The sequence below is a fragment of the Rousettus aegyptiacus genome, unplaced genomic scaffold (assembly GCF_014176215.1).
Source record: "Rousettus aegyptiacus isolate mRouAeg1 unplaced genomic scaffold, mRouAeg1.p scaffold_m13_p_11, whole genome shotgun sequence".
In the NCBI taxonomy this organism is placed as follows: Eukaryota; Metazoa; Chordata; class Mammalia; order Chiroptera; family Pteropodidae; genus Rousettus; species Rousettus aegyptiacus.
The window spans coordinates 15622249-15766427 of record NW_023416286.1 but is presented as its reverse complement, the minus strand read 5'-3'; the positions used below and the strand labels follow the sequence as shown (position 1 = coordinate 15766427).

Genomic DNA, 144179 nt, shown 5'->3' with positions numbered 1-144179 from the left:
ATCAGGTATGATCCCTCCCCTAAAGGAAATTGTGGTCTCACAGGGCAAGTGAACAGGTCCAACATATTGGTACTGCTTGGCAGAAGGTGATGAATGTCCCACCTGACAACACTTAGAGACCTAGCACAATTGAGAGGAGGGAACACTTTTGTGTATGTCCACCCCAGGGATGGGTCAGGAAAGGCCTCATGACAGTGGAGATATTGGAAGTAGGTTTTCTAGAATAGAAAGGTGAGAAGTAGGAGAGAGGCAAGAGACAAAGGCACCCAGGTGGGAGATCTGAGGCATAAATGGGAAGTGACACAGTTTGGCTAGAGCCCAGTGAGCATTAAGCAACTGGATTATAGGGACCTTGAATGCCGGGCTAAGAAAATTAGACTCTAGGTTTAATGCAAGGGCCATGAGGAGTCACTGAAGGGGGTTGAGTTATGAAAAACAGGATTAGAGTTTTGCTTCAAGAAGGCTAACTGTATAGCAGTGGGCATGATGGAAGGAATAAATGGACAGGTAGTTAGGAGGCCACAGTGAGGATCCTGGAGAAAGAGGACCAGGACTGGAAACTAGACAGAGTTCATGTGGGTGGGACAAGAAACTAGGTAAATAAGCCTATTATAGAATATGTATTGAGGACAGGACTGGACAACTCATTGGATGATGCTGAGTGGTTTTTTTCTATTTCTTTTTCTTTAAGTTGGAAACATTTATTACCCTAACATTCATTTTTTTAAATTATGGGTTTTTTTTTTGTTACAGTGTTTTATATGCACAAAGGAATAAGGATAATATATGTATAATTCATGAAGTATAATAGTCAAATAAGCATCCTTGAACTTATCACTTTCCATTTAGTCGCATACAGTCATACTTGTGTGCCTGATCTCATCCCTTTCCTTGTGTTGACTGTCTTCTTGCCTTTTCTCATAATTTTACCATATCTGTTTGTATCCGTAAACTATTATTTTGTCTTGTTGGTTTGAGCTTTATAAAAATGATTATATTGTATGTACTCTTTTTTTCTCTCTCTCTTTTTTTAATTCAATGCCATGTTCCTAAAATCTATTCGTGGTGCATAGTTTTGCCTTTCAAAGAAATGGGAAAGACCATGAGTGCTATTTGGACATTTCCGTTTCATAGGCAGATGGTAGCTCTGGATGGAGACAGCTAGGGAGACAGCGTGTAGTCTCCTGCTATCCTGGGAGGCATTTCAGAGGAGCTAGCTTAACCTTCTCTCTGTTCTTGCTCTGCACAAAAGAGCAGCTTCTGCTTAATGGTAATGGATGGGCAGGCACCATAGGAACACGTTCTGTGCCAGGAAGAAAGCTTGCTGGTTTAAAAACAACGATAGCAACAACAAAAATAGCAGCAGCAGCAGCAGCAGCAGCAACAACAACAACAACAACAACAGGAACAGCAACAGCAACGGCAAGAACATATTCATTTTGCTCACAAATCTTTAGTCTAGGCAAGGATAACTTATTTCCGTTCCACTCTTGGGGAACAAAATGAGGTAGCTTGAAGCCCGGAATCATCTGAAGGCTCATTCATTCACATTCTGGTGCCTAGGTTGGGAAGACTCGACAGTTGAAGACTGGAAAAGCTGGGGCTCCTCAGGCAGCTCCCTCTCTATGTGGTCTCTCCATCATAGAATCTTTGAAGGGCTAGACTTTTTATATTGCAGCTCATGGATACCAATGCATCTGTCCCAAGAGAAAGAGAACCAGATGGAAGCTCTAGTTCCTTTTATGACCTACCTTTAGAAGTCACATAGCCATATCCTATTGGTGGAAGGTCCACTCAGGTTCAAGTGGATGGAACATAAACCCTACCTCTTAATGGGAAAGTGTTAACATCACATTGTAAGGATGGAATATAATTGTGTGGCTATGTTTGAAAAATAGAGTCTGCCACAGACTCTGACCTAGAAGAATGAAATGCCTTGATAAATTTTCACAGGAGAATCCTGAGAAGGAAAGGAAATATTCATATAAAGAAAAATGGCCTGGAAAAGAACCAATTCAACCAGGTCTAGGGTCTAAGATACATCTCTCCTGTTTCAGAAACAAAGGAAATAGCATCAACCCACAGAAATCGGGCTTAACTTGTATGACTAATAATCACTGCACAGTAGCACTTAATAATTCATCGAAGGAGAGAAGGAGAAAGAAGAAGAAGAAGGCGAAGGAGGGGGACGTTGGAGGGAGGGAGGGAGGGAGGAGTGTTGAGGGAGGTAGGGCGGGCGGGAGGGAGGGCGGGATGGGGAGTGGAGGTTCAGTGACTTCTTGTCGTCACGTGCATGCCTTCCTTCCTTCCTTCCTTCCTTCCTCTTCTTTCTTTCTTTTTCTTTCTTTTCTTTCTTTTCTTTCTTTCTTTTCTTTCTTTCTTTCTTTCTTTCTTTTTACAAGCATTTAACTTTATTTGGCCTAACATTTTTCAAGCTTATTTGACCATAAAAATCTTCCCAAGTCTATGGCCATGCTACCCTGAACATGCGGGATCCCATCTGATCTTGGAAGCTAAGCAGGATCAGGCCTGGTTAGTACTTAGATGGGAGACCACTTAGGAAGACTATGTGCTGTAGGTGTAAAAAAAAAACCAAAAAAACCTTCCTTTGAACAATCTTGACTTTCATAGTATCCGGTGAATCACATCTTGGATTTTAAAGATATAACATTAGGTTCTCTACAGATTAGTTTAGTTATTTTGTTAAAAAGTAGTAAAACATCCCTGGTTGAGAATCTTAGAAAATAAATTTTAGGCTGGTAAATAATATTTGTAGTAAATATTCTAATAGATTTTACAAAAATGTGCTATTTTACCCTTTTTTTCATGAAAATTTTAAAAGCATTTTTAAATTACCTGTCAGGTGGATGTGTTTGCTGTATCCTGTTTTATATAGTCTTATAAGTTTGTATTTTGGCATCCATGATTATTCTAGTATTTTAAGTACAAAGATTATTATTATAACACTAGTCTTTATGCTTTGGGAGGAGAAGGGTAGAGGTTCAGATAATACCAAGTGCCTATTTAAGTATCTAAAATGTAAAGATATTTTTAATTCAAACAAGAGTTATTTTTGAGCTCCTTTTTCTCTTGAGGTGCCATGGTAGGTTCTGGCATACAAGGACAGTGTGAAGTGATTTTCTGACATGCTCTCTAGCTGTTTACTGAAAAATCTGATGACCAAACCAGAAACAACAAGGTAATAGGAGGTACGAAAAGGGAAAGAGGGGCGAAGGTTGAAAGGAGAAGAAATAAGACTAAATAAAAGAGATGTAAAAAGGATGGAAAGAAGAATTGAAAAAATTTCCACTTCTATCTGAGTCTCTATTTTTCTATTCCAATATAACTTTGGAGCTCTTTCTTCACAATCTCACACATCAAAAGTTTTAACTACTAGGTTTTTAGAAGGAATTTGCAATTGCACGGTGTGCAAACAATAAGATAATGTTTTTTATACAAAAACCTCAAAACCTTAGGACTCCTTTTTGAGGTAAAGCTTCAAATACCACACCAAAATCCTCACAACTTGCTCTCTGTTGATCAGCAGGCTCCTTCTCTAGTTTCTTCAGTTTCAACTTCTTGGGGTACCATCCTACAAAACACAGTCTCTAGGCCTCACTCCCGAGGGTTCTTACAGGTAGGCAGGATTCATGTGATTGAGCTTGAGCAAGGAAAATGAACTCATTTGCAGTGTGCCCCAGTTCTGTTTTATTGAGGGGAAGAAGGCTGGTACTCTGTGCATCTGTATGCCCAAAGAACTTTTGATTGTGCAACTGAAAAGGGAAGGGGTACAGGAAATTCACATGCTTTCAGCAATTTGTTCTGGAGTCTTTTCCAGGCTCTCTCTATTTCTGGGGTTATACGGGCAGTTCCACTGCCAGCTCCAGCTGCTTTTGCTGAAATATGAGTCTAGGACCCATCTGAAGTTCTACAGAATTGGTCCTCCAAGATGAGGAGGCTTCAGAAATTTCCATTGTTATTTTTATAATGATTTTATTGAGATACAATTCACACACCATGCAATTTACCAGTTTAAAGTGTACAATTAAATGGTTTTTAGTATATTTAGCTGTGTAGCCATCACCACAATTTTAGAACATTTTATCATTCATAAAGGAAACCTTCACTCTCCATTTCTCCTTAACCACTCTCCTCCACATTCCCATCTCTAGGAAACCACCAATCTACTTTTTGTCACTTATGGTTCTATTGCTATTCCGGACTTAAGAGAAGTCCAGAATATATATGGAATTCATATTTAAAACATGTAGTCTTTTGTGATTGGCTGTTTTTAAGTTTCTTCCATGTTGTGGCATTTATCAGTACTTAATTTTTTTTATTATGAAATACTATTCCATTTTATGGATATGACACATTCTACTTATTTATCTGTTGATGGACATTAATTTCTACTTTTTGACTATTATGATTAGTGCTGCCATGACTGTTAGTGTACAATTTTTTTTGTGTGGGCATGTTTTTATTTTTCTTGGGTAGATACCTAGTAGAATTGCTGGATCATATGTTAACTCTATGTTTAACCCTTTAAAGAACTGCCAAACTATTTCCACAGTGGCTGTGGTATTTTATATTCCCACTAGAAATGTAAATGCAGGTTCTAATTTCTCGACATCCTCATCAACACTTGTTATTTCTGCCTTCTTTTTATCATATTCATCCTAGTGAAATGATATCTCATCGTGGTTTTGATTTGCATTTCCCTGATGGCTGTCGACAGTCTTTCCATGTGTTCACTGGCCATTTGTATATCTTCTTTGGAGAAATGTCTTTTCAAATCCTCTGTTCAATTATTAATTGAGTTGTTTGTCTTTTTATTATAGAATTATATAAGTTCCATATGTATTCTAGATAAAAGTCCCTTCTAAAATATATGATTATTTTCTCCCATTCCATGGGTTGCTTTTCACCTTCTTTATGGTATATAAGTTTAAGTGTAAAAGTTAATTTGATGATGTCCAATTTAGCTATTTTTTATTGCTGCTTGTTTTTGGTTTCATAGTTAAGAAGACATTGCCTAATGCAAGGTTTAGCTCTTATATTTGGGTCTTTGAACCATTTTGAGTTAATTTCTGTATATAGTGCGAAGAAGGGGTCCAATTTCATTCTTTTGCATGTGGATATGAGATTTTCCCGGCACCATTTGTTGAAAGACTATTTTTTTTCTCACTGAAATGTCTTGGAGCACATTGTTATTTTTATGACATGGTAAAACAACAATGAGTAGCTAAAGAAATTGCAGAGAAATTTTTTGACAAATCCTGGACAGTGGTGATTCATGGTAGCTACATTGCGCTGTCCCTGTCATAAATATTATCTCATTTAATCCTCACAAAAACTCTTTGAGGTAGATTATAACTATTCCCATTTTATAGATGAAGAAGCCAAGGTTTAGAGAGCTTAAAAAGCTTACCTAATAGGTCATTGCTAATAACCAGTGGTGCCAGGCTCTGATTCCAGGCCCATCTGATTTCAGCACTGCCATGACCAATTACTGAGTCATGCCAGAAATAACAATGGCATGTAACTATGTGCCAGCTACTACTCTAAGCACATTAGTAACTCATTTTGTTCCTATAATAACCATAAGAGGAGTGTGTATTATTTTTATACCTATATACGGATGGATAAACTGAGATACAGAGAATTTAAATAACAGCCCAACAAGTAAGTGGTAGAGCTAGGCTCTGAACTCAAAGTCTTTGCCTTTTAACTGCCATACTATAATACTATGCAAAACTTTGTTGCTGCAGTTTTCTGTTTTCATCTACAGCTTCTCTTTTTGGATGCCTTTATAATCTGTTCATTTGCGATTTCCACAAACAAGTCACATTAATTTTGCTAGGGCTTCTTGACTCTGGGGTTGCTCACTGCAATAGTCTTGAAGAAATTTCCAGTAGGTATTTTTTTCTTAATGAGATGTTACTCTGTGCATCTGTATCTCCAAATAATGTTCATAATACTGAGCATCTGCTTTTTTCTAAATTAAGGGAATTTCTTTTAATAACGGGCACCAACAGCCTACAGGAAATCAACCAAAATCCAGTGTAGATTTCATTTAAGGTAAAATGAGTGACTTTTACCCCTTAGGCCTATGTATCATTGTTCATGACCTACACAAGTATAATGAATGCTGCAGTTTGAAAAGATGACTGTTACTATGTTCTCAATTTTTACTATTTTTTTTTAATCATGAAACGTCAACGTTCATTAATTCCACTTGTTCTTCTTGCAGATGAAAAAAACCTGATTCCCCTAAAGGTTATGAGACTGGCTCAGAACTTCTGATCCTATTCCAGGGCATTTCCTGGTCCCAAGTCTACTTTTGGTGATGTCACTACATTTGTTTTTGTTTTTTTGGGGGGGGGGGAGGGGGGTGAATTGTCCTAAGGTATCTGCTGCTAATGCCTTAATGATGGAATGCAGAATGATATAATGCTTTTCAGCTGTTCATTATGAATTTACTCCAGATAGTTTTTTTTTTTTAATTAGAACAATGTTTCCTAGGTTGCCAGGCAACATGATAATGGAGTTTTGGGCTTTATTGCCAGTCAATGAAATAGAAAGGGCACTATCTTTTGCTTTCGGAATGAACTTCTCTTTCTCATTCTTTCTAGATTTGTATTTATTCTGTGTTAAGTCAAAGAATCAAATAGGCATAAGTAAAAAAGTGGAAAAAGCTCATTTAAAAGAACATAAGCATCCTTATTCCTGGTTCCTGCACCTGAATAAATATTTAGTGTGGACATTCAATTTGTGTGTGACACTGTGTTAAGTGGGAAAGTTGGCACCTTGAAGAGTTTTATTAAAACTTATTAAAGACCTGGCCAATTGGGGGGGGGAAAACACAGTTAAGATAAAATTAAAATCTTATAACCATAGAGTAATTCACTTAGGTAAAATATGCATCCGTCTAAGAAAGGACTACTGTAAACTTTGGAGTAGAAGGGTAAGATCAGCTGCAAGTAATCTAAAGATTCAAAATGGAGTAAATTAGGTTGTACTCTTCTCTCACTGATTTTCAACATGGCTATAAACTATTCAACAATTTTATTGAGTTTAGGAAACCTCGATGGAGATGGGAGGATGGCGATCTAAGAGAACACTGAAGAAAATGAATGAATGATCTCCAATTAAAGACTAAAAGGAACTGTATTGTATTAATTTGGCTGAGCCAGAGCACTTTTTGTTACCCATCAGTATCTTTTCAAACACTCCAATTTCATTGTTACCTTTTGTATGTACTATGTGTTGCTTTCTCTCTCATCACCTCATGCCTCTAGGGGAAGGTTGAAGAGTCTCCCTAGACAAGTCACTCATTTTCACCAGGAAGCTCATTCACTTGTGCTTGTGTTGTGACTCATAAGTGAACGTTTTCCTACAAGGGGCCAAGAGGCTCATGTGAAATGATCTAGGACACTACCTCATGCAAGCCCATTAAGTTACTGGCTTCATGAAGGCCCTTTGTCACTTTCATTTTGACATCTTGCTAGCTGGCTTCTTGGCCCCCAGGTCCCTTCTTTGCTTTGGATCCTAGTCCCTCTTTTTGGACACTTTCTTTTGTAAAATAAAACCCAGATGTTTGCCCCTGTTTACAGCTGTACTTCCCTTACCCCTCACTCCCTACATCCTGCAGTATGTATCCACAACGAATTTCCTTAATAAACAACACGCTTTCAGAATTTCTCTGATCTGATTTCCTTTGCCTCGCCTTTGCCAGAATCACGGTTGCCCAGGTTTCCAATGATTCCTAGCCACCAACAAAAAGGAACCGTTTCCCATGCTTGATTAGTCATCTATTCACCCAGTGATAAAGCTTATTTATTGTACTTGTACCATGCGGGACACATGAAATGAAGGGTGCAGTTCCTGCTCTCTTACATTCTAGTAGAGGAGAAGCTAATAAATATACACTTGTGTCTGGCTCCCGACCCCATCTCAGGGTGGGCAATGTGTTGGTAAATACTTCCTATGACTCTCCATAATTTGGTAAGTTGGCTCATGGATTTACTGCTTAATACCATTCTTTGCCTGATCTACATGTTTTGCCTTTTAATTCACACTATTCTTAATATCCTCCTTCAGAATTCTGTGATCCTGTCTTTATATAGCCCCTTAATACAACACAGATTTTTATATGTCTGTTGTACCTAGATCAGGCTGCAATATTATAGGAAATGAAAGAGATTAAGAGTCCAGAAAATGAGAGTTTAAAGGAAGGCAAGGATGAACAGTTTAACAACAAAAACAACAACACAACAACAACAGAATGGCAAAACAGAACTTTTAATACGTTAGAGTGAAAATCTGGTCTTTATGGACATTTATCATTTATAGTTATCTATGAACGTCAGTATCAGCATTCAAGGAGGCTTATTCAGCCTGTATATGACAAATAATGAAGCTGGTTGTTCATGCCCAGCATCTGTTCTGATTGGTTGGTGCCAGAATGAATTTACATAAAAATAATAAAGCCTCAGCCTCAGAGCCGTTTACTTCACAGTCCTACGAAAGCATTCATTCAAATAGTTGCATGTTTTTGTAAAATTTGTACACCTCAGATAAATTTACTATAGTTAGTTAAGACCACTGTTTCTTTCCAGTGTGACTTCCTCTCCATCACACTTCTTGAATTGATGGCTGCAGGCATTTTTGGGGACCAGGTTAGGGGAAGTGGAGTTAGGCAAATATTTAGTTCGGGTTAGCAGGATGTATTGATGAGGTTCCCAGTCACTTCTGTGTAAAGTTAAACATTTCTATCCACTCGTACTTAGGAGCGGTTTCTAGAAATACTCCCAGTGCCTACTGTACTGACTCTACCAGTGCCATGACTGAGCTGATGATAATCAATGTTAACAGGCTCAAAGGCCCCTGGAACCAGAAATGTGTAGATAATCAAGGTGTAAAGAGGAAGAAGCCAGAAGCTATTCTGTGATAACTTATTCCAGTTATCAGATGTGTAAAATTTTAAGCTGAGGATTCAATTCTCATCAATGCCTCATCAAAATAGAAGCTCTCTCCTATCTGGTAAATACTTGATAATGCAGCATATACTATTATAAATGCACCACATAAAATTAATTTTCATACATTTCCATAGGAAATCCTTAGAAATATTCAGATATTAACAAGTGAATTGTAACCAAAAAAAAATTCAAATTGTAACAAAAGCAATAATACATTAAGAAGGTAAAATCTTTGAAAAGAAGTAATGGATATACTCTTGGATTCTTGACAATCCAATTAATGAAGAGGATTGAGTTGATGTCACCACTAGACCCCAGCAAGATGGGCCTCTGCTCTGGGTTCTTGGTCCTCATTCTCCTCCCACCTTGCCCACTGCTAGGGTGAGGAGTCCATGGGGGAGAGAGGAGACACTTGCCTTTCAGTAGTGTTAGCCAGTGGGATATTTTGGACAAGAAATGTACACCTATGACCCCAAACTGAAGACCAGTATTTGGAAAGCACATTCAGGAAAAAAAATTTTTTTTAAAAACACCTTGAAGAGAGAGAGAGCGGCAACCGGGCCATATAGCTAGTGTATTAGAGATGCCAGACAATAAAAAATGAAGTGCAATTTTGTGACATGCAGAAAATAGCCACCCACTAAGGCCACTCCACAGGAACTAGGGAAAGCCAAGTACCTCAGAGTAATGGAGTTAAGAGGAAGTTGGCTAGTGAGTGGAGGCCTTTAGAGAGGTGGATATCATCGTGATTGGGTGGATGTTGGCTGGCAAGGCCCTAATGATGAGAGGCCTGCGTTTTGCCTCCCAGAGCCAGGAGGAATGTGTGGTGACCTTTGCATCCTGCCTGCTTGCTTCCCTGCCTGCCTGGCTGGCTGAGACTGCAGCCAGGCTATAAACTGAAATGAAAATATCCTTCTAAGGGTATTTCAGGTTCAAAATCCCATTGGCTAGTGGGAGGAAAAGGATATTATCTGATGACAGATAGCGGCAGCCAATGCCTGACTGTTACTCATAGAGTCAACATATGCTGGGAATTCCAGGGAGATGCATGCCAGAAAACCTGCATCCTAGTACTTGACTTCTGGTTTAGAGAAACAATGGGGCCTGGGGGTAGGGTGGAGGAAGTGTGTATTTATTCCTGGAGCTGAATATTCATTCCTAAGTGTAGTGTGACTGGAGCTATAAGGTCACTCCACCATTCCTCAAAAGCTTAGGGGTCTTTCAGAAAACTAGATTCTGGAGTACGATGCTTACCTTTATTCAGCTCACTCCACAAATATCTATGGTGAACTTGCTCTATGCTAGCCAGTTGTGCTAAGAACTAGAATGTAAAGACACAAAAGATAGGGCACTTCCCTCTTGGGTTTTGCAAATTTAATAAGGGGCTTACAGAATTATGTTCTGACAAACAAGGACTAAGAAGAAACTGGCAGCTACTTGTTAATCTTTGGAAGCTGGCATTGACTGAATTATGTGAATGAATTTCAGACTGGGAACAAAGATGGATGTTTGGAGTAAGTTAATTTAGGGCTCCAAGACCTTCTGTTTCTTGAAAAATCTATTTTCTCTTCACTCTGCTTTCCAGCACATCAAGGTTGGCTGCCCCATGGGTCTCTGGATGAGTAGAAATACTTGGAGCCTTCAGCAAAGGCCACGACTCTGTGTTCCTAATCTTGTAACTATCTCAAGTACAAAGCCCTCCAGTGGCTCCTTCCAAATTGGCTCATGGATGGTGAGGATGGTTGATACAGCACTGCCCTTAATCTGAAGACTATAGCACCAGCTGTTGGGAATTTTGCCAAAGCCAGAGTATACTTTGGTTAACCCTGAGAATTTACACAGTGGTTCTGCTGTAAAAGCATATATTCTTCCCTCAAGAAATCCAGTGGAGCCAAAACAGTGGAATGTTTTCAGGGCTGTAATGTGAGTAAATTCTGAAACAAACGGCCATGAAGTCAGTGCTTTATTGTCTTCTAAAGCTAGAAACATGACTACTATTCTGTGCTTTAAAGTTTAATGGCTTGTAGCAATAGGGCAGAACATTCTTACATTATGAGGCACAGGCTGTTCTGTATGGTGCTCAGCAGCACTGGCTGACAAGACTCCATGTTTGGGGAAAAAGGGAGAATGTCTTAAAACAGAATACTAGGGAAGTGAATAAAAGCTTCATGAAAAGTTATAGTTGATGACAAGGACTACCATTTAGTGATAGGTTAGCCTCTATGAACTTAGAAATTAAAGTAGCAAAAGGAACTATTCTATAGTTCTAAACCTCTCGGTCAATGGGATTATCAGCCAACTCCTCAGAAAAGATCTATTTAAGCTTATGAGCACCCAGCTAACAAATTCCAGGCAAATGGACTCTTCCTTGCTCTTACCTAATTTTAAACTAGCTTGAATTATTTTTATGGTTAAAAGTTCACGTTTCAGTGATACAATATGCTTTATAGTTCAGAAAAGTGATGGTAGTGATAGTTGCCTCTCAAACATGTTTAAATTCATTGTTATATTTGATAAATAACCTCTTAAGTTTCTCAGATGTGTTTCCTTAAAACATCTCCTCAGTGCTTTGGATGGTTCTTCGAATGCAAACTGGAAGCTTGTGGTTGCTGCTGCTGCTGCTGCAAGATGACGAAGGTGGATAATGTTGTGAGTGCTCACTGAACACCAGGCTCTGTCCACTCTGCACTCTGCATCCATTAGTGCATCTAACCATCACCACTCTAGGAATCAGGTATCCTCAGCTCCATTTCCTAGACAAGGAAGCTGAGCTGATAAGAGGATAAGTAACTAGTTTGTGCTCACGTGGTGTGTATGTAGCCATGCTGGGAAAGGGACCCAAGTATTCCAGGTGCTCATGTCACTCTACTCTACTGATTTCATGATACTAATGAACCTTGACTACTCTCCACTGCTATCCTTGCAAGATATATATCAAACCACATAAATAAACCAGGTTTTATTCCCCAAGATGAAGATACCATTGTATTTTTCAGAGATTAAAACAAAAAAAAGGCAAAATTGAGAATCCAGTCTTTGTTTAATGGACTATTTGCCATCAGGGCCTGGGGAGTATCTTAAGATGGTATTCACCTGGTCATTAACAGACACTTTCACTATTCTTTTTTCCCTTTCTTTTTAGTTACTAAAAAGAGAATGAAAGGAAAGGAAAGAACAGAAGGAAAAAGAAAAGAAAAAGAAAACGCTGTCCTATGGGCCAAGCAGATCTGGTGCAGAGACTCTAGTTTTGGCCCAATCACCTTTACTCACAGGCTATGTGATTAAATCCAAGATACTTGAAAATCCATCATGCAGTAAACCCATAGAAATCAGATAATTTGCTTGCCACCTAGAAAGGATATAATGGGGTTTAACATAGGCAGAAGTGATTTTAGTTTCTTTATTGAATGATGTAAGCTGATGAATTTCATGACACTTACTCCCCCAAAACTTATTTAAAAAAGGATTCTCCAGATTAGGCAACTTAACGCTTCATTAAATCAACTTTTTTGAGGCACTGTTCTCTCTAAAAAAAAAAAAAGAATATGAAAAAAGACAAAGGATAACACATTTATATTTAGGGAAGAGTATGTAGTTTCAAGGTGCCCTTTCAGCGATTGATAATTGCCCATCAGTGTAAACACTGAGTGCCATTCTGGGGGTTAATATCTGAGGGAGAGCTGGGAAAAAATCATGAGATCCTGGGAGTTGGTCCAGTGTGATGAGGACAGAAAACAGCCCTTGGAGGGGAGCCTCGAAGGGAGGAAGAGAACCCTCACAGAGATGGCTCGTTTTCAAGGAGAAAAGGGCAGGGACTCTAAGGGATAGGGACAATGGCTGCTATAGGAATATTATTAATTATAACCCCTCTACCACTTATTATCATAGTCTCTTCAGTCTTTTACTTTCTAAGACAACTGTACCTACACTGTCTCATTTTCTTCTTTACTGGAACCCTGTGCAGAGATTATCCCATTTTGTACTTGAAGCAATGGAGGCTCAGAGAACTTGACTGACTTACCAAGAGTCAGTTTACTATATGGATGGAGATTTGAGGCTCCTTGACTGTGAACTTGCTCCATGGTCCATGTTCTGCATCTTTAATGTCACACTAGTGCCCTGATATTGAACTCCATTTCAATGCACTGCTCCCCAGAATTCATAGAAACCAAACAGACAAACAAACAGTTTTCAAATGGAAGGATTAAAATGCTTTTGGCATTAAGTCCTACAAATGTGCAATTTATTCTCTTTTCTTCTGTTTTTAATTTTTTTAAAATTTAGTTTCGAGTATACAGTACATTGGTTAGACATCTATATAGTTCATAAAATGATCCTCCCAATTGCACCCTCCCTCCTGACCCTCCACCTAGCCAATGTATTAATGCTAACTGCATTCCCTATGCCGTGCTCCCCATCCCCATGACCATCCATCAGCTACTGATTTGTACTTCTTTAACCCTTCACCCCATTCTTCCAGCCCCCAACTCCCCTTCCCCTTTGTTTGTCACCAAATTGTCCACTTTATTTGTGAGTCTGTTTTTGATTAGTTTGTTCTTTTTATTCCTTAGATTCCACATATAAGTGAAATCATATAGTGTTTATCTTTGTCTGGCTTAAATACCTTTTAAGTCTACCAAAGCAATATCTTTTTCCATCTCCTTCCTTTTCATATGTAGCGGTCTTGTTTTCTTATTCGTTTAGCCACTCTACCTTTTGATTGGAGCACTTAATTCTTTTCAATTTAAGGTACTTATTGCTAGGAATGTAGTTGTTACCATTTTTTATTCCTGTTTTTGATACATGTTTTTTCTTCTTAAAGAAGTCCCTCTAACATTTCCTGCAATGCTGGCTTGGTGGTGATAAATTCCTTTAGCTTATTTTTGTCCAGGGAGCTCTTTATCTGTCCTTCAACTCTAAATGATAGCTTTGCTAGATAAAGCATCCTTGGTTGTATTTCCTGGGTCTTCATCCTGTCAAATATTTTTTGCCGAGCCCTCTGACCTGCATAGTTTCTTTTGAGAAATTAGCTACCAGTCTTATGGGTGTTCCCTTATAGGTAACTAACTATCTGGGGGTTTTTTTTGCTGCTTTTAATTGTATTTAAACTTTGGAATTTTAATTATGATGTGTCTTTGTGTGGGCCTCTTTGGATCCCTGTTTTTTGGGGATTCTCTGCGCTTCCTGGGGTTTTATGTCCATTTCCTTCACCATGTTTGGGAAGTTTTCCATCATTACTTCTTCAAACTAGCTGTTCAACATCTTGATTTTCTTCAGTTACGTTGATCAAACGGATATTTTGCCCTTAATAGTGTCCCATAAGCTCCTTAAATTATTTGTATAGTCTTGGCATCTTATCTCTTGCCATTATGATTGCATGTCCTTGGCTTTTCCATAATCTATATATGGCATTTGATCCTTTTCTTATTCACTTTGTTTATTCCATTTAATAGACTTCTCATCTCAGATAATGTGTTCTTCATTTTGGACTGGTTCCCTTTTATAATTGCCATTTCCATTTTTATGATTTTTATCTTTTTGGTGAAATTTTCACTGAATTTATCTATACTTCTCAAAAGTTCATTGAGCATCTTTATAACCAGTGTTTTGAACTCTGCTTCTGGTAGATTACTTGACTCCATTATATCTGGATCTCTGTTCTGTTCTCTCATATGGTTTCTGCTTCTTTGTCTTCCCATTTTGGCTGCCTTTCTGTGTCTGTTTCTATATACTAAGCAAAGCTTCTAAGTCTCCCGGTCTTATTAGTGGGGATTTGTGAAGTAGGTGTTTAGTGGCACAGTCCTGAGAGGGGTCATCTGCAGGCCAAACTTAGCCCTAAGCCTCTACCCCTCCAGGGCCACCTGTTAAGATTCAGCAAGCGATCCACAGGTGCTGTGCTTATAGTTACCTCAAAAGGCCACACCAGAAAACGAGGTTATCTGCCTCCAGTGTGAGTCTAGTTAGTGATCAGCAAGGAGCACCAGACTCGCTGAGGCTATACTAGAGTGTGGATTGGGTAGAGCTGAGAGTTGGGGAAGGCAGGTCTCAGGGAAGCCTCTGGGTGGAGCAACCTCTGTTATCCAGTTTGATGATGTTATGGTTATGGCAGCACTGAGTCTGCGCACTGGGAGTGGGGAGGGCGCAACAGGGAACAATAGATACTATCAGCACTTCTGTACAGAGTGAGTCTCAGCTCTCACTCTGACAATGCCTCCCTGTAAGTCTCTGGTGTCCCTTGCTTGCAGCAGAATTGGCACTGGTGTTCAGAGCGGGCAGGTTCGTCACAGCGAAAATCTGCTCATGGACGGGGCCCCTTTAAGAGGCTTCTGCTGCTGCCGCTGCTGTAGCCTCCATAGCCTCCGTATCACTCAGCTGCTGGAGACTAGGTAGCCCTGCGTCCTTGCCCTGTCCTACCTTCTGCATTGTAAGGTGCTTTCATGGACTTCCCCCTAGTTGTACAGCTTGTTCCTCTAGATCCAAGTGATTTTTCCTTACTGCTGCTTGTTGTTTCTATCACAACTTTGATTTGGTCGCCAGAGGGATGAATGAGATTCTATCATTCATGCCATTTTTTTCCTCTGTGCAATTTATTCTTGCTAGTGAGCCTGGAGATTAAGAGACTTGGATATTATTTTTCATAACTCTACTTTTTATCTATTTAAAAAAGAAAAAAAATCATCTGGAAGTCTATTATTTTCTCCTTTTACCCCCACAAATTAACATGGATTTGTGCTTTCTTTCTGATTTTAAGTAATGAGGCATATTGTTATATTAAATTCAAATAGCATATAAAAATATAAGAAGAAAATAAAAGAATCCCCAGGTAATCATATTCACAGTTTGAAGATCATGCATATACTCTTTGTGCAGATACTTGGAGCTACCTAGTTAAAGAAAGCTAGATTAGTAGCCTTTTATAAAGAGAAATAAATACCCCAAATTTTCTTTTACAATACAGAGTTTTCCTGTCACCAATTTGCTTAATATGAAGCATACCTATGCTTGATAACCATCTGGCAAAAATAGAAAAAAATAAGTACATTTGGGTAAGCCAGTATTTTGAAGAGAAAGGAGGTGGAGAATGGTAGGACATGAAGAAAGTATCTGGTTTAGATGCTGAGGAGGGGATTTAGTCTGTCCAGTTCAATAAGTTCATCTAGAGTTCCTACTCTGTGCCAGGCACAAGGGACACAGAAAAGGCTAGATTCTGTCCTGCGCACAGGTTTCTCAGGCCAGTGATGGCAGATACCTCCTGAGTATGTGACATACGTGCTGTGGGGACCAGGGATGAGGGCAAGGGCAGGCGCTGGAGCCCAACTCTTTGTGGTAAGGAAGGCTTCCTGGAGGAAAAACACCCTGATTGGGTATTGAAGGAGTTAAGCTGGTATAAGAAGGATTCCAGAGAGAAGGAACAGCGTATGAAAAGGTATGGAGGTAAGAATAATGTGGTGATAAGGGAAATCCACAGAGGTTATTGTGTGTCTGTGTGTGTGTGTTTAGTGGTCAGTAGGGAGAGGTCAGACAGATCAAGACAGATCAAGTGAGTATTAAATGTGAGGATAAAGAACACTCAACCCTGGAAATAATGGACAAAGCAGTCACATGGTAGGTTTGCACTTAGAAAAATCACTAGAGTAACAGGTGAGCAGGGTGGATCTGAGAGGCAAAGATGGGGGCGGATAGGAGACTTGGCCAGAGTCCAGGTGATGAGCAATGAGGGCATGGGTGAGAAGAGGTGCTGGGAATGGAGAGGAGGACAGGATGGGAAAGCAAAGGTTTCAGGAAAGAGACAGCTGAGGCAAACCAGGAGAGGCTAACTCCAGAGCTCTAGCAGCAGAACCCACCACCCAGGACCACCCTTTCGGAGGCTGGGGCACTGAGCAAACAGGGAGACTATCCCCTGAGTTTTTCTCTGGTGAGCTGAGGCACTGGAGAGAAAGTTTGTTACTTTTATTAGGAAAAAGAAAAGAATAAATTTTAAAAAATTATACTGGGATATTTGAAAGAAGAGTATAAAAAAAATGTACAAAATTGGCTTGGCTTATTCTTCAGACCCAACCCAGAGATCTTCTAAGAGATGTGAGAGGTTTAGAAAGGATGTGAGTGAACAAGTTAAGAGTAAGGGATGCTGGGCGCCTGCCCACATAACAGTGATTTCCCTAGCAGCCAGGAGTGGTGACAGCTGACGGCTCTCCACAGCGTTCCTCTCAGAGATTTGGCAGAGCCATGGTCCTGCTCACTTCTTGGGGCAATGTGCACCCAGTGATTGATCACTGCGAGGTACAAAGGAACAGACTCCTTGATTTAATTTGGGGCACTTCTGACCTTCCCCAGGGTAAGGCGAGGCTTGAATTCTTGCAGCATTGAAGTTCTAAGTTTCCCTCTACCCAATCCTACTTCCTTTTATCTCCCACAGGTTTTGATCCACTGAGTACTTCTTAAGAAACTTCCTGGAGGTTCTGGTCAAGATGGTAGAGTTGGTAAATGCTGTGCTTGCCTCCTCCCAAAACAGCATTAAAATTGTATCAAAATTATAGGATAATCAACCTGGAGAACCATCTGAAGACTAGCTGAACAGAACTCCTATAACTAAAAATATAAAGATGAGGTCACATTGAGACTGGTAAGAGGGGCAGAGATGTGAAATGGGTTGGTCCCTCACACACATGTGGAGTCTGAACATTGGTAAGAATATCTTGACTGTGGAGGTCCCCCCAGAGAAATGAGGGGTGACAGCTCCACACTGGAGATCCCCAGCCCAGGGTTCCAATATCAGGAAAAGGAGTCTCCACAAAATCTGGCTGTGAAAAATCATCAGAGATTCTCACTATTTGAGTTAGGTGGAAAGATGCTGGAAATCCAGATGTCTCCTTAAAGAGCCTGCACACAGACTCACTTGCTTGTAGACACTTAACCTGGACTCTGATGGAGGGAGGTACCAGAGACATAGAAGAAAATACAGAGTCGTGTGGCTTCAAGGCAAGGGCTGCCATTATCCCTGTGTTGAGCCTCCTCCTCTGCAGCCTGCAGGTGGGCTCTGCCTTGCTGTATTGAGTCCTCCCTCAACATGGCCAAATCTGATTCTGCATTGGCCTGGTGAGATTCTCTTGTTCTGCCCCGGTGACTCTCTGGGACTCCACCTTACCTAACTCAAGAATTGCTGGAGACAATTTATGGATGGGCAACCAATCCCACCCTATGCTCTTGGCAGGAGGCTCCTTCAATAACAATCAACAGTCCTCAGCTTGCATACCTCAGGAGACACTTTTGGTGGTGGATAACCAGCCCTGGCCAGAGTTGCAGTATTTCTTGAATAAATCTCAAGGGTTGTGGGCCTGAGGCAGGCAGTGACTGGCTTCAGTGTGATCTGATACTTCTACGAGTGGCCATAGGCTCAGCATTGGCAGCAAATCTGAATCTGCACTAACCTGGGAAATACCACTTGCACCACCTCAGTGACTCCCTAGGACCCCACCTCACCCAGCTCACAAACCACCAGGGGCTCTTTCAGTTGCTGAGCCTCACAGGCAGCTGTCAGGCATCCTCAGGCCTTAGGGTACCCTAGGCCTTTTGCTGAGCTGCCCAAGGCCCAGTACTGGTGGCAGTCAACCTCCATTCACAGCATGGCCTTTCCCACATACCTCCAGATTTAATATAGGAAACAAGCAACTGTGGATAGCTTTGTATCTCTTACCAGGTAGCCCTGAATGAGTCACAGGCAGCAACTGACCTTGGCTCAACAGGAGCCCTTCCTAAGAGGCTCCAGGACCAACACATCCAGAGTCTGGCATCAGATCACAATAGAGCACTACCTAATTAGCCCCACAAGGGAAACACCCAAAGGTTGGTCTCAAAAGGCACATAAGCCTGCTAGGGCATATTCTACTCTATAGGGTCAGCCCTGATAGAGCAGCTCATACCCTGTGGATGTGGCCATCCTCACAGCCAGTCAGCCTGAGAGTCAATTTCATCCACTCACATGCCAACAGCAAGCAAAGCTACACTACAACAGGAGGGCATGTACAACCCACACAAAGAACACTCCTGGAACATCTGGCATGGGTGATCAGGGAGACTGCACCACCGGGCCACACAGGGCACCTACTACGTAAGGCCACCTGGCTAAGATGGGGAGATGTAGCAGATCTACATAATACATAGAAACAAACTCAAGAAGCAGCCATAAGGTGAAAATGGAGAAACATGTCAAAAGAAAGAACAGGAGAAAACTCAAAAAAAGAACTAAATAAAGTGGTGGTAAGCAACCCACCAGTCGCAGAGTTGAAAACATAGGTTATAAGGGTGCTCAATGAAGAGAAGAATAGATGATCTCAATGAGAACTTCAAGAAAAAGATAGTAAGATAAAAAAGGACATAGAAACATGAAAAGGAACCACTCAGAAATGAAGACTACAGTAACTAAAATGAAGAATACACTAGAAGGAATCTAGTGTATACACTAGTAGATTAGATGAAGCAGAGGACTGAATCAGTGATTTGGAGGACAAGTTAACAGAAAACACCAATCATAAGAGAAAAAAAATGAGGATGGTTTCAGGGGACTCTGGGACAATATCAAGCATACTAATACTTATATTATAGAAGGAGAAAAGATATAGCAAGGAATTGAGAAACTACTTGAGGAAGTAATGACTAAAAACTTTCCGAACCTGGTGAAGGAAATAGACATACAAGTCTAGGAAGCACAGAGGATCCTAAACCAGATGAACCCAAAGAGACCCACACTAAGACACATCATTATTAAAATGCCAAAACTTAAATATGAGAGAATCCTAAAAACAGCAAGAGAAAAAAGCAATTAGTTACATACAAAGGAGCTCCCATAAGACTGTCAGCTAATTTCTCAACAAAAATTTCTCAGGATAGAAGGGGTTGGCATGAAATATTCAAAATGATGAAAAGCAAGGACCTACAACCAGGACTACTCTACCCAGCAAGGTTATCAATTAATATTGAAAGTGTGAGAAAGAGCTTCCCAAGCCAGTATTACAAAAAACATTAAAGGGATTTCTTTCAGAAGAAGAAAGGGAAGAAAAAAACCCCATAAATATAAATAATGAGATGTCAGTAATTATGTACCTATCAATAATCAGTTAAAATGTATATGTATTAAATGCTCCAATCAAAAGACATAGAGTAGCTGAATGGATAAGAAAACTAGACTCATACATATGCTGACTACAAGAGACCCACTTTAGATTGAGAGATATACACAGACTGAAAATGAATGGAAAAAGATATTTTATGCAAATGGAATGAAAAAAAAGCAGGGGTAGCAATGCTCATATCAGACAAAATAGACTACAAATAGCATAAGAATTCACTTATATGTGGAATCTTAAGAACAAAATAAACAAACAAAACAGAAACAGATTTAGATACAGAGGACAAACTGGTGATTGCTAAATGGGAGAGGGTTTGGAGGGCTGGATAAAAAAGATAAAGGGATTAAGTATATATTGTTAGTTATAAAATAGTCACAGGGATGTAAAGTACAGCATAGGGAATATAGTCAATCATATTATAATAAGTATGTATAGTGTCAGGTAGGTACTAGGCTAATTGGGAGATCACTTTGTAAATTATATAAATGTCTAACCACTATGCTGAATACCTGAAACTAATGAAAATTAAAACTAATATTAAAGGTCAGCCATAATTGAAAAGTAAAAATCAAAAAGTAATTACAGGATAAAAAGATAAAGGAAGGAAGGAAGGAAGGAAGGAAGGAAGGAAGGAAGGAAGGAAGGAACGAAGGAATGAATTAAAATTGTGGACATGTATAGTTCATAGATTGAATAGACAGAGCTGAGAGGAAGTTAACCATTCTGAATAACAGCATTTTCCAGATCCCAGGTGAGACTACCCCAGATGTCACAAGTTCAAATGCCCATGGGGTGAGGTAGGTCATGTAAATTAGGAAAGCAGTTTATGTATAAAGGGAAAAAGAATGGTGGATATATCCTTTCATAACTGTGACTTATCCATATCTAGGATCCCTACATAATAATAAAAACAAAATCAAAAACAAGTGTTTATATGTTCAACGACTTGGTTGACCCTTCAAGGAATTATGATGAGTGAGAAAAAAAAAACACAATCTACAAGGGTATACACTATAATTCCATTTAAATCACTTTCTTGAAATGCAAAATTATAAACTGGAGAATAGACGAGAGTTTACCAAAGGGTGAAGGATGGGGTGGTGATGGGATGAGCGTGGCACTCATGAGGGATCCTCATGGTGATTGAATTGTCAGTATCTTGACTCTATCAACGTCGATATCCTGGTTGTGATGTGACACTAGAGTTTTGCAAGACGTTACCATTGGGGGAGACTGGGGGAAAGGAACACGAGGTCTCTTGGTATTACTGCTTACAATTGCATATGAACTTATAATTATCTTCAAATAAAAATTCAATTGAAAAAAGGTATGGTGGGAACTGTGGTGAACCAGAAAGCACATGACCCTTTTAAGGAAAATTAAATTTTAAAGAAAGTGTTTCCATAGAGTGAAAACCCAAAATAACAAGCTCTTCTCCCCAAAATAACCAACCAACACACCAGCCATCCAAGAAATAAAAAGTCTGATCCCTGATCTATGTACAAAAATATATTATAACCATTTTAGATGCAAGTCTTTAAAAAATGTATTACACACTCCTCTGTCTTCTCAAAGGTAATATACTGAATATATCAAAATAATCTTAATTGCTCCTAGAAGTAGTATGCCTTTATCTGCAAATCGTAGAGAACCTCACTGGAATTGGCTTCAACCCCGAGAACAGGGTATTTGCTTGCATAAGAAGTTGGGATGAAGGATCAAAGATGTTAGGTTGTTCAAATGTTACATAAAACTGAGCTGCCATGCCTTGTGAGGTTTACGATTCCTTTTAGGGTTTTTCTACCTCTTTTACTGCCAGGCTCATAGTAATGTTTTCTTGATACTGTCAGCATGCTGGCTTGCAACAGACTTTTATTTCCTTCTAATTTATTGTGTGCTTGGAAAGTGGATAACAAGCCTGTGGGAAGTGTGTGTATGTATGTGTGTGTGTGAACAGGTGTTGAGTGGTAATCTGAGGGACTGAGTAATTACGCTTTTGTGTGTAGTCTTCGTAACATCCATTTTGACTGCTCAAAAGCCATATTCGTTCCAAAGTCAACACTTGGGAAAGACTGCAATTTGAAAAGGTAAAATGAAATTTAAAATCAGAAATTGTGTGTTGCTTTGCTCATTTCAGACTGGCCAGAATAATACTTTTGAGAAGTCGCTTGTAAGAAGGTTAAGAACTTCAACTCTATAGCCAGACTGTCTGCTTCAAATGCTGGCTCTACCACACACTAGCTGTGTGACTTTACACAAGTTACATAAGCTCTCTGTGCCTCAATTTCTTTACCTGTAGAATGGGGTTGATAATAATAACACCTATTTCATAGAGTTGTTAGGATTAAATGAGTTACATTTGTAAATGACTCAAGAGAGTCTGGCACATGGAAGTGTTACATATGTTTACATATATTAAGCAATAGTAGACATCCTCACATAACTCCCATAACCAGCAGGTCTGGCAGATTTTCAACCATAGTTAAGGTCACGTGAGGCAGTTTTTCCTAAGGTTTCTGTATTATTATCATCAAGCCATATGGTAGCACCTGAGCCCTTCCTCTAGCATAGACTGTGTCTCTTTGGGAGACACACATTTGGGATGTGGCAGATATAATCTCCCCATGCCTGGACCCGCCATTACTTTGTTCCAACTACTGCTCTGGTTGCCTCTGTTAGCCTCTATCTGCTGTCCCTTTAGGTGTCAATTCCACATTCCTGGGAGAGACAGTCTGATGGGCCCAGCCTGCTCCAGTTTAGACATCAACTGTGGCTGGAGATTGTGGTCTCATGTGAGTGGCTGTCTCAGGTGATGTAAACAGGGCTGAGGGGCTCATCATAGAAGGTGGGGGGGCCAATTATGGAAAGTTGTCATCATGAGCAAGGCAGGTACTCCACAATGTGCACATTGCATCGATGAATCAGAACAGACACTGGTTTTGGAGGTGGGGGACCTGGGGACCAGAGTCAGCAACTTATAATGAGGTGACCTTAGAGAAGCCGTTTAACCTAACCCTCAGGCTCCTCATCTGTAAAATGGGGATGTTGGCAACACCTGTGTTTTCCTTACCTCGCCAGATCAGGACTGGCTACATAGTTTGCAGGCTCCAAAATGAAAATGTGGAGCTCTTTATTCCAGAATGATTAAGAATATCAAGACAGTGACAGCAGAGCAAGTGTACGTGTGGGGTCCTTTGTGACCCCACGGGTCGCATGTGCAGGAAGCCCATCCCACACAAAACTGAAATAATGACCAAACGCAAAGCCATGTAATAAGGTATCATACACTTTCACTTATGCATTTTGTTGTTTCAATCTTAAAATAGTCTTTAAAAGAAAAAATCTTAACCTATGCTTCTGTGAAGGCTGCCCCAGAGAGCAGGTCTTTAGCCCAATGACAACAGACCAGGGGAGGCTGGTCTGTTGTCATTGCCACACCTATTGGGGCCGGCCAGTGCCTGGGTTATTGAGACTGTGGAGGGATTTCCAACCTCACCCTGCACACAGTGAATCAGGGTGGCAGACAGGTGTTTCTGCTGCCTCCTTCTCTATTCTGGCCTTCACCACACTAGGAGGGAAGGCTGCACGAGGGGCTGCTGCAGGGGGCTCTGGGACATGGCTGGGGAACCCAGACTTGGGAGGTCTCTGCTGACTCCCACTTTCCCCCAGAACTACCACCTGGCAGCCCTCCATGGGACCAGCTCCTGGGAGAGGGTTCTCGAGGTGCATCGTGTGGCTCCGAGAGAAGGAATTCATTCTCCTCTGTAGAAGGGAGGGTGGCTATTTCATCTTTACCATCAAACAAATTATTTATGCTTTTGATATACTCTACATTCTTCTCTCACTCGAGCTAATCCAAAATTCACGGTCAAAGTAATCTACTGTCTACTCCTCTCGTCCACTGTCAGACTAAAACCATCGTCTCTGCAACAGTCTGGCTTCCTAATGTCTGCTTATCACTTTCTTGATCAGAAGGGGCTCTAGAATTTTCCTTGCTTCTGTGTCTTCTCTCTTTTTGTATCTCTTTCTCTAGCCCCTGATTTAGGGGTCTCACACCAGGGTGCCCTGAGACCTAGTTTTGCTCTTATTCTTTCCTGCTTCTGTGTTTCCACACTGTGCCCCAGTTAGGGCCCCGATGCCAGCCAGCTCTCTCTTTCTAGTCAAGCTTAACCTTAGTTTCCTTCTGGGATATTTGTGAGACCCACTGATGGTTTTATCAGCTAATAAAACAGTGTGGAGGAAGGAAAAGAGGAAGGAGGCAGGGAGGAGACAAGGAACACCATCTATCCAGAGGAAATTTAAGATAACCACATTCCTCAGCTCTGAAATAATGGGAAGAAAAGGGTCTAATATTTTATGGCAGTTTCCTTCTTACGAATGGCTTGCATTTCAGGTCTCAAGGCGGCCATTTGGAAACCAAAACTACTTTCCTAAGAAACACTATTATGCATGGTGATTCTCAGCCCAGCCCACAGAAGCCCTTTGACCACCAGGCCTGAAATATTACTCTAATAAACCAGGTTAACAACATCCAACTTTAATGGGGTCTATGATGCATTGATGAAATCTCAGTTACATTTTGGAGTGCAGTGACAGGGGTACAACCCTCTGGAGTCCGGCACTTAGTGTCATTAAAGACACTTGTACCTTTTGTAAGGCCGCCCACCAGATATGAACATTATCATAAAGGAGTACTTTTTGAAGGAGGCAAACACATCTTATTTGGCAAAATTTGCCCGATGGAGGTGAAGGTGAGACTCCAACCCCAGCCTATCCTGTTGCCTGTTGCTCATGAGAAGAGTGTTAGGGCATTATTATGTGTGTGTGGTTCACAGAAAGCCCATTTAAAAATTTTTTTTTGTTCTCACTGCAGCTGCAGACCTCAAGGACCTGACTGCTTTTATAATGACGATGAATAAAAGCAAAGTCTTTGAAGACAAAAGTTCGTTTTGATTTTTCAAGACGAGTCAGCAGCAGCCCCAGAGACTTTCCAATCCTTTTTGCCCTGTGCTCCCTGCTCAGAGCTTCACATTTGTGTGTTGTTTGCTGTGACTAAAAAATGCCTTGGCCTTTAGAAAGCTAAGTGGATGCAGATGGATTTGGAATCATCAGCTGGGAACAGTCCCCAGTGGCCGAGAGCCCCGAGACAACCTTGATGGTCTCGACAGAGCCGCCCTGTACCTCATCAGGAACACTGGCTACCTGGGCCTGCTTCTCACCATCTGTAGCTACCTGGAACCTCACTTCTCATTATGAGGCTGCAAGAGATGAAAGCAGAAACCACGTTAATTAGTGCAAAGTGCTTTTTTACTTTCAAAGTGCTTCACTGGCATTAATTAGTTATTCCTACTTTCAGCACTCTGGTGAGATGGGTCTGGATTATTACCCCTTCCCTACCTTGGAATAAATGAAGACACAGAAATTTAATGACTCCCCAAGGGACCTGAGGGAAGTTGGTCTCTTAGACAGAATTAGGTTTTCAAGGCGGTGTGTCTGGCTTCCTCCTGGGGTCTTGCATATCTGCGGTGCCTTGTTGTCACCACTAAAACCCTAAGAGCCTCTTAGGCAGGGGCGGCTTCTGTCTACCATTGTCAAAAGAAATTAGATTTGCCAGAGACCAGGGCAGTTGGAAACAAAGGTGAGAAGTCCTCTCCCAGACAACACTGAGCAAGGAGGCTTGTAGTTCTTGGTTCTTTGGCCCTCTAAAGTGGGCAAGGTTTGGGAGGAGGGTCACCCCCTGGTCAAATGCCCAGTGAGGGTGAGGGAGAAAGGAAGGGACAGAAAGTGTGGGGATGAGGGCTGTTTCTAAGCGCTCCTGTCCCTGCACTCTTTACGTGGGTCAGAAATTGGAGATGCTGATACAGCTGCCTCTTATTCTTGGGTATAAAGTGGTTAAATATTGGGAAAGGACCTTCCACATGGTGGAGCGACAGGGAGAAGAATACGTTTTGGACTCAGACAGCTCCTGGTTCACATTCTGGCCTTCTGCTCTCTGGGAAAATGGTTCTTAGTGTCTTGTCGTCATCTGTAAATGGAGGCGATACTGAGTTTATAGACTTGAAGTCTAGCACAGACTCTATTAGTGGTTGCCCCCAAATCTTGTTTTTCCTTCCCCACTTCCAGGCTGAGTTGGAATTTGATCTTTTCACTTCAGGGCCCTCATTTTCTAACTGAAGTCTCCTCTGGGTTTAGCAGAAATCCATCTCACCTGAAGATTTATCAGATAACCTTGAGAAACTCCATCAAACTTCATTTCTGCACACAACTTCTGGGTTGGCATGGTCCAGGTAGGACTGATATCTTAAGGAAGGGCCATCACAGGGCTAAGAAGAGAAGGTGGGGATGAAGACCTGGATCCATGAGAAGAGGAAAGGAGCTGCTCTGGAAGAAGGTCGTTCCATCCACTCTTGGCATCAGTCTCTGAAGTGGCACCTGAAGGTGCCTTCTTGGGAGCCGAGTGTGGAGAGAAAAGCGGGGGCTGGCTCAGAGTTGGTGATCTAGTTGTTCCAGAGGTCTTCTCTCACCTCCTTGCAAATAGACCCTCTAGAAGCAATCCCTGCATTGAGGCAGTGTCACTCTTTCTAGGATGCTGTGCCCTTTTTTGGGGAGAGGTGTGGCGTTTGGCCACGAACAAGTTAGAATTTTCTCTGGAGGGAGGTGGAGGGAGGTGATGCAAACCTCAGGCTTTTTGTGCCGTCCTAGAGCAGTGAGAGGCACCTTTCCTCTGCACCCAAGAGCCCTCACATGGCAACTTGACTTTCCCTTGGGGCTTGCTGGCCACTTGTGTGCTGGGACCCTCTCCTGTGTTAGCGGAGAAACCTCTCGTCCTGTCCCTGCAGGTTTCTGTGCTGGACTGCTCACTTGTCCATTACGAGTTGGGTGACCTTGGGTAAGTTCCTTAACGGCTTGGTGTCTCATTTCCTTGTCCATAAACTTAAGAGGATAATAATATTGATCATATATGAGGGTCAAATAAGTTAAGACAGTCAAAGCACTTCAAGCAAAGAGAAGTTGGCTATTCTTGTTGACTTCAGTGCACAGAGGAGAGAGAGGGCACTTTGCCTTGGTTATAATGGAGCTTGAAGAAATTTGGTTCATTTCCCTTGAACATAGGACAGACAAGGGGGCGGTGGGGACGCTTCTAGTGCAGTCTCCCTCCTTTCTGGAAAATGTTTGTGGATCAGCAGACAGGAACTAGATAATTCTAATAAAGGAGTAGGCTCTTTGTTACTTACTGAATAAGTTTCACATTCTTTAGCATGACCTTCAGGGCCTGTCACAGAATCTGGCCCAATTCCTTGTGACAGCCCTGGGCCCGCATGCACAGTGGCCACTCACGCATGCCTCCTGAGTGCAGACCCATGAAGGCCTTCCTCTCTGCACCTGCACCATGAACCTATTGGCTGGCTCTGGATTATTCTCCTCCCCGCACACCTTGAACTTTCATGCTGCAGTTTCTTCTCTGAGCTCTTTCCTCATTTCTCTTCCGAATGAGACCGATTTCCTAGGGCACCACCCCCGGGAAGACTTTTTCAACTCCTTCTCTCTTTCACCTTCGAATTAGATCACATCTTCTCTGTTGCATGTGGTTTACCCCGCTACAAAGTAGTTAGTGTGTGTGTACGTGCACTTGGCTTCATCTCAGCTGCCCATCTTACTCTCTTCCAATCTACCTTCCAAGCAGCATTAGAGTAATAATTCTAAAGGCACAACTTGAGACTCGACCTCTCTTTTTAACCAGCTGCTATACTGGAATGCCAGGCACTGTGCTCAGCACTTGACATTTATTATTTTATATAACCCCCACAACAATCCTGTGGGTGGGTATCATTATGCCATCTTATAGATGAGAGAGAATGGAGATTTAGAAAGATTAAGTATTTCACTGGAGTTATATCATTAGTAAGAGCAGAGATTCAACTTGAGATCTGGTTGACCCCCCAAACCAGTGCTCCCGACTCCCCAGTTATACAGTTTATACTTTGCTCCCCCAATTAGAGACATAAAATGGGAAGCAGCCCCCTTCCTCAGCAGATGTTGAAGCTTGGTCTGGTTTCCAGCACTGCTTATGGGCACCCAAGGTCAGTGCTTTTGCTGCTTTGCTTGGAATGTCTTGTTGCTCAGTCGCTACTAAAATCTTGAGTCAGCTCAAGTGTTAGTTCCTCTGAGAAGCCTTCCCTCCCTCCCCCTCTCTCCAGCCGCTCAGGATAATTTGTGCCTCCTTCCTGTGCCCCCTCAGCCCTTCCCCAGCACTACCCTGTAGGCAGTTGTTTGTTCACATGCTGTCCCAGAGGGCAGGGCCTTTGCTGTCTCCCTCCTTGCCTCCCTGGCTCTGGGTCTGATGAAGAACATGTGCACCAAAACTAGTGCAGGAGGAATGAAGAGCTGCATAAGCGATGAACGCTGTTCTGCCTTGTGGGCTGCACATGTTAGCCTTCACAGAGCAGATCTAGTAGATCCCCATGGTGAGAGTTTTGGGGGAAAGCACGCTGATAATCTTTCTACCTCTAGGAAAAATGCGTGGTTTCACTATAGGTCGCCCTATTGGCCTGAGGACAGTTCAAGTCCGTACTTGGACACCAGAGAATTGGATGCTAGACTATTCCCTGGAGATCATTTTGCACAACCCTGCAGTTCTACCAATATGAGTAGCAGAGAGGGTAAGTGACTTGCCAAGGACCCTAGAACTAAGGAACAAGGCGTGGGATGGGAACTACTGACCCTTGGTTTTGGGGCTAAAGCACATTTCTCAGCCCTGGAGAGGGTTCACTAAGGGCGGGGTCGGACTATCCGGTGAAGCCGAGAGTAGAGCAGCAGCCCTACTTTAGAGGCTCAGGGCTGCTCAGGGTACCTGAGCTGACTCCGGGACAGGAAGTAATACTTTCAGAGTTTTAGCCCCAAAACCTCAGAAACTTTTTGATGATGCATTAAATGTCAAGTATATTGTTGATAGGAGGAAAAAAAAAAAACAACAAAACCTAGGTATCAGCCTTTGTTACTGAGATGACAGGAGATACTCAGTAATATCACAGGAAGTCATACTGCCAAAATATAGAGAGGGCATGTCTAGGAGACCACACCTTAGAATAACCGTCCTTAATACAAAAGAGCTTCTGCATGTACCTTCCGAGGCAGAGCCCAGGGAGGAGATGTGGGGAGGAGGCGGTGAGGTCTACTGTGGTATTTTGGCTGTGAATTGCAAAGCACAGAGTTTAACTGAACAAACTGCTACATAGTAGGAGCTCAATTAATACTTGTTCAGTGAACAAAACACTTGCATCTACATGAATCTCTGTGCTTCCTTCCTCTCTGTCATTTGCCTGTAAATGCCACATAACTGCTGAAAAAGCCAGCAGAGCAGTTCAAGGACACAAAATCTTTGAAAATAAAAGGGTGTTATTTCATCTTCTTACCATTGCAGCAGCTCCAGAGGCAGCGTTTTCTGCTGTGACCCCCTCCAGGAAGGCGTGTGCACCACCGCACTGAGACTGGCGAGCCCCCGTTGTCATTGTCATTGACCAAGGAGAAGCCCCAGCCATTTCCACAGAAAACGCAGAGCTCTGAGAAGGCTCAGGACTGTTGTGGGCAAGATTCATGCCACTGCTGTTGTTAACTAGGCTGCTGAATGTTCCCTGGGGAGGGTGATTATCATCATTATCAAGCGCTTAGAAACTCTTGCTTCCCTTGGCTGTCCCCTGCCTCCTGCCTCGACACAGCTCACAGGAGCCATGGTGGCCAGGGGTGTGGCTTTCTTACATAACTTCTGTGTGCCTGCTTAGTGGCTCTCAAGCATCCACAGAGATGTCTCTGCTCTGGTGCCCTGACTGATCTCTGGCCTCAAGATGGGACTCCTGGCTGGGGCCATGTGTGACAGGGACTGCACATTTGCAAGGGGAAGCAATGGTGGTCCACATCTTTGCCTCCCCCACAGTGAGGCCCCCACCTCTGGGTGAACCTGCCCAACCTTGTTGGCTGTGGTTACCAGTAGTCATTTTCCATCTCACACCTTTGGAGAGCTCATTGTGCATCATGGATTGCATGCTTTGTATTCCTCTGCATTTTTATCCTTGCAAACAATCTTATGAAGCAGGCTTTCAAGCCCAATTTTTAGACTGAGAGAACTGAAGCTAGGACCCACATCTAGTAAGTGATGAAACTGGGCCTATCTCACTCCCAAACCCATATTTTCACAGCCCTAACAACCTGGCATTACAGCCCCTGCTCTTCCCATGACCTGGACTGAGGGGGTTCCCTGGTCACAAGATTTGCACTGCTAAAACCAGGAGAGTCTGAGCACCCTGGGATGGCAGTCCCCGACCTATGCAGCCAGGGACGCTACGGGAAAGACAGCTGTGTTCAGGCCCAGTGTTGGTTTGGTGTAAAAGGAAAACATGTCCTTTTTCTCTCCCTCACCCTTTTTTGGTTCTTTGCTAATCAGCTTTTAAGATGTACATGTTTTTCTTTTGTCATTTGTTTCTAAAGGACGCTTTGTATTAAATGACGACATTTGAAGTTCGGCGGTGGGGGGTGGGGGGGCCTGACCTTCAGTTCCAAGTTTGGTTGGGTTGGGATATTACTTTTCGATGGCAGGATTTCAAGGCTGACTTTGCATTTGCTCTCTTATGTTTTCCAGTCATGCCTCTGTTGTCTTTTCTTCATGTGATGATTTAGCAAGTCCTGGTCAACTTTTAAATAATTCCACACAGGTCATGCAGGTTGTGGGGTCAAATGTGAACAGGAGAAAAGCCTTCGGCAGCCCTCTGTCGAGACAGCCTGGAACAGGAGAACATATGCCACACTAGACCTGGGGAAGCTGGCAGGAAGCCTGTGCTCTGGAGTCCCCAGGGCTCCCTTCCTGAGGAAAAGGACAGGATCTAGGGCTCCCCTATTTCCATTTTGGCTCCTTATGTTTTCTAGTGACCACCCCTGACTGCTCAGCCATTTTGCCAACAATGCTCAGACCAGCCTTTCCTCTCAGCCATACTGTCCTACCTACCGCCTTTTGTCTCTTTGTTTCTCTATCTCCTCTCACAAAATCACCTTTTGTGATCTTAGATGGTTTCTCCTGAACTCTCTGGTGACCAGTGGGAATTAACTTTAGTTAATTGGTTAAAAAATTATTTAGCTAAAAGGTAGATGAATGAAAAAATTCTAGTCAGAAAGAAAGAAGTTAAAAGTTTAAAGGAATCTTCTCGACTTTAATTTTTTTTAACTCAGTAACTGGAATTGGTGTCCCTCTTGTAGACACTAAACAATCATAGGCATCGGCGTTGTCCCTATGCTCCCCAGGCGACCCTGATGCCCCCCTCCCTGAAGTCTGAAATCGCTTCCCTGACCTAGTCAGTACCTCTGACACCTGAACAGGAAGAGAGCAGGGACCCTTATGCAGCTCTCTAGTTCATTAGCAACCTCTTCGACTTTCAGCTTTAAAACTAGCTCATTGATGAACTGCTGGACATTTCTGTAAGACTGGGTTGTTAGTATCTCAAACTGGCTTCTCTTAACTAAATTCGACACTGTCCTTCTATATCTGCTCTTACTCCTTGTTCACTATTTCAGGTACGTGACCTCACTATCCACGCACCCATCCCTGACACATCCAATCCAGAAACCTCAAAGTCACCTTCTTCCTGTCCCTATCCCTACTTCCTCCTTTGTATCCCACTCGCCTGGCCATCATGCCTCAGTACCTTCTTGGGTCCCTGCAAGTTTTCTAATGGTTTTACCATCTTTAGTCTCTCCTGCAGTCTGGCCTCTAAGTGCTATCACAGTCATCTATCCTAAGACACAGGTCAAATTACAGCCCCCCTGCTCCACTCCTCCTTGTCTTCATGGTCTCCCAGGATTGGCTCAGCTGGCCTCTAGCCTGTTCACCCCTTCTACTCTGTGCTCTGGCCACGTCCCAGGCTCCCCTGACTTCTAGTTTTGCTTCTGTTCTTCCCTTACCCTGGCTTCTCTGGTCTTGGAAACCCTAACCTATCCTCAGAAGCTGTCTCCTCTATGCAGCCCACTTTGATTCTCCTGAGATAAGTGAATTGCTTTGCTCTCATCAGCACTTTCTCTGTCCCTCTTTATTCCCCTCTGCTGTGTATTACTGTTGGTCTCTCCAAGGCATGAATTGTAAGCTCCTAGAGGGCAAGGGCTGTGCCGACTCACCTGCGGGCCTGCATATTGGCTGTGCAGTTACTACGTGCACCTAGGCCTGCTGATGGCTTTAGTAACTTGGCTGCAACACCCTGGAGGCCTTGATCTCCCTTTAAAGGGTGTTAGGGTTTCCCTAGAAACTGCCACTTCAAAGTCATTCAGAAAAAAATTAAAGCTAAATTAGGCAGCATTGTTTACTTAAGAAGATGCTTTGGAGTTCCTTCCTGCACCTGTGAGAGAAGCCTCCAGTCCCGCCTTGACAGTTCTCCCTCAAGCAACAGAGCTGCTAAAAGCAGAGTCTCAGGAGGGCAAGCTAGGGTGCTGATGGGGAGTGGGGTTTGGAGTTGACCTCCAGACAGGGCTACTCTCACCATGAGTGTGGGGGTGAAAGGGGTGCTGGATCCTAACTGTATTGCCTACACAGGCACCCCTTTCCTGACCTGTCTACCCACAAAGCATGTCTGTAATTCTTCCGCTGGGAGGGTGTGCCTTTTTCTAGTTCACAGACTGCTGCCTTCTGTAAGTGCCCACACTCTCTTTTTACTCCTAAAATGTCAGCAAGGGGGTGCCCTTGGCTGCCTCCTCTGTGGGAGTCTTGCCCTGATCCTTGAATCTGGATGTCCACATTTTTACAACGGCCCTTTGCGGTAGGTAAGTCCTTGCCTCCTTCAGGTGACCTTGAATAACACTGTCCTCTGAACCCTTTCTGTCTGCCACAGGAAGAGGCATGAGCACTTTGAGTCCAGGGCCTTGAAGCCATTTTAGACTCAGGCAGGAAAAATAAACAGATGGGTGAGGTGACTGCCCTTGAGTTCTCACTCTCATTATTCATCCAGCACTAGTTGGTCAGTGGATGAAGTTTTTTGGACTTGGATTTGCAATTTGTCAACTGATTTAACAATAGGGCTTTATTGAGCAACTTGCATGGGCCCATGTCTCAGGCCGGTTTTACAGAGTGAAAAACTGAGTGACAGCAAAACACTTGCACTTGACCCAGAATGGAACTCTATACAAGTCCTTTTTATGCTGAATTATGGGGACTTATTGCTGCTTCAGAGCTAAGGAAAATGGTCTCTTGTTGTCAGTAGATTTTTACTGCTTCCTTTTCTTACTTATTTCAACTTAGGCCATTCTCATTCTTTGCCTGGCCACTCCTGAGTGTCCCACAAACGTGGAACTCTGGGCCAGGTGGGCCCAAGGGGAGAGACCAGAAGGACAGAGGAGCAGAATAGATGGGCTTTCTGGGTAACAGGGCACAAAGCTGCTGTCCTTTTCTCAGCTGTTACTTAGCAGTCTGAGGTGTGTGTCTTGATGTATGGGCTGCAGTCAGGGGAGCGGCCCTGACAAGCAGTCTTCATTCACCAGACTCTGCCGCCAGCTCCCTCACAGGCGTCACATGGGGCTTGATGAAAAGAGCAGGGGTGCCCAACAGGGAGGCCTGTCCAGGGGCTTTCTTCCCCACAGCGCTGTTCCTTGGGCTTGCCAAGTCCCACGAGTCAGCAAACTGGAGAAGCATTTTCAAAGCAAGGCCTTTGCCCTCCTTGGCAGGCTCCTCAAAGCTGCCTCTCTCTCACTGTGCCTGGGAGACCCTGTAAAAGGCGCTTTTTGTTTCAGCTTTTCAATGGGGACATCCTCAGGGAGCCTTCGAGAGGCACACACAGTGTGAGCTGGAGGACATTTGAGGCAGGCCACTTGGGTGGGCAACAAGAGGGAGCAGGCTGGGCAGCAGGGGGTGGGGGTGGGGAGCCAAGGTCAGGGAGGGAGCCAGAAATGGGAGGCTGCTGGAAACTAGGAAACTGATCATAGGAATAGTGTTTAAGAATTGATAAAAATTGCCTAATAGATACTTTTAGAGGCTGGAGCAAAGAGTGCTTATCGTTTTCTAATTGTTTATATTTTTTGTTGCTCTGCAATGTTTGGTATACAAACAACACCTCAGGTCTGTGGCAATGGGTGCTTAGGAATAGAAAGAAAGAGAAATTGCTTTAAAATTTAGTGACTTTGAGCCGTAGTTTTCTTTTTATTATTAATTTCTAGACCTCAACTGACAATTTTTCGCAGAAAGGTGGGTTTTTCATCAGCTCTGGAATAAATGCCACCCGAGGCTCGTGTGAGTATGATTAATACCAGAATCCAGCTTAGACATCATGAGTGATGGCCCAGAAAATGTTGTCAAGCACAAATACCGTTTCCACTTTAGAAACGCAGACTCCTGGGGCTGTGAGGCAATCCTAGAGGTCCATTCTGCTCTTCATTTCTGGTAAATGTTTTTTATCAAAATCTTACTAGTGAGCATGATAACCCTCTAATTCAATTATATTCATCTCTTAAAGTAACTTGACTTAGCCTATTTATGAAAATTGTTCATAAAATCTGATCAAACCAGTTGAAGGTTTTGTATGTTTTCTATAAATAAAAATGAATTTTATTTGGACCCGAGGAAAGGAGATTTAACAAATCATTCCCTAAGTACAGCAAAGATGTTGAAGAAGAAAATGAACAATTATCTTCTTGAATAATTCTTAGTAAGCCTCCCTCTCAAATCAACAAAGCAAACTAACTAAAACAATAACAAAAGAACTCTCCAGTACTGTATTTAGTCTAGTTTGTACAAAGTTCATACCTGATTTTATGACCTAACTTTTTCCCTGTTGTTGAAATGAATTTGGACATTATCTTTTAAACATGCCATTTCCGAGATAGGTCTGAATCGGTTTGCTTTGCAGTGCTTTCACAAAGTGAGCTATCGAAATGGTGCACAAGCAAAACAGAGGCTCTGGAAAGACGATATACCTTCCTTCCTGAGGCAGATATTTCAGGATTGGGGAAGCAGGGTTTCCTGTGTTCTCACAAGGGGCTGAGATAAAGAAACCCAGGGCCATTTCAGAAAGAATCAAGCCTGGACTGAGCATGGGGCCGTTGTTTTTATGTGCCGGGCCCCGTTCTACTGCGAGAGGCGACCTAGCCAGAGAGTGTATGTGGACAGGACGCGGTGTGGGAAGGAGCCTGTGGCCTGCGATGTCGAGGAGCGGGTTGGCAGGACATCTTGGGAAGTCCAGGTCTTCTCCTCCTCCCTGTGCCCAACCACTATGTGCCAGCCTTCGATAACAGACACTTATCTTATGTTGCCCCTCTTTTACAGCAAAGGAGCATCAGGCCCTCTGGGAATGTTTATATTTAATTTATATTATGTTTCCCCCTTGTTTCTATGTTCTACAAAAGGCAAAAGAGTAAATAAAGATTGCTTTTGTTTCTTTCCGCATCCTCCATCCAATTTCCCTTTTTATGTTTTCCCGCCCCCTTCTTCATCCCAGTCTTGTAGCCTAGCAGCCCTGACTGCATGAATGAAAGTAATTTGAACAGTTAATTCACCCAAAGATACTGGTGTCTGATAACTTTGGCCTTTTCCTGATATTTATGCATTTAAAAGAAATCCATTAAAGAAAAAAAAAAAACAACCCAGCAACTACCAAATATATATAAAAAAATAATAACGGTAAAGATAATAATATAGCCACAAGGAAGGAAAACCCAATAACATAATAACAAAAGCTTATGGTTTGGGGGAGGGTAGGAGTAGGTGGAAAAGAATGAGAGGAATTATAAGATCATTATTAGTTTTCTCATTTTTCTTGGTTAGGAGGTAATGGATACTATTTGACATCTGAAGCTAATTAAGAAATAGAAATTTAAGCACCTTATTTAAAATAAGAAAGGTAACCACTATTAGAACTAAAATTCAGACTTTACAGTACAAAAAAACAAGGAAATATAATGAAGCATTAAAAATATATGATGATAGCTTTATGACAAATGTATTATAATAAATATAAATGAGATCAACTCATTTATAAAAAGAAATAAGCTCATAGGATGAGTAAAAGAAAAAACCCTAAACACATCTATGTACTGTTTTAAAAATATATAAATATACCTAAAACAAAGTGACTCAGAATCAGAGATAGTGCTTACACTCTCAGAAATATCTCTCTAATGGTGGAATTCCAGGCACTGTGGCATTTGGGAGGGGTAGATATTTTTGGACTAAGTTTGCCCGGCCTCTAAAATCAGACCATGTGGTTGCCAGCTCATGAGACCAGCCCTGTGTGCATCAGTGTTTGTTCTAGATTGCTGAACTTCCAAAGGCCAGGGGCTGTGCCAGCTTTGTTTAATTCCAGGCATTTCAGAGAAGGACCATGTGAGGATATACTTTATGATGTGGTGGGTGAGAAACATTTGCTCTCATCAGTCCATTAAGGTAGACTGTCTCTGGGGAAGTCTCTCAGAAAGTTATAGTAACTATTTTTGGGCCTTGAAAGTGCTACTTGATATGTCCAAGCGTTTGTGTTTTACAGGTCAGGGCTTGATTTATCGGGGTTCCCCTATGTGTCATGATTTCTGAGAGGCAGAGTTAGACAGACCTGGGTTAGACAACCAACTCTTCCACTTACCTGCTATAAGATGTTTGGAAAATTACTTAAACCCTCAATTACCTCATCTCTGAAATTCATTCATTCATTCAATAAATATTTATTGAAAGCTTACTATATGACAGTATCTATTCTGGATGCTGTTGATACAAAATCTCTGCTGTCATGGAGCTTATATATATTTTTAATTTTTTAATTACAGTTGACATACAATATTATATTAGTTTCAGGTATATAGCATAGTGTTTAAACTTTCATATAACTTACAAAGTGATCCCCCAATAAGTCTAGTGCCCAATGGCACCATACATAGTACAATATTATTGACTATATTCCCTAGGATGTACTTTACATCTTGTGACAGTTTTGTAACTACCTTTTTGAACTTCTTAATCGCTTCACTTTTTCACCCAGCCATGAAACCCCCTCCCATCTGGCAGCCATCAGTTTGTTTTCTGTACCTACAGGTTTGCTTCTATTTTTTTTGTTCATTTATTTCATTTTTTAGATCCCACTTGTAAATGAAATCATGTGGTACTTGTCTTTTTCTGTCTGACTTATCTCAGCATGGTATTTTCTAGGTCTATCCATGTTGTCAAAATTCTTTTTCATGGCTGAGTAATGTTCCATTATATATATGTACTGCAACTTCTTAATCCATTTGTTTATTGATGGACACTTAGGTTGCTTCCATATCTTGGCCGTTGTAAATAATGCTGCCATGAACATAGGTGTGCATTTATCTTTTTGAATTAGTGTTTTGGATAAATTTTGATTTCTTTGGATAAATATCCAGAAATGGAACTGGTGGATCATATGATAGTTCTATTTTTAATTTTTTGAGGAACCTCCATATTGTTTTCTATATCATGGAGCTTATATTCTAATAGACTAGGACAGAAGATAAACAACAGGCAGCAAATAAATTCATAATATGTCAAGTTAGCTAAGTGATACAAAATAAAAAAGTGAATTGGAGTGAGGGACGAGAGTGTGGTGGTGATGCATTTGTGTGCGGGTGTATGCCAGCCGCGGTTGCTGTTTTAGATAGCAAGGTCAAGGAAAGTCTGTCTGAGGAGGGGCCTTTGACACCTGAATGAACTGAAAGAACCAAGTAGAGACCTGGGGAAAGGTTTTTTTGAAGAGGGGGCAGTGCGAAGACTAATGCCAGAGAAAAGGAGCCGGAGTGGGATGAGCAGTGAGAGCAGTAAGACTTGGGGACAGAGAGCTACCTGGGAGCCACACAACGGCATTCTAGGCTGTGGTCAGGACTTTGCATCTATCAGGAGCCAGCCAGCTCAGAAACCACTATGGGGTTTTGAACAGAGCAGTGATACAATCTGATGTGTATTTTAAAAGGATTACTCTGGCTTTGAGTTGAGAAGAAACTGAATCATCAGATGTGGCAGCAGGGAGACTAAATAGAAGAGATGCTGAGTCTTAAAGCAGAATTCAGCAGTGGAGACAGTAGGACGTGATTGATTCTGCATCTGTTTTAAAGATGGAATTGACAAGATTTTTAATGTATCAGATGTGCGCTAAAAATGAAAGAAGGCAAGGAGGACTCCAGGTTTTTGTTTGTTTGTTTTGTCTGAGCAACGGCAAGCATGGAGCTGCTATATACTGAGACAGGGAAGAAGCTGATGGGGAGATTGGAGTTCCGTTTTAGCCACAGGAAATGCCTATTCATATTATAAGTGGAGATGTTAAATTGAAAATTGGAAATAAGAGATTAGGACTGAGGGAGTGATGTTGGGAGGGAAATACAGAAAGGCTTTAAAGAAAGTAGAGCCTTGGGATCAGATGACATGATAGGTACAAGAGGTAGCTAGAGAAGAGATGAGACCTGTACCTTTGTTATTCCAACATTTGGTGGTCAGAGAGATGAAGGGGAATTATCACAGGAGCAGCTGGTTGGGTGGGAAGAAAAAGCAGATTGGTGGGATTGGAGAAGCCAAGTGAAGAAAAAGCTCAAAGCGGGGAGTCTTCAGCTCTAGCAAAGGATGCTGGTGATCACGTGAGGTGATGCCTAGAACTGTCAATATTGTGAGGATTAAATGAAATAATGATTGTACAGTGCTTAGCACACAAAGCAAGTGCTCAACAAACAATTCTCTAATCAAGTTTGACTAGTACATGGGTCTTTACCTTTGCGCGAAGGTGCCTAGGAGGGGTACCTCACTTTGACTGAAGAAATATATTGAATGTAGGTGTTAAGAGAGCTTGCCACAGAAAAGAGAAGGAGCCTAGGAAGGTGGCAGGTCTCTGAAGCTAGGTGTCTGTGTTAAAGATTCCCCAAGTCCTGCTGCTGGCATTATAATTCACACCGAGGATGTATTAGTCAAACTGCAATTACTCACTCACCTCTGCACACCTGTCTAGCATCTGGGTATGTTTCTGAAAGGTTCTGAGCCTATTGAGATTTGGCACAGTCTTGTGGGCTATCCTGGGCTTACACAGTGAGTCATCCCGTTTGATTGCTGTATGTCTTGGTTGGACTACGGCATCACCGCAAACAGAGGGCATTCAGCCCTTGGGGACATCGTGTTGGACTGAGCAAGGCATTCTTTTCTGAGCTAGGATATAGCTTCAGGTCCTTCTCAGCACAGGTCTTTAGTAACTGATTACATTGGCAAGTGAGATTCAGTATGGTACAGTGATTCTGAGCAGAACCAGACTGGTGGGTTCCTATCACCACTCAGCCACTTGCTACCCAAGTAGGTTTGAGTGATTTACTTAACCTGTATCTCAGTTTCCTCATCTGAAAAATAGAGATGACAGTATAACTTGTCTCATAGGGTTGCTGTTATAACATAAAGAAAGCACTTAGATCAGTGTCTGATGCACAGTCAGTGCTCAATAAGTATCAGCTGCTGTTTGAATCTAATGTAAGGTCTCTTGTCAGATATGGTCTCCTAGACACTATAACTGGGAGATTTTGAAGGAAAAGTCCCACAGTGGCTGTTTAAGTCATCATTGACTTTAATCTCTAATGAGAGGAGGTAGCAGGGGAGATGACCCTATGGTGGAGGACTAAAGCGTCTGGGTACAAGTTTCTCCGCTATCTGAAAGTAGAGCCTTCTTCTGAAACCTGTAAACTGAAATGGCATAAAGTGAAGAAGCGATTACCATCAATTTATATGGAAAAATTTTTACCAAATCATACCAAATAGCACATGAAATCTAAAGTAACACTAACGTAGTAAAAGCAAGAATGCACAAAATAAATGGAGATAAAGCACAAATGCTCACACACACAGTTCAAAGCTTTGGGGCTTAATGCCGAAATGCTGAGTGTAGTTTCTGGGGAAGAAGCTTCGAAGGGTTACTCTCACTGGCTGTGTCCTGGGGCACTCCAAAACAAACCCCAAATACTATTTTGGTGCTTTTTTTTTTTAAAGTGAACATCTTTTTCAGACTTCTTTTGGTTATCTTTTATTTCTTCTGGTTACCTTTTGGTCCTTTCTCTTTTTCCCTCCCTCCCTACCCCTCCCTCCCTTCTTCTCTCCTGCCTCTGGCTCATCATTGGTCAAGTTGTTCTTTTGTAGAGCAGTGCCAGTCTTTAAATCTGAATTTCAGGCTGGGAAGGGTGTTTACAATGTGTAGGTTCAACCATTTCACCTGTGGATGTCCCAGGGGCTTGGGATGCCTCTTGGCCTGGGTGTCTGTTTCCAGGATGATTGCCAAGGAGCCTTTGGTGGAGTCACTGCTTTTCCCCTTCTCGTTGGGACCATGGACAACCACTGGGCTCTATTACTTCCATCTTAGTGATTCAGAAATAGCAACCCAACCACCTAACGTACAACTGAGTGAGGGTGTAGACTGGCCAAATCCATCCTGGCCATCACCCCAATACTGAAACTTAAAGAAACTCACATTGCTGATTTGGGGAAAACGCACTATGTTGTTGGGTTGGCAGCATGGAGTATTGGTTAAATGCTCTGGAGTCAGAAGACCTGGATTCAAATGCTGCTCTCATCACTTCCCAGATGGATCTTGTTAGATAAATTATTGAATTTCTTTTGACTCTGGTGCTTCAAACATGAAATGGGGCCAATAATAGTTTTATCTCACTGAGCCATATAGGGTTAAAAGAAATAATGCTTGTATAGTATTTATTACAGTGCCTGGCTCATGGCAGATACTCAAATGCTTATAGGCAGGTGCTGTGTGTCTTCCATTTTCCTCCGTTTACTCTTTCAATTTTAAACCTTTCTGCACCTCCTCTTTCCTACCCCTGTTTGTCAGGGACAAGGCATTTGTCCCGTTAGTATTAGAAAAAAAAATCATCTGGAAAGCCTGTTTAAAATGCAGACTCTTAGACCCACACCTTAAAATTCTAATTCAGTTCATCTAAGGTAGAGTTCAGGAATCTGCTCTGTTAATAAAGCCTTCTCTGTGATTCTTTTCCATGATATGAGGGCCATGCTTCCAGAAACCTTTCTCTAAGGAGTTGTTAATAAGAATTTAAGGTGCTTTCTCACATTCCATTTTAGTAAGGACTCAAAAAAAAAATCTTAATATCCATTAACACCTAAGACACAAAACCAAGTTTCATTAAAACCCCTCTGTGATGATACTCGGTCCCATAGGAAATCTCTCAATTCTCTACCTTCTGCTCTTGGTTCTGAAACATTTCTTCTGTTCTGTTGACTAGGCTTTCCCTCCTTTTACCCTGGGCCTTGTATATGGCACTACTGGATGATGCTCCAGCTCCGTCCCTTCCCCTGAGTCCTGTTTTCTGACCCTTCCACCTGGATGGGTAATAGCATCTCACACGGCCACAGATGCAAAACAGCTCGTGAAACTTGACCCTGACCCAGTCCCATCTACCCCTTTGCAGTCCTTTGTTCTTCCACCCAATTGCCCAGGCCCTGTCCCAAATTGTCTCTCTTGTTTCTCTTTTTCTCTGACCCATACCCAATTGTTTAGGAAGTTTTACTGGCTCTGTTTTCTGCTTAAAAATTATTTTATTAATTTTTTCCAGTTTTATTGAGATATAATTGACATGTAACATTGTATTAAAGTGTGATTACCATAATAAGTTTAGTCACCACCCATCATCTCACACATAGTTACAATTTTTTTCTTGTGATTAGGACTCTTCAGATCTATTTATTGTCTTAGGAACTTTCGAATAATACAATACAGTATTATTAACTACTTTCACAATATCACCCAATTAGGTCCCTTTGGCACCACTCTCAGTGTAGATATTAGTTAAGTTACTTAAACAAAGAAGCCATTAGACTGAGGAGGCTCTAATGCTGTGAGCAAATCAAAATCTAAGCCTGCAAATGCCTCAAGGTCACAGAATCAAAACACTAAAATCAAACAATCACAAATGACCAACTAGGCATTAAGCTACAGCCAGTCAATAATTTCCTTGCTTTGCTTTCCCCCTTTCTTTATAAAAGTATCTCCCCAGCTCCTATGGGTAGAGTTCTCTTAACCACTTCTAGACAGGTTTTTACTGAAACTCTTAAATTTTTGTATCAGTTAAAATTTCTTTTAACACTACCCTAGCCCAGTTGTCTTTATCTCCAGACTGGTTTACTTTATAGTCTCTGAATTGATCACTCCTGCCCCAAGAGCATACATTTAAATATGTCAGATCATGTTTGTCTCTTTCACTTAAAACACATGCACGTGCACAAACACACACACATACACACATATGGACACTCCCAACTCCCTCGCTGGAGCCTCAGCATGTCACACAGTCTGAACCTAGCTGGCCTCCTGCGTCTCAGGCTCTTCCTGTCTTCCATTTACTTTGCTTGAGCCACTTTGTCCTCTCTCCTGTTTAAGCACCACGCACTACTTGACTCATGATATTTGCTCTTTCTCTGCCTCTCTGTAGAATGTCTTGTCTCCAGACCCTGACATTATTGACTCCTTTTGGTTTTCAGCATAGAGATGGAGGAATTGAGATGAGACCAGCTGACCTCCACAGGCCCTTTGAAGGGCCTTCAAACAGCCCCTGGTCTTCCCTCTCCCCTTCTACCATCTTGGCTCTTATATGAGAAATCAAAGGGGATGTTTAGGCACGTTCAATTTGCTCTGCAATTATCATAATTTTGTTTGTCTCCTAATTCTCAGACCAATGATTTTTTGCCTGATTCCAAACTGAGGTGGGAGAATCAGCCTATCTCACAAAGACTTCCAAATATAATTTATTGTAAGAAGTAAGTTTTCTCTTCAGGTAAGTTAAATTTTGGGTTTGTGTTGTTGCTGTTGTAGATTCCTGAGTTGGTGAAAGTTTTTGTGAGCTCTGTTTGGTCTTGTGACCAACTCTCCTTCCGGCCACAGCCAAAAGGGTTTATGTCAGTGAGCTAGCCACTGATTTAGTTCCATTTGCAAAACTGATTCTCATTGTGAAGTCAAGGCTGGCCTCTGACTCAGAATGGACTCTTGACAACCTTTGTTCCTGAGTTTTAGAAATATATGAAATAGCCCCTGAAAGTTGGAAAGGACTCTTGGCAACATCTACCCTAGTGCTTAAAATTTATTTTATAAAAATCTGAAAATGGAGCCTTTCGTTTTACAGGTATGAAGTCCAGTGAGGTGGATTGACCTGCCCAAGATCATCTGCTTTTCTTGGGCTTCAGTCAAGTAGCACATCTACCTAGTGTTAGAAGTCAGCTCTCTGCAGGGATCAGGGCCCAGCCCATTCAGAAGCCCACGGGCTCTATGGCAGGACTGGATCTTCCAGGGCAGGACAATTAGAAGTACAACGAGGGGAGAAAGGAAGAAAGAGGAAGGGAGAGGACCAGGGCAGGGAGAGAGGAGAGGACACTAAAAAAGGAAGGGTTGAGGGGTGTGTGGAGAGGAGAGGAGAGGGCTCTGCAAAGGGAATCTCAAATCCAAGGCATGATATCTCTTTGAATGGCAAACGCTTTGGTGGGACCCTGCCTCCGGAAGATCAAGATAGTAGCTGCCTGCTCTTAGCATATTAGACTAAGTTTCTCTACTCTCTTATCATCTTAATTTCACAGCAAACAATGGGCTATTGATTAAGCTTTCAGGACTGTGGGTGTTCTCAGAGGAAGGGCAGCTGAACACCAGCATCTTCAGCTTTTGCTCCAACTCCCAAGTGGGGTTCCGTCTATCCGAAATATGAAACCCTGAAGTTTTCCACCTCCTCACTTCTCAGCCTTAGGGCAGCTAAGGTTGTGTGTGCATGTATGTGTGTGCATGTGCATGTGCACACATGCACATGTGCATGTATGTATGTGCATGTGTGAGTGTGCATACTTGTAGGTGTGAGTGTATGCATGTGTGTTTGTGTATGATGGCAGGGGGTGTGTATTAGAGGAGCACAAGGTGCATCTACTTGGCCAGTGACGTCAGCGTTTCCCATGAGCACATCTCCCCTAGGGAAGGACTAGGTGAGAGGTGCCCTCCTTGAACCTGGGGTAAAGGAACATCTTTATCTCTGAAGACGATGAACGAAGGGACAGAGAGGAGTTTGAACAAATAAGTCTTCTTGAGTTTCCTTCAGTTTCCTTCCACACCTAGCTCACATGCTTTGTTCTGCCTTACCTTTCCACAGCTCTCCACTCTCCAGTAGACCTGGCAGGGACACACTCAGGCTTAGCCATTGCTTTGGGTCTTCATTTCCTTAGGAAGGGTCTTGAGTCATGCAAAGCCCATATTAAATAAGTTTGTATGCCTTTCTCTTGGCAATTGGTCTTTCGTGACAGGGCCCCAGTTGAGAACTTAAAAGGGTAGAAAAAAAAGATATTTTTCCATCTGTACATGACAAATAGAGAAAACCTCAGCTTGTTATTAATGTTTTGGGAGAGAGTCATAGGGTGGACAAAGAGTTCTGTAAGTCCCCGAGTTGAGCTCAGTGCCTCCTGCACATAGGTGTTGATATTAAGAGCCTCTTGTCCCACAGCACCTCCTCTAGGATAGCACAGAGCAGAGTCAGCAGTGTGATGTGCAGATGGCTCATTGGGTGTGGGGAGCAAGTACTTAAACTTCTATTCAAATTTATTTTTTATCCTATCTTTTTTCAATTTGCAGTGTATATTTATTTTATAGTGTTTGCGACATATTAGCACATATGGAATCGATGAATCCTGTGTATCTATATAATACTTATAATATTTTTTTAAAAATTGGAGGTGAGTACACAGACACTTTTAACTGTTACAGAATGAATTGCTAGAGAGCTGTGTTCTCCTGTTCAGTTAAGGCAGCTACCTGAATGCCTTGGAGAAAAACACAAGACAGATATAGAGTCTTTGTCCCCTGTCTTCATATGCTGACTTTTCCAAATATGCTAAGTAACTAGCTCAGACCAGGGCTTTGGTAGAACAAAGGAGGAAAACAAGGTTCATAGAAAATAAATGCCCTTCCTTGTTTTCTAGCAAATTCAAGAAGGGAAGCTGGGGAAAGCCTGCCAGGAAACTTGATCTGCTCAGAATGTTTTCTCTTTATGGCAGTCACCTCTGAAAGAGTTCTTATGCTCACAGCATCATCGTGGGAACCATGGGGAAAATGCAGAAGGAAGAGGGATCCTGGTCCTTACAGTGACCTCCATGTACCAATGGCCATGGAGGTGGTAAGGTGCAACTGGGCTGCATAAAATCTGTAAGTAAAGGAGCATCAGTAAAGGAGTGATCAGAGGTCCTATCTCACCCTGTAGATTTATTTTAAATGTTGCCAGAAGCTTTACATTTTATCAGATTAAGATTTTTCACCCTAGTGGTGATGCCATTTCTTGAGAATTTACTGTATGCTATGGTGTTAAATATTTATCATATACAACCTCCTTTCTTCTATGTAATAATATGATGTAGATTTGTTTTATACAAGAGAAAACAGAAACCGAGAAGCTAAAGCACTTGCCCGAGGTCACAGCTAATAAATAACCAGACTCCAATTCAGTTTCATCTACCTCCAAAGGACCAACCAATTCCCACCTGGTTGTGGGAATTGTGGATGTTTTATCCTGTGGAGTAGCTGCTCCAGGAAGCTACATTCAAATAAGGAAAAATTATAGAAACAAGAACAGACTTACTCTGGGTATCTCTAGAAGGCAGTTCTAGAACTGGTAGGTAGTTAGAGATCATTGAGAAGCAAAAGAACTTTCTAACCATTAAGTGGCCTGATAGTTCGCTGGTTTAATAAATATTAACTATTTTATTTTAATGTTATTAAGATTCAGGCATCAGCTGCCTTTACCTGAGTCTATTTCTGGAATGCATTTGCCACCTTGTCTTCTGTTTGTTTTATCCATCTTTCTCCCCAACCAGATGACAATGGTGTCTTATTCATTTCTGTGTCTCCGGAATCCTAGCCCAGAGCCTGGAATATGGAAAATGCTTCATACGTGTTTGTTGAAGGAATAGCTGATAACCAGTTGGTCCAGTTCCTGCTCCCAGACTGGGGCATGTTTTCAGGGGGGAAATAGTGGAGCTTGTCCCTTTGAGAAGCTGACAGAGCAAGGCGCCCAAAGTTTATAAGGCCCTCCACCTTGTGCCCTTGCCAGTCCATCAGTGGTGAATGAGCTCTCTTATGGGAAACCTGGCATAATGTTTGGGTGAGGATGCGCCTGTGAGAGGAGCCTCTGCACTCTTGTGAAGATGCCTCATTGCAGCACCCTTGGTTTTTGGTACGTTTTTAGCCCTCAGTTACATGAAACTGTGGGGCATTGCTAGCAAATGGCTACACAAGCCGGAGTTAACCTTGCCTCCCAGGATCCAGTTTCTCTCCTGGGGGAGGCCATCTACTATGAGATAAGGCTGTTGGCAGTGATCTCAACTTGGAGTAGAAATACCCTATGCAGTCCCTAAAATTCGAACAGTTTTAATGATCAAGCTTCCTTGTACCCTGTTCCCCTGACATATGCTATTCTGAGGTGAAATAGTTAAGAGTCTACTGATGGCTTTTACTTCTGCATGATTATGGGATAATAGAAGTGTTTGTCTCACTGGGTTTTCACTTAGAACACTAAAAGGCAAACTAGCCCAGATCCTGGTGATGGAAATTGCTTGGAGATATTTAGGGGGAGAGCGTGCTCATTGGCCTTTCCGTCCAGGCCACAAAGCAAAGTATGCCTCTGCACTTTTCTCCTAGAAGCATGCATTTGCACGGGTAGCAACACATCGGAATATACCAGGACAGAGTTCTTCTTTCTGCCAAGATGGAGAAACAGAAACTGGATTTACTCTCACCTGAAACTATTAAAACAACCAACAAAATGTATAGATAAGACACTGGACGCCAGGCAATGGAAACCAGTGACCCCTGTGAGATTAGATACAAATGCAGCCCTCGAGAGAGTTTCCAGATTATGTATAGGAAAGGGAAGCCCAGGCAGAACCATGTGGACCTCTTGAGATGAGAAGATGGAGCTGAGTGTCTGGAGACAAGTTCAGGGCTAATGGTGACATCAGAGAACTAGAGGAGAGAACTGCAGAGACAGAAACTAGGAGATCTGTAGAAGTCCCCTTCCTGTATTTAGCAGAGTAAGGGTCTACACAAGGCCAAGGCAAGAACCACATGAGGGGATTAGCAGGAACAGCCCCTGGCACTCCTACAAGGCTGGGAGCAGTTCATGTTCCCACCAGACAAATGGGAAAATCTCATAACATCTGGGGCATTGGGGAGAGTACTCAGAAAGGTCTTGCTTTGGACTTCATCAAAATTAACAGAGTCTTCTCTTTGAAAGACATTTAGAGAATGAGAAAACAAGGGAGTATTTGCAAAGCATATATTTAATAAAGAACTTGTATATAGAATAAAGAGCTCTCAAATTCAATGTTAAAAACAAACAAACAACTCCATTAAAAAACAGGCAAATGATTTTAACAGATGCTTCACTAAAGGTGCTCAGCATCATTAGTCATGCAGGCAATGCAAATAAAACCACAGTGAGGTACTACTGCTCTACTGTTACAATGGCTAAAATTATGAAGAGTGATCATACCACGAGTTGGCAAAGATGTGGACAATCAGAACTATCATGCCCTGCTGGTGGGAATGTAGAAAGACATAAACCACTTTGAAAACCATATTGGCAGTTTCTTAAACAACAGGTATCTACTCAAGAGCAATGGAAGCATCTGTCTGACTGCATTAGTTTTCTAGGGCTGCTGTAATAAAGTTCCACAAACTGGGTGGTTTAAACATAACGGGAATATATTGTCTCACTTTTCTGGAGATTAGAAGTCAGAGACAAGGTGTCGGCAGGGCGACCCTCTCTCTGCAGACTGTAGAGGAAACTTTCCTTGACTTTTCTTAGCTTCTGGTGACTTGCTGGGAATCTTAGGCATTCCTATGCTTGCAGCTGCCTCACTCCAGTCTCTGCTTTCGTTGTCATACGGTCTTGTCCCTATGTCTGTCTTCACATGGCAGTCTTCATAGAAGGACACTAGTCATGTTGAATTAGGGGCCCACCTATTCCAGCGTGATCTTATCTTAACTAATTACATCTGCAGTGATTCTTCTAAATAAGGTCATTCTGAGGTAGTAGGAGTTAGGACTTTAATATGTCTTTTTTTTTGGGGGGGGGGGACACCATCCAAAGGCCTGAACATGAGTATTTGTAGTAGTTTTACTTATAATTGCCAACCATTGGAAACAGCACAAATGACCAACAACTTGTGAGTGGATACACAAATTGTGGTATATTTATACATTAGAATACTAGCCAGCAATAAAAGAAATAAACTATTGATGCATACAAATACATGGATAAATCTTATCGTAATTATGCCATATGGAAGGGTTGATCAAAAAAGAGCACATACTATGATTCCATGTAAATGAAAGTCTAGAAAATACAAACTAATCTATAGTGACTTAGAGCAGATAAATGGGTGCCTGGGGACAGTATTAATGGTTTTGTGTTTCTCATTGCTGCTAACAAGTTACCATAAACTTAGTGGCTTAAAACAACACAAATGTATTCTCTTACAGTTCTGGAGGTCAGAAGCATACAATGAATCTTATGAGGTTAAAGCCAAGGTGTTGGCAGGCCTGTTTCCTCTGGAGGACCCAGAGGAGAATCTTTTTCTTGCCTCTTCCAGCTTCTAGAGTCTACCTTTATTTCTTGGCTTGTGAGCGCATCACGTCAACTTTTGTTTCAGTCATCACATCATCATCTCACTTAGATCTTCCTGTCTTCCTCTTATGGGGACCCTTATGATTCCATTGGGCTCACCTGGCTCCATCTTTAAGATCCTTAAGTTAATCACACCCTTCTACCATGCCAGGTAACATCTTCACAGGTTCTGGGATCAGGGCGTGAACATTATTCACATATGAATTTGCCAAAACTTCTCAGTTGTTCACTTTAATATGTGCAGTTTATTGCAGGTCAATTATACATCAATAAAGCTGTTTAAAAAATACCCAAACTAAGCCTAATAAATTTACTTCGATTAAAAAAATGCAACAGGGCTCTGCCTGCTGCATTCCATCAGCTTGTCAGGTGTCTTTGGACTCTTCTTAGTCATTACTGAGATGAGCAAGGATTATTCTAGAAAATTTGGGCTCCTGCAGGGGAGTGTTCCTCAGCTTCTGGCAAGTGACTCTTCAAACCAGACTTAATCAGGACACCTCAGACTGGTGCAGATGTGGAGCAAGCTCTGCAGTGCGCCTCCTGTATTTTTATGCTGATGAATCAAGTTAGAGATGTAAAAACCAGAGAAGGGCAGCCAGTATGTTCTGTGTCTGGCAAACTGGTCCATTAATATTTGCTCCAACGACTCTTCCAGTCTTATTTTTTGCTTTCTTTGGGCCACTGTCTGCATGACACTGGGTTCAAAGCAATTAAAGGAATTGCTTCTGATTGTGGAATTAGGAAGAAAAGAACAAGGATGCAAAACCTCAGCCTTCTGTCTTCAAACTTTGTGATTGTCCTGCAGCCTCGTGCATGGGGAGGGTGTTAGGAACCGAGGGTGTGATGAAGAGCCTTGGCTCTTTCTGCAGCTCTGGCAGGGAGAAGCCATCTCCTTCTCAGATACCTTCTGTGGGGGCTGCTGTCAACCGGGGACCCCAGAGATGCATCTGCCTCTCATTGCTTGACACAGACAACTTTATTCTTGGACAAGAGAGAATGATTCTTCTACCAGAGTCCTCAAGTCTGTATGTGGTACAGATTTAAAAATTGCTGTCAAATTGCTAGCTGGCGTTTTTTTGTCTTTTGCTCTTTTTCTTTATTGAGATATAATTGACATATTATATTAGTTTCAGGTGTACAGCATAATGATTTGATATTTGTATATATTGAGAGATGTACATACAGTAAGTTTAGTTAATATGTGTCACCATACATAGTTACAAATTTTGTTTTTCTTGTAATGAGAACTTTTAAGATCTACTGTCTTAGCAACTTTCAAATAAACAATATAATATTATTAACTATAGTCACCTTGCTGTGCATGACATCTCTAGGGCTTGCTTGTTTTATAGTTGGACTCCCTTCACCTATTCGCCACCCCCTCTGCCCTGGTTTTTTGTTCTTTCATTTTCTTTATCTCCCTCCCCAATTTCTTTCTATCTCTCCCTCCTCCCTTCTTTCCTTCCTTCCTTCTTTCTTTTGTTACTATTTATCTTTTTTAGTTGTCATAGGCATGTTGTTGTGAATTGTGCTACCTATAAAGCAATGAGGAAAGGACTTTTGACTCTGATGTCAATATGGCAACTAAAGCTGTGAAGTAAATGCTGGAGGGGACTCCACAGCCAGACCCTGGTGAGTGGGCCTGTGCCCTCTGTCCTGTGCCCTCACTCCTGCCTGGGAGTGGGCACGTGTCGTGGGATGTACCTCTGGGCAGTAGAATCCCCTGCGTAGGGGAGTACGTGGTTTTACACTGCCTTGTGCTGAATAGCTTTTAAGAGATGAAACCCTCTTTGGTTCTTGCCTCAGAACTCATCTGACATACATGGAAACATTGTCTTCAGTTTGCAGAGGCGTTGGTACACCCCTCGAGGCAGGGAAGGGTGGTGAAGACATACCTTTCCTCAGGTCCACTCTCCGTTCCCTCTTCTTCAGGACCATCCTGGCTGCAGTTGTAGCTCTGCTCTTAGCTGCCCCACAGCTGGAAATAGTTTTCTTGCTCCCCAGCTGGTACATGATGGAGTGGGGTGTGTGTATGTGTGTGTATGTGTGGAGGCTGGAAAGCTAAAGCTGAGCAGGGGAATAACCAGATCCCTGAAGTAAAAGGCTCCACAGTGTCCCTTCCCACCTACGGTCTGCCTGGGCTGGTAGACCCTGGTAGGCACAAGGAAACTGGCCGTGCCTGTCCTGTGTTCCCCAGGCTAATGGCCCAGTGAGGAGGGAGGCCCACCAATCTTCTCCCCACCCCACACCCTGCCTGGGGGCAGAGAGACCCTGGATTGGGTTCTGCATGAGATGTATATACTATACATGTATTTGTGTATAAAAGGAAGGAATTTTGGCTTGAAAACATTCTTTCATCGGCAAAGACAGCACCTCTTCCAGAGAAGATGGGAGAATTTGCCAAATTAAGCCTCCAGGAGAAAATATAACAGAGAGTGTGAAAAAAAATCCATGTTCAAATATTGGCAAGTATGAAACATTCAAAATTTTTGTGTGAACATCATATTGTCAGAACAAAATTAAATTAAGCTGGTCTCTGGCAAGAGTTTAGAATGAACACAGGATTGGGGCAAGCTGACGGAGGCAAATGCTCCGATATTTTTGCAAGAAGCCAGACAGAGGTAATCGAGCAAAAACCAGGGAACTGAGGGGCTGGGTCATTTTCTTCAGTCAAGTAATCCTCAACAACTTAACTTCCTCATGTCCCAAGAATCCCAAGGAACTGTCAAAAGAAGAAATGGAATTTTTTTCACCTAACTCAACCACATGCAGATTAGAAATTAAGTTTATTTTAAAGTATTTGCTGAGCATCCCTCTATTTAATGAACAAACTATTGTTCTAGGCATCAGAGGAGGAGATGCCCCACCTCTTTCATACAGTCTACAGTCTGTGGATGTGTAATTAACTAATTAGAATCAAAGATAGTGAGAAACGAACGCCATGTTGGAGAGGTAAGAGAAATGCCGGGAAAAGCGGAGCTTCGAGTGATCAATTCTGATGCTTTTATGGGGACAGGAAAGAGTTGAGAATAAAACAAGCAGGCATTTTAACTGAGTCTTGAAACGTGTAGAATTTTGAGAGGAAGATGGAGAGAAGGGATGGTATAACAGTTGAAGTAAACTCTGGAGGTCGTGGGAATGTCAGGATTCCCATTAACCGGAGACCTCATCCACCGCTGCCCCCTTCTTGTATTCTCTTCCATGGCGGGGAGATCACGGTCTTGCTGATGTGCCAGAGGTGTCTGAACAGCACTGGGAGGGTTGCAGCCCAGCTGCGGGCTCCTGGGGGGCAAGTTCCATTCCTGCCTCACTAATGACCCAGCCAGTACTCTACTCTCTTCCATATCTTGGCATTGACATTGGCCTATAATATGATAAATTGGCAGATCCTGGAGTTGGGCAGTGCTACTCAGTATTCTCTTTTGGAATTTATCAGCCTATGGTTGCCTTATTTAGTATGGCAGTGTCTGGAGCAGGTGGGGAGCTGGTTCCTCTATCCCTCTTCTTTCTCTGAAGGCACAGGAGTTCATCACTCAGTCTCCTTGGAGAAGCAAGACTAGACTCAAATTCTCTCTATCCTGATCAACACCTTGAAGTTTTGGTAGTCAACAAGTCATGGGTTCTCTTTCTTCAGATTTTCGTTAGCAGCATCCTCAAGCTCAGGGCTCTCTTCTCTCCACCATTTTTAGTGTCCACAGAGAGCTGGTCTCTTAGGAGCCTCAGGTGTAGCTTTTTAGTACTTGATTTACTTTCCTATGGAGACTGCCCTAGCTGGGCTCTGATGTTAAGGACCAACTGAGGACAACTCGATCAGAGCAGTCACCGCTTCCCACGATTGTTCCCCACTGGGAACCATTACTGGTTCTTATTACTGGGGGCACACCTGAGCACCTGCCCGGGCCTTCAGATTCTGGCCAGGTTCTCTAGGAACACGTGCAGTATTCTCATTACCAGTGCGTTGGGAGTTATTGTTTGTCCAAAGTTATGAGCTCAGTAAATGTTGCCTGATGAGGCTGAAATTCTGAGCACTGGCCTGAATATTTCACAGTAGATTATCTTACTTGGCATCTTAAATTATCCAAAGCAGTTTGTCTGAGAATGTAAAATTGCATACTGGATGCTAGAATTTTTGTTAGGAAATATTATGCTTTGAACCTATGGATCTCTTTGTAAAGAATTGACATCTTTATAAGATAAATATGGTTATTTGTTTTCTCTTTATATCCTTTTATAGAGAATTATATTTTTCTTAAAGGTCCCACACAGTTTTTTTTTAATTAAGGCTATACCTACATGTTTTATGTAGGTAATTAGATAATTTTTTAATTTCTATTTGTATGTGTGTATATATCTATTTATAATAATATATAAGATATGTAAAAGTTATTGAATTTTTATTTTCATTTTCTGTTTTTGTTCATGTATGTGTGTGTGTGTGTTTTGTTTTTTATAGACAATTATATGCTGGAAAGAAATTTTATCTCTTTTTGCTCACTATGCATCCTTTTGTTTGTGTGTTTGTTTCACATCTTCTTGCATTGGCTATATATGATTTTTTATAAGAGCACCGAAGCATTTCACTGTTAATTAAAATATTTACTGTTGATCTAAGAAATATTATTTGTAATGTTAATGTAATATCCTATTCCTAGTTTGCTAAGAACTTTTTCAATATTCAGAAATGGTTCTTAAATTTGATATCAGTTGAAAGAAATTATTTCTCTCCCATGTCTTTGAAGCAATATGTTATATAAATTGATTTACTAATATTTAACCACTTGTACATTCACAACTAAGCCATGTTGGGTCATTTATTATTTTTTGTTGTGGTTCTGCACTAGATTTATTATTTCGTTTAGGTTTTTTATATCCATTTTATAAGTAGATTTAATCTGAAGTTTTCTATTTTGTGTTCCTTTTGTAAAGTTGTAGAATCCGGGTTATGGTAGAGTCATAAAATAAATGGAGAAGTTTATTGGATTTTTCTTTGGGTCTGAATATAGCATAAATTGTATTTACTTGTAAAAAACGTATATAATTTTTTTATCAAACTAACTGGTTAGAGATTTTAGGGAGGCATTCTTTTGATAATAGTGTCTATTTCTTTCATAATTATCTATCTCTTAAAATGTTCAAACTATTAATTCAACATGTATCATCTCTCTAAATTATCCATCTCAAAGTTATTAGTAGAAAGTCGCCCATAGTTTTCATGTAGTAAAATAATTTCATAGCTCTCTTGCCACCTCCAATTTTGTATTTCTGCTAACTTTATTTTCCAATTAAAGTTCAGAGAAATCTAAACAGTTCATTGCTTTCGATACCATGTTGCTGGTTTTTAAAAATGTAGACTATTTATAAACTAGTTACATTGCATTATGATAAAACTCATAGAACAGAATTGAATTAATATCAATTAATTACTCCTGAAACAATATCAATTAATTTAGACTCATTAATTACTCTCGAAGGAGGCAATTGTTGGTCAGTAGTTGGACTCAGGCATAAGAAGAACATAAGTGCTCTCCTTGGAGGAGCAGGGGAGTCAGCGTTTTGTAGAGGTATAGAAGGAATAGTGAGAAGATGGCCCACAGCAGGGTGAGGTGCCAAATAGTTTACACCGCTAAAAGTTTTAGGTTGCACAGGGTTAGCTGGGTTTATATAGGTGATGTGTCCTTCACTTCCTCTTTCTTTTCTCCTCACTCTCACTTTTTTCAAGTCTGCTTAATTCTGGAATCAATCTTTATTCTTTTGCTTTATTCTTCACTCCTAGTTTAGGCTTGAATTTTGTCCCCAGAATGTGTGTTTGGTAGCTTAACCTAATCTTTGCTCTAAAATAGAAAGTTTGCCTCAATTTGCTAAATTTGCTCCCCCTGCCCTTTTTTTTTTTTTTTTTTGCCTTGGATAGGGAATATTATTCCACACACAAAAAATGGATCTTTCATAAAAATGAGAATTAGCAACTTACCCATGAACTTCATTGAAAAGCAATTCTTTTATATTTAAATCATGGTGGGAGACACTTTGCAAGGCAATGCTTTTTCCTGTTCTTTTAACTGATTAGTTTTAGGATACATAAATGGTAACTAATTTGAATGATTCAGAAATCAGACATGAGAGAAGTTTACAAATGTTATTCATATCTTCTGAAACTGAACATCCTTATTTAACAAGTCTGGTGTTTCTGACAAAATGGATCTTTATGTTCTTTGCAAGGCTTAAGGTCTCTCAAGTTACTTAGTTTTCAACTAGGCTCTTGGTTTCTTAATGAAAACCATTAAACCACTGGCAAATTTCTAAGGGAAGACCAGATCTTTAATTTGCTTCTTTCATAAGCAAAAGAAGAGAATCAAACATTAGAAACATTAACTCTCTATTTCACCTGCCATTTTTCTCAGAGGGAGATGTCAGGCATGGTATTCTATAATGTAAGCAAGGAAAACTGTGTGTCTAGATCCCTGTGTTCAGCGCAAAGAGACCAGAGCAAGCTGAGTACATCTTAATTCTATCTTGGTGACAAGGACTATGTGGTTGTCATTTTTCACCAGCTTGCTTTATTCCTGGATCTCGGAAATGGTATTGCTGGGCTGGCCCTGGAAGAGTTAAACCACAAAGAAGTCCACTTTCTATACCAGTCTGGTTAAGTGAATTCTCTGACTAGGGTTGCATACTGTTTTAAGGCTGCTTGGAGGTGACTGAGGGGTAAAAAATGTTATCCTTTGCCAAAATAATTGGGTGTTTAAAACGTCTTCCAGGTCTTTCTTTTCTTTCTTTTCTTTCTTTCTTTCTTTCTTTCTTTCTTTCTTTCTTTCTTTCTTTCTTTCTTTCTTTCTTTCTTTCTTTCTTTTTTATTACTTTGTTTTATATCCTAGTTAAGAACTGCTCTATAACAAGTTCCCAGGAGATGCTGATGCTCCTGTGTATTCCTTGAGTACCTCTGCTCTTAGCAAACTTGTGGGTTAAGTGAAAATGCTCATACAATTTCTTAAATATCTAAATTTTCTCATAGTGCAGTTTCACAGGTAAGTGAAAATTACATCTGAAGTATATACTTGGAAAAGGAAGCCCAGGAAAACATAGGCCGATGGAGCAATTATGGGGAAGTGCCAAATCAAACAAGATGATCAACTTCACAGAACACACACCTGAATGATTCTACTGAACACGGGGTTTGAGGCACCTCAGCTGCGAGGTAAGGTATGCATAAACGAGACCTAGTGTGACCTATTAGTACAACCCACCAATACGGGCTTCATTGGGGGACTTCCGAGGAAACACATTGTCATGGCTCAGGGACTTATGCAAGGAAACAGCACTGTCTTGCTCAGACTGAACCAGCTATGAATTAGCTATGGAGCATGCCTGACAAAGACCTGGAAGTTCTTCCTCAAACAACCAAAGTACACAAATACACACGCTTTTAAAGTGGGTGTTTTCTTTGAGTTGCTTCCCCATGTTACTTCCTATGGGACTAGAGGAAATGGCTTTGCCTCCAGCTATGCAGGGTCATAGATAGAAGCTCATTTTCTTTGCCAGAGTTAAAACTGACTAAAGAGGAGAAGGCCATTGTCCCCAGCCCATACCCAGGAAGACTTGTCAGCTTATGCTACACAGAGTGGAGTTGAGCTGGTCCACTGTGGAACCCAAGGCCAGGGTCAGCATTTCTGCCAGCTTCTCTTCAGTTGGAGGGGTCACATCACAGGGAACAAAGCTCAACTTCCTCCTTCAAATCATGTCATGAATGACAGGGCCGCCAACTCTCAGGATCTACACGGGGAGGAAATGAAAACTTGTGCAAAATCAGGCAGTTGCCTGATTCCTCCTGTGGCTGAGGAACCACAATGAGGTCAGTTCACTGCAACTGTCCCTTGGGACAGCTTGGTGAACTTCTGGACTACCAGGCACTGCCTGCTCCCCATCTAAATACTGCAACCAAAGTCAAGCTGGTTTGTCTTTGACAGAGTGGCCTTTGAATTCTTAAAATATGTTCTGACTGGTGTCTAGCCAGTGGGAGATGTGATTACAGTAATTGATGGGCCTATGATAGAGACTGCTTTCTGAAAATGCAGTGTTGGGTATTTTGAAATGATTCCATGAACGCTTATTTACACATGACTGCAGTTTTCTGTATGTGAAAGGCTTGTGGCTAATGTGTCAAATGAGGACAAGCAAACCACTAAAGTCTTTTCCCTAGAAGATTACAGTAGCAAAATTTAGGGCTAAGGAAATGCAAGCATTTGAGACAATATGCTCATTGTTGTAAAATAATCTCCTTTACATTTTCTTAATTTTTTTCTTTTGACTGGAGATAGAGGGAAATAAAATAAGGTAAAAATTTATATTAAATTCAGAATCTATGGTCACATCTACTTATATCTTACTTTCCTGGAATATCCAATTTTATTTAGCAAGTTAAAGCTGAGAGTTTCAGAGTTGAATATTTTTCTAGCACTCAGAGAAAAAGCAACTTAAAAAAATTATTTAAAAACCCAGTAAATACAAAAAACAAAACAAAACAAAACAAACAGCAAGTAGGAACTATACCTTGTTCTTTGTGAAAATAACTATCTTTGGTCAAGGCTTTTTGGTGTAGTTGTTTCTTCCATTTCATTATTTAGTGATTGTTCTTGTATCCTTGATTTAATGGGTTTATTGTGTAACTTTCTATTATTTTAATTCTTCTCATCCACTCAGGAAGGAATAATAAACAAACCCAAGGCAATATAGAAATGTTTTCAACTGTTTAGTTTTATCTGTAATCCACCTTTAGTGGTGACAAGGTAGTTTGTTCCAGCCATGTGGGTACTAAAATACTTTTATGCCCATATTCTGGCTCGTGATGAAAAACATGGTGTAAACTTAGGGAGAAAAAATTGAATCCCAAATAAAAGACTCTTTCAACCTGGTATTTTGGTACTTATATGTAAAGTTAATTTTATTTTCATATTTCAACTATTTTTTAAGAAGCCACTGGGAAATATTTCATTGTTTCAATGTAACTTATTTATCAGTCCCATGAGTGTGTCATGGCAATGAAGATGACAAAGTGCTACAGCACTTCCATAATTTGGAGAGAATTGGATGTTATTTTAGTCCTCTCCAGTTGCAAATCAGAAACAGGTATAGGTATGAAGAGACCTGGCCATGACCATGCAACAAAAGAAAGGTCCAACCAAAGATCGGGCCTGATCTCTTATGCCTCCGGTGTCTTCTTATCCTGGGCAACCCCATGAGGACCACCGAGACACCTAGAGGAAACACTTGCTCTTTCCTAGATGTTCCAATTTTCTGTCCCATAAATTCACGTCATTTGCTTACTAGAAAATTCATTGGTGAAACTCTTCCTACATGATCTGCATGGGTGCCAGCTGCAAGTGGGCAAGTTGAGCCAGAGACATGGTGGTGAATATGTCAGAATAGGCAATCTCTGCTTTGTCATTATGTCAGGCAGGCTTGTATAGTTCATGCCACCAGCTTGCAATCATGCTTCTCCACCCAGTGATGGCTCTTTATCACAGCAACAGGTAAAGATGGCATCCTAGAAGGCAATTGTGGCATTTCAGAACTAGGTTACACTCCCTTTTCTATAAGAACATCTTCATAAATACCTTATAACCCCATGTTCATGGATTTTTCTTTTTATTCATACCTTAGTGTTGAAGAATGATCTATCTAGGTGATTGAATTGAAAAGTCAGAGCCTGGTGAGGCTTTTTCTACATCAATGATGGAACCTCCAGGCCCCCAAATAGAAGACTTCTGCTATTATCTAGAAGCTAGATCCATAGCCTCATCTCTTCTCTGTGTCTGCTTCCCATTGTCAGCAAAATTCCACCCACCAAGCTATTCCACCAAGAAACTACAGATGCTCCTTAACTTACATCCCAATAAACCCATCTTGTATTGAAAATATTGTTAAGCCAAAAATGCATTTAATACACCTAGCTTACTGAAAATCATAATTTAGCCTGGACTACCTTAAACATAATCAGAACATTATGTTAGCCTACAGTTGGGCAAAATCATCTTCCTGCTGCTGTTCAGCATCATGAGAGAGTATTGTATAGCATATTGCTAGCTCAGGAAAAAATTAAAAATTCGAAATTTGAAATACAATTTCTACTGAATGTGTGTTGCTTTTGTACCATTATAAAATAAAAAAATTGTAAGTTGAATCACTGTATGTTGGAGACCGTTCATAGTGTATTGCAATGTAAAGAATCTGGGGTCACAAACTACATTTAAATAGGTATGCTGGTAGAGATCATGAAGTTATGACCTGTGGGACACATGGCAGTGTTTTAAAGGCAGTATCACCAGGCAGGTAATGAGCTTACTGAAAATGCAAGCATTTTATGCTTGCTTCCATACTCTAGCCTCTGCTTCAACCTTTTGCATCGTCTGCCTGGTTCCTCCAGGTTCCTTGGGATCCCTGTTAGATTCGTGGGCTCCTAGCTTAGACTTCTTTAGAAATTATGTTTCTCTTCCTAGTTTTATCTTGTTTCTGCCACAGTTGAATCAGAGCGCTATCTAAATGTTCTAGTCCTTGTGGGAAAATGTTCCTTTTGTTTCTAGGTAAAGCAATTGAATCCAAGCTACACTATCTGGTCAACAACTGCAATAACCTGAGCTTCACCACTGTTCTTTAGAACGTGGCCCAGTGGTGTCCCAGAACTTGCCTCCTTATGGCGTGGTTCCCTTTAACTTCCTCAGCCTTTCCCTGGGCTCCTCACCCTCCATCCTCCATTCCAGGCCTGGACAATTTGCCTTTTATCTATCCCCTGTCCAGTTTCCTTCTAGATAATCTGTGGGTCATTAAAGTTAATGTTGGCAAAACCTCTATATGTCATGTAAGATGATTCTTGTCTATAACTACAAAAGATGCACACTCCATACATTCAACTGAAAAAATTCATAATCAATTGATAATAAGTATCTACTGTAGAAAAGACACCTTACTGGTGCTTTCACCAGTATGAGGTAGGGATCATGACTACCCAATGAAGGAAACAAACTCATACTATTTAGAGAACTTGTGCAACTTCATGCAGCTGGTGAATGGATGAGCTTTGGCCAAAATTCACAAACCAAAGCACTTTCTTCCCATGAGATCAAGGGTTGGGGTGATGGAGACACAGGCAATATACCTCTTTATCCAGCTCCAACCTGAGGCAGCCTTGTAGGGCACCGTGCCTGGGCAGGTCCTACAGTGTGAGGGTAAGGGTGGGAAGCAGTGCCATTTAGCCCAGACTGTAAACTGTAAAGACCATTGATTGTTAGTCACTATTCAGAGGCTAATTTGGGTAGAGAAGCAGTATGAAGTATTATCACAGATATTTATTGTACTCTCAAAACAACCTGTCCCTGATAACCTCAACTCATTGGAAGGTGGGAAGAGAGAGAGACAGATGGGGCCAAGGGGAGTTGAAGTTGCTGGGACTTTGCCAAGGCTCTTGGGGTTGTGAATTTGAGGGTAGGGAAGGAAGGGACAATTAGGGAGTTGATCCCTCAAGGAGGATCTCAACACATATTGACTCTTTTGTCCCCATTCTCAGGAATCTTGCTCTCTACACGGAAAGATGAAGGAAGGAAGAGGGTAGATGTAAAGTGGTGATGATACTAAAATCAATTTCAGATGCTATGGAATATAACCAAAGTTTTCTAGTTACCATATATTGCATAGGACTATTTTTGGTAGTTTCTTATGTTTATCAATGGCTAGGAAGTCACAAAAATTTCTCCAGAGCCTCATAGAGTTCTAGACACCCATATATTCTTAATAAATGTTTACTAAATAAACTGGATGAAGACATGTATAAATGAGATTTTCTATTCCTAATTTCTTAATTCCTTTGGCTTTGTGCTCCTACTCAACAAATATGTGTTCAGCTCCTGTTACAATACATGTTCGTGATCAAGACAGAAAAGAACTTTGCTCTTCTGAGCTTATATTATGGGGGTGCAGAGAAAGATGACAAACCTACAAAACAACTGAGCAAGAGAATGACAGGTGTCATCGAGGAAATAAATCAAGTAATGAGATAGAGTGATGAGGAGGGGATGATGTTCTTCAGCTTGGGTGGTCAGGAAGGGTCTGAAGAGGTATGATCTGAGCTAAGGTCTGTATGCTAGTGATCCATACATCTGCAGAAACCTTAAGTGTGAAGGCACTCATGAGGTGAAGCTATTCCAGGAAGCTATGTGGACTGAATATACAGATATCACTCATATTAGTTTGCTAGGGCTGCTGTAACAAAGTACCATAAAGTGAATGGCTTAAACAATAGAAATTTATTGTTTCAGTGCTGGAGGCCAGAAGTCTGAGATCAAAGTTGTCGGCAGAGTTGGTTACTTCTGAGAGCTGTGAGGGAGAATCTTCCACAGGTCTCTCCTAGTTCTTGTGGTTTCCTGGCAGTATTGGGCATTCCTTAGCTTGTAGATTTCTGCCTAAATTATCACATGATGTTTTCTCTATGTGTGTGTCTGTATCCAAATTTTTCCTTTTCATAAGAACACTAGTCATTTTGGATTAGGTCCCACCTTCAGGACTTGATTACCTAATTTTGACTTCATTACCTCCGTAAAGACCCTAACTCTAAGCAGGGTCACATTTTGAGGTACTGAGGGTTAGGACTCCAACACACCTTTATTTGGGGCGGGGGAAGGGGACATGCAATTCAGCCCATAATATCACAACTAATGCAGGTGCTGAAATGTCTCTGTTACATGTGCTCACATAAGTTTGGTTTTTCTCCTCTCCTTGATTAAACAGCAAATCCTCTAAGGCATGTGAGTTAATCATTGTTCCTCATGGGTCTTTTGCTCCCAGCTGATAAAGGAGCTTCGAAAAAGCTGCCAACAGACTCAATGTTTAGTCCTCAAATCTGGGAAATCACCTTCACTGTGGGCAAAGTATTGTTTAACCCCCCAAAAAGTGGAGATTGCCTCCACTGTGGGAAAGTTCTTCATTCAAATCTCCAGTGAGTTTTAGAAAGAGGCTCAGTGAATTCCAAATATTTGAGAGGGGGCTGGGCAATTGGACTTGTCTTTTAAAAAAAATAAATAAATATAGGCTTTGTTTCCTCTTTGGAACACTCTGATCAAAACAAACTGATTAGGCCGTGCACATGGTCACAATAACAGGTGGTTCAGGAGGTCCCCTGTGGCTTGTTGGCCTGCAGAGCCTTCTTAGAGCCTGGCAGGAAAGCAGTGTGGTTGGGCCCCTCGAGGAGGCTGGCCACACACAGTGGAGCCAGCAGTGCATGTCTGCAGCTGGCTGTGGCCAGCTCTTGACTCACAGAGTGACTAACAGGGAAGTGCAGACAATGCTGAGAACAATGTAGGGCAGAGAACTGTTGATGAAAGGAAGTGAGATTTGTTAGGGCATTTTCCCCTGGCTGCTCTCAAGGTTGTGTTTAGTGAAGCAAGCCTCTCTCCTCAAAGTTTGAATGGAATCAATCATTCAATCAGCCATAATGAAGAACATGCCAGTTCTTTAAGTCATGTCCCTTTTGTAGAAAGCACATCTGATTGGGCACAGGTGACCAGAATTCAGGTCCCAGTTCAACTCCTAGTGTACCTACATGACCTTGGCCAACCAAAGGGAGTCACAAATTTTTGTCTGTGAAATGGCGTATGGTCCTGTATTGCTTTCCTCCAGTGGTTAGGGAAACCAAACAATAATGTGACTATCAAGGTATATGGTGATCTATGAGCCATTAACAATGTCACTTACATGATTTTCATATTTGTATGTTTCATCGAAGTTAATGAAATAAAAGGAAAACATTGAATCAGAAAATAGACGGCAAGAAGCTAAGAAAGGAGAGCAGCAGACTCGGAAGGATGAAAGGTTCTTGGAGGTGGATTTGTCCTAAGCGGGGCCTGGATCTATTTCCTCCGAGCCAGGCCCAGCTCTGGGTGGGCAGGAAATCACCTTACAAGGGCAGCTGCTATAACGTACTAGAATGGTGAAGATAGGCTTTTGAATAATCGTTTATTTAGCTCATTTGGGATGTACTTCACATTACTCATTAGCAGTAGTCTTAAAAATTTCATAGTAAGTAGATCGGTTTTAGGGAAGACTAAACCCAGTGTGTCTGCCCATTTTTCTGTGATTCTCTTGGCTTTGTTCCTGAGTCTGTAGCTGGCATCCTCCTAAGGTGAGAAGCAGTTCCCGCCATCTCATCCACCAGCAGCTGCACCAGAGGAGGGGGGAGATCCCTGATGGAAGCTCTGACTTAAAGGCAGTGGAGCTTCTTTTCTAGACCTGCCAGCAAAGTTCCCCGCATTTCTTGTTGTTTCTATTTTATTTCCCTGTGATTCCAAGGACAAGGGGACAGGATTACCTGTAGGAACTTGGGGACAGGAGCACATGAGCTGAATAAGATTTGTGTTCTGTTAAGCTGGAGGAAGGGGGACTGAGGCCGAGTGGGTAACTGGCTATGACTGCCCCTGTAGCAGAGCCCACACTGGACCTCAGGCTTCTGGGTTCCTCCTTCAATACTTTCTTCCTTCCTAGCAGGAACATAAGATCAGTCAATAAAAGGAGATAGAGACAAGCTGTGTAGTGTCTGAGGTAGATATTCAACATGATAGAGGATTAGTTTTAATGTGGGAAATTAAGGGGCCTAGTTTCCCTGTGACGACATATTAGCTACATATTAGGGAAACCTTAAGAAGAGGGCCCCATGCACAGCTTTGTACTTGGTGTAATGTTCTGCTATCACTGCCTTGACATTTTTAATAATTTCGAGCATTGCACTGGGTCCCACAAATTATGTAGCTGGTCCTGGTCTGGTGAAGTAAGAGACACAGGTGTTACCAACATGCACATTTTGTAGATGAGTAGACTGAGGGTTAAGGCAATTACATGGCTTTCCTAAGGTCATTCTGCTAGTAAGCAGTTAACTCCAGCCCTGAGGTCTTGCACTTCCCAAACCAAATGCAATAGCACATTTTTGAGTGTTTGCCCAAGCCATACCTACCCCATGCCTTCTATGATGAACCCCTCAGCTCTGTTTGTTTCAGGCCAAACTCTCCTTGGCCAGAACTGATGCCCCGGCTGGGCCTGGCTGTCCCCAAGTATGGAGTCCAGTCATCTCCTCTGGAGAGATTTAAGCGGAAGAGTAGGATTTCACCCAGGGACACTGTGATGGAACATCACCCTTGGAGGTGGCTTTTGGACTTAATGCCCCCAAAGACTCTGCCACTTAAACCTCTGTAACTCTGGGTATTTATTTTATACTGCTTGACTGAAATCAAGAAACACTTGACTTTAGTTGAGTTTAGAGTTCGACTTGGTCTGAATGGAATTATCCTTATTTTTAACAAGTAAATGTAGGAGGTTCCTTTTGAAATGGGGCCTTGCCCTTTGCTCCATTTTTGATACAATAGAATTGAAATAATCTAAAATCTATCCTTTTAGCAGGCCCCCTCACCTTGGTTAGAACCTATGTTGATATTTTTCAAGTTTATTTTCTGTACCGATTTAGCTTTTAGGTGCTTGTCTTTGAGGCAGATATGGCATTTTGGTAATGCAATATACAGATTACTGGATAATTACATAAACTCTGGGCAGCTGCATTTCCTAACATACATGTGCTTCTTATGGGGCCCAGGACACTACTTTTAATGCAATAATTCCAAGAAATTTTATTCAAATGAGACTCTCTGAAGAATTTCTCATGTTTAATGGGAGCTAAGGGACATAATTAACTTGAACACTTGATTTGGAATAAGGCACTAGAGATTTTAGAAATTGAGGAATTTGGAATATCGAAGTACGTCTTAGGATTTAGACCCAAACAAGAAAGGCTTCAAAATAAAACATAAAAATTATTAAATTTATAGTCCAAATTTAGAAATATGTACTTAATATTCTTTTTCTTCTTTTCTTATCTTTTTTTCTTTTCTTCTGGGAGGCCGAGCAATGCCTGATGGAGATTTTTCTTTTAATATGAGAGAAAAAAAAACAAGTGTCTAGGGATGACAGGTACTTGTGAGTTTTCCTCCAGGCTCCTGCATTGATGTTTGAGGACCTCTGCTGAAGTAAGTACAGTTGTTCATGTTGGAGATAGCACAAGAATGAAGCACAAAACTACAGGAGAAGAATAAAGAGAACAAGAACTTTTCCACTCTTAGATTCAATCTTCAGAGAATTGTTATGCTTTTCGAATTGTTAACTTATCACTGGCTAGAGGAATTTTTTCAGATGCTAGCTTCACATTTCCAGACAACGTCATAAAATACATGCAGGGCTGGGCCTGGGAGTTTCTGAGATTATGTTGAGGTTTAATTACTAGATTTTTAATCTGCTTTTCTCATGATGTTCCAGACCTCAACTAATGAGAGGTTGTTCTAAAGTTCTCTCTTTAAAGATGCTGATAACGAACTTTTCAGGAGCTTCTAAAATCACTCTAGATCCTCGGCTTGTCCTACACTAGCAGTTTTGAAGTCTCTTTTTCCCAAATCACACCATTCGCACATCTCTTATTATGGTCCATTCTTTTCTATAGCTGTGGAAATGTGAGAGCATCACTGGGTGTGAGTCACCAAGGAACAAGAGACACACTGCCTTCCATATAACAACCCCCATGCTCACCACTTCCCTGCAAGAACCTCTTTGAAAGTCACTGTACCTGATAACCAGAGGTCCACAAAAGGATATAGTGCTCACCCTGACCCACAGCACTGACCCCTTGCTTGGCCTAATCTTTCAGTCAGGAAGAGGATAGCCTCTTTTCGACTTATTTTTTCTTTACTTTCATAAAAATGGCCTTAAATTATAAACCACGCACCCACTTGGATTGAACTTTATGATTCTCACAGAAGTGGCAATGACGTTGGGCTCTTGTTCAAGTCAGTGAGTTTTGTGATGGGTTCTGCGAACTTGGTTTAACCTCCCAGGAAATCAGGAAAGTTGCCACCTGGTTCAAGTGTCTTTTAACAATAAGATCTATGGGGTGTTCTAAGGTCTATAGGGCATTCTAAGGTTAATAGGACATTCTAAGATTTGAAAGCATGGAGTTCTAGAAATTAAGAAATGAATTGGTTGAGAATACATTAATATACACCATGAAATAACTTTTTAGTAGTTTACTAAAGTGCATGTGCCTACATCAAACTAAAACACAAAGTAAATACCAGTATATCTAGAGTATGGGTCTGGAGTCAAGCCCAGGACTCCTTACCAGGGTACTGGTGATTCTGAGACTCTTTGTGGACATGGTAGGGAGTGAGCATGCTCACACATACACCTGTACACATGTTAGGTGAAATGCTAGATAAAATGTCCCCCATTAATCCATGATCACTTACCCCTAACCATGGTTAACCTCTTTCTATTAGATCTGATGTATTACTTGCTTCTGACCTCTGCCTGCAGTTATTCAGAATCCTGTCTTTGAGAACATAGTTTTTCTGCCCTGACTAATATTCATCATTTTCTGCAGCTCTAGCTGTTTCCATTCCCTTTTACTCCTGCACTGGTTAGTGCAAAACCAGAAGTCAGAAGGTCCAAATTAGTATATATGCATTCTGTAAAATATCCATGCAATTCCTGTGACAACTGTAACGAGGGGGAGTTTTTAGCCTTCTTTGTTTTATGCTCCACAGAAAGGCATCCAATGGGCTGAAGATGACAGAGAGCTATTTCACAATTACTCACAAACCCTTTCCTCTATGTTCTTTCTGTCTTTATTCTGTTCTCTTTTCTATGGTTCTTTTCTTTTTCCCATCATTAATTGGTCCCCTGACTGCAGCAGATAGAGTAATAAACTGCCTCTTTTGCAACAAAATTCCTCTCAACCAGGCACTGCTGTTTGAATATTTCATTCCTACCATGGTGTGAATTATACCAACAAATTCTAACTCTTGGGCGTTATGAGCCAAGTGGAGATGCCGATGGAACAGATTCCAGCACACATCTTTCTCTAACACATCAGTCCTTATCCGAGTCTTCTTAGAGATGGTTGGGGCAGTTCTGCAAAGCTGCTCATTAGTCCGTGGCCAGGACTGATCCTATTACTGTCAGGAAGTGGCTTGGCTGAGTGATGAGATATCTGGCAGGTCTCACTGACCTGTCTAGCCCAGCCATTCAGTTCAGTACACCTTTTCAACACAACCAGTTGCTTGAGGGTGATGACAATTCAGATAAAATTCTTTTTCACAAATTCTTTAAATCAGCTGAAAGAAATTCCAAACTTACTGTCAGAAGTGAGAATGCATTATGAAGCTCATTGAATCTGATAAGATCCTGAGCATGTGGCAGGGAGTCAATAATCCCTCAGTAACATTATACTTGAAATGCATCTAGACCTGTCCCTAGATTGACTTAGGGTCTTGCTAATACATGTATTTATAGATTTGCTTTAGTGTCTATTTAATGAACATGCTGGGAAGTTTAGTTTTTACAAAGAAATATTAATCATGTTGGGTAATTATTTTCTTTATAGGAAGGCATCAGATAAATATGAGATTTGAAAGACTCTGTGTCCATGTGGGCACACACAACAGGGTCAATCTGTCTAAAAGTTCATGTTGATGGGATTCTCTATAGCCAGCCTCTATTACCTATTATACAGTTTGGATCTGGAAATGACTATAATGTCAAACTTATGTAATAGTCTGTCATTTCAAAAGGCATCTGTATGTGAACAGTTATGACCATATTATTTTTTCCCTTTTTTCATTACTAAACCCCTTAGTATTAAAAAGAAGCCACATATCCATGATAATTTTGAAAAAGCATTTAGTTTGTGTTAAAGCTGTTATCTGAAATGGAGAAAATGTGGTGGTATGTACTTAATGGTTAAGACCCTTTGTCAATGAAGGATACTTCTCTATGCTCAGGGCTCAGGAAACTCAAAAGGGAAGTTTCAATTCCCATACTTAATTGCTTGCCAAGACTTTGGTAAGCCTTGGCAGGTTTCCACTTCTGTCTTGCCCCATTTTGACCTCTGGAGCTTGTGAGCACTGTCATCCTCTGAGTACTAGATGGCATGAATGGCCAGTGGCCAGCACCATCTGAGACTTCAATTAGCTCAATACCAAAGGTTAATCTTTTTCACGTGAATCAACTAATTTGCAATTTGCTGCAGGTACCTAATTTGCAATTTGCTGCAGGTATTTCCTAGCATAAACATTTTTTCCTCTGATATTTGTTGGTTTATATTTTTAGGTATGGTTCATAGATCTCTTTAATTTCTAAGCTCTCTATATTGGCCAATAATTTTTTTTTCTCTTGTCATTCCTCAGTATTGGACAGATTGCATTCACAAAGTTCTCTAGCTTGAGATATTAACATATTCCATTTTTTTGAATGTTGTATCTGGGTTTAGAAATGTTTACATAAGAGTTTCTTAGACATTCATTCCCTTTGTGCACAGGGAAACGTGACTGATGGAATCTCACAAATAGCTCACGATTTTCCAAATCCCTCAGGAGGAGGCCATCAGGGTTCACATTAATGAAACGAAACCTGTCTTACTCCAACCCATCTGAGATAATCAAAATGCTCATTCAGAAAAGCATAAAATCACCCAAGTTAACTTGGGTGATTCCCAACTACATTAAAATAAGCAAGTTTTCATTTCCTACTTACCTTTTCTTTTCTACAGCTTTCTCCTTCCCTTTGAGTTTGAGTCTGATCTGTGTCTGATGTCCCTATGGCACAGTAGGCCATTTTAGAAGCTAATGTTGTCTGTGAGGAATGAAGGAGGAAATGGTAGCCAGTAAATAGTCAGGGATGGTCAATTGCCTCTTTTACATTTCTCCACAAAAAAATTAGAAAACTCTTACAGAAAAAAAACTATTAGTGTGAGTGATTTTTATCTAAAATGTTACCACATATTACTATTACCCTGACCTGCAACAGGGAGCATGGAGTATAAATTCTTTCAAAAATGTGCTAGAAAGACATCCACCCACACAAGTAGAGATTATTAGCATAAGTCTTGGGGCAGGTGGCCTTGGGTCTGACTCTCATGTCCACCAGTTATTTGTAACCAAGTGTCCCAGATAAAGTCTCTAGGCTTCTTTAAGCTTTAATACTTAGTATCTTTGAGATAGGAATGTTTATTCTCTTCTCACAGGTGGTTGCAAAGATTCAATGAGATAACTGTATATAAAGTACTTAGCACAGGGCAAACCCTAAGAAATGCTCAATAAATGATAGGTGTTAAAATGATGGTAGTATTGTCACTATGAAGATGAAATCAGGTTAAGATAAATATTAAAGGAAAAACATGAAGGAGGAAAAGGAAAAAGGTGCATGCAGATGTGTGTGTGTGTGTGCACATGTGCTTGTGTAAGTGGGTTTCAGCCATATTTCCTTAATGGTGATGATACAATAAAATGCTGCTGTGTCATGATGAGAAATGTCCTAAATACTCTAGTGTATAAGATGCAGAGTCAGTTATTTGGAAGTGAGTGAAATGATCAGGGTGGGCCTACTCAGAGAACCGGTCAGTTCGACACCTGGAAGACAAATGACAATAGCATTGCTTCCAAATTTGCACTACTATGGGGCACATCATGGCTCAATTTCGGTGCATTTGAATTCATGGACTGGGGTATATATGACTGATTTAGTCCTGGCTCCTTGCCGTAGTCATGTTCTTCGGTTGTTGACCAGATGCTGTGTGGCCTCTAGCTTTGGACCCTTAGCAAGGTATCTTGGAAAGCTAGATTTCTAAGGAGGATATCAGGGCTGGAAATAGCTCTGGACCTTGCTGAATGTTTTTCCTTTTTTCACTAACACAGAGCAAAGGGAGCCCAGGATCGGGAAGAAGAGGAGACCCTGGTAATGGGAGAACACCCAGAAATCTGGGACCCAGGGTCAAAGCTTGTCAGGAACCCAGAGAAGTCTTTGTAGCAGGAAAGGTCTTGGTGGAGGGGAGGGTTAGGGAGAAAACAAGCATTTTACATTCCTTATGAGGAAGTGCCAGGCCCACGTCACCAACATCATGAGCTGCAGTGAGCAAGCGCAAAGGCTCAGGGATTTACAATTCACCTTTTAGCTGAATGTTAGGCTGGTTACTGAAACTTACCATGCCTCTATCTCTTCCTTTGTAAAGTAGAGATGATAATACCTTGTTCATTGGGTCATTGAGAAGAGCTAAGCCACGTAAATGTCTTAGCACTGAGTGTAACGCAGAGTATGAGTCTTATAAATGTTAGCTATTAACATTTAATAGGAACAGGCCTAAGAGTCTATCTGTGTATTACTACTGTCCTGACCACAGGATCATTTCTTTTATCTCCTTCATTTGTCTCACTGTTTCCTTGAGTTCAAGAATATTCAAAATTCTTATCAAAGGCGTTTGTTCCCTACTTAATTACATGTGGCTCTCTCCTGGATGGAGTATAATTATACAGCTTCCCTTCTGAAGGTGAAGGTGGTTTTCCAAGCCAGACTTGGAAAATATGTTCCTGTTTGTTGGGTTCACTGTTCTAGGACCAGTAGGTGCTGAACGGGAACAAGGAGGCTTTCTGTTGGTTATAAATCAATGGGAGTGGGAGTCAGGGAGTTCTTGTCAATAGGCTAAAGAGATCTTTGAGGCATAGATAATTCTAGTCCAACTCAATGCTTGATAGAATGACAAATGAATAATTAAAATATGGATTTAAGTATAGTGAGATTTTAAAACTTGTAACTCTATCCCAGGCTGGTCATCTTTAAACATTTTAAATAAAACTATTCAGCTGTATATACTGCAAAAAGGGAGTGTATAGGAAAGCCTTAGGCTATCAATGTATAAAAATGAGTACAATTCAACCATTTCTTCTAGAAGATAATTGATGCTAGCAAGCATAGATGTTATTGTCAGTAAACAAATGTTACAAAAACAGACTTTAATAAGCTTACATAAAAAAACTTGTGGAACCTAGTTGCATAAGAAGCACATAAGTTCTGAATAACTGCATTTTTTTAAGAAGAAAAATAGGAGGGCACACAGAAATATTTTCTTTGGCTCCAATGAAACTGAGAAAAGAGGAAGAAAGCAAGTTCATGTAAGAAAGAGATGAAATAAAAATGTGAGAGTGGCCAAAAAATAGGTAAATTCTCCAACAGCATACACTTTGGTGACAAAGGCTTGGGAGAATAAGGTCAAACTAGCAAAAGCAGCTTTCTTGTAATACACAACTTGCAGAAGATATGAAAGAACAAGAGAGGGCAAAGAAAATGTTACCTCTCTTTTTATTAGACAGAGATGAAGAGCCAGTCATAATGCCATCAAAGGAACAAAAATGTTTGATACTCCTTTAAAAAAATATCTATACTAAAAAAAAAAAACCCAATAGGAAATAGGAACAAAACACATAAATTTAGAGGGTGGAGAACAGAGGTGGGGTGGATGATGTTTTATATGGGTCAAGGGTATTAAAGACAGAAGGCTTAATGTACTTACATTGCAGGGTATGAAAATGAAGTTGCCAGAGTCATTTCAAGAATGAATTTGTGTAATTGGGGAGGAGCCTCCAAATCGTAAAGAGCTACCATACCAGTACACACCCATACACATTGACACACACACACACACACACACACACACACACACACAGATTTAAGCAATGAACCCTAAGGAAGAGTCTCCAAATATAACACTAAACATCTTGAATAAAATACCAGGCAGGGTAAAATCTCTCATATTAAAAATGAGGATCTCTGTGTGGCTAAGGCAGTTTCTTGTCTTATAAAGAGACTGACCTAGTCATCAAGGGAACTTATTCAGTATAATATGTTGAGATTCAGAGAGACCCTGTATCTGTCCGAATGGCAATATGACTGCCATATGTGTTTGTCCTTTGTTCTGAACTAAACCACTTTTCATGTATTCTGGGCTCTCTGTGTCTTATTTGCCATATTTTTCCCCAGTTTAATTTTATAGCAGAATATATTTGAAGAGAAATGGATTTCATGCATTGCAAAATGATTTACCTCTATTAAAAAAGGTATCAAAACCTTTGGGGAGATTTGAAATGAATTTTGACTTGACAATAATATTTCTATTGACTCTCAATAATAATCTGAAAAAGCATTCTGTAGTTTTCATAAGCTTGAAATAACTTTATAACTCAATTATGTTTATGAGTATTTATTCTTTAAAAAGACAAACTAGGAAAAGCTAAATATTAAAAAATTTAATAACTCATCCTGTTTTTTTGTACTTTTGCTGATCATTTTATCAATTTTCTCATGGAAAAATATCAAAATTACAACTAAATTAGAGAACAGCCACACTTGAGAACCACCTGAAGACTACTGGAACAGAAGCCCTATAACTAAGGATATAAAGAAGAAGTCATGTCAAAACTGGTAGAAGGGGCAGAAATGCAAATAGGGCTGTGCGATGATTAAGAATTAGGAGGGATATCTCAGCTGCGGAGGTTCTACCTTAGGAGCAGGGGTTCTAGCTTCATACCAGGCTTCCAAGGCCAGAGCACCAGTACTGAGAAGAGGGGACCCCGCAACATCATGCTGTGAAAATTAATGGAGACTTCATCATGGTGAGATGGAGGGGTGCTGTAGACCCAGGTATGCTCTTAAGGGGCCCATGCACAGACTCACTCACAGACACTAACACTAAGCTCCAGAGATGGACAGCAGCACAAAAAGGGTCAGAAACATATGGAGAGGAACTGAATTGTCTGGCTTAAGAGTTGGGGCTGAAAGAACTAAAGTTCTAGCAGGTGCCATTTTTGTTGTTGTTGTTGTTGCTGTTTTTGAACCCTCCCTGCCAAATAACCTGCAGGTAGAGGTAGGCACCAAATCTGAGTCTCCATGAATTTGGTTAACACCCCTTTCTCCCTACCCTGGTGATTCTTGAGACACTGCCAGATACAATTCATGTGCTCCACCTGAACTATTTTAGGGACTAATCCACACAAATGGTCAGCCTGGCTCACACAGAGGACTTTTCTAAAATGTCTCAAAGGTATGCAAATCTCAAAAGAACAGTGGCTGACTTTGTTGTGCCCTGTATCTCTTGCTAAGTGGCCCCAAGTTTGACACTAGTGGCAGCAGGCCTCAGTTCACAGCATGACAACTACCAGCCACCTTCACGCCCAACATACACAGATACTAGCTGCAAATCACTTTGTAATTTCTACCACGTGACCCTGGGTTGGACATAGGCAGCAGCTGAACTTGGCATGCACTGGAGCATCTCCTAAGAAGCCAAAGAATCAACACACTTGGTGGCTGGCTTCAGATTGCATAAGATCCCACCCAATTAATACCACAAATGACACACCAAAAGGGCGGACTTGATAAACACCGGAGACCCACTAAAGCAAATCCAACTCTGTGGGATTAGCTTCTGAACAACAGCTTGTCTGCCATAGTCATGGCCAGTCTTCACAGCCAGTCAGCCTGGGGGTTAATCTCAACCACTGATCCCAACAGCAATCAAGGCTCCACTACAACAAGAGGGCACACACAACAAGGGACACTCCTGAAGCACACGACTAGGGTAAACAGGGATATGCTTCGCCGGGTTTCACAGGACACCTTCAACACAATGGCAATTTGTCACGACCGGAAGATGTAGCAAATCTACTTAAAACATAGAAAAGACACAGGGAAGTAACCAAAATGAGGAGACAAAGAAACATGTCCCAATGAAAGAACAGGACAAAACTCTAGAAAAATAATTAAACAAAATGGAGGCAAGCAACCTACTAGACACAGAGTTCAAAGTACATGTTATAAGGGTGCACAATGGACCTAGGGGAAGAATAGATGATCTCAGTGAGAACTACAAGAAAGAGATAGGAAACTAAAAAAGGAGATATAAAACAAAAAGAACCAGTCATAAATGAAGAATACAAGAACTGAAATGAAAAATAAGTTAGATGAAATCAACAGCAGTTTAGAATAACCAGAGGATAAAAACAGTGAGTTTGAGGATAGAGCAGCAGAAAACACTCAATTAAAATAGCAAAAAGCAAAACAAAATAAAAATAAGTATAGTTTAAGGGACCTCTGGGATTCTATCACTCGTAACAACATTTGCATCACAGAGTACCAGGAGAAGAGAGAGAGCAAGGAATTGAAAACCTATTTGAAGAAATAATAACTGAAAATTTCTCTAACCTGGCAAAAGAAATAGATATACAAGTAAAGGAAGCACAGAAAATTCCAAACAAGATGAACCTGAAGAGACCCACACAAAGACACTTAATACTTGAAATGTCAAAAGTTAAATATAAAGAGAATCTTAAAAGTAGCAAGAGAAAAGTAATTAGTTACCTATGATGGAGCTCCTATTAACAAAGAGAACTAAAATTCTCTAAACTGTGGTTCTCATGTGAGCTGTACTAGGAAACAACTATTTACATGAATATGGATTTGTTGATAGTTTTCAAACACACAAATGCAGGTATATACATTGTTGATAATCCATGTTCTTTGAAGTTTTGTGGGGAAAATGACAGAGTTATAGTATGTTTGCATGACTCTCGTTCCTAAAATTCACTTAAATAAACAAAAATATATTCAGTTTATATAGTTGAGTCTATGAGTATTTCAATAGATAGTCAACTTATCTCATGGAAAAAATTCTCAAATGGTGTGGTTTGGAGCCTTCAACCTTAATGTGAAGACTCATTAGATCATATATACAATGCTAACTATTTTTCCCACTCCATCTGTTCCTAGAAGCATCTGAAGTTTGTACATTAAGAACACTCACTCACTGTACCATGCACGACATCTCGCAGCAGCACTGAGTGACTGAGCCTGAGAAAAAAAAAATGACTAGCAGGCTGCCCAACCAGCTGCCCAAAGACTTCACAAGGTGGGCTGCCAATGGACTCAGGATTGAATATGCTTTCAACAGCACACTGAGACTCGATCCCTCATCACAGGTCAATTTATTGTCTTACAGAGGCTGGTACAAGTAACTAGATTGCCAGAGAATTAATTTGCAGTGAGAATGATCTGTCAGTCAAGTCAGCTAATATGTGTGATAGCACATGAGGGCCTTCTCTCCTTTTGAACATACTAATGGCAAATTAAGTATATCAAAAAGTTATGATTTCAGGCTTCTGGTCAAGATGGCAGAGTAGGTAAATGCTGTGCTTGTGGTCACATCAAAATGACACCTAACCTACAGAGCAGCCATTATTGGGAATCACCTGAATTCTAGATGAGCAAAAGTTCTATAACTGGGGACACACAGAAGAGGCCACCCTGACTGGTACAAGAGGCAGAGACATGAAATGGGCTGATCCCACCACGTGTAGTGGTTGAGAATTGAGAAGGATATCTCAGCTGCGGAGGTACCTTCTGAGGAGTGAGGGGTCCCAGCCCCACATCAGGCTCCCCAGCCCAGGGTTCCAGTGCAAGGAAGAGAAGTCCCCACAACTTCTGGCTGTAAAACCCTGCAGAGCTTGTGTCTGATTGAGAGGGAGGGTGGAGGGAATTGCAGACATTCCTCTTACAGGGTCCACACAAAGACTTACTCTCTGGCAGACTCACTAGCTCTGAGCTCCAGCATTGGGGACATATAGAGAGGAACTGAGTTGTCTGGCTTCAGGAAAAAGGCTGTTGCAGGGCTGGGGGCTAGTTTTCTCCTAAACAGGAGTGTTGGCAGAGGGCATTGTTTCTTTGTTGAGCCTTCTCCCAGCCCAATGAGCAGACCCAGGTGACTGCCACATCTGAGTCTCCATTAACTTGGCTACCCCACCTTGGTGATTCCCTGAGACACACTCCCCCTACCCAATTTACAGACCCACGCAAGCCACTTTCAGTGGCTTTTCCATATAAATGCCTTGTCTTGGCTCATACTGTGGACTTTACTAAAATCTCTCAAAGGTTCATAAAACCTAAACAAGTAGCACCTGGCCTTGGTATGCCCCATACATCTTTCCAAGTAGTCTCAAGCCCAGCACTAGTGGCAGCCAGCCTCAGTTAGTGGCTTGGCCTCTCAAGGCACATCCGAGACCAGTGCTGGTGGTGGCCATCTGCAGATTGCTTGGTGGCTCATGCCAGGTGGCCCCTGGCAGGACACAGGCCACAGCTGAACTTTGCCTGAGGTGGAGCCCCTCAACCCCCAGGAGGCTCTGGCCTGCTCACCTGGTGACTGGCTTTGGTCTGAACCAGAGGACCACTGAAGGCCACGTCCAAGTACAACACACACAAAGGGAAGAATGGGCAGGCACCAAAGACCTGCTAAAGTGAATCCTACTCCATAGGGTCAGCCTCTGTACAACAGCTCCTCCACTATAGTCACTGAGCAGTTCTCACGACCACTCTGCCCAAGTGCCAATCCTTCTCAATGATGTGCAAAGAGTAACCAAGGCTCAACTACAACAGGAGAGCACACACACAACGCACACGAGAAACACACCTGGAGCATCTGGCTCAGGTGACCAGGGAGACTGCACCATTGGACCCCAGAGTACACCTACTATATAACGCCACCCTACTAAGACCAGGAGACACAGAAGCCCTACCTCATATATAGAAGCAAATAGAAGAAGGCAGCCAATATGGGAGACAAAGAAGCATGTCTCAAATGAAAGATCAGAACAAAGCTCCAAAAAAAGAACTAAACTAAATGGAGACAAGAAATCTACAGATGAAGAATTTAAAGCACTGGTTATAAGGACGCTCAATGAATTTAGGGGAGGAGTAAATGAGTTCACTGAGAACTTTAACAACGAGACAGAAAACATAAAAATGGAGATAGAAATCATAAAAAAGAAGCAGTCAGAAATGAAGAATACAGTCACTGAAATGAAGACTACCTTAGGAGGAATCACTTGCAGAGTGGATGAAGTGGAAGACTGAACCAGCAATCTAGACAAGAAGAAGCAGAAACACCCAATCAGAATGGCAATGAGGAAAAATAATTTTTAAAAAATGAAGATAGTTTAAGGGGCCTCTGGGACAACATCAAGCATACCAACATTTTCATCATAGGGATACCAGAAGGAAAAGAGAGAGATCAAGAAATTGACAGCCTATTTGAAGAAATAATGATGGAAAACTTTCTTAACCTTGTAAGAAAATAGACATACAAACTCAGGAAGCACAGAGAGTCCCAAACAAAATGAACCCAAAGAGGCCCACACCAAGACACATCATAATTAAAATGCCAAAGGTTAGAGACAAAGAGAATGTATCAGCTGATTTCTCAACAGAAACTTTGCAGGTCAGAAGGTATTGGCACCAAATATTCGAGGTGATGAAAAGTAAGGACCTACAACCAAGATTACTCTACCTAACAAAGCTATTATTTAGAATTAAAGGACAGATAAAGACCTTTCCAGACAAGAAAAAGCTAAAGGAGCTCATCCTCAAGTCAGTATTACAGGAAGAAGAAGAAATAAAAAATTAAAAAATACAAATAAGAAAATATCACCAAAGAATATTCTCAATGACAAAGGCAAGTACATAATAAAAACAGTTGATCAACTAATACTAAAATTAGTATAAAGAATAAAACACAAAAGTAGGAAGATCATGTATAATTACAACAGGAAATTAAGGGATACACACAACTATGTGCACACAAAAGAAGTAAAAAACAATGACAAAATCATAAATATGGAGAGGGTGAATAAAAATTGTAGATTTTAGAATGTGTTTGAAATTAAGCAACCATCAACTTAAAACAGACTACTATAAATATAGCTTTGTATATGTGAAGGACAGGGTAACCAAAACCAAAAATCTGCAATAGATATACAAAAATAAAAGAAAAAGGAATTCTAACAGAACACTACAGAAAGTCATCAACATGCAAGAGAGGAGAGCAAGAGAATTTGAAAGGAACAGAGAACTACAGAAACAATCATAAAACAATATAATGGCAACAACAACATACCTATCAATAATTACTTTAAATATAAATAGATTAAATGCTCAAATTAAAAGACTAATGGATAAAGAAGAGGTGGTACATATATACAATGGAATATTACTCAACCATAAAAAAGTGAAATCTTACCATTTACGACAACAGAGATAGATGGACCTACAGGATATTACAGTAAGTAAAATATGTCGGATGGAGAAAGACAAATAACATATGATTTATTTATATGTGGAATCTAAGAAACAAAATAAATGAACAAACAAAACAGAAACAAACTCATAGATACAGAGAACATACTTATGGTTGCCATATGGGAGGGAGGTTGAAGGGCTGGGTGAAAAAGATGATGCTATTAAGAGGTATAAATTGGCAGTTACAAAATAACTGTACTTACATGGAGATAATAACTGTACTTACATGGAGATGTAAGTACAGTTTAGGAAATACAGTCAATAATATTGTAATAACTATATATGGTATCAGGTGGGTGCAAGACTTATGGGGGATCACTTTGTACATTATAAAAGTGTCTAACCACTATGCTGTACACCTAAAACTAATATAATATTGAATGTCAACTGTAATTGAGAAATTTTTAAAAAGCGTATTAAAATATTTTTTAGGGAGAAATTCTTCTAATATTGTTCTTGCTCACCCTTATCAGTGAGAACTGTGCAATTTACCTAATATATGAAAGGAAACAGGGGTCAACAACTCAGCCAAATTGATATGGTCTTCATTTTTTAGAAAAGGCTGGAGATCTTTTCTTGACATAGAATATGATTACAGGGTTTGATTGTTCATTCGGTCATGCAAGAAATAGTTTCTGCGTTTCTTCTATATGCAAGAGAATATGCACCTTTGTTTTCTCAGAGAAAATGGGGCCTCTTTAAGGTGCGACCATGTTGTAACCCCAGTACTCATGTTGTAATCTGGTTATAATGATGCTTAATGCATATTGGGGAATTGAAACGAGCACTTAGCATTTGACGAACTATGTTAAGCTCTGGTTCCCACCCTTTTGATTTTCTGCAGAAGGCCAAGAAGAAAGCTAAAATAGGGGCGGGCCAGAGGAAGGGTTGCTAACAGAGTAGAGGAGACATTTACTTGAACCACATCTAACAAACCATAAAAATCAAGTCAATGTTTTCCTGTTTTAAGCAACTCTATTTTATCTACCCAAAATTTATGAGAACATACACATTTAGTTTATTCTTCAGGGTGCTTGGAGCTTCAGTTTCCAAATACTGCTATATATATGCACCTGGACATTTGAAACAGTCAATGAACAGACCTGGAAGGGATGCAGTTTTATGTTCCTTGGTCACTGCCTAGCTCATGCATAGGGAAAGTGCTTAAGACGTTATCACTGTCATCAGAACTTCTTCCTTCTCTTGCCGCTGAAAAGGGTCTGGAGTAAGTAGTCATCACTGACCAAAGTGATGTGGGTAGATGAAATCTCAAATATTTATGCACTGAGGATGGTTGGAGCTTAATAGGAAAGCTGTGTACTTTTTTTGCCAGTAACATTAAAGAACCAGCATTTATGTAGCCCACAGGGCACTTGGGCTTTGTGGGTTCTGGGATATTCATCTTTCCTGTTGAAACAACAGAGTCTACCTAAGTGAGAAGGTAGTTTTCAGGGCCAAGCCCAGTTCTTACTGATGGTGTAATACTTAGGGGAACTTGACCCTTTTATATTATTAATTCTATCTTTAGTAGTTGTTCTTAGAGGCCGGTTTTATTGCTAAATATCATGAAATATGTTTATTCATAGAAAGATTGTAAATGAGTTTGTATTTCTCTTCAGACATATAAAATGTTACTGATCATAGGGCCTGGCTTAAAAGTTTTTCCAAATCTCAATTTGGTCAATGCATATAAATATATTAATACATGTTATCTTTTAAAACACACATAATTTATGCCACAAACTTTTGTTGAGTTGCATGTCCTTTTCTCCTCAAATACTAAATTTTTTAGCTTTTGTGAAAAAAAAAATTGGTTAGCCATTTACCAAACCAGTTTCTTTTTTTTTCTGGGTACACAGCTAGTCTACATTCTCAAAAGACTGAGTTCTAGACTAAAGGGTGTGGGCCATTTCCAGGCTTGACCCATGAATGATCCTCCATGCCTTCCCTCCCTCTTCGACCCTCTTGGTGAAGACGAGCATGACCACCATGGAAGCCACAGGAGGAAATGGTAGAACTGCAAGGTAGGAGGCTCCTAGGTCTTTGAATCACTGACTGAAGGAGAGCTGCTGCCTACCAGGAATATACATTTCAGACTTTATGTGTACACGAAATAAACTATCTTGTTTGAGTTGATATACAGTCTGGGGCTTGTTTGTTATAGCAGTGACTGTTACCTTAGCTGAAACAGTCCCTGAGAACTCTTAAGAAAAATGTCAAGCAGTGCTACACAATGAAAAGGTCATGCACTTTGGAGCACAACAGAACTGAGTTGGAGTCATGGCTCTGGTACTTAACTGCTAAGTGGCCTCTGACAAGTTACTTTACTTTTCTGAGTCCCTACTGGGACAATGTCAGTGCAAACAAGTGGTAAGTCCTGAGCTACTTGGTCTATACAGATTTTGAACTCAAGTGAGAATACTCTGTCTTAGCAGGCTCATTCTCTGGGGAAGCTGGTATGGGTCAGATGGGAAAGCATTAGGAAATTCCTTCCTCCTTTCCCAGCCACATCATGGTTGGTAGTTTAATACATTGCTGAAGGTTCTGCTTGGCTAAGGGGCCCAGAGAAGTTGAAAGTGAAAGTCATTCCTATGAGAAGTCAGAGTAGCTGCATTTGGCCTTGCATTAATGTTCCTCAGAGTTTAATGTAACAGGAGCCATATTTGCAATTATTACTAAATAAAGGCATCACTTGGTTTTGCCCTGGAAAAAGAGGTGAAAGATATATTTTTAGTAGAGAAAGAAAGGGCTTCACCAGCCACAATTTGCATGTGAACTGATCTGCTTACAGCTGAAGAGCTATGATCTGAATATTACTGACCTAGACCAAGGGAAGCAAAATTCCTAGATGCATACACAATCTTGCCCTCCCTAGGGGATGCCTGGTTAAGAGCCATTTTTGACTTCTTCCTTTACTGACACTCAAGGGTAAATGGTTCGTATTGGCCTAGCAGGCGTGAAATACTTTCTCTTTTCAAGTCCTTGGGCATTTCCTCCTCTGGGGAGTTACTTACGCTGTGATGAACCTAGAGGGTTCAATTCAGTGGCCTAGCAGGAAGGGACATCTGACTAGTGGTGAATTCACTTGTTCTTTTGGGAAGGACTCAGCCAGCTTAGAGTACTGACACTTTCAAATTTTAGAATGAGTTGATATTTTTAGAGACTGGTTAAATTGCTAAATGTCATGAAAAATATCCACTAGTGGAAAGATTGTGAATTAATTTGTATCTTTTTGAATGTTTAAATTATTTCCTGTTTATAGGGCCTGCCTTGATACTAAGTTAGATTCACAGAGAAATATCTTCATGGTCTTAGGACTGGATTTTCCAGACAATATTTCAATAGTTCGTTTTGAAAGTGCAGGCCAACAAAGTGAGAACCTTCCTTACTTTGATTTCCATGTGCCTCTTACTTGTAAAAATAGATGCTGGAATAGAGTTCATCCAGTCTACTTGCATCAACCTATAACTATGAATAGAGAAGGATAGGAATTTAAATTACTATTTTAATGACAGAAAACAAAATGAGAACACTTTTATTTAAAGACATTTATCTTTGGGGGTAATGAGAACGTGTTTTTGTATTATTCCACCTGGAATTTTCCAAGAACTCAGGTTATCTAGGTCAATGGTAAAATTGTGTAGCATGGTAGAATGCTGCTGGATAATAAGATCCTGTCTTATTTCTTTTGTATGTAAATAGATTGTTTACTCAAGAAAGGAGTTGTGGTCCACTTGGCTTTTTTCCTCTAGCTTTCTTAGGTCCTCAGATTGTAGGGGCAAAATTGATTTCGCAGTTCAAGAACCAAAACTGAGAGCAGTGACATGCATTTCTGACCAGTGAAACACCTTTCAGCACCTAAAGGCTTGTAGGAATAGGCATGATTGTTGCCATGGTGCACTAATGATGTTGTTTGTCATAAAAAGGAATGCAAGCCTGCTGAGTGTGTACAAGGTCAGCCTTAAATGGAAGATAATGGGCAGAGGTAGCCAGGAATCCTAACACTGAGCTCACTTTTATCATTGGCTTCCCTGTCCTCCCAAAGACCAAGAGAAATTACAATGAATCTTTTTCTTAAGTATTTTCTGTGTAAACATGTGCACGTGTGCATGTATGTAAAGACATTATGGTCAGTCTTAGATGGTCAGGGAGTAGTATGAATGGCAAATCCGAGCTCAGTGGTTCACGGCTTGATAATTTTAGCCAACCCTTGCAATCATTAGCTACATCAATGTCATGTGTTTTCTCGTTTTTTCTCTTTCCCCATCTCTGTCTCTCTGTCACACACACACACACACACACACACACACACACACACACACACACACACCTCTGGAGAAGCACAACAGCTCACCAAGGAGGAAGCAAAGCATGTTATAACCTGCTGTTGCTCAAAGCATGTTATAACCTGCACCTTGTAAGCAGACCTTGACTGACTCTACTTTTTCTCAGGATAGCATGCAACATACACTTACTAGACAATTTCAGTGGACTTCAAGAATTCTAAACTCAGAAATGTGCTTTCATCTCTGAATGCATGCATCTCTCTGTAGAGCCCTGGCCTGAGTGAGTTTACTGGGTCACTATTTCTGGTCTATATGCTCAGAGAGCCTGGCACCTGACAGGCTTGGAATGGGCTTCCTGACCCTATTTCTCTCCTTCTCTTGTATTTCTCTCCTTATTTTCTACAGAGACTGAAGAACAGAGAACAGCTTCTGGCCATCTGATTTCGTTCAGCCCAAGGGCTTGTGACAAAATCCTTTCCAAGCAGAAATATCTAAGGAGCATCTAAACTCAAACTTCTGCCATGCAGGGAAAGAAACTGCCATACCATGAATTTCTTACTGCAACCAACTTGACATTTTTAACAGTGAAGAGTGTGTTCTATAGCCTCCTGACATGTCTAATTTGTGCTGCATTTTGAATATTCTTGAAAATGCCCCTACAATGGAAGGCAACCAATATGTGTCTAGGCAGAGTCTTGTCTTCACGTGCAAATCTTTCGCTGGCAGAAGTCACATCAATGATAATGAAATCTGAATATTAAAACCCTTTCCTGCAGTGGGGGGGATTATCTCCTCTGTGCTGAAACACATTTTCTTCTCATAAGCCTCACCATCTTTATTAATATTAGTAGTTATAATGAGAATTAAGGAGGGTGGCTACTAGCAGAACCTAGAATTAATGGGAGGGGAGAAGATGAATGGTTGAGAAGTTAAAATTCACTGTGATAGTGAATGAATGCATCCTTCTAGGATGCTCATAAGAATTATTTTGTTCTAAATGAGGTATATGGTAAATCACTGTCACCCTGCAATTGTTGCTAATGGGAAACTTCTCGCAGCTGGAACCATAGTTCAAGAAAGAATTTATCCTGTAATGGTTTTACATGTGGCATGTGTGAGTGTGCATCTGTGTGTGTGTGTGTGTGTGTGTGCGTGTGGTGTGAGGTGTGTGCATGTTTACGTACAGAAAAAATCTATAGTCAACAGTCAGCTTAGTCAGGATTTGTTCACGCGAGAAGGTTTGCTGCAAGGATCAATTGTTTAAAGTATATCCATAGGCATTTCATAATTTTAATGTCTTAACGACTGTCTCACCTACCATAGAAAATATTTTAAAGGGAAATACAGTGAGGGAAGTAGGGGAAGACTCAGGAAAATTTTCTTTCATAGCAGAAGAGAAATTTTCATGCCGTGGGAAAGTCAATCAAAAGTGGTAGATGATCTGTCTCCTCCTGATTCCATTCCCACTGGAAGTTTCTCTATTTTTTGTTGCTCTTTCGTGCATTGAATGTCACTTTGTCAAATCCTCCTACTGTCATGACTCTGGGATGAGTTTAGACACCTGTATGTTGTCCCCAGGCAGGCAACCTGCAAGGGCAATATGGGGGTGGGGAGGCTAGGATGAGTCCACAGTTACTAGAGAATTGCTGGTTTCCTATTCCTCCAAGCAACTACTGTGCCATGGGGATTACAGCTGGAAGCAGGAGTTACTCAAATGTGTTCCAAACAGCTGGAGACCATGCTTCTAATGCTTAGAGGATTTCCAGCCCCAGGATTCGCTGGGATAAAGGAAAGGAGAGCATCTGGAGTTGAACTTCTGTGTCTCATTCTGGAGCTGCACATCAGCAACAATGTGCTCACATTTCTCTTTCCCATTAGGACAGTGTCCTGGGAGCCTCAAGTCTGTGTGGTGCAGGAAAAGACTGACCCAATTTATGAGCTAGAAGATCCAGGTTTGAGCCCATGCACTGATGACATAGTTGCAATATCAGTGATGTGCTATGCTGACAGCAACACCTAGTGTGCTCTTATGACTCATGAACAAAGGCTGCCATTTAAAGTGAAGGGGATGATGGATCGATCCACTGGGAGGGCAAGGTCTGGAGAACTAAGTTCTGTCTTCTGTGCTACACTTGAAGAACAATAAAGACAAGTCAAAACACATTCAGAGGAAGGTGTCTAGGGTAAGGGAGGGGATGTGAAACTACGTCACATCAGGAACTCACGAAGGAACTGAGGCCCCTGGCCTGAAGAAGTGATTTGGGGGAAGGTCTGATTGTATGAAAAGCTCTCATGAGGAAGAGGAATTAGATTCTTTGGGTGAGGCCCAAGGCGAGGTCTGGAATCCTGGCATCTATTTTAGTTGTCTGTAAGGAAGATTTTTCCAATAGCTGCAAAAGTTCAAAGGTACTTCAGATTGTTGTTTTGGGGGGTAATCATACCCAATTCTACAATTCTGACATGGCTGTTAAATATCATGGAAATTTTTTTTTTTAGACGAGGCAACCCTTGGTTGACCTCATAGATTGAAAGGACCTTGTCAACTTACAATCCCTTATTTTTTACTTTTTGCTCCTACAGCACCTGGTCTTCCCAGATGGTCTCTCATCTTAAGCAGGCCTGACCCTGCTTAGTTTCTTCCAAAAGCAGACGGGATTGGTCTTGTTCAGGGTGGCATGACTGTAGACATGTAATGGAAATTTTGAGGCAGTGTTGTAGTATATTGATACCATGGACATCTAAACATGCTTTTAAAGATAGAATTAAACCTTTTTGGCAATGGCAGAATATAGAAAATGGTTTCATTCTTGCTATTAAACTTCCTGCTGTTTTTGAATTTAGTGCATAAGAGATGCCTTTGGTCCATTTTCTCATCCCCCTCTGGCCCTCCATACTCTCCCCACCTTCCCCCAAACATACTCAGTTTCCTCCTAGGCTTGATCCACAGCTCTTCCCTGACTAAGGCCCCATTCCTGACATGCCAGGGGACTCATCCTACTTGCCACTTGCACATTTTGATTCGCCTAAAGATGAGGAGATGATAACGCTGAAGATCCGTGACAGAGCTCTGGCATGGTACTGAGGTTAGAGCTAAAAATGCTAAAGAATTCATACCTTTATTTGTATTTTAGAGTGGTTAATATGTTCTGCTGTTACCAAAAAGCCTCAATTAAAATTTTATACTTTACACATCAAGATGTCTGCATGCCAAAATGGCCTCATCAAAATGTTGTTCTTACAGCTTGCGGGACACACACTAATCAAGTATATTACCCAAGGGACTCAAGCGTCACAGGGGTGATTATTTTATTTTTTATTTGTTTTTCTTTACTAGTATATTTTGCTTATCTATTAATTTATTTATTTTTAAATTACAGTTGACATAAAATATCATATTAGTTTCAGGTGTACAACATAGTGGTTAGACATTTGTATAACTTACAAAGCAATTCTCCCTGATAAGTCTAGTACCTGTCTGATACTATACATAGTTATTACAAGATTATGGACTATATTTCTTGTGCTGTACTTCACATCTCCATGACTATTTTGTAACTGCCAATTTGTGTTTTTTAATTCTTTCATCTTTTTGATCCAGTTCTCTTATCTCCCTCCCATCTGGCAACCATCAGTTTGTTCTCCATATCCATAAATTTGTTTCTGTTTTGTTTGTTCTTTTTTTTTTAGATTGCATATATAAGCGAAATCATATGGTTTGATCTTTCTCTTTCTGACTTGTTTCACTTAGCATAATATCCTCAAGAACCATCCATGTTGTCTCAAATGGTAAGATTTCATTCTTTTTTATGGCTGAATAATATTCCATTGTATATATGTACCACTTCTTTTTTATCCAGTCATCTATCAATGGACACCTAGATTGCTTTCACATCTTAGTTATTGTAAATAACACAGAAGTGAACATAGGGATGCATTTATCTTTTCGGATTATTCTTTTAGATTTCTTTGGATAGATACTCAGAAGTGAAATTGCTGGGTCATATAGTAGTTCTATTTTTAATTTTTTGATAACCTCCATACTGTTTTCCATGGTGCCTATATCAATTTGCAATCCAACCAATGTGCACAAAAGTTTTCCTTTTCTCCATATTCTCATTAACATCTGTTGTTCGTTGATTTATTGATGATAACCATTCTGACAGGTGTGAGGTAATATTTCATTCTGGTTTGGATTTGCATTTCCCTGATGATTAGTGCTGTTAAGCATCTTTTTATAAGTCTATTGTCCATCTGTGTGTCCTCTTTGGAGAAATATTTATTCAAAGTCTCTGCCAATTTTTTAATCGGACTTTTTTTGTGTGTGTTAAGTTGTATGAGTTCCTTATTTTGGAAATTAACCCCTTATCAAATGTATCATTGTGAATATCTTCTCTCATTAAGGTTGTCTTTTTGTTTTGTTGATGTTTTCCTTTGATAGGCAAAAACTTCTCAGCTGGATGTAGTCTCATTGTTTATTTTTTCTTTTGTTTCCCTTGCCTGAGGAGACATCCAAAAAAATATTACTAAGAGCAGTCAGTCTCAGAGAGTTTACTGCCTATGTTTTCTTCTAGGTGATAGTAGGTGATATTTAAAAATGTCAATGGACAAAATAAATATGCTTGTCTCACTATTACATTTTTTTTTTTACTAATATATAAAATCTTAAATTCTGAGAACCCTGACTAAGTCACCTAATCTTTGGAGTCTCATTTATTTATTGGTGAAATGGGCATAGACTCACCTGTGTTCCTTATCAGCATAGTTCTAAGTTTCACATGGGCTCATGTTCTTTATAGATAAAAGTGCCTGAACATTGAATGGACAGCAATACCAGTATTAGGAAAATCAGCTATTCTGTGAAAGGAAGGTGGAGAAGAAGTAAACTGTCTCCTATTGCCTTACGTTTTCTTGACTAGTATGTCCTTTTCAGTTCCAGAAGTGCAAGTGAATGGATTCCAGGGCACCTTGCTGTGTTTTTCCAGAATCGGTGAGTCGAAATTTCTCTCAGGGCAGCTGGAGGAAGACTGTTGTGCCCAGGGAAGTGAACACAGGCCCGTCTGTGGAACCTGGTATGGCCACAGTAGAGGTAAGGTGTGGAGTTTAGGGAAGAGTCCCAGAAGAGGGGAGAGTGGTGATTTTTCCTGTCCCCTTGCATGTTCTCAGTGTATGTTTATCAGGGCAGTGCTTTCTGCTAGACCGTGAAGAACTGAATTGAGACCACACCACACACCCACTAAATCATAAATCTCTGGTGATGTAAGGCTTTCTAGGTGATTTTCATATATAGCTAAGAGAACTATTGCTCTAAGCTCTGAGGGGGAAACTGAAAAGAATAACCTAGGCCTAGCCAATCTATGCCAATTTCTATCAAATGTAGCTTATTTTTGCCTTCAATATTCAAGAAATCATGGCAGCTCTCAGGGTTCTGGTTAGCGTTCACTGTATGGCACCTTCTGGCTGTACTTGACCTCTATCTTTTGTCTTAATATCTCATGGGGGAATAAATAACATATTGCTGTTAAGGGCTTCTGAAGAAATTCCTGCCTTGTGCAAGGATGTCCAGGGAAGTAGTGTTTCCAGTGGTGGGAAGATAGAAAGAACTCAGTGTCTGTCATTAGGGCCACATCACTGGTGATGTGAAATGGAATAGTGTACAGCAGGTAAAGTAAATAAGTCAAATCTATAAGTGTCATTGTATTACATGCAGCAAAGAATAATGCTATATGAACAAAAGCAAGTTACAGGGCAACACATAGAGAATGAAACAATTTGTGTGGATATTTAAAACACAATACAACTTACTACTTACTGTTACACATATCTTAGGTTTTGGACTTCTACACTGGTGATTCAAGTAAAAGCTGAAGGACTAGAAGGACACACAATAGATTCACCATAATGGTCATGTTTGGGGAAAGAGAAGAATGGAATTGGTGAGTGAGCAGTACAGAGGACATTTCAGTGGTATTTCCGTGCCTTTACAAAAAATAACTAAAGCAAATATAAAAATGAATGCACAAATTTCAGGTTATAAGTACATGGAATTTTATAACATATTCTTTGCTCTTTATTGAAGTTTAAATGTTTTTCTAAAATTCAAAAATATAACTGCTAGAAAAAAATCAGCTTCTGGATTTTGATCCTCTTGGTTTCAAATCTTGGTTTTTCCATTTGCTATGAGTATGACCTTAGCTATTTCACCTCTTGGGGCTTTCATTTATTCATCTATATAATGAGGACCACACTTTGCTCAGTGCCTGATGCACAGTAAGCACACTGTACAGGCTGGCTATTATCGTTAACATCCTCCAATTGAGATGTTACAGATTAACTAGTCATCCTTTGAAGCCAGCTCCAGTGTTATTCCCACCTTTGCTAACCCTTTCAGTTAGGTGCTCGTATAACACCTTATTCTACCTTTCCTGGTATCCTACACACTGTCTTCTTCTAATGAGAGTGACTAAAGTTTATGGAATATTTACCATGTTCCAGGCACTCATCTAAGCATCTTGCATGCTTGTATATTATCTCATTTAGTTCTCATTTAGTATCACATTTATTCCCATTTTACATTCTAGTTCATAATTACTTGTTAATGTGTCTCCCCAATAGGTGATAAATTTCTGGAGGCTAGGGATGGAGATTGATTAAGCTTTATACCACCCCTACTTGGCACAGTGCCTGAGAAAAATAGATCATGCAAGAAATTATTGAGTGAAGAATGAATGAATGAATAAAGTAGGCAAAGCTAACCCAGCCCCTTGGTCACTACTTGGCTAGAATATGAGATGGTTTGAGGGTCTTTTAGGGACTCATTGGTTTTACTTCATTGTCCAGAGTGCTGTCTCTGAAGGATCACAACAGAGAAGTGGGCAGATTTCTCCCCTTACAGACAAAGCTTACAGACTATCATATAAAAATGTGTGACATATGCTCCTTCCTGAAGCTCTTTGCCTAGCCAGCTCTTGCCTTCTTTAGCTCTCAGCTTAAACACTCCTTCGAAAGATGGCTTTCCTGATTCCCAAGTGGAAGCAGACCCCTGTCACATACCTTTACACAATCCCTTTGTTTCCTGGCTTGTGTAACTGCTCTTAGATGGCTGTCTGTGGGGTTACTGCTTGCTTTCTGTCTCTCCCTCAAATTGCATGCGTCATGAGGGAAGGTGCTGTGTCCATTCTGTTCTTTGCTGTATCCCCAGTGTCTCTGCTGTATCGGGGACCTGGCAGGTGGCAGGAGCTCAATACATACTTGACACATGAATGAAAATCAGGAGAGGGTGAGAGTGGAAAGGAGTGGGTTATTGGAATTCAAGTCAATATTCAAATTCACAGTTGCTATTGATAAGGACTGTGGCTAATGTATTCCAACCAATATTCTGGGGGCTTTTGAATCTCTCTGTACCTTGGAGTTTGGCATGGCTGATAGGTGACTGTTCTAGAAGAAATCGTAATCAGTGGGCAGAATCCTCCATGGCAGGCATCACTCCAGATACTTTTCGCTGTTACAGTTGTTGGCAACTTACACTTGGAGTGAGTCAGGACAACCTAGGGGCATTTAAAATACAGATATTGCTCCTACACCTCTATATGAACTGATACATACCCTGAATCAGAACTTCTGGGGTGGAGCACAGGAGGGCATCTGTATGATACAGCATATCCTGGGGTGACAGTCACTGTTATCTACTTTCAGGTTACTCCTAGTTGATTTCCAATATTTTAAATTTATACTTAGGGAGTTCCTGACATACCTACCTTTCAGATAGAGAAAAAGATCAGGGTTTCAAGGACAAAGAGAAAAATTTTTTTCTAGCACAGAAATATGGACTTTCTCTTTTCCTTTTAGTCTCATCCATCTCTGTTCTCTCTCTTTCTTGTTGTCATTCTTGAATCATTCTTACCTGAATCTTAAGGGACAGATGGAGAAACCAGGCAATGGTAGACTCAAGACTCAGTCATTTCTAGAGGCTGCTAGGTAGCTTGTGCCCTTGCAAATTTAGGAATGCAAATGGAAACTTGTGGTGTGTTTGGAGAAGGCTTATTATAAAATGGGGCCTTCAAAAGGCACTGTTATTAGTTTGCTAGTTTAATAGTCACATTTATTTCTGGTCCCCCTTCTAAGCTTAAAGGATTCTGTCAAAACAACATGAGGTGTCACAGATGTAAACCTTCAAGTCTTTTTCAGCATGTAGGACCATTCTTTGGCTCTCAAGATGACTGCAAATGAACCTTTCCTCTCCATACTCCCATAAGAATCAGCTCTACATTTCCCCATGGCACTCCCAAGGAGGTGAGTCTGGCATGGGGAGGGCCTGTGTCTCCTGCCCTCCTCACTGAGTGGACCCAGTGCCACCCCTCTTCATAACCAGGGTCCAAGTTGTTTGCTCCACATCACTCAGTTCCACCATTGTAAGAACACTGTGGGTAGGTGTTTTAGCCAAACTTTTAAATTATGAGAACATTTACAAGGTCTGAGAAGGCTGGTAACTTGTAGGCGGGGAGCAGACACAGGCCCTAATACTCAGTCTTCTGTATGTGTGAAGAGCCCTGTACACTCCTCCATCTTCCTTTGTGGTAGTAGCCCCACTAGACCTGTGCAAGGGAGGCTTGCCATGCAGCTGATTTGGTTCCATGGGGCTCTGGCATTTCTCTTGATAGATGTTCCTGTTCGCCACTTGTGACAGAACCTTGACAGAATCCATGATTAGACTTGAGTGGAGGTTCTTGGAATGAGAAAGTGGTCCAAAATATTTGTTAACATCTGTAAGGGAGGAATAGAGCTGCTCCTCTCTTAGTTGATTAGCCTAATTTTTATTCCACTTGATGTTATGAAATCGCCATTTCTGACTGCTTCACACATCACACATTTACTGAGGGCTTGCTGTGTGCCAGGCACTGGTGTGGGGCTGGGGGCCAGCGGTATGGAAAGCCCAGAGTTGGGGAGCAAAAGAGACTCTTTGAAGGGAGAAATGTCAGGTAAGTGTTGTTCTTTAGCCAGGACTCTCAGAGAACTCTTCTCTGATGGGTCAAATGTACAGGGAATAGCTCTCTCCAAAGCTGGCAGGTGGGACCAGGCTTGAATGAGAAAGAAGCAGAGGAGTCTTGTAGCTGGAGCAGGGTGAGGGGACAGAACCAGGACAAAGACTAATGGAGGATTTTGGATTTCATTGCCAGCAATGAAAGGGATGGAGAAGAGTGGAGAGCCTCTGGGGGAGTATGGTTCTTAAAGGATCATAGGGGTGGGAAGCAACTTCCACTTAAAGTGGGAGTGTAGGAACTGCAGGAAAATGGCCATATTTAGGAATTTTTTTGAAGGCAGAGCCAATGACATTTGCTGATGCATTGAGCATGAGGTAGAGAAGGAATGAGTTTGAAGGAATAATGCCATGTGTAGGATGTGCACATCTGGGAAAGTTTTGTGGCCATGGGCACTTCAGGAGGTTCAAATCCAGGAGGCTCCTGGCAGGAGATGAGCAATCAAGAATAAGTACCTTTTCTTTCTTTTTTTTTTGAAGTTGCTGCAATAGCCTTCTGGCTGGTCTCTACTCTGATATCTGGGTATCTTTCTCCTAGACCAGCAGTATGTTCCGTTACCTTTAGACCAAAGTCAAAGCCAGCCTAGTACCATAAAAAGCCTCAGCCTACCTTCTCAGCCAATCACGAGCCAGGTCCTCGCCTGCATTAACCTATGTTCTGGACGCATCAGATTGCTCTTTTTCACCCCACTGCTCCGTGACATTATAATTCCACATCCCTGCCTGAATTTATGCTTCTCACACTTCCCTACCTTTCAAGAGCCTTTGGAAGCCACTAAACTTTTTCCTTCTCCAAGTGAATATCCCATATTTTTCACAATGGAATTATTTCTCTGTTAAAACTTGATTTGGACATTGAGTCTAGTTCCCATTTAATTTTTCTCTGTTTTACAGTTACATATCTATAAATGTATATTTTATATATTTATTTTTCATATAGTATGTTTGGCATTATAGTCATATAGCAGCATAATATTACTTTTATTAGTATAATGTCTTTATTACTAGATTATGTACTTGTCAAAGATGAAACTGGATCTTACTCTGTATTTTAATCTAACATAGATTTTTATACCTTTAGTAAATAATCTGAATCATATTATTGAGAAAAGTTAGAAAAAGACTGAGAACAGTTCTGAAGTATCAAATATCCTCTGATTAAAGCTGTTGCTGATATGAGGGAGTGACAGAAAAGTGCTTTTGAAAACCTGGAAATAGGGTAGCTTTCTGTTTCAGATGCAGCTAGCTCTCTCCAAACAATCCAGTGGTTCACCATATTCTCCTAACCTCTTTTGCATTTTAGTTGATCAATGAAATGTGAATGGGAAATCATACATCACTTTGGCTGAGGCTCTTATGAGACAATGCTCTCCTTCATCTTTGTGGGGACCACTGCCTCAGTGGTCCTGAAGCCATATGTCAATATGTAGATCACAGACTGGATGGAAACTGGATCCAGACTCCCCAGATGGAGGAGGGCCTTGTCATCTCACATTAACTTTGCAGGAATACAAAATAATTGTTATTGTGCTAAACCAATGAGATTTTGATTAGCTTGTTACCACAGCATAGCGTAGTCTATCCTGATGACCACATCTTTTGAAAGTAAAGCTGGTGAAATCCATATATAAAGGATATGACTAGCCAGCTGAGAGAGTAAAGTCAGGAATGATCTATCTATAGAATTCAAAGGCATCAGACATCACATTCAAGGTGATTCAAAGAATGAGCTCATGGAGGCAATAATAGAATATAATTATAAACAAAAAAACAAGCAAAAAACCCAGCAGACATCTCATTTGTTGTGATGTACTGTGTTTCAGAAGGGGGATATAAAAAAAGGGAGACGAAGAGCCAGAAGTCAGTCATATTTTTGAGAGAGTGGGGCTTGGCCGATGAAGGAACAACAGCATCTGGGCCTTTCATAAGATTTAACTATACTGTGGAGATGGACATGCCTGGCTGTTTGGGCTAGATGCCATTACACATTTGGATTACATAACTTCCTGCTCCTGCTGTGAAACTATACTTGCAATATAACTTTTTTGGGGGAGCAAGGGGGGGGGTAAATGGAAGGAGATTTGGGGGTTTCTTTTTAATTTTTTAAATAATTTAAAATTTTTAAATTATAAATGGCATACAATATATATTAGTTACAATATAGTGATTAGACATTTATATAACTTACAAAGTGATCTATCTGACACCATATATAGTGATTACAATATTATTGAACATATTCTTTATGCTATACTTTACATTCTCATAAATATTTTATAACTACCAATTTGTATTTTTAATCCTTTCCCTTTTTCATCCACCCTGAAACCCTCTTCCCATCTGGAAATCATCAAAATGTTCTCTGTATCAATGAGTTTGTTTTGTTTTCTATTTTGTTTTTATTTTGTTCTTTAGATATGTGAAAACATGTAAGTGAAATCATATGGCATTTGTCTTTCTCTGTCTGACTTACTCCACTCAGCATAATACCCTCTAGGTCCACTGATGTTGTTGAAGGTGGCAAGATTTCATTCCTTTTTTATGGCTGAGTAATATTCCATTGTATATATGTCCCACCTCTTCTTTATCTATTCAAGCATTGATGGACATCCAAGTAGACTTCATATCTTGACTATTGTAAATAATGCTGACATGAACATATGAATTCTCATGTCCTTTCGAAGTAGTGTTTTGGGTTTATTTGGATAAATACCCAGAAGTGGGATTACTGGGTCCTTCTTTGTCTTCTGTTTTGATGTTTATTTTGTCTGATATAAGTATTGCTACCTCATCTTTTTGTTTGTTTGGGTTTTTTTGTTTCCATTTTCATAAAACATCTTTTTATATCCCTTTACTTTCATTCTGTGTATAGCTTTTGATCTGAATTGAGTTTCTTGTCGGCAGCATATACAAGGGTCTTGTTTAATTTCCATTCAGCCACACTATGTCTTTTGATTGGAGCATTTATTCCATTTACATTTAAAGTAATTGTTGATAGATATGTAGTCATTGCCATTTTATTATTCATTTTTTAAATCTTTTTTCTTCTTGTTCTTAGAGAACAAAAAGTCCCTTTAACATTTCTTGTAATAGTGGATTGGCGGTGATAAACTCCTTTAGCTTTTTCTTGTCTAGGGAGCTCTTCATCTCTCCTTTGATTCTAAATGATAGCTTTGCAAGGTAGAGTAATCTTGATTGTAGGTCCTTGCTGTTCATCACTTTGACTATTTTGTGGCAATCTTTTCTGGCTTGCAAAGTTTCTGTTGAGAAATCAGCTGACAGTCTTACGAAAGCTCCCATGTAGGTAACTAACTGCTTTTCTCTTACTGCTTTTAAGATTCTTTTTCTTAACCTTTGTCATTTTGATTATGATGTGTCTTGACGTGAGCCTCTTTGAGTGAATGTGGTTTGAGACTCTCTCTGTTCCTTGGCTTGTATGTCTATTTCCTTACCAGGTTTGGGAAGCTTTCCATCATTATTTCTTAAAATAGGTTGTCAATTTCTTGTTCTCTCTCTTTTACTTCTGGTATCCCTATGATGAAAATGTTGGTATGCTTGATGTTGTCCCAGAGGCCCCTTAAACTATTCTCATTTTGGGGGGATTCTTTTTTCTCATTGCTGTTCTGATTGGGTGTTTTCTGTTTCTTATTGTCTAAATTGCTGATTCGATCCTCCACTTTGTCCAATCTACTGCTGATTCCTCCTAATGTAGTCTTAATTTCAGTGACTGTATTCTTCATTTCTGACTGCTTCTTTTTTATGATTTCTATCTCCATTTTTATGTTTTCTGTCTCGTTGTTAAAGTTCTCAGTGAACTCATTTACTCTTCCCCTAAATTCATTGAGCATCCTTATAACCAGTGCTTTAAATTCTGCATCTGGTAGATTCATTGTCTCTATTTAGTTTAGTTCTTTTTTTGGAGCTTTGTTCTGATCTTTCATTTGAGACATGCTTCTTTGTCTCCCCATATTGGCTACTTCCCTATGTTTGTTTCTATGTATTAGATAGGACTGAGCCAGATGCTCCAGGTGTGTTTCTCGTGTGTATTGTGTGTGTGCTCTCCTGTTGTAGTTGAGCCTTGGTTGCTCTTTGCACATCATTGAGAAGGATTAACACTTGGGCAGAGTGGTTGTGAGGACTGCTCAGTGACTACAGTGGAGGAGTTGTTGTACAGAGGCTGACCCTATGGAGTAGGATTCACTTTAGTAGGTCTTTGGTGCCTGCCCATTCTTCCCTTTGTGTGTGTTGTCCTCAGATGTGGCCTTCAGTGGTCCTCTGGCTCAGACTAAAGCTGGGCACTGGGCATGCAGGCCGGAGCTTCTTGGTAAGGGCCTCCCTGCAGGCCAAGTTCAGCTGCAGCCCTTGTTCTACCAGGGGCCACCTGGCATGAGCCACCAAGCAATCTGAAAATGGCCACCACCCATACTGTCTTGGATCTGTCTTGAGAGACCAAGACTCTAAGCAAGGCTGGCTGCCACTAGTGCTGGACTTGAGACTGCTTAGCAAGGGGTATGGGACACACTGAGGCCAGGTGCTATTTATTTAGGTTTTGTAAACCTTTGAGAGATTTTAGTAAATCCCATAGCATTAGTTAAGACAAAACATTTATGTGGAAAAGTGATTTGAAGTGGCTTGGGTGGATCCATAAATAGAGTGGGGCTGGAGTCTCAGGGAATCATCAGGGTGGGGTAGCCAGGTTGATGGAGACTCATATATGGCAGCCACCTGGGTCCGACCCCTGGAGAGGGCTCAACAAAAGAACAATGCCCTCTTCTGAAACTTCTGTTTGGGAGAAAGCTGTCCCTCTAGCCCTCTTCCTGGATCTAGACAACTGAGATCCTCTCTGTATGTTCCCAGTGCCTTTTAAGATGCTGCCCTAGTGCTAGAGCTCAGAGCTAGTGAGTCCATCAGTGAATAAGTACATCTGTGGGCCCCTTAAGAGGAATGTCTGCAATTCCCGCCACCCTCCCTCTCAATCAGACACAAGCTCTGCTGATTTTTACAGCTAAAAGTTGTGAGGACTTCTCTTTCTTGCATTGAAATCCTGGGCTGGGGAGCTTGGCGTGGTGCTGGGACCCCTTACTCCTCAGAAGGGACCTCTGCAGCTGAGATATTCCTCCTGATTCTCAACCACTGCACATGGTGGGGTCAGCCCATTTTGTGTTTCTGCCTCTCCTACCAGTCACAGGGGTGCCTCTTCTGTGTGTCCCCAGTTGTAGAACTTCTGCTCAACTAGACTTCAGGTGATTTCCCATTATGGCTGCTCTGTAGGTTAGGTGTCATTTTGATGTAACCACAAGCACAACATTTACCTATTTTGCCATCTTGACCAGAAGCTTGGAAGTATAATACTTAATTTGTCATTAGTATGTTCAAAAGGAGAGAAGGCCCTCTTGTACTATCACACATATTAGCTGACTTGACTGACAGATCATTCTCACTGCAAATTAATTCTCTGGCAATCTAGTTACTTGTACCAACCTCTGTAAGACAATAAATTGACCTGTGAGAGATGAGGGATCCAGTCTCGATGTGCTGTTGAAATCAGATTCAATCCTGAGTCCATTGGCAACCTTGTGCAGTCTTTGGGCAGTCGGTTGGGCAGCCTGCTAGTCATCATATTTTTTTCTCAGGCTCAGTCACTCAGCACTGCTGTGGGATGTTGTGCATGGTACAGTGAGTGAGTGTTCTTAATGTGCAACTCTTCAGATACTTTCAGGTACAGATGGGTTGGGAAACATAGTTAGCATTGTATATATGATCTGATGAGTCTTCACATTAAGGTTGAAGGCCCCAAACCACACCATTTGAAAATTTTTTCTATGAAATAAGTTGACTATTTATTGAAATACTCATAGACTCAACTATAAATTGAATACATTTTTGTTTATGTAAGTGAATTTTGGAGAGAGGAGTCATGCAAACCTATTATAACTCTGTCATTTCCTCCAGAAAACTCAAAGAAAAAATTAAAATATCAACAATGTGTATATCTGCATCGGTGTGTTGGAAAGCTACCAGCAAATCTATATTTATGTAAGTAGTTGTTTCCAAGTATGGCTCACGTGAAAATCATATTTTGGAGAATTTCAATTCTCTTTGTTCCCCCTTTTAGTTCCAGGTTTGAAATATTGGTTAGGTTATCATATCCCAAACACTAAGCTGAAAACTAAAAGTAGAACACCAATCTCTTTTAAATTTTTTTATGGTAAAAGTATATATATTTTAAAAAGTATATATATATTTTATGGTAAAAGTATATATATTTAAATATTCATGTAAATAAGAATTTCTAAAAGTGTAGAAATATAAAAAGTAGTAAATAGGAACCTTTCTATTTCCACCCACCGAAAAAAGCCACTGTTTGGTGAATATCGTTCCAGATCTTCCTTCAGTACATACACAACCATATGTTTCATTATTTATGAAAATGAGATAATCTTATGCATTCTGTCTTACAATATGCTTCCCCTTCTTTAGTGACATATTAGGCATCTTTTCCATGTCAATGCACATTTGTATTTTTTAGTTGCTGCAGAATATTTTATTTTATGTGTGTACAATAATTTAGTTAGCCAATTCCCATTGGTGGATATCTGGATTGCTCTCAAAACTTCATGTTTATAAACAATTCTGAAATGAATGTTCTTATATATATATATTTTGGGTACTATATGGTATTGCTATAGTTAAATTTCCAGATAAGGAAATATTTGGTCAAAAGAATTCTGTATTTTAAATTTTAATAGCTTTTGCCAAACAGTTTATTTCAGTTTACACACTCACCATCACCATGTTAGTATCTTGGTTAGATTTGCATTTTGATAGTCTTAGGTAATAGAAAGCTCAGGTTTAGAGTCCATCGTTCAAGGTCGAGGTACCATTTTTGCCTTTCAAAAATAATAAAATTACCCCATAGAGTGTTATTTTGATTGTAGTTTCATAAGCACAAAACGGTAAGCAATCATTTATACATCAAAGCAGAAGCATGACTCTTTCTGATATTCTCTGTAGAGTTTCCACCTCTCATTCTCCTACGCCCACTATGAGAACCATACATGTATGAGGAGGTTTGTCAGGCTACCTAGAGTAAGAAGTGCTTTGTTGCAAATCTGCCTTTTGCAGAGAAGTCAGTGGGTTGAATTGGAAACGTCCTTAACTCCCATGCTTGCTGACTATGCACCCCTGGGTACATTTCTAGTTCTTCCTGAGATGATTTCCTAATCTGGCAAATGACATCCTGTGCGAATTAACTGAGAAAGTATATACAAGTCCCTAGCACAATGCCTGACATGAAGCTTTTGCTTGTTTTCTCTATCGGCCGAGCATCCTTCCTCTGAAAACAGAGTTTCTGTTCAAAGACCAAACTTCACTGTGACAAAAGACTCCAGTTTTAAATTACTTTCTAAGGAAAGTATTAGTTGTTGGGATCCCCTATTCCTCCTGATTTGTGTGCAATATATTGGACATTAAATTACATTGTCGAGCAGCTTAAAAGATGCTCCAAGGATTGTAGCACTGCTTCTCCCTAGCTGGTCATTTCTATTCACTCCTTTCATTCTACAATGAACCTCACTCTATTGTGAAGGAGGATGCTTCATTTGAGCCCAGCAAACCCCAGACAGTTCAGCAAACCTGCAAGGCTTGGTTGGGGCCTTGATACTTGTCTTTTCTGACTACAAACTCAAACTTCCTGAGTTCTGTTTTGTAATTGTGCTGGCTCCAAAGAGCCAATAGGTGACACCACAGGTGGTGGTCCACTCGGGCTCAAGTATGGGCCTGGGAACCAAAACACAGTTTGAAATTTAGTTCTGCAACTTTCTGTCTGTGTAATTTTGCTCAAATTTCTTAACCTCTTTGAGCCTCTGTTTTCTCCTCTCTGAACTGGAGGAATAATACTACTTCACAAGGTTATATTGTGGTTAATTATCTAAAACATGGTAGATACTAAATATATGATATTTATTGTATTAGCTATACACTCTCTAAATGAGGTCAATGAATCATCTCACTTGGGGAAGCTGATGATAAAACAGGTTAATATCAAAGTGTATTTTTTTAATTAACCAGAATAGGTCTTCCATTTCAAAACTCCCTTCCAAACTCATGTAAAATAGTCCAGTTCCTCACAAATGAAGTGTTTTTTTGACTTGGCAAGGGCATGGTGTACTCTGAACCACTTACTGTCTGTTATTAAAAACAAAACAAAACAATAACAAACAGTTGGTGTTTGGCCTTGGTGACTCTGATCTGAGGTATCTCCTCACAGCCTGATCAAGCTCTGGATGCACACTTGAAATAATCCATAGACAAAAATTATTTCCTCTTAAGAGGAGCCCATCAACCTAATGAGTCATATTAAAATTATTTCTGATTGTACATTTGCTGAATGTTAAATGCTCATAAACAGTATTCTGAATAGCTCAGGTGCCATTAGATTTAGAGTTGTCACAGAAAATTTATCTTGTCCTTCACATTTTTATAAATGTTTGTGTTTATTTAAAAATAATATGCAACAGAGTTGAGAGCTTAAATTGTATATTTTCTAAAGGGAAGAAGAAAATAATTAATAGTTTTTAGAGCTCCTATTTCTATTTATAAACCATCTCACAAAGTATCTAGATCTTAAACTATGAGATTGATATATGCAAAAATCTGTGCTATTGGAAGTTGAAGTGAACACATTTAAGTGGGATGTTATATATAAAGTGCTGGCACAATGCTTGACTCATAGTTAACAGTCAATCATATTAGTTCCTTTTGAATATTTACTAGTGCCTTAATTTGATAATCCTAACTCATACTATGTTCAGAAATTGTGTTTTCTTCACTTTGCAAGGGATTCTTATGTTTCCTTTCTTGTAGTCCATTGGATATTGAGACCATATCAAAATGTAACCTAAGCATGATGTATCCTCAGGGAAGCAGAAATTATGGGAAGTTGAGAGGATGGGATTGAAATGAACGTTCCTAGTATTGTAAGGAAGGGAGATATTATCTACCTGTTTACAAGGCATGTTTTAAATCCGTTTGCTTTGAGATTGGGAGTCTCAAATGATCTCTTTGCCTTCCCTTTGTTATTTATTCACTTAATAATTTATTAATTCATTTAAAACTTCTAAGTAGTAGCTAGACAACCTTATTTGTCTCCAGTCTCCATCTATAAAATGATGATCATGCCTACCATATAGGTGTGTCATGACTATCAAAGCATAAATATTTACTAGGAGCTTGTTTTAGTAAGAGAAAAAAGACTATAAGATATGGCCTTCATAGAATTGACTAGACTTAGAGACCAAAATGAAAGAAAATACCGTGAAAAAATTGTTTTTATTTTTTATTCTGAGAATTGGCTGCATCATACAAGGCAATGCAACTGCTACTTTAGTTCCTACATTGGTTGAATATTAGGCTCCCTGGATAATCTGTCCTTTCTTTCTCACAGACCAGACTCTTCAAGATGCATGTTTGGTTTGAGAAGACAACCTTTCTAGATGAAACAAAATCATTCTTTTTTAGAAGTACGCACATGGTCTGCTCCCTGACCAGAAATTTCAAATAAGCTCACAAGGTCCACTAATAGAAGAATGAGAAGTGAAATTAAATCAAACTCTGAGAGTTGAGTTTTGGATCTTATATTACATTTACTGATTAGTTTCTGAAAAGCCTTATGATCTCCAAGCTGTAGCACACTTTGGTCCTTATCTTGATCACATGATGGTTATAGCCTCCAATGAAGGAACTTGGCTTCTGATAAGGAAGTAGCTTGAGATTTTTTTTTTTTTGCACGTCAGGAAGCAAGAGTGGAAGATGTCCCCTTGACCTGTGAGATAAAAAAACAAATACATCCGAGGCAGGAACGGCATTTGCTCTAGTGCCTAATTTTAGAAGCCGAATGTGAGATGTATTGAAGCACACACGAGCAACTCCAATAAGATGAGATGGAATGTTCTTGTTCTGGCTCTGAATGATGGGCTGTGGAACAAAAGTGCACAGGGTTTTGCAAACACATAATTGCTGATAGGTTATACTTTTCTAGGAGAGGGTCTGAGATAGTCTAACTGGCTCTCTGTGAACAAGGAAACAGACTTGGAAGGAATTTAAGGATGAAAAGCAACTTTTCCTACATTAACCATCCAGGAAGCAACTAGGAAGTGGAAGTGGAGAGCTCCCTGAGGATGACTCCCTTGATTAAATTTTCATGGTGTTTTGGAATTAGGGATCCTGAAGTATTCTGAACATTCAAAGAAAACTGGAAGACTAAAGGCTGTCTAGATGAAGGATGGCAAATACATGGCATAAATTCCATCCTCTTCCTTCCCATGCCATGACAGACATCAACAATTAATCATGATACTTATTTCTGCTAAAATTGCATTTTTTCTATGTTGAGATATATAAAATTGTGAAGACCACCTCTCCCTGTATGAGATCTCACTTTGTCTTTTTAGTCAGAATACATTAGAAATCACGACAACCAGAGATTGATATCAATAAAAGTTTTTACTCTCGTTTTATTCTTATTTATTGTGGCGGCCATGAAGCCTCTTAAAGTAAAGTTGATATTGGTGACTTCATTCCAAATCATAGATGGGAATAACTTTTATTTTTTTGCACATTGAGATTAAGGTTAATTTACCAAGGACAGACTCACACTAACCAAGCTTCAGCAAACAGAAATATATTGGGTCTTTGCACTTGGTTCTTGGCACAGAGCTCCTAAAACTTTGTTCCTTAATGGTAGGAATGTCTTTTGTTATTTGTAAAGAACCCCTTTTGAGCACACCTGAGTTTATATTAATGAGATGATTTAAGGTGGGGCTTCTTGATCACCTAGAATGGCTAACTAGAAAGACCAAGTGACTAAAGGGTTGAAGCTTACAGCCCAACTCACAAGCCACCAGGGAGAGGAATATAAAGGAAGCTGGAGATTAAAGTTCTATAAAAACCTTTGAACAATAGAATTTGAGAGCTTCTAGGTTGGAGAACTCATCAAGGTGCTGAGAGGGTGGTGTGCCTAGAGAGGACATGGAAGCTCCTTACCCCTTCTCCCATACCTTGCCTTACACCTCTGTTCCATTTGGCTATTCCTGAGATGTATCTTTTCATAATAAGTTAGTAAACATAAATAAATGTTTCCCTTAGTCCTTGAATCCAAGATAGGGGTCGTGGGAACCCTGATTTATAGCTGGTTGGTCAGAAATGCAGGCGACAACTTGAACTTGCAATTGGTTTCTGAAGTGGGGGGCAGTCTTGTGGGATCTGATACAATCTCCAGGTAGATAGTGTCAGACTGAGTTAAATTTATAGATACCCAGTTAGTGCCGCTGAGAACTGGAGAATTGCTTGGAGTCGAAAAATCTCTCATATATCTGTTGTCAGAGTATTGAGAGTTAGAGGAGAAAATAGTTTCCTTTATGGCTGTATAGACAGAAATGCCACGTTATTAATGCTCAGTGAGTATTATATTTGCATTAGTATGACCGGGGTCTTATCTTCTTGTGAAGGAAAAATCATAATTAGAAAGTTACTTGAGAATTATATATCAATGTAAACCTGCAGAAAATTTTTACAAGTTTATTTGAGCCAAAACTGACAATTGCCTATAAGTATGGTCTAAAATGCTTCATAGAATAACAGTTTGTAGTTTCTTTTATGCACTTGAGGTAAGGTAAGGAAGATTACATGAAGATGGGAAAAAGCAAGGAGGGAATCAAATTATAGGACAGTTAAATTATGTCGAGATTTAGAAGGAAGGGTCCAAAAGGGGACATTTGAAAGGTTTGTTAACCTAGATGCACAGAAACAAAGGGCTTAAGACAAAAGTAAGTTTCTTACTAAAAAGTTACATGCCTCAGACGTGACTACCCACCATAACCTCCCCATTTAGGAATTTATTATCAGACCTCCCTGTGAGGTTACTTTCCATAGAACCCCTGTTTTTGTCCACAACTTGAACATAAGCACTGCCATACTGAGACAATTGACCTGAAAACCAAAACAGCCACTAAGTATACAGTGTGGTGATACTGGACAAAGGGATGATTCATGACTCTGAGCAAGACAGAGCTGGTCAGTGTGAGATTTCATCACATTACTCAGAATGGCATGCAATTTAAAACTTATGAATTTTCCATTTAATATTTTCAGACCGCAGGTGGTGGTGGGTAACTGAAACTGTGGAAAGCAAAACTGCCGATAAGGAGGGACCACTGTACTCCAAATCAATTGTGAAGTCATTGGAGGGTTTGACTAGAGGAGTGAGTGACATTGGCTCAGTTATATTTTTAAAGAAATCATCTTGACTCCTGGGTCTCAAAGAATAGACTGCAGGGGGCCAAGAGTGGAGGCAGGATGGCCAGAAAGAAAGCCAGTGCAGTCAGAAGCAAAGCAGTCCGGACTAGTGTGGTAGTGACGCAGGCAGCAAGAAGTGCTTTGATTCTGAGACGGGACATCACTTGTAAAATTCTTAATCTTTTAGCAGGAAATGAAATGGGACATCTCTTGCAGAGTTAATCTTTTTAGTAAACCTAGTTAAGTTTTCTTCCCTCCTTCCTATGGAAAAAGGCCCTCTCCCTCAAATCCTGGTAATTGCCCTGGACTCAGACAGTCTGGCTGTTGATAAGGGTCATCAGCCCATTGTCAAGCAGAAATGGTGTTAAGCCAGGTAGGGCCCTTAGAGTTTGATGGGGGAGGGGACTTTAGACCAAAGGTTTTTTTTTTTTACTCTTTAAGAAATATATTAACCAAGCCTGTTTCTCTTTAGTCACTTAATAGGCAAATCAATAATAGAAATTAATAGATGTATGATTTAAATAACGAGTTTTTATCTTCTTTTCCTTGTCTAGGGACTGAGGTGGCACTTCAGCAGGAAACCCAAGACCCCACCCTGACTGAGGCAGGAAGGGAAACAGCTCCATGAAACCCCTATAGGCAGGGACTAGGGCCATTCTTAGCAGGAAGCAGATACGGAAGAAGAGACCTCCTTCCCTCAACATCCATATTAATAATAAGGGGTTCATGGCTCTTAGAAAAGAGTTAGGCAGGAAAGTCAATTAGAGGGTTTTGGGTCTGCCTGCAAAGACATTGAGGTCATCTTGTCCTTGAAGAGGTCTTCCCTAATCCACCCACAATTAAGCAAGCCAGAAGGCATTTTTTTAACTCATACAAAGAAACCAGTAGGCAGAGAATTAGGTACCAGTTTAAGCCAGTCATTCACACTGGCACAATGAAGTCCCTCAACGACCTTCAATTCACCTGAGTCTACCATAATTATATATGATGCATATGCCTGGAAGTTCACTAATATCATTATAACAGACTGAATTCTGGGGACAAACATGTGCAGAAAGCAAAATGATGAATCACTGAGTTCTGTCAACCTTAGTTGTCACTCAAGGAAGCCCACTCCTCTAAGAAAAGTAACCACCCACAGCAAAAAAGAGATAAAAACCTCAAAGGCTTTTTACTAAGTCTTTTGAGCCATGCCTCTCTCACTCGGGCCCGCTTCTGTAATGGCTGAAAAGCGACTGCTAGAAATTTATTACTTGCAGGAAAATTACTGTTTGGCTATGCCCATGGGAACATGGTTATGTCCATGGGAAAACAGGCTGTTACCCATAGGGACATAACATTCTAAACAAGCTTTCTGCTTCTGTAACCCCACTTACGCACCTGAACTGTAAGTTGACAGGTAGTGAATAGAAGAAAGATAGCCCTTTGTGTTTAGACAGAATGAAGAATGAGATTTTGGGCTTAAAAACCCTATACCTCTACATTTCGGGGCTGCTTAATTTGGGGTTTGCGTACCCCTGGCAGACCCAGATGGCTGAATAAGGAGTGTTTCCTGTAACTCACTGAATTCCAGTGGTCCATGTGTCTTTCGGGGGCTGGCGGCTACAATTCCATTTCTGGAAGTGTACCTTCCTTTCTAATAACACTTTGTTTTCTTCTTCAGTGTCTTGCTCAATTCTTTGTTTGAGATATCAAGAACCTGGACAATGTGCCCAGAGAAGACCCCTCTCTCCGATAACAATTCTGCTTGCCATATTGAGGGTAGCACCTAAATGGGATTGTAGTTGACAATACAACTTCTATGAAGCATGGTGATGGCCATTTTCTATGGTCTCCCAACCTCTCCATTGTGACCTTTCTCTCCCATTCAAGGTCTGTGCCAACCCAGCTGCTTCTCACCACCTCTGCTTCTCTTCACTGAAGCACAGGGAACTTCCAGGTCCCCGACATACAATACACTCGCTGTGGAAACCCAGGCTACTGCCTCCAGCTTCTCCCCCATGCCCGCATTCCACTACCCCAAACTCTGCACCACTGCTTCTGCTCTAGATTGGAAATGGCAGACTGCTCTGGAAGGTTCCCAGAACTGTCTTGCTCAGCCTGATGTTTCTGGACCCATACCTAACTTGATGCATATAAAGCCCAACTCCCTTTAAGAGGTGTAGGCCTTTGGAGATGTGAGAATCACAGAATCTGACCCCTAATTTTTACCTCTCCTTCATTATGCTTTCCTCCTTCCAACAGGTCAGAAGCACCTGGCTCACCCTCCTTTGTGGATGAGACACCCCTGCAGGTGAAACTACAAAAGCTGGGTTGAAATGTTAAAGAAGGGTAGATAAAGGGATTTAGAAAATTCTCTTCTCTCTTGACAAAACCTTTCCATAGATATGATAATACTATTGTGAATGTTAGAGGTTAACATTTTTACTGTAACATCCTAATACTCTTCCCTCCAACCTTCCCCCTATCAACTAGAAAGTTTCCTGAGGTAAAGTTGCTGGTGCCCCAGGAGCTGTCTCTAGGGCAGGAATGGTGATTGCTTGGTCTTCTCTGTCGTCACCAGGACCAACACTTACCCTGGTTGTTTGGCTGAGGTTTTGGAAAATCTGAAACAGGTTATCACTGGCATGTGGAAAAGCAGGAGGTATAGACATAGGTAGCCATGTAGTTAGATGGAGATTTCTAAAAGTTAAAAGTGAGCAATCAGATGTGGTTCCATAATGTAGTGGTTAGCACATCTGCTTTACACTCAGAAGGTCCTGGGTTCTCACCCCAGTGGGGTCACGGTCCATGGTCTATGGCCATGCCACCCTGAACAAGCCTGACATCTGATTTTGGATGATAAGCAGGTTCAGGCCTGGTTAGTACTTGGTTGGGAGACCACCCAGGAAGACTAGGTGCTATAGGCATAAATAATAATTTTTAAAAAGTGAGCAATCAATAAAAACATAGCAAGTACAAGTCAGGGATCTCAGAACTTAGTGTGAGTCCACTTTGGCAGGAAGAGAAGGACCCCAAGACTCCTGTCATGGCCAGGTTAGTCCCTGTTTATAACACTGGGTTGGCCTCTTGTCCAACGGAACTGGGTTTCTTTATCAAGAAAATAGGAATCATACTATAACCTCTGCTCAACCCACTTCACAGGCCTCTTGGCAATGAAGACCTCCTGTCATATAAAAAGGCTGCATGGATTTCTAAGTTGGAACAAATGAAGGATGAGGGAAGGAAGTTATCCTGAAGGTGGACACATCATGATTCAAATTTACTCAGATACTCCCACCCAGGAGCCCTTAGGTACTTGCCTGGGTCTGAGGTTCAATGGGTTTCTCATCTCTAACCATAAGCAGGGCTATCTTATGGTAAGTAGAAAGTTGTGTGTGGTGGCTCCCAGTCAGAGTGGGCTGGGTCTGCTGAGTGACATTGTCCCGGAGTTGATGTTGCAACAGGTGTTGCAAATGCACAATGTGAGATTGTAGCCCATTTGGAATATAGCATTTTTGAGCAGCAGTGTACAGGATGCCAAGTGTAAATTGTTGCTGTGTTCACATTAGCCTTACAGATGCATGAAGGGAAGCAAATGTATTGCTACTAGACTATTTCTATGTTAAGGAGAATCTTGTAATTTATCCTACAGAGCCTTCTGGAAAAAATTAGAATCATTTTTAAGGGGCCCTCTTTAACTCAGTGAGGCACTCGTTCCTTTTATTTTATTCCTTACACATTTGCAATTGGAAAATTCTATCATTTTGGAATTATTAAGTAGTTTGGGGGAAGGATCATTTATCTTAAAATTTCCTTTTAAGCATGCCTTTCCTTATTTTTTTTTCATGTTAAAACATTTGCCCTTTTGAAAGCCAATTTTTTTCTTTTGCATGTGTATGTGCTTAAAAAGTTTGGCATGAACATGAGAAGCTGACCTTTAGCATCAAAGGAGGAGGAAGTGAAGCCAGGGGCAGCTGCGGTGTGAAGGAGGGCAGAATGAGTCAGTGTCTTTGCAGGGCCCTCCTCTCTCTGCTTAGGTGTGAGCCAATCCCATCCAGCCAGTGCTGTGTCAGAAAAAGAAATCCTGTAGAAGTGACAGCTGTGGTGATGATAGCATAAGTAGTTCCTCTTTTAAAGTCTTAACACTCCTGTAGCTGTGGGAGCAACAGGCGGCTTTCACAGTCTTCCCTCAACTACTGATAAACCATGAGGAACTGTGAATTTTCACTCCAAGATGTAGGGAAATAATTTTAACTACAAAGAACAGTTGGCTATAGGAGCTGAACAAAAAGGACTGGCGGCAACAAATAGGCAGCATTTTAGGGTGGCCTCTGGATTCTTAGTGACCTTGAACCATCACTTCAGTTTTTAGCAACTGACTTTCCAAAAGAGGGAAATGACTGAAATTATTACCTGAGAACTGTGGTCTCCTGTGTATGAATAGGCTGGCTCACTGTCTATCGGGCATCCCATGGCGATCTCACTCTACCAACGGGAGAGGCTCTTGTCTGCTTGCCACTTCTTCTGTGAAACCTTTCCTATGTAATGGAAACTGAAGGTTGAGCTTCCTGCTCCCACATTTCTGAGAGAGAAAGAGAGAGAGAGGGAGAGAGAGAGAGAGAGAGAGAGAGAGAGAGAGAGAGAGAGAGAGAGAGAGAGACTCTTCCTTGGAGAGTCTTGAAAGTATTTGAGGATAAAGACATGGACTCTTCTCCCAGCATGCCACCAAAACTCTTCCTACCCTGGTCATAAGTGACCTCCTAATTGCCAGTCCCAACAAACACTTCCCAATATCTTCCCTGAGATGGTCAACATGACCTCATATTTGAATATCCTCCTTTGAACCTCCAAGACAATATTGTGCCTTGGCTAACCTTGCCACTTCTCACACTATGCTTTGAGGTCAATAGCTTCCTACACCTGTCTCATGAATGTAGCTGCTGTTTCTCAGAGTACCACTTTTGGTTTTCTCACTCCTCAGTTTTTTTTCTGAGCAATTTCACCTGATTCCAGAGCATGTGATTCTACTTTTAATGAGCTTTCAGGTGTGTTGATTCCAAAGAAGTTTTGAGAATCTCTGAACTTCTTAATCTCTCTTTGTCTCAGATTCCTCATCTGTAAATTGGGGATAATAATTGGTACTTGTTTCACTGGACTGTTGTTAGAATTAAGTGGGTTCATACATGTAAAACACTTAGAAGAGTGCCTGGCACAAAGTCTGATTTATATAAATGTCTGGTTGTTAAGTTTAGGAAGGGGCCTAATAGGAAATAAGTTTTCAAAGGAAAGGAACATTGAGGTCTTTTGCAGAGATTGATAGTTGTTCCCCAAATCTAGCCATGCCTTCTTCCAGAGTCCTCACATAGCTACTTAGCATCCCTGGCAAGTAGATGTGGCCATGTTACCAGGTTCTGGCAAATGAGGGTTAAGAAGAATTCTTCTGTGGCAGTATCTGGAAGCTTCCCTACAAGCCAGCTAGCATGTGCCTTTTGTCTTTTTTTCTTCTGCCATTCTGCTGCCTGGAACTTGAGGTGATAGCTTCCATCTTGAAGCATGAACATGAATACCATCTACCAAACTTGAGAGAATGTTGAGCTGGAAGCATGTAAGAGCTAAGGACTTTGTGGAGCTTAGTCCCTTACACTTCTGGACTATTTACCTCTGGACTTCTACATGAGAGGGGAACAAAATTCTGTCTTTTTAAAGTCACTACTATTTTAAAGTTGAATTGCCACCAACCTAATTGTAAATGATCTAGAATGCTGATATAAGTAGTGCATATAAATTAGGCATTGAAGGTCAAATTGTTTTATTTAATAAATAGTAGTAGAACTATTAAAGGTTTGGGTGACAATATGAAATGCGCTTCAGGAAGATTAATTTTCCAGTCATATAATGATAGTGAAAGAGCCTGTAATGGGGTGGAGTGAGAGCAATTAGGAGACTGATAGAGAGTGGGCAGGACGTGAGGCAGTGATTGTCTCAGGTAGATAATGGTGGTAAAAATGGAAAGAAGAGGCTGGATGGCAGAATCTGAGTTAAAAGAGACCCCGTTGCACTTTGCAGCTGATCAGATGTCTTGGTGAAGAAACAAAAGAGGGAAAAAGTGACCTTAAAGTTTTTTTTTTAATCTGCTTCATGTCAATTAAAAAAAAACTTATTTATTTTAATTAATTTCAAGTATACGGTACATTGGTTAGACATTTATATAGTTTATAAAATGATCCCCCTAATTGTTTCTTCTCTCCTCTGGTTTTCCACCTAGTTAATTTTGAATCGGAGAAATTTGGAGGATGGTTCAGTGGTTTCCTGAAATTGTCTTGTATGGATCTCTTTCTAACTCTGCAGTCAGTGACTTCATGTAGGTAGCTTGAAATTGGCTACAATGGGAATATGGAAACATTACGAAAATCAACACATGCAAAATTCAGGACTCCTACCTTTTCCCCAAAGAATTGGTTTACCAGCACATTGCTGAATTCAACTTCCCCAAACATTGAAGTTAGGAGAAAGAGCTAGTTTGGGAAGCTTAATGAGCTTCATTTTAACTATGAAAACATTTTTTTTAATTAAATTTGTTGGGATGACATTGGTTAGTAAAATTATGTAGGTTTCAAGTGTACAATTCAATAATACATAACCTGTATGTTGAACTGTGTGTTCATCACCCAAAGTCAAATCTTTCGTCACCATACATTTGATTCCCTTTACCCTATTCTACCTTCTTTTCAATCCCATTTCCCTTTGGTAACCACTAAACTGTTGTCTGTGTCTATGAGTTTTTGCTTGTCTTGTTCGTTTTTTGTTTTCAATTTTATATCCCAGATATGAGTGAAATCATATGGTTTTCAACTTTTTCTCTCTGACTTATTTTGCTTAGCACGATAATCTCAAGATCCAGCCCGATTGTCACAAATGGCAGTATTTTATATTTTCTTATGGCTGAGTAATATTACATTATATATAAACCATATCTTCTTTATCTAATCATCTATTGAAGGACCCTTCAGTTGTTTCCATGTTTTGGCCACCGTGAGTAATGCTACAATGAACATCAGGATGCATATGTCCTTATGGATAAATGTTTTCAATTTTGGAGGGTAGATACCCAGAAGAGGAATTGCTGAGTCATACGGTAATTCTATTCTTAATTGTTTGAGAAACCTCCATACTGCTTTCCATTCTGGCTGTGAGGCAGGATAGCCCAGGCACACACCCTCCCCTTCCAGGATATAGCTCCATAAATTTTTTTCCTTCTTCAGACCTCCCCTTGTTGTAGCCCTGGAAAGTGGTGATAAGCCCAAACAAGTCCAACTTGAACACCATCTTTGGCTAAAGAATGACCTTTGGTTAATTATAATATCATTATAATCTCATCCACATTTGCAAATACCGCAGCTCCCATCATGCACCTGATGCCATGACAGTTCTGGAAATATCATATAAGAAAGAAAAAGCAGGAAACTGAGCTCACAGTGTACTGGGAGGAGACAATGAGGCTACGTTAGTACCATGTTTCCAGGCTCTGCCCCCAAACAGAACCAAAGCCCAAAGTAGTGACATCTTCTCACAACTCTCTCTCTTTGGCCTCCTTCTCTTGCACTCCTTCTCTCTGTCTCCATTTGTCTGTCTCTCTCTTCCCCTCTCTCTCATTCTCTCTGGTTTCTCGTTCACCTACACTCGCCTCTTGAGTGTGTAAATTCACTTGAATAAGCCTTGCGCTTTCCTGTTTGCTGTTCACCTTGCCCTTGAATTCTTTCTGGTGGCATAAGACAAGAACTTGGTCATTGGAGCTCCAAGCTCTCTGGCAACATCTGTACCAATTTAGCAGTGTATGAGGATTCCTTTCCCCTGCCCCCCACGACCTCTCCAGCACTTGGTATTACTCATCTTGTTGATAATAACTAAAAATTTGAGGCGTTGGCTAGCCACGGAGTGGACAGAAGCTAGTTTGGAGGCAAGCACACATAACAGAAACACTAGAGCTGCAAGTATAATAAATCATCAAGGAAGAAGGTGTGCACCAAAAAGAAAAGGGCAAAGAATAAAACCCTCAGGAATATCTCCTTTTAGGACTCAGAAGGAGGAAAAAATAAAAATACTGGAAACAGAGAGAAAGATAGTGGGAACAAGAAAGTTTTGTACCACAGAAATGAGGAAGGAAGAGTGACAAGGAGGCCAGGAATTGCAGAAAAGCTGATTGAGGTCCAAGAAAAGGCTGCTGGATTTGGGAATTTGAAAGCCATCAGAGAGCAATGTTTATAGAGGATGGTGGTATAAGCCAGATTTCTCAAAACCTGGGCCTAAGAATATGTAGTTAATTTGTATAGCATTCAACTAAATTTCTGCTGTATTACAGGCTATAAATAAATACACTCTGATTCATTTTATAAATGCAAAATACTCTGGAGATCGCTTGATTGTGTCTGAAGAAACCGGGTTATTTATTAATCTTTAAAGCTGCATGGAGGCTGGGATATCTAATTCACCACAAAAGGAAAAATGATATTGGATGCAGTGGAAATTGTATGTGGGGTGTTCGTCTTGGCCCACACAGTTGTGTTGTCATCCGTTGACTAAGGAGATAAGCCTATCTGTATGTAGAGGCTGTGGAGCTGACCACACTGTGTGCATCAAGCCTGCCCTTTGATTTGTAGCTAATGCCACTCCTTGCTGATGCTCCCTGGCTCAGTCCTACCTTTCTGCTACAGCAATTTCTTTATCTCTAGTAGTTCGATGTTGGTCTCTACATGTTATGACTATGGTGATATATTTTGCAGTTCAGTATACCCAGAGTCGTGCATGAAAGTGCCTCAAAATAATTTTCTATTTCATGATTACCTGTTCCGTTAGGAAGGTGGAGAGATCGGAGAAAAGAGAAGAAGGAATCCTATTTATGAAATGCCCACTATTTCTTTATTCATTTAACAACTATTTGTTGAGCACATCTTATTGCCAGGCTTTTTACATCTCATATAAGTCTTCTAAGAACTTTTATGGGGGGTTATCATCCTGACCATTTTACAGATGAGCACTCCTGTACTCTTTCATTCCTGTGCATGTGATGGAGAGCAGGCTATTATCTAGAACTTTATGATGGTGTTTCTTTCTTAGCATGTTTTATGTTTGATTCACAGCTGACCTACAGATGATGAAATTTTCCAATACTCTGAATATAAGATCCTCAGCAAGTCCTGGCATTATGCTCATGTATGGGGTTGGATATCCTCTAGAGTCCAACAAACACCTAATCATTTTCACTTGTGCATTCTGCTTCCAGTCACAAGCTCCAGTATTTTCTATACCTGGATTCTTGATACAGAAATATAGAACTTGGAACAGTGACTCAAACTGGCATCCATTCTACACTCATTCATTCATTTATTCAACCATTTAACAAAAACATCATGAACTGTTAACATGCTAAACACTGGGATTGTAGAATTAAATACTCTTATGTCCCTGCCTTCAAGGAGGTTGCATGTTGCATTGCAAGCTCAAGATCAGAAAGTAGGTCCTTCTCAGCCAAGTCAAAATCAATGATTAAATACCTATTACTTTATTGGGAAACCTGTGGTGTCTGTGCAGTTTTGCTCTGTAGTTATCTTTACAATATTTCCTCTACTTGTTTCAAATAACATCAGCTCCCTTGAGGAGTAAGTGCTTTGAGAGCTAGGACTGTGTTTCCCATGACTTTGTATCTCTACCAACTGACACAATGTCTGAAATGTAAGGTGTTCAACAGATGCTTATTGAATTAATGAATGAGGTACAAAGACTATTTGTTAATTAATATTCCTCTTTTATATCAAACATTAAACCCAAGACATTGACTTGTCAGAAAATTTGGCACATGCTAGTATTGAGATTTCTAAAGGTTAATCCTTTATAAAATTATTTAAATTTTGACTTCAGGTGCAGAGTTGAATGTAATATACTTCGTGGGTTATGATTCACCAACATCATCATCCTGTGCAAGACCGCTCTCTTTGTTGTTCTATTTTTTCCTCTTACATTTCTCATTTTCTGCTCTCTGACCCCTAACACACACTCTAATTTGTTGTATGTATGTGTTTTTGGATATGCATGTATTTTTTAAAATTTATTTTAATTAGTTTCAAGTATACAGTTTCAAGTATATCGTAAAATGATCCCCCCAATTGCTTCCTCCCTCCACTGACCCCCTACTCAGCCATCTACATTCCCTATGTCGTGCGCCCCATCCCTTTGACCATCCATCAGCTACTAATTTGTACTTCTTTAACCCTTCACACCATTCTCCCAGCCCCCCCAACTCTCCCTGCCCCTCTGTTTGCCACTAAATTGTCCACTATATTTGTGAGTCTGTTTTTGATTAGTTTGTTCTTCTTATTCCTTAGATTCCACATATAAGTGCAATTATATAGTGTTTATCTTTCTCTGTTTGACTCAAATACCTTCTAGGTCCAACAAAGCAATATCTTTTTCCATCCCCTTCCTTTTAGTCTGTGTATATCTTTCACTCTGAAGTGAGTTTCCTGTAGGCAGCATATGTAGAGGTCTTGCTCTCTCATCCTTTCAGCCACTCTATCTTTTGGTTGGAACACTTAATTCTTTTTCATTTGAGGTACATATTGGTAGGAATAAGTCATTACCACTCTTTATTCCTGTTCTTGATACATATTTTTTCTTCTCAAAGAAGTCCCTCCAACATTTCCTGTAATACTGGCTTGGTGGTGATCAATTCCTTTAGCTTATTTTTTGTCTGGGAAACTCTTTATCTGTCCTTCAACTCTAAATGTTAGCTTTGCTGGATAAAGTATTCTTTGTTGTCAATCTTGGGTAATCATCATGTCGGATATTTTTACCAAGCCCTCCTGTCCTGCATAGTTTCTTTTGAGAAATCAGCTGCCAGTCTTATGGTTGTCCCTTATAGGTAACTATCCATTTTTTTCTTGTTGCTTTTAATATTCTTCCTTCGTATTTAACCTTCGACATTTTATTTATGATGTGTCTTGGTGTGGAACTCTTTGGATCCCTGGTTTTTGAAATTCTATGAGCTTTCTGGGGTTTTACGTCCATTTCCTTCACCAGGTTAGGGAAGTTTACCATCATTATTTCTTCAAACAGCTGTTCAACATCTTAATTTTCTTCATTTACTCCAATGAGACGAATATTTGGAGTCTTAATAGTGTCTCATACACCCCTTAAGTTATTTTTATAGTCTTGGCATCTTTTTTCTTGCCATTGTGATTTTGTGTCCTTGGCTTTCCCATCATCTATATAGGGCATTTGATCCTTTTCTTATTCACTTTGTTTATTTCATTGTTTATTCCATTTAATATACTTCTCATCTCAGATAATGTGTTCTTCATTTCTGACTGGTTCCCTTTTATAATTTCCATTTCCATTTTTATGTTTTTTATCTCTTTGGTGAAGCTCTCACTGAATTTATCTACATTTCCCATAAGTTCATCGAGCATCTTTATAATCAGTGTTTTAAACTCAGCATCTATTAGATTACTTGACTCCATTATATCTGGATCTATGTTCTGTTCTCTCATATGGCTTCTGCTGCTTTTTCTTCCATTTTAGCTGCCTTTCCATGTCTGTTTCTATGTACTAAGCAAAGTTCCCAAGTCTCCTGGTCTTATTAGTGTGGATTTGTGAAGTAAGTGTCCAGTGGCACAGTCCTGAGAGGGGCTCAGCTGCAGGCCAAATTTAGCCCCAGCCTGTGCCCCTCAGGGGCCACCTGTTAAGATACAGCAAGTAATCCACTATATTTAGAGTTGCCTCAAAGGGCCACATTAGAAACTGAGGCCAGCTGCCTCCAGTGTGAGTCTAGGTGCTGCTAGACACCTAGAGGGGCACCTGACTCGCTGAGGAGATACCTGAATGTGGCTTGGGTGGGGCTGTGAATTGAGGGAAGTGGGGTTTCAGGGAATCCTCTGGGTGGAGTGACTTCTGTTATCCAGTTTGATGACATCTCGGCTATGACTGTGCTCTCTCCACACACTGGGCCAGGGGAGGGCTGAACAGGGAACAATGGATACCACTGGCACTTCTGTACACTGTGAGTCTCACCTTGGCTCTCACTCCAAAAATGTCTCCCTTTAAGTGCCTGGTGCCCCTGCCTGTAGCCAAATCAGCACTGGTGCTCAGAGTGAGCAGGTCTGTCACCACAAAAATTCACTCCCAGATACGGCCCCTTTAAGAAGCATCTGCCACTGCCACCTTCATCTTACTCAGCCACTGGAGACCTGGCAGTTCCACATCCTCGCCCCATCCTTCCTTCTGCTGTTACATGGAGATTTCCTGGACTTATCTCTAGTCATATGGCTTGTTCACCAAGATCACAGGTGATTTTTCCTTGCTGCTTCTCTTTGTTTCTGTCACAACTTTGATTTGGTTACCAGAGGGATGAACAGAGCCTATATCATCTACGCCACTTTTTCTCCTCCCTGGATATTCATGTATTTTTTAAAGATTAAATTGTGTTTGAATTACATAAGTATGGTGCTTTATTTCCAAGATTTAGAGATTTTCTGGTTACCTTTCTGTTATTTTTGTAAAATTTCTGTAAAATTTCAATCCTTTGAAATTTTCTGAGGCCTACTTTGTAGACTAGGATATACTCTATTATGGTAAATTTCCCATACATCTTTCAAAAGAGTATGTATTTCGCCATTGTTGGGTACGGTGTTTAATATGTTTCAGTTAGATCAAGTTTTTTAATTGTGTGATTCATATTTTTTTATATCTTCATTAAGTTTACGTCTGTTGGAAAAATGTGTTAAAATCTACAATGATTATTTATTTATTTGTAGTTAAGTTCCTTTTGCTTTTATATTTTGAGACTATAATGTTGTATGCTTAGAAATTTAGTATGGCCATATCTTCCTAGTGGATGGAAGTTTTTATATTTATGAAATGCCTTTATTTTTAGAGGTGCTTCTTATCTTTACAGTCTGTATTATCTAATATTAGTATAACTACATTAGCTTTCTTGGGGTCATTGTTTGGTATATCTTTTTCATCCTTTTACTTTCAACGCTTCTATTTACATATACTTAAAGTGAGTCTTTTGTAAGCAGCATCTAATTGGGTTTTGTTTTGATTTTTTTCCATCTTCCAGTTGGAATGTTTAGTTATCTTGCATTTAATGTAATTGCAATATATTTGGGATAAGAAATAATGTTTGCTTTTAACACGTTTTACATTTTCTGTGTTTGTATTGTCTCCTGTTCACTTTTTTTTGACATTAAAAAACATTTCTTTATTAGCTTATACATTCCTCTATTAAATTTTACATTCTTTTACTATTGTTTAGTGCTTACCCTAAAGATAACTTTCATCCTTGACAATTTAAAATCTAACATAAATTTGTACTGTTACCATTTCCTAGACACAATAAACCTTGGAACATTTTAACTCCTGTTAAGCTCAGTTTCAATTTATTTACTATTGTCATGCATCTTAATTTTTTACGTATTTTAAACCTCCCAAGAATACTGTTATTTGGTATTGTTACTATTTAGTTAGACAATTTTGTTTATGATTTATGTAAATTTAAATCATTTGTACTGTTCTTCATTCTTTTCTGCATTTCTGAGCTTTTGTCTAGGGTTATATTCTTTTTGTCTGAAAAAAAGCCTTTCATGTTCTCATTTGAGTTAATGTGCTACTGATATTCCCTGTTTTTCTTTGAAAATATCTTTATACAAGTTTTATTTCTGAGAGATTTTTTTCCTTTGAATATAGACTTCAAGATTGGTAGTTATTTTCTTTCCATACTTTAAAAATGTCTTTTCAATATCTTCTGGGTTCCACTGTCTACTGGATTGCATTGTTCCTACTGAGAAGTAAGGTGTTAGTAATCTGTTCTTTTCCTCTGACTGCTTTTAAGATTATGTCTTTGGCTTTTAAGTAGTTTTATTATGTGCAAAGATAAATTTTATTTGATATTTGTTTCTGATGTTTATAGTATTTCTTGAGTTTGTGGCTTGATTTCTTTTGTCACTTTTGGAGAATTCTCACCTATTCCTGGGGTTCCGCCAGTACATTAGGCCACTTTCTTGTATGCTTTCCCACACATCTATACTTCTTTCCATTCTTCTGTATTTTTCTTCTTTTTGAATTTCCTTGCTTCAATCTGGATATTTTCTTCTAGTATCATAGTTCACAAATTCTATTTTGAGGTAATTTCACTTATTGCATTTTTCACTTCTAGAATTCTAATTCGATATTTTAAAGATACAGTTCCCAAGTTTTCAGCTTTTGTCCAACATCCTCCATCTTTTTAAAAAAAATATCTGAAATCATACTAAGCATAATTATTTTAAAGTCAGTGCTTCATAATTTTATTGTCTGGATTTCCTCCAGGCCAAATCTCTATTTTTTTCTTCTTGACTTCCTGATAAGTCTTTTATAATTTTCCCAGTTTGATTGTGTGTCTATGTATCAAAATATGCATTAAATTTGCTATTATAACCATTTTAAGTATGCAATTCAGTGGCATTAATTATATTCACAATGTTGTGCAGCTGTCACCGCTATTCTATTTGCAAAACCTTTTTATCACTCCAAACAGAAACTAGGTGTCCATTAAGAAATAACTCTCACATTCCTCCTTTCCCTCAGCCTCCGGTAACCACTCTATCTCTATGTATTTGCCTGCTCTAGATATTTTATGTAAGTGGGATTGTACAATATTTGTCCTTTTGTGTCTGGCTTATTTCACTTATCATAAAGTTTTCAAGGTTTATCCATCTTATAGCATGTTTCAGAACTTTGTATCTTTTTATGACTGAATAATGTTTTATTGTATATATTTACTACATTTTGTTTGTCCATTCATCTGTTGATTGATACCTTGGTTGTTTCCATCTTTTGGCTATTGTGAATAATGATGCTATGAACATTGGTGAACAAGTGTCTGTTCGAGTCCCTGTTTTCAATTTTTTGGGTATATACCTACAAGTGAAATTGCTAGGACATATGGTAATTTTATATTTAACTTTTTAAAGGAATTTCCAAACCACTTTCCCTAGTGTCTACACAATTTTACATTCCCACCAGAAATGTAAGAGGGTTCCAATTTTTCTACATCCTTGACAACACTTGTTATTTATTTGTTTTTCATGTGCTCCTTGATCATTTATATATGTTTTTTGGAGAAATGTCTATTCAAGTCCTTTGGCCATATTTTACATTGAATTGTTTGTTTACTCTTAGTTGTTGAGTTGTAAGAGTTCTTTATACATTCCGGATATTAAACTTTTATTAGATATAAGACTTGAATTTCTGTAGGGTTTCTCACTCTGTTGATAGTGTCCTTTGAGTCACAAAGTTTTTAATTTTGGTAAAGTCCAATTTATCTATTTTTTCTTTTGTTACCTGTGCTTTTCGTTTCACATTTAAGAAACCAATGCCAAATTCAATGTCATATAAATTTATGTCTATGTTGTTTTCTAAGAGGTTTACAGTTTTAGCTCTTGTGTTTATCATTTTGATCAATTTTGTATATGGTCTAAGGTAAGTGTATATGGTCTAAGGTAAGTGTCCAATTTCTCTTTTATTTTGCATGTGAATATCCAATTTTCCCAGCATTATTTGTTGAAGAGCCTAGTCTTCCCCCATTCAATGTTCTTGACACTGTTGTCAAAAATCAATTGACCATAGATGTGAGGGTTTATTTCTGGGCTCTCAATTTTATTCCATTGGCCTATATGTCTCTCTTTATATGAATACAGAACTGTTGTTTTGTAGTAAACTTGAAATTGGGAAGTGTGAGTCTTTGATTTTGTATTTTTTTTCCAAGATACTTTTTGGCTTTTCAGAATCCCTTGAATTCCATGTGAATTTTAGGGATAATTTTTCCATTTCTGCAAAAATTGTCACTGAGAGTTTATTAGCGAATCTGTAGATTGCTTTGAGTATTGCCATTTCAACAACACTAAAATTTCCAATCCATGATTATGGGTTTTTTTTCTGTTTATTTAGGCCTTCTTTAATTTCTCCAGCAATATTTTACAGTTTTCAGTGTATGTGTTTTACATCTCCTTGATTAAATTCATTCCTATATATTTTATTCTTTTTGATGCTATTGTAAAAGGAATTGTTTCCTTAATTTCCCTTTAGATTGCTCATTGTTAGGGTATAGAAATACAACTTTTTTTCTCTTGATTTTCTATCCTGTTTATTTGCTGAATTTATTAGTGCTAATCACTTTTTAGGTGAATTCTTTAGAATTTTCTATATATTAAGATTATATCACCTTCAAATAAGGTGATTTCACTTCCTCCTTTCCAATTTGGATGCCTTTTATTTACTTTTCTTGATTTATTGCCTTGGATAGAAGTTTGAATACTATGTTGAATAGGAGCAGCAAAAATGGCATCTGTGTCTTGTTCCTAATGGTTCCCATCGTAACCATTGTTTACGATGTTGGCTGTGGGATTATCATGTACAGCCTTTCACATGTTGGTCAAATTATTTTTATTCTTAGTTTTTTGAGTGTTTTTATCATGAAAAAATGTTGAATTCTGTCAGATACTTTTTATGCATCAATTGAGATAATAATGTGAATTTTCCCCTTCATTTTATCAATGGGATATATTATATTGATTGATTTTCATATGTGGAGCCGCTCTTCCATTCCTGAGATAAACCTCATTGTATATAATTCTTTTAATATGCTGCCAAATTCAATTTGTTAGTATTTTATTAAGGAATTTTGCATCTATATTCATAGAGATTATTGGTTTGTAATTTTCTCTTCTTGTAGTGACTTTTTTTTGTTTTGGTATCTGGGTATTGCTGGTCTCATAAAATGAGTTTGGAAGTGTCCTTCTTTAATTTTTGGAAAAGTTTGAGAATTGATGTTAATTCTCCTTTAAGGGTTTGCTTGAATTTACCAGTAAGCCACCTGGTTCAGGACTTTTCTTTGTTGGAAGGTTTTTGATTAGTAACTCAATCTCTACTTGTTATGGGTCTGCTGAGATTTTCTGTCTCCTCTTGAGTCAGTTTAGGTAATTTGTATGTTTCAAGGAATTTGTCCATTTCTTATAGGTTATCTAATTTATTGGCATACAATTGTTCATAGTATTCAGAGAAAACAGCATGTGTGATTTTTGGAAATTTATTGAAACTTCCTTTCTAAAATTGTAGATAGCAGATTTTGGAGAATAATTCATGATGGTTTGAAAACACTTTTCTGTCTTTGAAGTGGAATTCTATAGATCTAAATTTGAGCGTATCAATTATATACTATGAAACCTTTGAGATTTTCTACTTATTTTTTGTCTATTTGCTCTATCAATTTCTGAGATTTATTAAAATCTTCAAACCACAGATATTATTTAATTACATTCTCTTCAGATTTGTTTTTTTATGTTGTGAGACTACATTGTTAAGTGTGCATATATTCAGGTTCATTTTATCTTCTTGAGCAGTTTTTTGATGTATTGTGTCCCTATTTGTCTATTATTTTGTTTTCATATTAAATTCTATTTTGTGTGATAATTAATTATGCTGGCTTAGTTTTGGTTTAGATTTTCCTGGTTAACTTTATTCATTTCTCTTTGATTTTTCAAAAAGTGTGCTATGAAAAGAACATAATATTAGATTAAAAAACCCAATTTGATTGGTGAGTTCAACCCATTTACATTTATACAGTTCTTGTTATATTAGAACTTATTTCTGTTACTTTATTTTGTGTTTTCTATTTATGCTATTTTATTTTCTCTTTTCCTTCCTTTCATTGAACTTTCTTGGGCTGGCTTAAAGTTATTAATATTATTTATGTTCTTATGGTTACCTCTAACTTATTCAGATTCATACTTGTGTTCACTTTTCTATAACTTTATAAGCTAATCACATCTATATTTTTTGCCTTAAACATGGAAATCATTTTCATATACTCCTGACTCCTTTTGGCAACTACTTTTATTAATCCACAATGCCATCTTGAAATCATATAAAGTTTTTTTTTTGTTTTTTTTGTTTTTTTTTTTTTTAGGCAAGGCAATCCTTGGTTGACCTCACAGATTCCAAGGACCTTGTCAGTTTACAATCCCCTTATTATTTATTTTTTTATGCCTACAGCACCTGGTCTTCCTAGGTGATCTCCCATCTTAGTACTAACCAGGCCCAACCCTGCTTAGCTTCCGAGATCAGATGGGATTGGGCTTGTTCAGGGTGACATGGCCGTAGACGAAATCATATAAAATTTTAATTTTGGATAATTATGTACTTCCAATTTTCTTCCTTTCGAAAATTTGGTATTAATTCATTTATACAAATTAACCGAATTACTTACCCTTACTTTCACTATCTCATAGCATCTTTCTGGATGTATCTTTTCTTGCTTGAGTACTCCTTCCAGGAGTATTTTCAAATAGAATCTATGTGTAGTTAAATTTTTAAGTCCTTGTATTATTGAGAATATCTTTATTTCATCCTTAAATGATAGTTTGTGGATATTAAATTCTAGATTTAAAGTTCATTTTCTTTAACACTTTGAAAATATTTCTTCGATGACTCCTTCTAGTGTTATTGATGAGAAATACTTTTGTGAATCTGGTTCTTCTTACTTTGGATATAATCCACTTTTACTCTCAGAAGCTGTTAGAATTTTCTTTTAACCTAAGATGTCCTTAAATTTCATGTCTATGTATGAGTTTTTTCCTTATTTAACCCATTTGGCCCTGCACGAGAGCTTTCTAATTGAGGTGTTATAGCTTTGTTTCAATTTTGGGAAATTTTTAGAAACAATTTCTTCAAATATTTTTTCCCCTCCATTCCTTTTCCTCTTTCTTTTAGAAACTCATAATACATGAGTGTTGGCTATTTTAATTCTGCCCTCCATATCTCTTAAATTTTCTTTGTCATTTTTCATCTTTATTCTTTCTTAAGTCTACTTGGAATAGCACTGGACTTAATCTTCTGGCTCAGTAATTTGTTCTGTGGCTGCTATTTAATCAACTTACTGAGCTCTTTATTTTAACTAAAATATTTTCATCCTCAATGTGATGATTAACTGTGTATTAACTTGGCTAGGCTATGGTGCCCGGTTGTTTGATCAAACACTAGTTTAGATGTTGCTGTGAAGGTATTTTGTATAGCTGCTTAACGTTTACAATCAGTTGACTTTGGATAAGTAAAGTAGATTACCTCAATGATGTTGATATCTCATCAAGTGAAGGCCATCAGAACAAAAACAGAGAAGTTATTCTGCCTCGGGATTGTAACACAGAAATCCTGCCTGAGTTTCTAGCCTGCCAGTATGCCTTACAGATTTTGAACTTAAGACTATGGCTTTAACTCTTGGTTGAATTTCTAGCCTGCTGGCCTACCCTGCAGATTTTGGACCTGTCTGCCCCCCAAATCACGTGATCTAATTTTTAAAAATAGATTCTATCATCTATTTATTATCATCTATCTATCTATCTATCTATCTATCTATCTATCTATCATCTATCATCAATCTATCTAATCTCTATTTCCTATTGGTTCTGTTTATCTGGAGAATGCTGACTAATGTACCCATTAACTTTACTTCTTCATTTTTTTAAAAATTATAACTGCTTTCTCCTTTATAATTTCAATATCTTACCCTTATCTCTTTGAGGATATTTGCTATACTTCTTCTAGATTATTTTCTGTGTTTATTAAATCTGCTTCCTCAAGTATAGTTTGCTCAATGAGCTGTTATTCTTATTTAATGGCTTCTTATTTCCCTCTGTGAATCACACTCCCTTGGAAATAGATCAGTCTCTTTTTTCTATTTGTATCCCCTCCCTAACCAGTTGTTCTTGCTTCTCAGGGAACTCTCTTATCTCCAACTGGGACTGCTCTAATATTACACTTCAATTCTAGTGGGCACTGGCCTTCAACGGCATTGCTACTTTTCTGTTCCATGGTGGGCCAGATACTGACTTTCCAAAGGCAATGTTGGGAAAAGAAAGGGCAGAAACAGAAAGTTTTCTTTGACACCTATGCTCATCTGTGGCCCTGACTTTCCTCCAATCTAGGATGCCATTTCTCCTCCACATAGCAATCCAATCATGTTCTGTGTTCTCAAGAGAGTCCCACAGGTGTAGTGTTAGGTCCTGAGGTTCACCAAATTCCTTCCTGCCCCTGTGATCTCAGAATTTGATTTAGGGGAGGAAGCAGCAACCTGTGTTAGTTTATCATCTTACTGGTACTCTTTCAACCACTCTCCTGATTTGAATGACTGATTGATTGAATGGTTGATGGATGTACAGATTTTCCTGCCTTATAACAGGACAGTAAATCTTGGTTGTGAGAGGGAATTTCATATTTCCTTATTCTGAGTGGAAAAATATTACTTAGTTTCACAAATAAAAATAAATAAAAAGCTGGATAATGTGGCTGACCTGCAACAGTCTTGTTAGAGCTAACAGATCATCTGCGATGGAGATGGAGGAAGAAAAGGGAGGCAGGACATCTTGTTTTGTGACCACCTCTGATATCCCTTGGGCTGTGACCTGATGTCCTACAACAGTGGGCAGAGGGGAGAAGTCTTCTTTCCAGACTTGACTACCTTCTTTATCCCATGATCTGGGATGCTGCTACCACCTACTTAATTGGTATCACCCTGATGTCAAAAGCTGCCTTTGTATTTGGGTGTCATGCATGCCTAATGTGTAAATATGAGCACACTGCAAGGTTAATCATCAGGAGGCTCCCTCTTGGAAAGGGACCCTGTGGAAAATCCCTAGATCTGCTCCCTGAGACAAAGATTTCTATCAGAGACTGGCAAGCTCTTGGCATAGGCAGTGCTGGCCCTGAGCGAGGCTATTCCTGTACAGATGAGAATTTTGGCCCATACTTTTCATATCCGTACAATGTCTTAGTCCAGATGCAGGCAGGGGTCCTAGTGAGCTGCCCAAAGAACCCAGCTCTGTGAGATTTAACAGTACATGAGAAATGGGAGCCGACATTTAAAAATTCTAATTAAGCGCTGTAGCTGATGAGCAGAATTACAAGTTATGCATAGAATTGAAAGTGAAATGGTTTAGAGAAAACATGTCACTATCCCTCATGTGACATATTTTCAAGTCTCTAACAATAACAACTAACATTTATAGGAACTTCATTTGTACTAGGTGGTGTGCTAAGTGTTACCTAGATTATCTCATTAAGGCATACAAAAATCATGAGATAGTCATAGTTATTAATTCCATTAGATGCCACATCCGAGAATTAGACTGATTTGCTCTCTGTCACACACAGAGCAAGTGGCCAAGGTGGTCTGATTGAGTTGGGAGTCTCGTACTTATCTACTAGCCATATTGGTGCTCAGAACCTGGGTGTTATTGTTTGAAGGGTAGACTTTACGCATTTCCCACAAAAAGACATCTTCTTGTAACTTTTTTGAATTGCTTATATTTTTCAAGATAAATAATATTTTAATGCAATATTAAAAAGTGAAAGTTAATGCCAAAACATTCATGATGAACAAAATATCAAAATTTTAAAGACAAAAAATAATCCTGCACTTGGAAGTCCCTGAGAGTTTTATAAAGGAAGGGGTCAGAGTGCAAATGATATTTTGGCAAATTCTGTTCAGTCAATAAAATTCTTAGCAAAGAAAATGAGAAGATCTGAACTGCTAAATGTCCTCAACTGCTTGTACATGACACTTTTTTCTTTTTAACAACATAGTCGAGGTGGGGTCTTGTGAAAGACATTTGGTAACATGAAGTTTAAAATTAGTTAATATTCTCACGGAGTCGAGAAATTGTCAAACATGACAATTCTTTCAATTGAAAACAAGTAAAGAGGTAATCTGGCAAATAATAATGAGTTTGCTTCCATTAAAGCTCAGAAAGTAAAATTATATCAAATTCTTGTTTTAGTATAAATAAAATACAGTTTAAATATAGTGAAGTGGAGTTAAATAAAATGCTCTATTTTAATAGTTTTAATGTTGAAAATAATTTTACATTTGGTACTGATATTCACTATTAAAATATTTTAACATTAAAAAGTTTAATAAACTGTTTTTATATCACCAATTTTTAGTTTTTCAATACTTTCTCCACCACTTGAAAGTTGTAACATTGAAAAAACATCATAAAAGTCACAAAAACATGTCTGTGGGTGCCACATCTTTCTTGGCCTCTGGCCTCCATGATGGCCACACCCCAATTCCAATGGCGGCGCCAACATTGTCCAACCACGTCCCACAGTTTCCATGGTCCTTTTTCTGAATCTGTCTGCATGTCGCATAGAAACTATCCAGAATCTGTAAAAACTACTACAGCACGCTCTGATCCCAAGCCTCAAATCCTTTGTTAAACGGATTCTTTATAAAAATGGCTTTGCTAAAATTTCTTAAAGGCAAAGCACAAAACTCAGGGGAAAGTGCAGAAAATGCGAGGTTCTGTGCTTGCCACCTAAGAAGACCTCCAGGGTGAGGCCACGGTGAAGCTCCTTGATCCGCAACTAGGGCCTGGGAAAGGAAGGTGTTTTACTCACTATAAAGCAGCTCAAAGTAGGTCCACGAGGTCACTATGGGGGTTCCCTGACGCTGCCCCATGGATTCCTGAACTCCTTATTTAATAGACCTTTATTCGCATAAGCTCCTGGTTCTTGAGGATTTAGTGTTAAAAAAGCAGCAAAAGTAGTGGAGAAGCAGAGACATTGAACAAGTTTCCTTTCTTCTGCTGCCATGATTGGCACTTTGCTCCTGGGCCTCTTCCATTTTCCCTTGACAAGGAGGTGACATACATCAGCGAAGACCGACACCACCTGTGTGCAGCTGCCTCAGGTCAAAGGGCAAAATGGCCAGACCTGTACTGCCCGCGGTGCGTGGGTGGGTGCGTGGGGGTGGGGGATGAAGTCGCACATGACCTTCAGAAATTCAGCTGCATGTTTAGCTGAATTTCTGATGCAAATGTCATTTAGCTTTTCTTTTGCCCTTTTGGTATTTGGTATTTTCCTCCTTCAGGTCTGACGATCCTGGGCTCGTATTTTGGGTCTGCTTTACTGATTCACACCATTTCTTTCTGAAGCGGAGACAGTAGAATGTTTAAAATCAGGAATCTTTTCCATTTCCCTTAATCCCGGGTATGTTTTTAGAGAAATGGAATCATGTGCTTCTTATTTATATTAGACTGACTCACATGGACACCCCTGGATATCTTTAGGAAGCCAGAGAAACCATTCCATGAATTTTCTTTGAACTAAGAAGTTGTGTATTTAGCCCAAACTAGATGCAACAGTTGCAGGAAGGGATGGAGGGAGGGAGAAGGGAGGACAGAATGAGACTAACCAAGTGAGCACGGATATTTCGAGGTTTTATTCTGTGAAGCTGGTCCTGAACCCCCTAAAGCAACTGCTTCTGGCTCCTGGTGCTTACCTGGGAAAGTTTGAAGGATGCTCTTTTCAGGACATGCCCAGAACACAGGAATGAGGAATAGAGAAAAAGAGAAATAAATCAACCCAACTATGTCACCTAATAAGACCCAGAACTCTGAAAAAGGTTTGATGAAGTCAAAATGGATAATTTTGCTCCATTAATCCTGAAAAACATACCTGCACAGCCTTTTCTTTCAAAGAGTGCCTTTCAAATAAAGGTGGGAGAGGGGAAAGGCCTCAATGATATGATGCCATCTTAATTCCTTTTTCAAGGAAAATCTCAACTTTTTTTAGATAGGTTCTAATCTATCAAAACTCTGAAAACAAAATGGTGGTATCTTAACCCAGTTACAGGTGTGAAGTTGGGGGAGGTGTCTGTTCATAATTGTTTTCCCGATATGTTTTCAAGTCATGCACACAAGTTGGGGTAATAAAGAAAGCACTTGAGGTCAGTTAAGCGGTTCTTTCTAGGTGGTGGGCTTTTGAGGCATGGGGGCTGAGCCTTTGCTTCAGGCCAGGGCTGATCAATTGTCTTGGCAGCTTAAAAAAGAGAAAGTAAGTGTCTCAGTGGGAGCAGAGTGCAACCATCATCTCCAAGGGCTGTGTGTGCAATGGATGTGAATAAAAGCAGGTTGCAGTGGAAGCGTTATGATTGAGCCTTTTGCTTTTATTATTTGGTTTCCATGGTAAGTCTTTTCAAAAGACTAGGATAACAGTGTTTTTACATAGTCAGGAGAGTAGCACAATGAGTGATGCCATGCATTAGTGGAGGGCGTGAGAGTTTGCAAAGCAAGCTTGTGTGCAATGCCTCATTCGGTCCTCACAAAAGCCCTGTGAAATAGGTAGGGATTATTATTCCCATTTTGCAGAAGAGGAAATTGAGGCCCAAAGTAGTTAACTCCTGGCAACACGGTCAGAACGTAGGTGTTGTCAAAGGGTGGCTGTGGTTTTCAAGGGCCGATCTGCATAGCCTAGGTTCAGGGGTGTCATCTTAGGCTCAACATCTGTGTCTGTCCAGCAAACCCATTCTGCAACCACAATTATGAATTCTCAAATGGGAGTGGCATCTGCAGAGGGCATTTGGAACTGTGTGATAGCTTTTTAATTTTAATCACTTGGGGTGAAGAGAACCATTAATATCTAGACAGAAGGGCCAGGGAGAGTAAATTTTCTACTCCTGGCAGGATCGTCCCACAAAATGAAGGCTTCTGCCCAAATTTTCAATAGTACAGCTGTCAAGAAACACTAAACATCTTTTAAGGACTACATGTTGAGTTTATACATATGATTATATTTGAGATCAAAAGGTTTCCCCTGCTAAAATGAATCTCTGAAAATGACTAGTTAACTGTCCTTGGAGGTACCTACAGCTCTAAACTTCCACTTCTCTCTGCAATCTTGTTTCTGACTTTCTCCAAAGTACCACAGAGAAGGGCTCTGGCTTCCTCTTGTTGGTCTAAAATTCTAAGCTGGAACCATAGAAAGCTGAATATCGTGTAATTGGCAGGTGGCTTGGGCTCTGTGCACAGGGACTGGGTGTTGCAAATCTGAACCACAGGTCGTGGAGATCCTTTGGTCCTCCCTGACTACAAAAAGGAATCTTGCTGCAGATTTCTACGCTTCAGCCAACAACCACGTTAAAGACGTGGGCGTCAGCTTGCCTCACTACCCTGCTGAGAAGACCTGCTACTCACAGATTCCTCCGTAGACTTGAAAGCCGCTCTCCTGTGCAGCATGAGATTTTTTAACTGAAAGTGTTGAAGTTGGGTGTGGCAGAGAAGAAGGTGGTGCACATACACATGAACCTGTCTGTCACAGCCACGAGCTGATGAGAGCTGAGATGTGACAGTTAATTCTCAAACCCGAGAGTGGTGCTGGCAGCATCTCAATCCTTCTCTGACTGTCCTGGCCAACAGGGCTTCCTTACATCTGCTGCCGTCTGTCTCCCCACAGGAACTGGGAGCTGTTGGAAAAGACTGGCATTCTTTACCAACTCTTATTTACACTCAGTGACAGAGGCATCAGTGTAGATCAGGGTAGAATGAGAAAGCTCTTCAGTGCTGCCATAGGCTTCTAACAGATATCCTTTATTGGGCATATCTCACATATTACAATAATGCTGGGGTCCGCACAAGAGCCCCGTGAGGTAGCTGTGGGTATTTCCACTGTACAGATGAGGAAACTGTGGTTTGGAAGGGGTATAGAAACCATTTAAGATGCACAGCTTCTAAGCTGTACAACCAGGTTCCTGCCCACATCTGCCCTTGCTACATGGCATCTTCATGGCTATTGTCTACCCTGCCTCTGTGAGCTTGAGTCTGCTATTGATCTCTGGGGTCCATTTCCTTATGTGAGAACTGCTGGGATCTGAGGGGGCTGGTCGCCCAGACTCCATGGACTTCTTGCTTATTGTCATATCCTCCTGTCTTGTTTGGTACCTGGCATATAGGAAATGCTTAGCAACTCCTGTCTAGTAAAATTAGAAGTCTATGTTTTCCTTCATATATCTGTGCAGTGTCAGTAATCACATTTTATTATAAATTCTACTGCTCAGCTGCCTTGCAAATGAAGGAGCTTCTAGATTTGGTGGGGGGCAGTTTTAGTAAGGAAAGTGGGGGCCACAGTGTGCATAATGACTGGAACTCAGACATAATATATAGGCGAGGTCATATTTCACAAATACAGTGGCCTAAAAGGCTACAGTGCCTGGCCTCTGCTCCTCCCTGACACAGGGCTGGGACTGGGGTGGGGCAAGTGAGGCCTGTGTCCCAGCGGGTGCCAAACAGCTCAGTTATTAAGATAAAGGTTTAATTAATTAATTAAAATCCAAATCAATTAGGTTTAATAGATTAAATTAAATAATCAAAACTTAATTTGATTAATTAATTACTTAATCAACAAATTACATAATAAAAATAATTCCTGATGAACAAATTATCAGCACTATAAACAAAAACAGAATCAGTTGTACTGGTGCCTGGGCTGAGCCACGTTCAAGCCTGAGGCAAAAGGGACAATCACTCATACTGATCCTGTCTTTATTTAAAATATTGGTATTTTGTTTGTCATAAATTTTTTTGCATCAATTTTGATTTTTTTAAAACACTGCATTAACATATAATTCATCTTGATTACTAAGGCTTGTGGCAGTCTTTACTTTTGCACTCAATGCAAGTGCCTCACTTTCATTACCTTAGTTCCTGTCCTGCCCTGACTAAGTCCTCCCACTTGCCCCTCTTATGGATCCAACAGGACCACCCTCTACTTTGTACTGTCCTCTGAACTTGGCAGGTATCTTCTGGCCTCAGGGCCTTTACTCAGGCCATTCTCTTTTACCTGGTCCTCCCTTTCCCCACATATCTGAATGTCTTTGATTCCAACTTCCTTTAACTACTTCTTCATTTATTTATTATTCTTTGCTCAATTATTCTACATGATAGTGTAAATCCTACAAAGCCAGGTGTTTTTATCTGTATGGCCAGGCATGTGGTGGATGCTCCATAAATATTTGATGCATGAAAGAATAAAAGAATATAAAGAACAGGTCTAACTGTTCCTAAAAGCCATAATTAGACATTTTAATCTATGGGACAGTAACCATTGTAGTCTTCTGAAAAAGAAAATAACTATATATAGCTACTATTTATATGTGCAGCCACTATGCTAAGCACTTTTATATGTATATTATCTCATTGAATTCCTCCCTCCCCCACCACATTTTACAGAAGAAGAAAACGAGACCTAGAGAAGTTAAGAAACATGTCCATGTGCAAGCTTCTTGGATTTCCATGTAGATCTGTCTGAGGTTCAGTGACAATATTTGATGTTTGTAGGATGTGTTGACTAAGGAAGGAAGAGATAGGAAGTTGGCAGAAAATCAAAGAAATGTGAGATGAGGGAGGACAGAGGTGATGTTTCCAAATAATTTTTCTTCTCCCACTGTCATTGTTCTACTGTGTCACTCCATCTGCCTATCCAAATAAGTGGAAAGGATGTCAGAACTAGGTTAGGAGTGGCTAGCAGATAATCATTACTCAACTAGATGGAACTCTGTGTAAAAAAAATGTGTTCAGAACTTCTTTTCAAATGAGATTTTAATCTGATTAGCAATGTCGTCTTTTGTAATAGTAGACAAGTGTGCCCTTATGACTCCAGTTTATTAACCAGGTCCTTGCCAGCAGCTCTCAGACCTGATGGGGCAGCCTGGTGAATCTTTTAGAGCTCTTCAAGAGGCAATGGCATTGTCAAGTGGAAATAGCAACTATTAGGAACCCAGGAAACCTGGTATGGCTGCTTGGTTCTGCATGTTATTTCACCTTTCTGGTCTGTTTCTTCAATGATATGATGATAATTGCTTTCTCTCAGGGTGCTGTAAGGATGAAATAGGATGATTTATAGACAGCACACAGCATGATACCTGACATGTAGGAGACACAGCACAGATGTTTGTGTCTTTTACTCTTTTGGTCTTTGTTTTCTAGTTCTTCTTTGTAAGCTGGTCGGTGTGGAAGTAGGAAAAGGGATGAGGGCAAAATCTGGGAGTGGATGGTCTTCTAGTGAACATTAACCAGTAGGGCTAGAGATGACCCTCAAATATTGCCAGTGATTATACAACCCACATTTAAAATGTGATACATGGTAATAAAATGGTGCTCTGAGGAATTTAAAGCATTTTTACACATGATCTGATCAACCTGGGCAGAATTTCTGGGCAGGTACAATCCTTTCCATTTTCAAGACCTGGGAAGGACCAAAGACCTGTCTGGTCTTTTGCATTCTCTCTGCTCTCTGCTCTCTCCTGTGAGCCCACCTGCAAGCAAGGGCAGGCTAGAAGGTAAGTAACACTCTCATAGTGCTTGCACATTGAAGATCTCTATCATCTCAAGCAACAGTTTCTCATTGAGGAAGTAGAACTTTCCAGGAAAGTTTTCTTGAGATGAATTACTGGAACAGCGACTTCATCTTATTAGAGTGAATGTACTCTCATAGAGCCCACGAGGGGATTTGTTTCATTCCAGAGTTCTGAGGGAGCAAGTTGGGACATGGCTAATCCATCTTAATGGATTCTGCCTAATCCATGGAATCAAAAGTATCCTGAATCATTATTGTTATTTTTCTTCTTTCTTCTCCTCCTCCTCCTCCTCTTCCTCCTCCTCCTCCTCCTCCTCCTCCTCCTCCTCCTCCTCTCCTCCTCCTCCTCCTCCTTCTTCTTCTTCTTCTTCTTCTTCTTCTTCTTCTTCTTCTTCTTCTTCTCCTTCTTCTTCTTCTTCTTCTTCTTCTTCTTCTTCTTCTTCTTCTTCTTCTTGGTAGGCTGTTGACCTAGGGCCATTAAAGTAGACAACTCTTTGGAACAAGTTTGGTTAAGAAGAGGTACAAAGGTAGAGCACAACCTTGGATAAAGCTGAACTGCAAGTGAAGTAGATTTTAAGTGCTCCTAGATGAAAAAAAAAAAGATAGCTTGCTATTTGTTTTAACATTGTCCCTAATTGCAGATGATCATCATCAGGCAGCTGCATGTATCTTACTCAATCATACTCAATCCGTTATAGGGACAGTGGTGATCTTCATTCAGGAGGATGCTGGGGAGATAGGATTAAAGCTCAGTGTTGCCGAGATGTGTTTGGCTTGACTGCACCAGCCCGTAGTCCTAAAAACTGGAAGCAACAAACATAAGTAGATGGTTGCTGATCTGTAATCTCAATTAAACCCAACGTATCTGATAGCCCACAGTTCCTGAAGCCACTCAAAAGTAGTTCAATTTTAATTAAAAGTTTCAGCAAGCAGGTAATCACAATCATATCATGGTGGTTTATATTCATTCATTCAACACATTTATGTACAAGGCACTGTAAGAAAATACAAGTAATATAAGGATGAGGGCAGTACAGAGCATTTTCACAGACTTTTCTCTGACTTAATCCTTGCAGAAATCTGATAAGGATGAGTATGTATTATTCCCGTTTTATATGCGAGGTGACCAAAGCTCAGAGAAATGATCAAAATTTGCTTAAAATCTCATGTTTAGCCATACAGGAATCAAATTCATGTCTTCGGAAAACAAATCATTATAATAATAACGTTACTAGACATTTATTATGTGTAGAGGGCCTGACTTAGTTTCCTTACATGTACAGGATTGTATCTAATTGTTAAAGTGATCCTATGAGGTAGGTGTTATTTTTATGGTACCTTGCCACGTCCAGCAAGTGGTAAATTCTGCCACATCCAGCGCGGCTCTGGAAAATATACCTGAGTGGGAATGGTGGGAGATGCAGTAAAGAAAGAAGACAGAAAGCTGGCATCAGGAAGTCCACTGTCCCCTGATGGTGGAGCAGTGGTGTAGTTTTATTTTTGCAAGCTGCTTATATATAGGAACATACAATAGTTGGCATAAGCAGTGTCTCTTAGGCATAACAACACTGTTTCTTCTACTTCTCTAAGGCCACATCTTATCCTGACCTTCAGCTTGTTTTCCTACCTGCGGCCACATTTGTACTTTCTAGTTCTTGGAAGGAATTTGCAGAGGCGAGGTAACCCTTGGTTGCCATCACAGATTGCAAGGACCTTGTCAATTTACAATTTGCTCTCTATAGTACCTAATTCACATGAGTGAACAGGCATAGAAGGTTAAGAAACTTATGCAGAGGAAGTAAGAGGTGGAGCCAGCATCACACCCAGACAGCCTGACCAAGCCCTTGTTCATAGCTCACTGTACTGCCTGCTACAGAAGGGATCTCACTGCCTTTTGATGAGTGGGGCTTATGTTTGCATTTCCTTTGTGGAGGAACATATTAGCCTTGATCCATTCACAATCTCTCCATCCAAGCATTCACTGAGAACCCCCCATGTTCTGGCATGCTTTGTGCCTGTTTCCTGAAGTGGACTTTTCTGGCTGTGGCCTAGGTGACAGGTAGAAGGAGTGTGGACCATTCAGTGCTGTTGGTCCTGTTGCTTTTGTGGGGCTCCCAGAAGGTCCTGGTGGTTATCACAATAACCATTGCTGCCATCACCACACAGCTTATCTATCATCCATCTATCTATCTATCTATCTATCTATCTATCTATCTATCTATCGCATTTACTCTGTGCCAGATATGGTGCTAAGCAATTGGCAAGCATTAATTCATTTAATTCTCACAACATTCTTATTAGGTGACTACAGATATTACATTCATTTTATGGAAGAGGAAACTGGGGTCGACAGAACCCAAGACATGGTCAACCACTCAGCTAATAAATTGCAAAGCTAGAGTACTTTTCTCATAACCCTGGGCAAGATGGTGCACCTAAACTTCCTGGTCCAACAGAAGCATCATTCTGCATGTTGTGGATCTCTCATGAACAGTCAGTCTCAGTGGTTCTCCCACAGGGCTGCCTGCTCTGCCTAAAGCCCCTGCCTGCTCCTGATGACCCTGCACAGAGGCTGTTTATGGGTTTGGAGAAGGCTTCTTCTTTTGTATTTCTTGAGTGTTGCTGTGAGGGAGGCACCTGTGCTGGCTGTGGAAGGGACGATAGAGGGTAAGTGAATGTGTTAAAGAGGGACTGCCTGTCTCCAAGTGAGTGACTTGGTTTTGTTATAACCCCACAATTATACTATTTTCTGTTTTTATCCACTCAAAGATTGATATAATTCAGGTTTGGGGTAAAAGACAAGGGGAGATGTAGAGGGCTTATTTATCTTAAGCTAAAAGAGCAGGCTTAATGTTTTAAATTTATAAGGTCTCAGGCTGCAGGGTTCATGTGCCACTCTGAGTGATGGCCAGCCCTACATTGGTAGGAGTTTGTTTGGGCTGCCATAACAGAGAACCATAGACAGGGAGGCTTAAACAGCATAAATGTATTTTCTTATAATTCTGATCTTGATCTAGGAGTCCAAGATCAAGGAGTTGGCAGGACTGATTCCTTCTGAGGTCTCTCTTCTTGATGTGTAGATGACCATCTTCTAGTATCCTTATTTGATATTTCCTCTATGTGTGTCTGTGTCTAAATTTCCTCTTCTTATAAGGACTTTTGGATTAGGGCCTGCCATAAGAATCTCATTTTACCTTAATTTCTGCTTTTTTTAATTCTTTTTTTAAATAAAATGACATTTTATTGTGTTATGATGTTAGTATTTTGGGAACAATTTCCCCTCTGTCTTATAAATTTTCTGTAATGTGGTATCTTTTTAAAAAATCCTTAATTATCTCTTCAAAGGCCCTATCTTCAAATACAGTCACATTGTAAAGAACTAGGGATAAGGGCTTCAACATATGAATTTTAGGGGTACACAATTCACCTCATAACAATATCAGAGCAGCAGCAATCTGTGGTGAGGGTCCATTTTGGTTTCTCTGAGTCTTAATAGAGGTAAAGTGGGAGAGAGCAACAGGCAGTCAACAAAGCTGATGTACAGGTGGGGAAGATCTGGGCTAACCTCCTTCCTTTCTTGGGCAACAGGCTGCCTGGAGATGAGATGATCAGTTAAAGCTTCAGAACTGACAGGTAGATCCTAATCATTCTTGGATCCTTCGATGTGTACCACAAAATACTTCCTGGCTTCATCCTCCAGCAGAGCCAAATGAGATAGAAGAAGAGAGGGCTGGTCCTCAGAACTGGATACTGGACTCAGAGGCAGCTGCTGAGACAGTGGAGGCTGAATCATTCATGTCTCTGAGCTAAGGCTCGTTTAGAGGTGGACAAAGCAGCCTTTGTCTAAGGCCCAAGGGGATTGTTGGTTTCATGAGCAAACATCCCAGGATGGGGCAGCAACAAAGTTCCCTTCCTTCATTTGATGGAGCAAGAGTTGGCAGGACACATTCTCCCTGGGGAGTGGAGGGGAGGGATCTGGAGCAGAGGTGGAGAAAGCTGCCAAGTTAGTGGGAGGGAAGCTTGAGCTGAATGAATGCGGGAGAGAGTGGGAGGCAGAGGAGCAATTCCAGCACTGGCTACCAACTATCAGAGATGGGGAAGGTCACCAAGTGGTCTTTTCTAGCCTTTGTTCTGTAAAGAACTGCACAGCTGGTCATGTGGGGCACACTACTGAGGTATATGACACAACTTAAGAAATGTCAGAGAAGTTCAAAAAAGTTTGGTTTCCAAAATTGAGACAGCTTTGGTTTGAACAATGGGTTTAAGAATCACCCATGAACTTGAAGCTCCAGACTGAAATTTTCCTATTAGATCATTCACCGATTTTCAAGTTATTAAGAGCATACCTACAGATGGATATGACGGCAACAGATAGATATTTGGATTGTTTTCTCTAATTATAAAAAATACATTATTGTAGCAAATTTGAAAAATATAGATATATAGCCACAAAAGATAAAATGTAAAACCACCTATGAATTTTGAGATAGATACTATAAAGGGTTTTGGCATTTAGCCCTCTAGGATTATCCTTTTGTAATTGTACAGATACGTATAAATGTGTAGACATATATTTGTACAAAATTAATTTTATGAAAGGGATCATTCAATACACACTTTTCATTTAATGTAATTTGAACATTGCTGACAAGTTTCTATATTATGAGTTTAAATAACTGTTTAGTAGTTAGGATTTACCAGTTTCTTTAATTTTCTACTGTGGGATATTTTTTCCACTATTATAAACAAGGCTTAAGATCCTCATAGAAACCTTTCCATGTTCTGTTTTATAACAGGTGTGAACTTAGGACTGGATGCCTTTGAATTTCTTAACCATATCTGGGAAGATATTATAAGGTATATTTGGTAGCTTAGCCGCCCACTAGGAATCACGAGTGGGATTGTGGAGCCCACATATTGGTGCAGCTATGTTACAGATTAACCTATTTATAATCTAGATGAATGGAAACGGTGTCCAGAATGAGGAGTGTCAGGCCATGTCTGAAGAACTGTGCAACAGTCTCATGTTAAGTATAACAGAAACAATGGCAGTTTGGAGAAGGTCTGGGTGAGGGATTCCTCTGAGGTTCCTTCAAAGCAGTTTTAAGTTTATAGAACAAAGGCTGCTCCTTTGGCCTCAGAAAGTGTGGACTTAAGCTTTTTTTCAGTCATCATGGACCAAAACATGGGAGAAGGAATGCCAGCAACTGATCGAGTTGAAGCCCAGCGACCTTCTGTACAAGAAGTCTAGATGGCAGATATGGTGGATCTGCATTTATTGGAGGCCAAGACTCTGTCTTGTCCATCATCCTTAGTGCCTGGCTTCCATACTGAAGATTACCTCATGGTCTCATATGACAGAGCTCCAACCATTACATCTTCATTTCAAGCAGTGCTGATATTTGCTCAGAAGGTGCATATGTGGCCAATTAGCTGTTAAAATATTATTGTATTTCTGAATGAGTGAGCAAAGAGCCACTGTCTCTTGTCATCCCTGGATCATCCCTAAGATCTAGCAAGCCCCAGAAGAATCTTCCAGGACTTCGTTTAGTCCTAAGGCTGATGTCCATTAGAACGGTTAAACATGTTTAAAATTATCCCCAATTCTAGGTAGGAAGAAGCGAAGGACAAGTAAAAGGGATGACTTTCCAGGTAAACCTTTTTCACAGGCTCCACCCATCAACTTCTGATTACGGCTCATTAGCCACCCCTATCTATAATGCAGTCTGGGAAATATAGTTCTGTAGCCAACAAGATATTGTCCTTCCAACAATATAAAGTTCTCTTTCTAAGGAAGCAGGAGTGTTGGATAGGCAACCCTGCTCAGAAGAGCAAACTCAGAAAACCACAGTGGAGGAAACTCAAATTTTCATATCTTAGTGTGAATAATGTCCTAAATCAAGTCAGCAATATTTTGAGGGGAGATAATTCTCAATTAGAGTTGCTTGGTGTGTGTGTGTGTGTGTGTGTGTGTGTGTGTGTGTGTGCGCGCGCGCGCATGTGTGTGCACGTGCACAAGCATGAGATGTGGGGAGGAGAGGGTAGAAGGTTGGAGGAGTTATGCAGTTGAGATGTTGAATTTCCAAAAAGAAGAGGCACAGCATTTGTAGCTATTCTGTTTGTCAGAGAAGAACATGATTTTGTCCTCTGTGTAGACCAGCTGGCTAAGAAAATCCCTCCTATATTTTTTGGAAAAAAAAGAAAAAAGAAAAAACCAAAAGAATCCTCTCCTAGAAGCTGGTAGGGGTGTATATTAGAAGACAATTTGACAGTATTTAGCAAAATAAAAAATTCACACACTATTTGACCAAGCAAATCCACTTCCTGAAATCTATCCCAAGAAATATTCATCTGCTTGTGTGAAGATGTATGCACAAAGATGTTGATTGTAGTGTGGCCTTCAAATGGGGAGATTGGAAACTACATGAACATCTATCAATATAGGAATTGTTAAACCAAATTAGTGTTGATCTATTCTGAAGAATTTAAAAAATGAAGTAGACTTATTGTATATCTTGAAAAATCCCCAAAATACATTTGAAGATAAATAAGCATATTGTATAACAATTTAAGTAGAAGTTTAGTATATATTACTTCCGTAGGAAAAAAAAAAGTGTATACAATACATATATGCCTGTATAACAGGGAACTGGGTGAGGGCCCCACACTGTTGACAGTGAGGATGGGTAGTAAGTGTTGAAGAGATTTTTTTTTTATGTTTTGTTCTGTATACTGTTTAACTGGAGCATATTCATGAATTATTTATGAAATTAAAAAAACACTCAGGTTGACAAACAACCCATAGAGTCTTCGGAGTGGGCAGCTAGGGAAACACATCAGGACTGGTAGGTAAAAGACTGTTGTGTTTTTAATACAGCATAAAAATAATGAGATAATATAATAAACCTACAATAATAATAATAACAAAAACAACATAGCAAACACGTAGTTCTTACTATGAGGCAGGACGGTTCCAGGTGCATTATATATATTAACTTATTTAAAACTCACAACAACCCAATAGGATTGGTGTTATTGTGATTTTTATTTAACAGATTAGGAAGCCAAGGCACAGAGACATGAAGTTGTCCCAGGTCACACACATGCTAAGAGGCAGAATGAGGAATTGAATCCAGTCGTTCTGACCATAGAGGACATGCTGTTAACCTCAGGTAACATTGCTTGTGTGCATTTGTGGTACTGCGCATAGTTTGCAGGGCAATTTCACATACATGATCTCATTGATTCTTCAGAGTCCTGTGTTATTACCTGCCCGCTCTGTGCTGGGCACAAGGCTAGCTGCCTTATGATTTCACTTGACTACTCTTCATTGCTCATTACTCCTCATTGCCCATTTACTCTTCATTACTCTTTATAGTCTCCATTATGCAGATGGAGAAACAGATTCAGAGAAACAGGCTCACATCATTTTCCCAGATTTACATGGCTAGGTTCCCCCAAAACCAAACTCTGGGCAAGGATTTGGATGCAGGTGGTTTATTTGGGAAGGTTGGGGAGACATGACCTGGGAAAATGGGAAAGCAAGTCAGATGTGTTAATGACCCTTAGAGTGCAGGGACCTGGGCTTCATCTTGCTGAGGGACCTCTGAGACTGTGCAGAACAGACCACCAAGGGTGGAGGGGCCCCGGTTCTTCATTAACTACATGAGGGTTGGTCCCCAGAATTTTTGGTCTGCCCTGGAGAAGACCAGGGACCAAATGTACCTCCAAGTAGAGGGACGTGAATCTGTTAGCTTGTCCTGGGGCCACCTGCATGTAACCTCTGGGTGGGCCGGGCCACTGTGGGCAGGCCATCCATAGCTCCGCAAAAGTTGGTGAGTGGAGCAGAACTAGGATTCAAGCTCAAGTCTGAGTCCAAGGCCCCAAACTCTTGGACCCACAGACAGAAACACAGGCTCTTCTTATACCACTTGCTAGGCCATCCACAGGCATAACAGAAGAGTTCGGTTGCATAGCTCCAGGAAACAAAACTTCAGTGTGACCGAAAAAGAATCACAGAGAGTTCGCTGGTTGCTTCTCTGACCTGTAGCTCTGAGAGAAAGGGAGAGTCAATTGGGGGAGCAAGGAAGACTTGAATAAACTCCAGCTTGTCCCGCCTTTGCTCCCTCCCTTCACTGCAGTGGCACTGGCCCTGGTTATTTTTCTAAAACATAAAGCATGGTCTTGCTGGTTCTTCTGATTAAATGTCTTTCCCTCAGCTTTTTAAGGCTTTTACTCACCTATTCAAGAGGGGCCTTCTGTACTGCACTCCAAAATTGTACCCCGTCCACATGCTCCTTAGCACTCATGATCCACCAACATAGGAAATGCTTTTACTCTTCCTCTTGGCTTTTGTCTTTCTCCTTCACTGGAATGTGAGCACTGGAGCATGAGCACTGGAGTGTGAGCTGGAGCATGAGCTGTCGAGTGTGCCCTGGAGTGTGAGCACTGGAGCGTGAGCTCTGTGGCATGCTCTGAAGCAGAGGCAGCATGTGTTCACTTTCCTGTCCCTGGCACCACAACAGCCTGCCATAAGGAAAAGTCCCAATAAAAGCCAGCTGTTTGAGTGAGAAGGCAGGTGGGAAGTGTGCCTTGCGGAAGGGTAAGGACATCCTGTGGAGAGCTGTGTGGTAGGGATGGTAGAGAGAGAAGTTAAAGAGATTGGGAGGCACCTCTACACACAAACTTGCTCTAAATATACTTTTATTGAAAGCCTGTAGCCCGCAACCTTCCTCCAGACCTGGCCCTGCCTTGCTAGCTGGGCAAGCAGCCTTGCTGGCCTGGGTGGAGAGTGGCTGAGTGTTTGGGAGGCCCAGGGTTCCCTTTCTGGTGACTGGTATGAGCTGAGGTGCCCTAGAGCAGGAGGCTGGCACAATGCCCCAGCCTTGATCTGACACAGGCAGCCCCTGGCTTCCTGATGGAGCTCATGGCCTGGACCCCAAGGCCCAGAAAAGCTGGACAAGTGGTGAGCTCTCCATTGCTTCATATGTGGGCTGGAGGTTGTCCCTTCTAGCAGAAGAGTAATTAGCATTTCTTGCTCCCATAGAGACTTTGCCTCTCCGGGTCTTGCTTTAGTTTCTGACCTAAGACAGGAATATCCTTTTCCTTTGGGATCCCAGAGATCCTTTATAGCTTCAGGTTTTCACTGGTACCCTTACCTTGGCCTTCTTTAACTACCCTAATTGTCTCTCCTTTCTGGCCTCAGGGTGTTTTGTTCCCTTAGAAAATCACCAATAGCTGCAATTGTTGAGCTACTTATCCAGGCCCTCTGGTATTATTCCTCTCCTAATCCTCAAACTCCCTGTGAGGCTGGTACTATTATTCACTCATTTTTCAGGTTGCTATCAATGATTTTTGTAATTTATTGAGGGATTTCTGTGTGCCAGGTAATGTCCTGAGAGCTTCATATTTGTGGCAGATTCTGTTCTTGTTCCTAAGAGCTTGCTATCCCTCCTTGTGGGACGGTCATACTTACTCATCCTGATAATGACACACATGACTGGTTTGGCCAATGGAATGGCATTGGAAGTAACAGACTTCTGCATAGAAGCTCCGATAGCCATTGCAAGGTCTGTCTGCCTTGCCTCTGTGCCAGCCCTGCCAGGCCCAGTTAGGGTGGACCCGGCTGTCTGGTTCCCAGAATAAAGATGTGAGGCCAAACCACAAAGAACATGTAACAGGAGTGAGAAACAAACCTTTGTTTTTGTAAGCCACTGAGATTTGTGGGTAGTTTGCAGCATAATCTAGCAAAAGCTGGTGGATATAACATGTATTACCACATTTAATCCTAAGAATAGCCCTAGAGGTAAGTATTTATATACCCCTTTTCAACATTAATACTATAACCCCACTAAATCATGGTGAAGGAGGCTGTATGGCTCCTTCTCCACATAGAGCCGACTTTAAAGAAACACAGGATAAGAGCCAACTTAATTAAAAGGGAATTTTATTCCTGCATCTTTAGAAAAAAACTTAAAAGGGGTCCAAATGAAAGTCTTAATTGAATTCCTTTTCCTCTTCCACCCACTTTGCTTTCACCCACTGCTGCTCCCTAGCATGTCCCAGATTCCCCTAGACTTCTCTCCCACCTTCAGCGCCTTACTGCTTTTCTTTCCTCCAGTCTCCTTCCCTTCCTCCCCACCAAAGTAAGACCATCCCCACACCGCCCCAGTGTGCATGCGCGCGTGCGCGCGCGCGTGCGCACGCACGCACACACACACACACACACACACACACACAGAAAAAGATCTTGGAAATCCCTTGTCTGGGGAACTTGCATCCTTCTCTTTTTCAGTATAGACACTTTTCACACACCCTGGAGATGATTTATCAAGAAGCCTTTCTTCAATACCATTGATCCAGGGGCCAGCCCTGTCATCCGTGAGAGACTGGATGACTTGTTCAGCTCAGGTCCCAGAGAGTGAGACTCCTCCAATCCCAGGAAGGAGACAGAAGGGGAATATTGGCAGGATTCTCTTTGATGGGCAGGGGGAGAGGCAAAGTCTGTGAGAACTCCGGGTTAATAATATTTAACCTGTTGCATTAATAATAATAACAATAAAATAGCAGCTAATATTTATCTAGAGTTGACTACCTCCCCCAAACTGTGCCAAGTGTTTTATACACATTTATCTCATTTATTATTACAACCCTGTAAGGTAACAAAACCATCATTTTATAGACAGGAGAATTGAAGTATAGAGTATTTGAGAAATTTGTCCAAAGACATAATCTAAAAGTGATAGAATGGAGGTTCAGAAGCAGCTCTGAACCCACGGGTTGTGTGTGTAGCCCCGTGCCATCCCGCGCCCATGCAGCGGGCTCACTTCTTACAAACCTCTTGCGTTACCAGCTCTGCGCATGGTCCTCCGCCACCACTCCCTGCTTCCTTCGCCAGCTTCATCCCCTCTTGCTTGGCCTTTGAGCTTCACTCGGGTTCACTTCTCTCAGCTCCCTGCCAAGGTATCTTGCTCTCTTTCCTTCAGATGCCAGCCTTGAATGAAGACATTTTCTGTCCATGCACCTGTCAGTTTGCCTGGTTAATCCTTCATCTCAGCTTTGGCCTCACTCCCTCTAGGAGGCCTTCCCGGTCCTTTCTTGCTTTTCTCCAGTTTCTTTTGTGTCCCGAGGGCAAAGCACAGGCCTAAGATGTAGTGAGTGCTCAATAAGAATTTGTTTAATTAATAGAAGATTGAAATTTATTTATTCAATTCATATGAAATGGATTGTTCAGGTACTCTTACTATTTGGTGAGGATTCCTGGCTCATGGTTCCAGGCCACCTCTGGATTTGATATCTGTAGTCAGTGGCCTAGAGCCTGTGATGAGGCCACATCTTTCTGCCTAGTACTTGACTATTTTTTATTTGCCACATGACATGTTTCACATTTGTCGCTTCTAAAGCAGACTAATTTTTTCCATTAAAAAAAAATATTGGATACCCCTTGTGTGGAGAAATCAATAATCTCTCTTTTTTTTTTTCATTTTACTCGCTTGTTCCCAGCCAATGACCCAGGGTCCAGTCCTTGTCATCTCCTAGGAATGACAGGATGAGTCCACAGCCAACAGAACAATTTACTGGAGTCAGCTATCACGAATTTGTCATGTAGCATTCTTTGGACTTTAGGCAGCTATGATAACAAAATGGATATTGTTTTCATCAAGGGCTAAAGAAATTCTTCAACAGCTTGCAGCCAAAAAGAAAACAAGCCACTAACCAACAAAAAATGGAGAGCATCAGAGGCCTCACCTGAGGGTCTTTTAAGCTTCTTGCAGAATCTTGGAATTTTACATTTGCTGCATCAGAGGTACAGGTCATGTCCCCTGTGCCTCTCTAGGGCTAGGAGAGCTTCCTACTTTCTGCACAGAGTGGTTGGGTGGAGCTGGGAGAGTGAGAGTGGGCAAGGCCTGGAAAGTTGCTCCTTTAGGTCACTTCATCCATACCGCTATATACTCACTGTATATTTCATGCCTGTGCCTTGACTTATATAAGGTACAGACTGACAATGGGGCATGCATAGTCACAGAGAAATTCTACTCCTGAGAGTGGAAATTCTAGTTGGTCCCCAGCAATATGCTTAATTGATGTATTAGGCTCCAAATCAATAACCCCTCAGAAATTCAGAATTTCCACAATGATAAGTTAACATTTATAGTGTGCCAAGTACTGTGGTTCTCAAACTATATCAGAATTACCTGGGGGCTAAGAATGTGCATTCCTACACATTCCCAGGTGAGGCCTAGGCTGCTGGTCTGGGAGCCACACGTTGAGAATCACTGTGTATGTGTGCATTCTTATTATATCCTCACAGGAATTAAAACTCATGAAAGTAAAGCATGTAATTCAAGGTTACATTGCCAGTAACCTGCAGAGCTGGGATTGTAGCACACACCCAGCTCATTCCAAACCTGTTCTTTTTCCTGTGAGCCATTCTCTTTCCATCATACTTACCCACCCTGGAAACTCTCCTCTAAGACAAATCAACAAACCACAAAGCACAATCCCAAACACTTAGAAGATCTGTTTCTCCTGTAGCCTACTGCTACTTTTGTTTCTATGACAGTGACAAGCTAGTGAGATTTGG

General features: G+C 40.4%; 1 long non-coding RNA gene, 1 other non-coding gene and 1 pseudogene across 2 annotated transcripts; 2 read left to right on the top strand and 1 right to left on the bottom strand.

Annotated features, from left to right (window-relative positions):
• The first annotated feature begins 2462 nt into the window (after positions 1–2462).
• On the top strand, positions 2463–2581 carry LOC118609742 (annotated as a pseudogene).
• Positions 2582–32609: 30028 nt separating this feature from the next.
• On the top strand, positions 32610–91967 carry LOC107497779. The gene is made up of 3 exons (XR_001593883.2): positions 32610–32901; positions 42787–45285; positions 86999–91967. It is a non-coding gene; the product is annotated as an uncharacterized LOC107497779 (long non-coding RNA).
• A 29486-nt stretch (positions 91968–121453) lies between these two features.
• Positions 121454–121572, bottom strand: LOC118609606. Its single transcript, XR_004953474.1, has one exon. It is a non-coding gene; the product is annotated as a 5S ribosomal RNA (ribosomal RNA).
• Positions 121573–144179: the final 22607 nt, after the last annotated feature.